Source organism: Equus asinus, chromosome 21 (assembly GCF_041296235.1).
Source record: "Equus asinus isolate D_3611 breed Donkey chromosome 21, EquAss-T2T_v2, whole genome shotgun sequence".
Lineage (NCBI taxonomy): Eukaryota > Metazoa > Chordata > Mammalia > Perissodactyla > Equidae > Equus > Equus asinus.
In genome coordinates this window covers 14,021,797-14,162,648 of record NC_091810.1, presented here as the reverse complement: position 1 = coordinate 14,162,648, position 140,852 = coordinate 14,021,797, and the positions used below count along the sequence as shown (strand labels likewise).

Below are 140,852 nucleotides of genomic sequence, written 5' to 3'. Positions count from 1 at the left end.
CGCTTCCTCAACAATTCGCTCCAAACGTAAGTTTCTGATCACTTGCTTCCAGTCCACTCTATGTGCCAGCATCATCCCACAGGTCTCCCCTGACTTCACTGTCAACCCAGGTCTCCTTCTCCCGCCTCCCGGCCTCCCTGCCTCTTCCTCTCCACGTGATCATGACAGTGTGGAGCCTGTGCAGCGGGTGGAAATGTCCAGCCTTCCTCTAATCTCACAGCAGCCCGAGATTTTTCTCCATCGCGTTTCCCACTGTTTCAGATCCAGCAGCGGCTGGTTTTTCTGACGCTAAAAACCCCCCTCGCTCTGATCTCTTGTTTCTGCTTCAAACCAGCCATGCCTCTCCTGGCCGCTCTCCTTCTTGGGACGCCTCGCCTAGAGCAGCGAATGGGGCCACGACACACTCGGCCACGACCTCCCCTCCACCAGAGCCCCAGGCTCGGCGCCCGTGTGCCCTGCCTCCCTCATCCTCACAGGCAGCGATTCTCCCCGTGGTTTGCCGTTTTATTGCGTGGACCCATATTCCAAAGACTCGGACATCAGTTTCCACACAGTGGGTCACCCAGCGGCTGAGCCAATGCCACATACTTTATTCTTTTGGTGACACTGCCTTCAACTGACCAACTTCTGTCTCAGTAAGGGAAGGCAAGCCACTGTAGCACGCAGCCCCAGGGCTCAGCGGCTGGGCCGGCAGAGGTCTATTTCTCTCTTGTCGCTGTCTAGGGGCGTTGGACAAGGAGTTCGGCTCCACGCATCCCCCAGGGGCCCACGTCACTTCCCTCTCGTGCGCCAGCATCTGTGTGGCCTGAGGCTGCCTGGCGCTGTCCCGCCCATGAGTAGAGACAACCGTGTTGGGGAGGCCGCCTTCTCTGGGCCAGACCCAGACGTGCACACGTCACTTCCGCCCACAGCCCAGGGGCCGGAACTCAGTCACTAACTGCCAGCCGGCCTGAGAGATGTGCCCATCATTGTGCCCAAGAGGAAGGGGGACTGCTGGATTTCGGGGCCTAGCAGGAACCCACAGGCACCTCCGTCCAGGCTCCCTCAGCCCAATGCCTGTGTTGTCCCTGGCACACGCCCACGTGTGCTCCGGGTTCTGATCCGTGCCACTCTGTGACACTTCCCTCCCGGGGCAGAAATGGCAAGCCCTGCTCTGAGCCTGCCCTGCAAACCACAGGGCCTCTTCCCGACGTTCCACGCTGAGGATGCCAATTGCTCCCCGAATCGTTTCCCAGAGCGCCCATCATGTCCGTGTGCCATGGCCCAGCACGAGCCTGGCACAGGGGACCCACTGGCCAGCGGCTGTCAGATAAACGGATGTCGGCAGGGACTCCGGCCCCCTGAGCAGGTGGTTCCATTGCTTAGACTTCTTGCCAACTTGGAAGGCATATCAATACCCTCCGCCCCGACCTGGCCTGCTCAGGGCCACGTCTCCACGCCAGCTGTGGCAGGACGACCAGCTCTGCATAGTGTAGCCCAGGGACCCTCACACCGGCCCCAGTGATCCCTCGTGGCTTTCCTGCACCAGCACACCAGACACGGCTGACCCAGAGCCAGGCTGACACACAGGCAGACCCGGGAGTGCAGGGGGTGCCACTTCCCTCCGTGGGGAACTTAACCAGGAGTATGGGAGCCCCTCCTCCACCCTGCAGGCTCCTCATAGGGTCCCCAGAAGGATCAGACTGCAGTTGCTCACAGCAGTGACTGGCTCAATAACGCCCCCTTGGACTGGTTTTACCCCTCCTGGCCTCACTCACCCTGGTCTTCCACTTCTGGTCCCTGGGATCGCACCCCGAAATAAACCACCAGGTCCTAAAAACTTGCCTCAGGCTCTGCTTTTGGGAGGAACCCAGGCTAAGAGACCTCGTGACTTTCCCTGAACTGAAAGGCCCATCAGCCCCCAGAAAACTGGCCTGCACAAAAACGACCCCATACTTGAGCAGTGTGCTGCTGCTGGAAGGGTCGGTCACTCCCCCGGCACCGCCGAGCCAGTCCAATCCAGCCGGCCCCAGCCCGGCTGGCTCCAGGTGTCTTTGCATCCTCAGCTCCCTGCTTTGGGGCTGTGGCATGTGTCTGTCACACAGGAGTGAGGGACCACACCCTCAGCTTGGCATTCAAGGCTCCTGGAACCGGGCTCTCATCTCCCCACCCTCTTACTTTTTCATTCCTTCCTCAGTGTCCCCGCTGACCCTCACATGACAATCTCCACTGGTTTGGGGTGAGTTGTGTTTCCCCAAAACTCATATGTCGACGTCCTGATCCCCACTACACCTCAGAATGTGGCTGTACTTGGAGATAGGGCCTTTCAAGAGGGGCTTCACTAAAATGAGGCCATATGGGTGGGCCTAGTCCCACAGGACCGGGGTCCTTATGAGAAGAGGCGATCAGGACACAGACACTCATAGAGGGAAGACCACGTGAGGACACAGGGAGAAGGTGGCATCTGGACACCAAGGAGAGAGGCCTCAGAGAAATCAACCCTGCCGACACCTTGATCTCAGACTTGCAGCCTCTGGAACTGTGAGGAGTAAATGTCTGCTGTGTGAGCCGCCAGGCTGTGCACTTGTTACGGCTGCCCCAGCTGACTCGCACACCTGCCTGCACAGCTTTGTCCCCCTCCTGGCACGCCCTCTGCCTGCCTCTGAGCTCACCCGACCCTGCCACTCTCCCGGCGTTCCCCCGCCCTGTCTCCAGTTGGGCCTCATCACTGCCTGCTCCTGTAGAGCGGCAGGACCACCGCTCCCTCAGCAAGGACCCGAGACAGCAGACATAGAGGCCCTGATGGCTCTGAGAAAGGAGGAGTGTTTCCCAGAAACAAATGCCCTGCTGGAGAACATTCTGGCAGACTCCAAGCCGACTCTGCCTTGCCTGGGCCCCCTCCCCATGGAGCCCCGCCTGCATCTGGGCCCCCAGACCTGCCCGCCACCCCAGCCCCGGGACACACTCAGCGACAAGGGGGCCCCCCAGTCTGCCCTTCTCCAGATCCTGCCGCCTCGGCCTCTCCGTCAACAGCCAGTGCAATTCTGACACCCTTTATTGTGTCGAGTCAGGCTCTGGAGACAATGTGCTCACTGTGTCAACTGGCCCCTGTTTGGGGAGAACCCAGAAAAATGACTGAGTATGCAAATGGCATGCAAATGACCCGCTTCTAGCAGAAAGTGTTCCCTTGGCATCCTTTCAGGACCCGCTTCAGAGTGATACCAGCCCGTGAGCGCAGCGGCAACGGTTGGCATGGAAACAGGGCTTCTGGAGTGCTCAAGGGGACTCAAACCACCCGAGCCAGCTATGTCAAACATCCCCGCCCGTGGTCTTGTTCACACTCGAAGCTGGCACTTCAGCCCAAGGGCATCGCCTCGGCCCCGGGGATAAACTTCTAACAAGGAGCTCTGAGCAGGGTTTCAAGAGATTCGCCCCCAATAGATTGCTGCTCCCCCAAAAACGAACTCTCGAGTCAGACAACCCTGAGTGTGAACCTCGGCTCCACGGCCCCCCTGTGAGGCTGAGTGGCTGCCGAAGGCCTGCGCCCTCACGCCCTCGGCTGTGACACGGCTGCAGCCAGGCGCCATGGGGAGGACTCGCTGAGCCCCGGCACGTGCGGCCCATCCCGGCCTGCCCAGGGTCTGCTCCCCGGCGGCCCAGAGCCAGGCCAGCGTGTAGGACACGCTCGGCGACACCGTGCTTCCCTCCACCAGCCCTGCGTCTCGCGGGCTATTTTTACTCCCGTTCCGGGTGAAATAAAACAAGTTAAAGCAGAGGATGAAACCTGAGGAGGATTCTACCTTAAGGGGAAAAAAATCCACCTCTGCAATAACAAATAGTTGGAGCTGGTGCGTTACTTGGGTGAAATTGTTACCCCTCGCGAGACAAGTCTAAACTCTTCAGCATTATGAAAACTCTGAGCATTGCTTTGCTACCGAAAATTTATGGCCCCCAAATCATTCCTAAAAGACAGCGCACATTCCCAGCCCAGGGTTTTCCTCCGGGACAGCCGGCCCCTCTCCCCACACGCGCTTCCAGGCTCGGCCGTGCATTTCTGCCTCTGGGTCTGCTCCGTGGGCCCGGGTGAGGCCCAGCACGGAGGGAACACGCAGCAAGCCGCCTGTCCCCGTGTCCCTGCCAACTGGCAGCTGCAAAAGACAGCTTGGGAGGGTCCCCTCCGCCCCGCTCCTGCCTCACAGAGAGCATCACAGTTCCAGCCCGCGCTCGCCTGGCAGGGGCGGCCACTGCCCAAACCTCCTCCACGAAAACGCTCCCCTCCTCGAAGAGGAGAAGCGGGAACAGGCCTGAACCTGGAGGGAACTTCCGAACTTCTAGGAGCTTCCTCCTCGAGGTTTAGGGGTGAGGAAACTGAGGCTCAAAGGTGTGGGAGGAATTCGGTTGGGGCCACGTAGGCAGTGTTGCTGATCTGTCCCTGGTCACCGTGACCCCAGAGGCCTGGCTCCTTTCACCCCGGCACAGCCTCGGGGGGAGCTCTCCGGCCATCCACCGGGGTCGGCAGGCAGGGAGCTGAGTTAAGAGACCCAGACCCGCCCTGCAATGGCGCTGCTCTCCCCACGGACCCAGGACAGTGTCTTGAGAAGGATGCGCCACCAACCCCAAAAGGAGCAGCCGAGGGCAAGCGCGTCCTCTTGCATCACAGCGGCCTTCAGCAAGACAGGCCCTGGCTCAAGAACCTCCAGGACTCCCACTGCCGGCTTCGGTCTGGGCCTTGGGCCACTTCCTCGCCCTCTGCTGACCTGGCGCCTCTGCACTCCCACGCTCCCCTCCCCCATCTGGGGACCCTCCTGTTCGGACCCTCCTCAATCTCCTGGTCTGCCAGGAGGCTCTCCGGGTGCCCGGCCCTCCCTCAGTGGTACCTCTGTGAGCCCTAAGTTTGCTGGTACTCACAGAGCACATGCCACGTGCCAGGCACTTCCCCACCTTAACCCTCTTCCATCCCCACGACCACCCTGCTGTGAGGCTTCAAGGGAAGTGTAGCCCACAGAAATGGGGGCCTGAGAGGTTAAGTAACTTTCCCAAGGTCACACAGCTGGGAAGTGCCAGAACCAGGGCTCCCAGGTCCCTCTGGCTTTGCAGCCCGAGCTGTTTCCCATGGCCCACCGCCTCCCTCTGACGTTGTTCCCCACGTCCCAGCTCCTTTCCTGTGTGCACTTTGAGGCCCAGGCCCTGAGCTCTACTGTCCCCACCCAGCTCAGCTGCCATCAGCTTTGACATCTCCTAAGCACAGATGAAATGGTGCCACATGCTTTAGTCCACTCTGAGGCTCAGAGAGGCCAAGTGATTTCCTTAAGATCACACAGCAGGTAAGAAACGGGGCAGGGATTCCAAAGCACGTCAGTTCAGGCAAGTCGGGGTCTCAAACTCAGGTGCTTCTAGGGGCTGGGCAGAGCCATCAATGGGGCACTGGTTGGAAGGGGTCGTGGGGCTGGAGAATGTGTTCTCCGTCCGCCCAACGGAGAAGCGCTCCACTCCAGCCAGTGGTCAGCAGCTGGGAACACTGCTACGACCAAAGTTTCTGATTCTGTAAGAGAAGGTGGAAACCAAGGTTTTTTCGGGAAACCTCCTATTTTTGACTGTTGACCGACACCCGCCCTGGATGTCATATGCACCCCAGGGCACAAGACAGGCAGGCCCCACCCCAGCGCTCAGGACACAGCCACAGAGCTCGGGATTCCCTTCCAACAAGAGTGTCAGAGCGCTAGTGCACGAGCCTCCTTTACAGACAAGGACACAGGCCCAGAGGCGGAAATGGCGGCCCGCGGGCACCCAGGCCAGCCAGCCCTTCAGCTAAAGGGAGGAGAAACTCAACCGACTCAGGCAGTGCCTGCTGACCCTGGTGCACAGCCACGGCGCTCAGGGGAGAGCAGAGATCAGGCTAGAGGCCTCTCTGTGTAGGGGGGAGCTCTCACGTCTCTGAGCCTCAGTTTACCCACCTGCAAAATGAGGAAAGAAAAAGAATAAGAATGCCTCCCATCGCCTCTGTCTCTGTGAAGATGGGAGAAGGAGTGACAGGTTAAAAAGACCAGAGGTGACAGGGCCCCTCCCTCTCCTGGAGCGAGCTTACAGGACTGAGAAGCGGGACCACAGCCCTGGGGTCCCAGCCCTGCATGCAGGGCTCCGTCCTGCATCCCCCTCTCCGGGGCCTGCGGCTGGAGCCGTGTTTACAGATGGAAGCTGATGCCCGGCAAGGCTTGGTGAGTGGCCGGCAGACCCAGGACCAGGAGCCTCTGGGGCGGACCGGGGACAGGCCCCAGGCTCAGTGGGCTGTCACCACTGCCCCGGCTTCACTCTCTGCTCCCTTTGAAGTTCAAAGAATGGGCCTCGCCCCTCCAAAGCGAGCAGTAAATCAGGCAGGAGAAAGGAAACTGTCCACCCCGGCTGAGTTATGGCGACCACGGCGAGACAGCCCTCACCCTCTGGGACCGCGGGCCCCACCCTTACCTGCCTCTCCGGCCCCCTTCCTGCCCCTCCCCTGCTTCAGCTGGCCCCTTCATCACCCTGGAGCTGTCCCCCAGCCCACCTCCTCCATCCCTCCCCACTGGTTCCCAGAGTCTCTAGGCTAAGGCCCTTCTACACCTTCTCCAACAAGGAATGCTTTAGCCCATGCTTGCATACCTCCTGTGATGGGGAGCTCACTTCCATGCCCAGCTAGCTTTGACTCAGACAAAGCTCTCCCTTCCGTGGATTTGGGGCTGGCATCCCAGTAGCTCTCCCATTCCTGCTCCTGCAGGCTGGCCCCATGCTCTGGGTCACAGGCCTCCTCCCTGACCCTAAGACAGCCCTGTAGAGATGGGGACAATATAGCCTCTGCAGGTGGCTCTTCCTGTCTCAGAGCTCCCTGGGGCGGTCACAGGAGGTTGCAGGGGTGAACTTGGGGACAAGGGTGCACGTGGGTGATTGGCACTCAGGGCTGTGGACTTGTGGGTCTCTGAGGGGGTCAGGGATGGGGGAGTGTGGGTGTTAGGGGCATCAGTGAGCATGTGGCGTGTGTGATCCCAGAGTGGTCATCATTGCCTGAGGACATGGACATGAGACAGCGTCTGTGTGGCCGTGCGTAGGCACGGGTGTGAACGCGGGTCAGTGGGCATGTGCATGAGCGTGTAACTGGGCAGTGTGTACATCGGGGCCAGTGGGGCAAGGTGGTGGGGATGGGTGTGTCAAGGGAGAAAGCCCAGGGGTGGGAGGTTGTGGGCTTCCAATGTATGTGAGAATGTTAAGTGTGAGCGTGGGTGTGACTGTGTGTGGGAGTGACTGTGTGAGTGTGTGTGACGGACAGAGGTTGGGGGCGTCCAAGGTGGCGGGTAGGCTGTGTCCCAACCCTGGGGGACGACAGCACTGGCTGGTGACATCAGCGGGCAGGAATAGCATTGAGCTCATCTCCTGGATGTGGACCTGAGAAGAAGGTCACCGAGGAGAGGCCGCCTGGGCAGGGGGAGGGCGCGGCCTCCTCAGCACTCACCTCCCGCAGGGACGCCAGGCCTGGAGGGCAGGGGAAGGCACCTGGCTCCTGACTCCCCAGGGGCCCGGGCTCCAGCTTCGGGGGAGGCACACAGAGGCAGCAGTGTGGCTCCCAGTCAGCCCGCCCAAATGACGCCCTGCAGGGCGCCCGCGCCATCCCCCGGCTGCACTGGGAACTGCTGCCTTGCTGCTGCGGGCAGGGGCACAGAGCCCTCTTCCTGGGGGCTCTGGACACCGCCAGCCAGCCGAAGGGACAGATGGGGTGACACCCTGCTCTCTCTAGGAGCCTCACCCGCTCTGCTGCCAGTCAGCTGGGCACCCAGCTGGACACCTGGATGCCGTCCCAACCTGCCGCCTTCTCCGGCCGCACAGCCAACCTCGTCCAGGCCCTCCTGGTCCTCTCTCCTCCATCTCTCTGCCATCTGTCCCCAGCTCTCAGTCCCACACCAACCACCAGGGTCCAAGCCGCAATCATCTCAGCCTGGACTACACAGCAGCTTCCTTCCTGGTCTGCTCATCCTGTCGCACTGACACGCTCCCGTAGACACACGCGTGTGCGTGCCCACTAGGCCCTCAACTCACACTCACACGCACCCCTTCCCACGCCAGCCTTCCTCTGGCCTCGTTCAGGCCAGGTTCCGTGTCCACCTCAACCAGCCCCAGGCCGGGGGAGGGGGTGGAAGGCTATGCTATTTGGCCTCAGCCTGCACAAGGCCTGGCCCTGGGGTCTGGGAGCCGCGAGCATCCCAGAGGCGCACAGGCCACCAGAAGGGGCACGGCGTGCTGAGGGCACCACACAGCCCGTCCTCCGTCCCGCGGGGCCACGCGGGCTCAGCCCGGCCGTGCTGGGTCGGGAGCGTGGACAGCACATCCCAGTGGGGATGAGACAGCCTCGGGATGCGGGAGTCAGGAGAGCGGCAGGCAGAGCTGGGAGGGTCTCCAGGCTTCGGGAGATTCTAGAAACAGCTCCTGGATGCAGCCACCCAAATCTGTGCGTCCCTCCCACAGCGCCCGCTCTCACCAGAGGGAAAGCCTTTTCTCTTTCGGTAAGAGGCTGAGAGCCACCTGTCACCTTTGGACATAAGATAGCTGGCTGCACGGCCGCACACAGCAGTCACTCAGTCAGGACAGCATCAGGCAAACACAGAGACACAGAATGTCTGGGCTCAGAGGCCAGGGTCTCAGGGAGGGCGGGAGTGCAAAGCTCAGGGGCCCGGTGCCCAGCAGCCACCGGAAAGGAGGGGCCTGGGCTCCGGGGGCTGTGGGAGTTGCGGAGCCTGTGCCCCCGAGGCGGGCCCCACTGCCCCCGCCAGCTGACATGTCCTGCAGGACCGCGGGCCCAAGGGGCTGACCTTCCCTGTTCAAGGGAGGCCAGAGCCCCAGAGCAGCGGTGGACGTTTCCCGGTTTTTAAACGTGCTCCAGTGGGCTCACACCAACAGCCTCTCCTCGGGCCCAAGGCACCCTCTCTACTGAAAGCAAACTGGCTCCAGACACCGTCATGGCCAGGCTGCGCCGGCTCTGGGGCAGAAGGCCAGGGAGCGCTCCTGCATGGCCCAGGGCCCTGGGAGAGGGATGCCCCAAGGTGGGTGAGGGTAGCGCATGCTATTGGCGCCTACTAACAGCTCGCAGCCACACCTCTACTGAAGAAGTGCCCTCAAGCATCTGGAAATAAATGCCAGGAGGGCCTCTGCCCCGCAGGAGGTGACTGACCAATGGTTGACCATTACAAGGGCTAGTTCCCTTGCCCGGAGGGAGGCAGCTGCGGAGTGCCCATCACTCTCCAGAGCTCCCTGTGTGGTCAGGCTGAGGCAAGACTCCTCCTGCCCGGTTTCTTCTCCTGCCTGATCCTGCTTCCCTCTCTCTCTTCCATGCTTCTCTCAATGAACCACAAGCACCTCATCCCTGCCTCAGGCTCTGCTTCCAGGAGGCGGCCTACGCCATGAGAGTCGCAGCAGGAAGGCTGGGTGGAGGCAAGGACAAAAGGAGCCTCTGGCCACAGGCAGCAGAGGTCTGAGCACATCAGAAGGCAGAGGAGGGAGACAGGTCTGCAGGAAAGGAAGCTTCTGGGGAGAGGGCTCTCAGAGGAGCCATGGCCTTCACTCCCCATGGCAGGTGTCAGAAGACACCGAGTCAAACACATGCAGTGTCATCTTGGAGAAAAACGGGGACAGTCATCATCACCAGCTCCCCCAAGAAATTCCATAGCCAGCCAGTCCACACGACCACTCAGGGCCTGCCGCGGCCATGCCCTCTGCGCGCAGGGAGCTCCCCACGCCCAGAGGCACGGCCGCTGCCCTCCCGCCTGCCCTCTTTCCCTTCCTCCTCCTCCCTTCCTTCTCTCCTTGCTCCCTCCCCCTTCCCTTCTTCCCAGATCCTCTCTCAGCCCTGCATCCTTCGGATCCAGTTTACAGTCGATTTGACACAGACAGAACCACTAGAAGTTCCTGGAACCCTCAGAAAGGAATAAAAGACAAAGAGCTCCAGGAAAGCCCAGGAGAGGGAGGCATCGAGTCAGACTGCAAGTCGGGCAAGGCTTCAGGAAGGGGCCTCAAAGCCAGCCGAGGGAGGAGGGGCCCCCCGTGGGGGGAGCCGGGTGTGGTGAGGGCTGGGCTATCACCATGGCTGGCGGCATCCGGGCCCTCTCCTAACGCCCCAGGTACCCTTCAGAGCCTCTCCTCGCCCATTCTGGGGGCCTCTTGGCAAAAGGGGGCCCACTTCCCACAAGGGAACCCTCCTTGACCTCGGGCAGCCCCAGACGGCACAGAGCTCCAGCCGGGGACTCGGGGTCTCGCTCGAGAGAGCACCCACAGCCTGCGAAGCCCAAGGAGCGGGTGGTCGGGAGGCAAGTGGCCAGGCAGGCGACTAGTGGTCTCTGCCAGCTCTCCAGAGAGCCCTCCACATCTCCCCCTTTTCCTAAATACCGCACTTGCGTTTTCTACAAACGTATCAATTGTAAGTGTTCTTTTTGTGCCTTTCTTCTCTGGCTCAACATTGTACTTCTCCATGTTGACGTCGGCAGCTTCATTCACTCATTTTAACAGCTCTGTGATTATTCCAGACGTGACCGCCTAGGCTGAGCCACAGATCTGAGAGCAGTAACACAGCTGAGGCTTCAGCAACTGAGCTCAGGGTTGCTTCGTTACGCAGTGACAGCTAACTGGTACAGGTGTGCGTGTCTTCAGGACTCACCCCCCCAGCCCTGATGTCTCCTGGTGCCATGGATACGGCGATCCCGAGATGCTCCCTCGGAGGTGGTGCCCTGAGGAGTCAAGCTGGGCACCTCAGCTTTCCTGGACAGTCCGGCCCACTTTCCAAACTGGGCCCTCCCAGCACCAATGCCTCTGTGAGCGCCTGCTGTCTCCTCGATAAATTTCCCTTCACCCAAGTCGCCCAGAGCTGCGCCTGGCCCAGAGGAGAACCTAGCCGCTGACCACAGACTCGTGAGCAATGACAACTGGGTGTTGCTTTAAGCCGCTAACTTTGGGGCGGTTTGTTACCGGACAACCCCTGCTACAGATGGCTGCACGGTGTGGGCACCAACCAAGAGGCGTCACTCCAGTTCCTTAGATAGAAGTCCTCCATCCAGAAGAGTCACAGCCGAACAGCTCAGAAAGAGCATCCTCACACAAAACGTGGTTGTCAGAGCTCTTCAGAGAACCTCTCTAGACTGGGGCTCAGAGTAACCGCTCTGTGGGCCCAGTTCTCCCACGGCACTGTGGCGAGAAGTGGAGCAGGTCCCTCTCCATCTCTGAGTCTCAGTATTCCTGTCTGTAAAACAGGGCACCAACCCCTAACTCACAGACATTATGAGGATGAAGTGAAACAATAGGATATGACAGTTACTGCATTTCAGCTCCTCTGCTCCGGATGGATTGGGTGACCTGGGACAAGCCCCTGCCACTCTCAGGACTTCATCATCTGTAGTTTGGGACTAATCACCACTACTTCAGAAGAATTTGTGGAGTAGATGAAGACTGGAGATCAGAGGTTGCAGCAGGAAGGATGGTTTTGGTGGCAAGTAACAGAAAATCCAACTTTAGTCTAAACTATAAGGAGGATTTATTAGATCACATAACAGAAAGTTCTAAAACTGGATGACTTCAGGCATGGTTTGATCAAGGCTCCAGCTTTGTTTCTCTCTGACTCTTTCTTCTCTACAGTCCTTTGATGTTGGCTTTACCCTCAGGGTGACTTGTCCCCATGCACTGGCTGGCTTAGGCACTCATCACTGGTCCATAACTATGATAAAAAGGGATGGGACTGTGCCTACTGGCTTGGGCCAATCAGTGTCTGTGCTGCAGCTAAGGTGGAGACAGTCGCCTCCCACACCTCATGACCACTGCTAGTGAGGAGGGGGAGGGATGGATGCTGAGGAGGCCTCAGCGAGGACCCTGGCAAGTGTCTGCCTCCCCTATCACTAGCATATCCCTTTCCAGGCCTCAGTTTCCCTTGTGGTAATACGAGGGGCTGCCTGGAGGGAGTCTCTAGACCTCCTCCCCACCCCAGCTCCCAGAGCTTGATGGGCCAGTTTGAGTCTTAGGTGGGAGGCTGGAGCCCACCGCCTGCCGCATACGGGTGGAGCGGGACTCCCTGCGCGAACGCTTCTGAACAGAACAGGCTGCTGGAGCTTTGTTCCTCGCTCCTCCCGGGCAAAGGACACCCAGGAGCTCGGGGGGCAGTGGGTGATCCCTCAGCCCGCCGAGCCCTCTCTAAGCCTACAACCGCACTTCCAGTGACAGTCTCAAGTGGAGCCCCCGCAAGGGCCAGGACGCGGGGAACCCCAGCTCACATTCCAGGTCATGCCCCTGTCCGTGCCCGCCGGCCTCCCGCCCACGGCAGCAGAACCGATGGTCCATCCCGCCTCCAGCACAGCTTCCTCCCACACAGCAGTGGCAGCCACGTGTGGCCAGCTGAACTAACAATTCTGTCCTCGGCTGCACCGGCCACGGTTCTGGGGCTCAGTGGCCACATGGCTAGTGCCCACCATATTGGACAATGCAGACATAGAGCATCCCCATCATCCAGAAAGTTCTACTGGCCAGCCTCTCTGCAGCAGAAATTCAATGGGAGACCTCAGGCCAGTCCCTTCTCCCCTCTGACCCTCAGAGTCTTCCTCTGCCCTTTCCTGCTCAGAGACTCAGTTTCCTTCTCTGCCAAATGGGGATGATAAGAGCAGCCTTAAAGAGATAAATACGTGAGAGGAGGGCTGGGGGATGCTGGACCCGCGGCCAGTAGTGACCGGAACCTGGTCTGGAGTCCAGCCTCACCGCTCCAGGCGGGGGTGGGGAGGGGGAGTTGTCACAGGGGAGGGCCTTCGAGAGATGTCACTTGGCAGATTTGGTTGGGTGTCCACACAATTTGGTCATTCCCTCTTTCTGCTTCTTAACAGAACCCTCATTTTTCACCGGGGCTAAAATGCAGAGTTGCAGAAAATGAGGGATGACTGGTCCATAATAATCGTGACACTTGAATCATTTGCCTGCAACTGCTCCAGGGGTGACCTCGTGACATCAGGGGAAGTCTGCTGGAGGCTTCTGGGAGAATGTCCCCGCCCTGACACGAGATAAGCACGTGGGGCCAGATCCCTGTGTCCCGCTCTCATTTCCTGTTTCAACTCTACAGTGCCTGGTGCCTTGGCAGCCACTTTGGGACCATGAAACACAGCCCTGAAGGGAAAGTGAACACCCAGAAGAGGCCGTGGGAGAGGACAGGGGACCTGGGTCCCCGATGTCTTTGCGGAGCCCCTGAACCCACACTGCCCCCCTCACCTCCAGACTTCGTGTAAGGTGAAAATAAATGGTCTCGATGGATGGATTTCTTGCAACGAAAGCATCCTGAGCAATTCCCACCCAAGGGAGTCAGAGTTGGCCAGGTTGGCAAGACCTGCAAGCATATCCCCAGCAGAGGGAACAGTACGGCCAGGACGCAGAGGTGTGGGGAGGGTGCCGCACCCGGGGCGTGGGGACAGTGCGTGGGCGAGGGCCCAGCAGAGGCTGCAGGTGGCGCGGGCCAGGGGGTTAGCCTGGCCTTCCGCCCGGGAGGCGGGGCACATGGGAGCGTTTGGTGGCATGGCTTGGGGTCACAGGGTGAAAGGTGGGGGGGATGGGTTGGTGGGGAGACTGAGGCAGGGAGGCCAGAGAAGAGGCGGGGGCGCTGAGAGTGTGGGAGCCGAAGACGGCGGGCGGCAAGGAGGCGGCGGTTTGGGGGAGAGCAACAGGCCCGCTGCTCCTCCGGGTGCGGGGCTGAGGACGCGGGAAGAGGGGACTTGAGGCCGCCCCCCGGGGTCCCACACCCAACACCTGAGAGACGAAGGCCGCTGAGGGGGAACGGAGCCGGGGCAGGAGACAGTGCAGGAGGACCTGCGCAAGGAGGGGTGGCCCTGCGTGCAAGGCTGCGGAGACACCAGCCTCTGCCCCTCCCCGCAGCAGCCAGACGAGCCCCAGGACCCCTGGCTCCACAGCCCCCGCTGCTCCCCGTCCTCCCCGGCTCCCGGCTCCCCCACAGCAGGGAGGTCCTCACAGCCACAGCCCTGGGACGCGCTAATAGCCGAGTCCCCGCCCGCCCCTCCACCCGCGCCTCCCGCGGCCCGCCCCTCCCGCGCGCCGCCCCGGCCTCCCCGCGCGCACCGCACCGGCCAGCACTTGGCGCTCCCCTCCGCCCGCTGTGCCCCGATGGGACGCGCTGCGCTCGCCGCCCGCCCGGCGCGGTCAGCCCGAGGCCCCTGCGATCCCGCGCTCCCGCCGCGTGTCCCGCCTGGGCCAGGCGCTCTGCACGCGCGGCCGCTGGAACCGGGCTGGGCCGCGGTCCTGGGACCCGGCCCAGTGCTTACAGGGGGGCCCGGCCTGCAGGGAGGGCCCGTGGAAGTCTGTAGGATGCGTGAATGAGGAGGAACAAGGACGGGAGAGACTGCCACAGGCCTCTCCGGGTGTGGCATCTAATCCAGAACCCGGAAGGTGAGGAAGTGGAGGCAGCGGGTGTAGAGGACTTGTTCCAGAAGTCGGGCTGTAAAGGGAGGGAAGAAGCGTGGGGGGTGGGGCGGTTAGTTCTCAGATGCAGGTAGTTGAAACAGGTTTCCACGCTGATGGAAGGAGGGGCATCAAGACCAGGATGGGGTAACTGCCAGGGGCCGGTCAGAGGAGGCGGAGGGATGGATGGCCAGCGCAGAGCCTCCCAGGGGAATTGGGTGGGCCTGGGAGGAGGCCCACCTTGTTAGCATCCCTCTGGAAGGGGTCCGTGTGTGCCCTAAAGCACGACAGGACGCACAGGGACGACATTCACTTCGAGTTGACTTGGTTCCTCCGAGGCGAGTTTGAGATCCCAGATCGGCTGCTTACATCCCACAGAAGCAGGAGGGTGCACAACAGCGCCTGACAGACCTTGCTCAGGCACCTAGCCCTGGGCCAGGCACTGGGGACACCGCTGTGATGCAGCCACACCTGAACGCCAGGGAAGCAAAGCTCTCTTCCCAACGCTCCCTCCTGAGGGGCGATGAGGGTCATGGCAGCACTGCTGTTTCCTCCTTTACTTGGCCGCTAGGAAGCTCAAAGCCAGATTTGAAGGTCAGCTTTTAAAACTGTGTAGAATTCTGTGGTCCATGTAGCTGCGTTCTTACTTTCTTCCCAGACTTGATCTCTAGTGAGATTCTATTTCGCCTTTCCTGGAAGGTTCTGTTTGTCTTTGTATTTGTTCATGGGACCACACCTCATGGGAAATCTAAATAACTGTGGCTTAAAACGTGACACTGATTTGTTTTTCTCTCTTCTCACTAGAAGCCAGAAGGTATACAAACTAAGCATAGGCAGCTACTCCACACTATCCTCAGGGACCTGGGCTCCACTTTGTCCTACTCTACTTTCCTTCAGGTGTGCCCTTTGTCCTTATCCTCACAAGGTAGCTGCTGAATTCCATCCATCACATCCAAATCCCAGGCAGAAGAGAAAAGAATTACAGCAAAATGAGTTTCCCAAAGTCCCCTCCCAGCAACTTCTGCTTAGAACTCTGACTAGAACTGTTTCCCATGACTACTCCTAGCCGCAAGGGGAGCTGAGCAGTGTAGTTATTGACCTGGGCACAGTGCAGCTCTGAAGAAAACCGAAGTCCTATACTGAGCAAAGGGGAGATGAGTATGGGTGAGGTAAACGGCAGTACCCACGGTGGTTGTCTATATTTTCTCCTCCATTCTGTATGGAATGAGGAAACATACAGACACTGGAAAGGAGCATGAAGCCCTGCCGTGTCCAGGGTGGCTGTGAGCTCTGTCTGTCTCACCTGCGGCTTTGTCTCCAGTTCCTTGAAAAGGAACCAAGTGCCTCTTGCATGGAGGAGCAGTATCCCCTTTTCACAGGAGAGAAGACAGCACTTCTCCAGAACTCGGAGAACATCGAATCACAGAGTTATTGGGCTTAGGTGACTGCTCCACAGAGGAGGAGACGTGGCCCAGAGACATCAGTGACCTGCCCAAGAGCACACAGCAAATTCACGGCAAAGACTAGAGCGTGGATCTCTGGGGACGCATTTGAGATGGAGCAGCACTCAGCCCTGGGGTCTGCCTGAGGCGGGACCTGCGTTCCCCGAGACCCTGAGGTCCCCTGTGCGCGCAGCCTGAGACGTGGGCTGCGGAGGGGAGGCTCGTGTCAGCGCTGAGTCAGGCGGCTGCTGTCAGGCCAGGCGAATGGGGAAAATAATTACGAACTTTCAACCAAATTCAGGGGGAAACTGGCAAACAATGAGCTTGAGAGGCGGCGAGAATTACTTTCCACTGAATGCCCATTTCCTCAGGTCAGAAGCCTTTTGGGCGGATGGTTTCCCAGTGGACCGTGAAGAACGTGGCCCATAGACGCAATCCCTTAGCAGGTCCGAGGGACCCACGCGGGCGCCCTGGCAAGTGCCACCAGAGTCACAGTGGTGTCCGCCCCCAGAGAGGACTCAAAGTCCTGCGTGGAAATTATTTACGGCTCACAGAACAGCGTCCAGACCCTGACAGCTCAGGAATGAGCTCAGAAATTAACGCTTCGACATTATCAGGGTCATCCATCTCTCTGGATTCTTTACCCCGTGTTCTTTTCCTCTTTTTTTTCCTGAAAGGCACGTACCGCAGAGGAATTTCATTCAAGGCACAAAGGAATGACGAAGCTGGCTGGGGAACCGCATGAGTCCCGTCGTGACCAACACTCTGAGTCATCCGTCCTTTCTGTAAAGATAGAAACGACTTCTCGGGAAGTCACTGAAGGTGGCCCTGAGGACAGGGATCCCACAAGGGGGCCAGGGATGCAGGGCGTGAAGCTGAAGAGCGCCTAGTGTCCACCTCATCGCCCAGAGGCTCAGAGAGGGCATGAGACCCAGCCATCACCACACAGCAAGCCTGTGCACCCAAGGCTGTGGGGAGTGGCGGGAAACCAGAGTCGCAGGGCCACCCTCCTGAGCGTCCTCCACAAAGCTCTCACTCTGCCTGGAGCCTCGGTCCTCCTATCTGAACCAGCTCTGCAGGAGAGCCCAGTGTATCTCAGACTTTTCTTAGTGGTTGAAATCCTATTTTTCAAACAATACCCTTCAAGGAATCCCCAAAACGCACTCACAAAAAGATGAAAATGGCAGTCGTTTTCCTCCAGGCCCATCCACCATAGACCCCAGGGGGCCCCGGGAATTCTGGGTCCACAAACGCTGGCCTGGCGTGGCTGAGCCCCGAGGCGCTTCCAGCATGGAATGGGGCCCTGTAGCCGTGGGAGGCTGCTCTTTCGCCCCCAGACTGACCATGCTGGCCGTGGGGAATAGCAGGCCCCCGCCCCCCTCCAGCCCCACCCACTGCCCCTGGGCCCCCCTCCCCTGCGGAGAGGTGGAGAATTGGCCCCCCTGCCTGGCCTGAGGCTGCGCTCCCCACCCCCTACCAGCTGACGCTCCCCGAGGCCCTTCTCCCCAGGGTACAGCGTGGAAAGCTGTGGGAGGGACCATGCTGGCTGGAGGGCAGGAGGCCTTGGCTCAGGTCCTGTGTCTGTTACCAGCTTGCTGGGTGACTTTGGGCAAGTCACTTTCCCTCTCTGGCTCTCGGCTTTCTCTCCAGGTACAATGCCAGAGGATAGATTGGTCAGGGTTATTCTAGGTGCAAAGGACGGCCAACTCAAACTGGCTTCAGAAGATGGAGAAGGGGGAGCCCCTGTGTGCTGCCTGTGGGATGCAAACTGCTGCAGCCACTGTGGAAACAGTGTGGAGGTTCCTCAAAAAATTAAAGCAACTACCATACGGTGCAGCTCTCCCACTCCCGGGGAGAGATCCAAAGGGAACAAACGCCGGTCTCAAAGAGGCATCTGCAACCCACGTTCATACCAGCATCCTTCACGACAGCGAGACACGGAGACGACCTGGTGCCCGTGGACAGGGGAGCACTTAAAGCAGCTCTGGTCTATAGATACAGTGGGATATTATCCAGCCGCGAGAAAGAGGGAAATCCCGCCACCCGAGACAGCGCGGACGCCCCTTGAGGGCATTATGCTGAGTGAGATATGCCAGGCAGAGAAGACAAATACTGCAGGCACCACTTATACGCGGAACCTAAAACAAAGCCAAACCCATAGAAATAGAGAGTAGAAAGGTGGCTGCCAGGGGCTAGGGTGGGGGAAATAGGGAGAGGTGGTGAAAGATGAATAAGGACCTACCATACGACTCGGTGCCTATGGTTGATACACTGTATCGTATAAATGAAATCTGCTCAGAGCAGAACTGAAATGTTCTCATAAAGAAAGATAAATATGAGAGGAGATGGATGTTGATGAACCACACGGGGGAATCCTTTCACAATGTATACATGTATCAAATCACCGCAATGTATACTTTACGTATCTTAAAACTTAATTTGTCGATTATACCTCAATAAAGCTGGGAAAAAATAAACTGAAAATGGAGAAGTGCAGAACTGTTGCACATAAATGAGAAGCTCGGGGTGGACTGGGATTCCGTGAGGCGGGACGTCCTCCAAAAAACGTCATCAGGGCTGCCCACTCCGCCCTTCGTCACTGTTCTGACCTGTGTGGCTTCATCCTCAGGCAGGGTCTCCCTGTGGTGGCAAGATGCCCCCCGGCAGCTCCCAACTTGCAGCCGTGTGGCTCCAAGCCCCAGAAAACAGGGAGGCGCCCCTGACGGCACCCGCAGACTCCCAGGGCAGCTGCTAATTGGCCTCTCTCGTGTCACGTGACCACCCCACCCCACCCCAGTCACCTGGGGCTTGCTTTTCTCTGATTGGCCAGGCCTGGGTCATATGCTCATGTCTAAAGCCTGGAGTGACAGTCCACTCTCCCCCCAACCCATATTATCCCCCAAAGATAACGTCTACCCTGAGAAGGGAAAGCAGGTGTGGGAAGGCCAAATCCACAGAGCACCAGTAGCAAGAACAACGGTCCCCAGCTCATTTAAGCACGGGACCACATCCTCAAACTACAGCTCACACAGGCACCCACCACCTGATGCAGAAGAAAGTTCCAGTTGCTTTGGTTGAGGGAACTGGGTGGTCCAGGACCCCATTCACATACCGCCCTTCCATTCTCTGTGAATCCCAGCTGGGATGTTTGAGGACCCATCCAGCTCCCAGAAGAGACGCGCTGGAGGCTCTGAGGCTAGGAATCAGGTTCATACCATCAGCACAGCCTGTGATCAGGGCCAGTGCACCAACCTGCCCCTCCTGCTCACAGATGCCCCTGTCATCTTGCCCAACCTCCCTCCCCAACAATCAGGCTCTCCACCCTCCTTCATGCCCCTGTGGTCAGGGCACTCACTCTCCTGACACCCCTCTAGCTGGTACTGTCTGTTTAGTCTTTATGCCAGCCTGACTATGAGCTTTGCAGGGGCAAAAATGGTGCCTGTTTTCATTGCTGCATCTCCAGCCTAGTGCAAGAAGGCTGGGTAAATAATGGACAGATGAGTAGGGTGGATGGATGGATGCATGGATGAGTGGGTGGATGGGTGGGTAGATGGAGGGATGCATGGACGGATGGTTGGATGGGTGGATGGATGGATGCATAGATGGGATGGGTTGGTATGTGTGTGGGTGGTTGTATGGATGGATGGAAGGATGAGTGAGTGGATAGATGGATGGATGCATGAGTGAGTGGAAAGACAGATGGATGCATGCATGGATGGATGGGTGGGTGGATGGAGGGATCATGGATGGATGGATGATGGACGGATGGATGGGTGGATGGATGGATGGATGGGTGGGTGGGTGCATGGATGAATGGTTGGATGGGTGGGTGGGTGGATGAAGGGATGCATGGATGGATGGTTGTATGGGTGGATGGGTGGATAGGTGGATGGATGGATGCATGGATGGGATGGGTTGGTATGTGTGTGGGTGGGTGTATGGATGGATGGATGGATAAGTGGGTGGATGCAGGGATGCATGCATGGATGGGTGGGTGGATGGGTGAGTGGGTGGATGGAGTGATGCATGGATGGGATGGGTTGGTATGTGTGTGGATGGGTGTATGGATGGATGGATGGAGGGAGGGAGGGAGGCATGGATGCATGGATGCCTGGATGGATAGATGGGTGGGTGGATGGATGGATTGATGAGTGAGTGGCTAGACAGATGGATGGATGTGTGGATGGATTGATGGATAGATGGATGGGTGGGTCGATGGATGGATGGGTGGATGGAGGGATGGATGAGTGGATGGATAGATGGGTGGGTGGATAGATGGTGGGATGGCTGGGTGGGTGTATGGGTGGGTTATGGATAGATAGGTAGGTGGATAGATGGGTGGGTGGGTTGATGGATGGATGGACAGATGGATGGATGGAATACATATCTCCCAAGATAGCTCATCTCTTTCCCAGAAACTGGGACTGGGAAAAACCATTACTCAGACAAAGCTACTAGCCTCCTTCCGTGTCACACACATATATATGGAGGGTTCTGGCCCTGCCCTCTGACCCACAGACTTGCCTGCACAAGCCCCCATTTCAGGACGACCCCACAGGCACTGGGGGAGGTAGTGACCAGGACCCCTGGGGCTGCCTCTCTAAGGCGAGTGGCCCAGCTCCTCCAACTGCTCCCCATGAAGTGAGGTCTCTCCTGTCTGGCTGTCCCCTCAAGTCACACCCCAGCCTATGCTTGTCCTTTTCTCAAGGGTCTCAGCCACAGCATTTAGAAGACTCTGAAAAGTACAAGAGTGGAGGCAGCAATCACCTTCCTCCTTCTAGGCTCTAAGCCTTAAGTAATATGGCCTGGGTACATTGCTTGTCTCTACCCCACAGGGACTGAGCTCCTGACCACCAGGGACGGTGGTCAGCCTTGTCTTCTGATCCTGGCCACACGCAGCTTGCTCTGGGGACCCAAGTGCTAGGATTGACACTTATGTCTAATCAAATTCACTTTGCATGATTCCTGCCCGTGTGACAAACCCTTCTGGCTCCTGAGTCACCTGTGGCCTGTCCACGGCTCTGGGCCATCTCCACCCCGGCTCAGCACCGGTTCTTTGAGCAGCCATGGGCAGGAGACGGTGGCATTTCCACAGAGAGGCCATGGCGGAGGAGGGGCGGGCTCTGGTCTCGCCTCGGGTAGAAGGGGGGCACAGCGCCGTGGCCTCGCGGTGAGTGCCTGAGCCAGCCTCGGCCCCTCACCTCCTCAGAGGGTTTTCTTTTCCGTCCTCTGCTTTCCCCCTTCTCCTGCACTGGGGGCTGCAGTCCCCCTCCCGCCAGAAGCTTCCCAAACACTCAACCACACTCTCCCCCAAGAATCACGGACACATGCGTGGGACACACACATTTTGTGCCTTACATCTGGGGAAACTGGGGCCCTTGGAGAAGACACACCTTGTGCAAGGTGTCCAGGAGCATCAGGAGCCAGACTGGACCCCACCTCTGCCAGCTCCTCCCCCTGCCGGACGGGCAGGGCCGCGCAGGGGCTAGACGGGAGCCAGGGCTCCGAGGTGGAACCCAGCTCCACCCTCCGCGAGCCCAGCAACCTGGGGCAGTGACCTCTCTGGGCCCAGTCTGCCCGGTTGTAAACGGGGATAGCACAGGACTTAGGCCCATCCCAGAAGTGTTATGAGGATTAAATGACGGACTCCATGTCGAGCGCAAACACAGATGCAGAAACGGGCAAGAGCTCTGCCTGGTCCCATCGTGTGGCAGCCGTGGCACTGGGCACCGACACGCGGCCTCGCCCCTCCCCTCTGGCTCATGCTGGTAGAAAGCATTAGTCCCATCCTACCACTGGGGAGACCGAGTCGGGAAGAATGAAGCCGGGCCTGCTGGTCTCCTCCCCAGCCCCCAGGGTGTCCTGCTAAACAAGAGGATGAGGGCGTCCACTCCCGGGTCACTGCTCTCCTGCTCCCAAGGTCTCGGTTATTCTGATCCTCATTTCTAGGCACCTGGCTAGAAGAAGCGTGCAGGTACGGCCCAGAGGATGCCTCTGCTCTATCTGCCCAGAGAGACCAGGGCCGACCCTCAGCCAGGACCCACTGCCACCTTCACAGCTGCCACCCTGCGCCCCGGAAAGGGCTGGACCTCATGCAAGCAAACACACACATAAAATGCACAGTTCCCACCATGCAAGTGCTGTGATGAATACAGGACAACGAAGAGACGGGGCAGCAGGTATGCGTGACCCAGGACAGCCAGGGACGACCTCTCAGGAAGCATGACATGAGTGCTGGAGAAAAAGACAGATGGTGGCTATCTGAAGGAAGAGATTCTGTAAAGAGGAAACAGCAGGTGCGAAGGCCCTGAGGCAGGGATGTGTTTGGCACGTTCGAGGAACAGTGAGGTGGCCAGCATGGCCAGAATGAGCTAGAAAAGGCAGAGAGTGGGAGGAGATGAGGCTGACATTAGGATCCTCAGGAAAGAAGTCAGCTCTTCTAAATCACGGGGAACCATTTGAAGGAGGAAACAAACACAGCACAGATCACTGTCGATCCCAGAACATTTTGCATAAACTCTAAGATACAGCTCCTAGAAATACAAACTGGTGTCAAGAATCAGACATTAAAAATGCGCATCCTCTGACGCAGCGGTCGGAGCTGCAGGGCACGCTGACCACAGCGGGGAATCCGGGGACAACCTGCATGTCCGCAGAGGGCTGGCTGTCTGTGTCACTGCACCAGGTCAGGGCCCCAGGAGACGCTGCGGCCGCGTGCAATGATGCCGTGGAGACATGTTTACCAACACGGAAGGACGTGCACTGGTCCTGTCACATGAAACCGGCCTGGTCCACGCCTGCGCAGACACATGTGTACAGGCTCAGCAGACAAGGCCAGGCGTGCCAGGACACCTCGGGCGGGGAGGCGACCGCGGCAAGCGTCCTTGCCCTCCTTTCGTGTCTCTGGTATCCCACCCCCCACAAAGTCACCCTGGCCCCCCCCAAGCCAAGCTCAAGTGGAGACTGAAGAGCCACACGGCTTTATGGTTCTGACTGAGAGCGAGTCCAGCGCCAGGGGCCAGGCTGCGGCCCTGGGAGATTTGTGACAGATACAGCGGCCACTGCCGCGGGTCCATCCGCCATCCACAGCCCTCTCGTGACACGCTGACCTGCAGCTGAGCTCTCTAACGGGACACTCTCTGGGCCTGGGAGAGCCTAGGCCACCCCGGGCCAACCCGGGGGGAGGGGCTGTGCGGACAGGCCTGGGCCTGCTGGGCAGCCAGGACGTCGGCGGTCAGCGTCCAGGGGAGAGTGGCCCTGGGTGCTAGGCCCTGTGTTGGCGTTCGCCCTGCACAGACTCTCTTCGTGTCCCCAGCCACCCAATCTGGGAGATATTGTTGTCCTCACTTTACAGATGGGGAAACTGAGGCTCAGAGAAGGGTACCAACCCACCCAAGGTCTCAGAGCCAAGCAGCACCAAAGCCAAGACCCAAACGCGGGCCAGGAGGACTCCAGAGGACACGCAATTGGACAAGAGGGCCACGTATGGCCAGGCGCCCACCTGCCCACTCACCATCTCCCAGGGCCCTGAGCAGGGCGGCTCAGCACCTGCCCTCATCACAGCCTCAAGATGAGAAACTAGGCACAGAGAGGTCATGCAACTTACTCAAGGCCACACAGCCTGTAAGTGGCAGAGCCTGGGGCTCCAACTTCCCACCACACACTCCATCTTCCACAACGGGAAAGTCAGAGGGAGCTGGGAGAGAGCCACTTCCTGTCTCTAAGGACTTGGTGGGGAAACTGAGGCAGCTGTGAGTGGTTGCTGGGAACTGCTGATGACCCTCTTCCCAGGCACCCCAGCCTCTCTACCTGACCTTCCTGGGAGACTGAGGCTCTTGGGTGGGGACTGATCAAAGTCTGGAGGTGCTCTCAGAGCCATGGAGTCCCACAAGGAAGCCCAGAGAGGGGCAGTGAATTGGCCACGGTCACACAGCACAACAGCAAGGCAGGGCCCACGGGCCTCCCCTCCCTGGGACTAAAGGCTGGAGTAGGGGGTTGTCAAGGAGAAGAAAGGGAAGAGCCTGCCTCTTCCAGGCAGAGAGAGATTCCTCACGTCTGGCCATCACGACATCGGCGGGGACGCCACGGCCCCCGGAGTCACCGTCCCCGTCCTTCATGACCTCATCTCTTGGCTGGGCCCCAGCGAAGCGCCTGGTGCCTGGAATCAATACCTCTTGGCAGGCCCGAGGCCCCTCTCCTCCTGCCCGCCCCTCCCGGCAGCCTTGCCCGGCAGCGCATCGACCGCCTGCCTCCCACCCTGGCGGGAGCTGAGCACAACCACCGCTGCCTCCAGCCGGTGCCCCCCGCGGCGCCCTTCCAGGGCAGACCCCTCCCTGCGCTCCCGCCCCCGCAGGCCCCAGCCTCGGTCCTGCCTGCATCTGCAGGGCCTGGGGAGCCAGCTCACAGAGAGGGTGTGGGGACCCTGGCAAACAGTCGGCACTTAATAAATGCAGGTGTCCCCTCCTGAGTCTGGATGCCTGGTAATGCACGGTCAGTGCCGCCATCAGCCCTCAGGGCGTCCGTGTGCAGGAGGCTCGGGCTCCCCGACGGGAAGTCGGGTCCAGGAGGCTAACACGGAAGCGGGTGTAGACCCCAAAACTTGCGCTCACAGGGCGGCTCCAGGGGGCGCCGCAGCGGTGGTGGGAAAGCCTCGCAGAAGGCGCCAGGCCTGCTCCCGGCTAGGGGAAAAGCAAGTCACTGAGGCCACGGGGGGGCGGGGGCGCGGGCTGAGTCCCAGGCAGTGTGGCCTGGGCGTGGGTGTCCACACTCCAGGCCCCTGCGGACGGCGGTCTTCGAGGCCTGAGGCTGGGGGACGCTGCGACAGGCCATGCCCCAGGAGCTCTAGCTAGCGCCCCACCCTTGTCCGGCCCTCCGCCATCGGTGGCCCGTGTGCTTCACCAGGGCACACGGCTTCTCTGGGGCGGGCCCCTGCTGCCCAGGCCCCCAGCTTCAGGGATGGGGAGAGGGTGTCCTGGGACGGCTGGACAGCTGAGGACCCCACTAGGCTGGGCTGTAGGGATGGGGTAGGCAGCAGGAGACACCGGGAGAGCTGCTCTGGTGGGCAGACAGTAGGGAGTGGTGGGGACTCAGGCCAGCCGAGAGCACGTGCTGTCAGGAGTCAGGGTCACTTGGCTCCAGCTGGCTGTCGCCCAATGAAAACGTGGTCATAGGGGCTTCTGGGGTGTTTCTGATATATCATTTTCAAGAAAAGAAGTCAGTCCGGATCTTTATATAAAATCTCCTGATGGAATCACTGAAAACCCTGAGCCCCAGAGGCGGCCCCTGCGGAGAGGGTGGGAGGTGGGGCAGGACGCGCATGACCACGGGGCAGCCGCGCGCAAGTCCAGGCTTGGGGGCTACCAGGGCGACACGGGAGCCTCAGTCCCACCCTCGCGGGACCCCACTGGCTCTCTCCAGCTTCTGGGCGGGGTCCCCGCGTGGCCCACCCCTGCGCTCTGCAGGATGGCATTCAGGCACGCGACAGCGCTGGGTCCTCACCCTGGTGCCCCGAGATCGAGGAGACCCCCAAGCAGCCCCCGGTCTGTGGCAGTGGCTGCGTGTTTGGGGCAACCCCTGGCGTCTTTGCTGACGCGGTCCCTCCCTCCCACCCCGAAAGAAAGCGGGAGGCGGAGGTGGGGGCGGAGACAGGGACGACCTGGACCCCGCCTGCCTGCCACAGAGGGGGTGGGCGCCTCCCTCCCCACCGCCCAGACCCCCAGAGGGCCACACTGGCAGCTAATTAATGCCACCCCACAAGATGTCCCCGGTCTGCTCCCCAGAACCTTGAATGTGTGACCTCGCATGGCAAAAGGGACTCTGCTGATGGGGCCCCGTGAAGGCGGCTGAGCTGGGCAGATGTCTGCACTATCCAGGTGGGCCCACGTGGTCAGAAGGTCCTCGCGGGAGGAAGAGGGAGCCCGGAGACACCAAAGCGGCTGCCCCCCGGCTTTGAGGATGGAGGGGGGCCTGAGCCACGGAACGCACGCGGCCCTGGGAGCTGGAAGAGGTGAGGAAGCGACCCTTCCCTGTGGCCTCCAGAAGGGACACCGCCCTGCGGACACCTGGCTTTCAGCCCCCGAGGACCAGTCTCGGACTTCTGACCTCTAGAACCGTGAGGAGAGTCCGCGCGTGCTGTTTGCAGCCCCTGTGCTGCGGTGACCCGGCAGGGCAACAACAGCAAAGAACAGGGACGGCCTGTCGGCTGGAAGAGGGCGCGGTGAGAGGAGCGGGGCTGGAGACTTGCAGCCGAGCTCGGGAGCCCCGGCCCCAGGAAGGCCACTGGGTGCAGCGGCGGACAGCGGGGTGGCCTCGCCTCACCCAAGCCCCGCTTGCCTCAACAATTGGTCCTGATAACCCCGGGTAAGGCCAACCAGAGCACAGCACCCTCCTGACCCAGGAGCTGGCACAGAAATGGCCCAATCTGTGCAAAGGCCAGAACCTCTGCTGACGCTACTGGAAATGCTGCAAGTGAGGCCTGGATCCGCTGCAGCCACTTTGCCATCTTGAGGGGGCTAAAAACCAGAGGAGGCAAGAGCATGAGAATCACCAGTGAGAAAAGATGAGGCCTGAGCTGGAACAAGGGCGGTGGGAAGGGGAGTGGGCCAGAACGAGGACGCCGCGGGAGAGGGTACAGAAACATGGAGCCCGTGCTGCTGGGCGAGGGAGGAGAGCCTGTGGGCAAACTGAGCCAGCAGCATCTCTTCCACACTCTCCCCACGGCAGCCAGGGGCCCAGTGGAAACCTAGGTCAGATGGCAGCCCTCCACCCTCAGACCTCCCGCGGCTGCTGCCTACCCGCAGCGAGCACCACAGTCCTTACGCTGCCTGCAAGGCCCAGCATCTGGCCCCGTGACCCTCTGACCTCGCTCCCACCTGCTTCTCTTTCCCTGGCCTCTTCCACCCCAGACCTGTTCTAGGATCAAACACACCAGGCACGTGCTGCCTCAGGGCCTTTGCCCGGGCTGTGCCCCTGCCTGGTGCACCCTCTCTCAGATGCTGGCCTGGCTCACTCCTTCCCCTGTCGCAAACTTTTGCCCAGACGTCACCTCCCAGCCTGTCCTTCCTTGACCACCGGCCCCTGGAAAGGCAGCCCTGCCCTCACTCCAGGCCCACCTCCTGCCTGCTGTGGCTCCCCCGGGCTTGTTCAGACCTTCTCCTCGCCCCATGTGTTGTTAACTGACCCTGACTCCCGAGCAGCCGGTAGCTCCGCCCGCCCAGCGCTGGTTCCCGGGCGCCCCCTCCAGCCCCGCAGGTGGCCCTACCTTCAAAGGAGCATGCAGCCCTGCGCCCTCCTCCGTGGTCCTGGCACCCGTGGGCGCTGTGCAGACTGAGCCCCACAGCCCCTCCCAGGGACCCTCAAACCGGCCACCTGCACAGCCTGGCTGGGTGGCACACAGGTGCCCACGCAGACACGCACACGGTTTGGAAATTCTAGAACCTCAGAATCTCAGACTTTTGAAAACTTGTTTATTCAGTTTAGGCGACGTTCTGTTCTTGAAAGTCTGGGACATGGCGAATTGTCCATTTCCAGACCCTCGAGAGTCAGTGCAGAATTCTATGGCAGAGTCGGCTGGCAGCCCCCACGCCATTTTCAGCTGGGCTTCCAAATGAAGGCCTCCTTCCCAGCCTCTCCTGTTCCTAGGAGGGGTCAAGTGACTAAGCTCTGACCAGTGGGACGTAAGAAATAGCATCCAGCATCAACTTCCAGGAGCCTTCCTCGAAAGACATCTGATACCCACATTTTACCCTTTTTTCTTCTTCCCTCCTTCCTCCATCCCACTACTTAGAACTCAGATGTGACGGCTGGAACTCTGGCAGCCATTTTGAGCCACAAGGACCAGATCTCCTCCTTGGTCTGGTGGAGCTGAGAGCTAGAAGGAGGTTGGTCCCCAAGCCTGACCTACAGCACCTACCTCTAGCCTTAAATATGAAAGAGACAGAAGTTTCTCTCTTGTTTAAGCCATTGCTCTCTGGGGTTTTCATTTACAGTCCAGCCCTCTGCATGCACAGATGGGGTAAGTGAGGCTGGAGTCAGACATGGACTTGTGCAAGGCTGGACTGTGACAGCACCTGCCTTCTCTTCTTGGGAACCCCTGGGCTGGTTCCTCCAATTTTTGCTCTAATGGGTCACAGGACCCTCCTCCCCCAAGGTGTCACAGGCCAGCCCCCTGTCTCACTGCCACCCATGGAGGTCGCAAGGCCCCCAGAGGCAGCCCTGGGTGGGGACAGGTGAGCCTGAGCAAGGCCTTCCCCTCTCTGGGCTGCTTGCGTGCGGCATCAGCCCCCGACGTGTGCCTCCACGTCTCCCCTCTCCAGCCTTCCCCAGGACCCAGGATGCCTGGGTTCTGATCCGCCCTTCAGCCTTAAGACCAGAGGTCCTCAGGGATCTCCCAGCCCAAGCCCTGCGTCCCTGGCAGATGGTCTCCCAGGTGCTGCTTGGACCCGGGTGACAGGGACACGTCCTCCCTGATGGCGCAGCCCTGCCCTGCCCAGCTCCAACTGGAACACCCGGGCCACGCCGAGCTAGCATGGGCCCCAGCCCTGAGTCCAGCCCCGCCCTCGGGGCTCCCCCGAACAGGGACCAGGACCCCCTGAGGTGTCTCTGCTGCACGCTCATGGGCATTTCTGCCCCCGCTTTCTGAGGTCGCCTCTTGGGAGGACGCTGGGGCAGGAGAGTGGCGGGAGGGGAAGCAACCCACAGGGGTCTCCCTGAGCGCAGGGCCTCTGCATGGACAGTGAAGCTGCAAAGCTGGTCCATGTGTCGCCGGCACAGAGGGACCCGGCCCACGCTGCGCCCTGCTGTACGCCACGCAGAGCGCTGAGTGCTTTCCGACAGAGAGCGTCCTTTTCACCACAGCCCTCTCGGTCGCCGATTATTAACCCACTGCACAGATGAGGACGCTGGAGTGCAGAGGAAGTCGTCCACGGCGGCCACCCAGATTCAACCCACGTTCAACTCCAGTGTGTCCCGCTCCGAGGCCTGTGCTCTCTCTGGGCCCCAGCCCCGCCCTGGCACTGGGGCGGCTGCGGCGTGGGGTCCCGGCCCTTGTCGCCCCCACCCCCCGCCCCTCCCCCAGTCCCTCGGCCCACGTCAGGACACGACTCCAGCCTGCAGAGAAATTATGAATAAGGTGAAAGAAAGTTGTCCTGGCCCCGTGCATGCCTTAAGTATTTAAATTCTTTTTCATAATTATCTCAAATAGTAATTATTGCAGGAGCAGATGCGCTTCTCGCGGACAAGAACCCGCCTGCCTTCCCATTTTTGTCAAAAGTGGAAACACTGACACTATTTTCACGATTCACTTCAATAGCTGTTTTCACTGTAAATACCACCTTAACCACAAGAAAAATGCCCTGGGAGACACTGGAGGTATTCGAGGTTTTGGAGGAATTATTCCAAGAGGGCTGCGGGTGTTTCACAAGGACACGGGAGGACGGGGCAGGAAAGGCGCTTCCTCCCAGGCCGAGGGGGCAGCGCGCCTGCCAGACGGGGGCCACTCAGTGCTTCCCAGCCCCCTCCCTCTTCTCTGCCCCCAAGCCCACCCCCACCGTCACCTTCAGCTGCCTCCCCTGGGTGCCCACCCTGGAAACACCTCCTTCACCCCAAAGAACATCAAAATCCAGGGACTCCCCCAGGCACCGTCAGAATCCAGGGGCCCAGCTCCCATGAGAAGCTCTGACAATTCAAAGGCAGGAAGGGACCAGGTTTCCAAGAATGTGGTGTCCTCGATGTGAGGTCTCTGGTCGCACAGCCTGGCGCAGGGGAGGTGGGGAAAGAAAGGAGCGCCAGGGCCTTCCGCCTGAAGACCCCTCTCGCGAGCTCCCTCCCCAGAGTTACGGAGGCAGAGCGCTCGCACCCTCTCTGTAGAGCGGGCTGATCAGGGAGGGAGGTGACCTCCTGGGGGTGCAAGCAGGGCCTGGAGGGTCCCTATGGGAAGGGGTGTCAGCGCTGGCTGGGTGAGCGGCTGGGACAGGAGCCCGGTGGGGAGGCCCTAGGATGCAGCTGGATGCGCGGTGGCCACAAAGGGAGCATCTGGATTCTAGTCCTGCGTCTGCCACGGGTGGCCTTGGCCAGGCGACCCCCTCCAGGGTCCCCATCTGTCAAACAGACAGGTATCTGGAGGGACCTGTGGCTTGTTCCTGATGAATCCAGGTTGCGCAGTTCTCTCCCCTTCAGAGCGTCAGTGTCATCCTAACGCAGGTGTCCCCAGCTCTCTGCCCCGAGTCACAGATGCTGCCGTCATGGTCGCTTATGGCCGTGGAGCATTTATGAAGTGCCCGGCACTGTGCTGAGAACCTGGCACGCATTATGCATCGTGAGTTTTCTTGCACAAGATTCCCACTCCCTAGTCCTACCATCATCCCCACGTTACAGATGGGGAGACTGAGGCTCAGAGAGGGTAAGCGAGTTGCTCAAGGCCACACAGCTAATCGACCGGGGCACACACGACTGCAAACAGATAAGACTGAGACTGAGACATGTCCCCTAGAGACGGAATTCTGACTGCCCGTTCTGCACGTGGGGGCACGGAGGCTCAAAGGAGACTGCCTCACCAGGAGCGGAGGAGCCAGGATCTCAGCAGGTGCCCCTGCCGGTGAGGAGGGAGGAGCTTCGGAGGGGAGGGGCCGTTCCCCCGCCCTGGACCCTGGGCGCCCCCCCCACCGGGCCGCAGCGCAGCGCCCGCCCGACTGAGCACGGGCCGCCCGGCTTGCTCTCTGCCGCCCCCGCGCGGCCGGTCGGGCTCGCGCAGCCTGTCGGCCAGGCCGGGGCGCCGGCTCCCTCCGCGCGGACCCTCCTGCGGCCGCCCCTGCAGGCCCCTCTGCTGGCTTCTCAGCACACGCCCGCGGTCCCGGGACACGTCCTCTCTCTGCCCGAGGGCCGCGCTCGTGCTCTGCCCCCGACTCGGCTCGACTGTCCATCTTCATACCTGTCACCTCCTGCCGTCACATTCTAACTTTGTTTCCTTGTTGACTGTCCATTTCTCGGGCAAGATGACGTCAGCTCCACTGTCTGGCGCGCAGTCGGTGCTCATTAATGACTCCTGAACAAATGGCTGGAGGAACAGTCCTGCAAATGGCCCCCCCGACTCGTCACCCCCATCATGGAGCAGCTATGACTAAAATGGGGGCATTTTGTCACAGGTTTGGGTCTTGTCCTCCCAAGGGCCCCAGCCCTATGCATAGACCTACCCGGCCCCTCCTGCTCCCCCCACCACCTCACCCCGGGACAACCCTGTAGAGAATTAGAGAATCGGGACCTCCGAGGCTGCACCTCTCCTGGCTGAGCCACTCCATCTCTTCACAGGACCGACTCTCCGACGGCTGCTGTCCACCTCAGAGTCTGCTGAAGAGTCTGGAGCTGAGCACAGGAACCAGAGAGCTCAGAGAAGAGCAAAAACAGAACTGAACGTCCCCTCCATCATTAGATGCATAAACCTTTGGTAATGTGTCCTGACAGACACAATCATTCACTCAGAAAACCTACCTTTGTGCTGTTCTGTGGTGGTACAGAGAGGTCTGCAGAAATGACTCTGGCCTGGATACGGCTCAGGGGAGAGACAGGAGGGCTCAGCCCCTTCACCCCACCTACTCTGTCCAGCCATGTGATCCTAGGCAAGGCCCTTAGCCCCCTTGGCTTCACGGCCTCTTAGGTACATTGTGGGCTAGTGAGAACGGTCATAAATGCCCTGGGACCCTGGAGCCCCATCTCCTTGCCGTCGAGCCTGTCAGCTCCGACCCTGTGCCTTGCACAAGCACCCATCCGGGTGCGCCTTCTTGCTGCTCAGGGGATGGCAGCCTCGGCAGGGAGGAGGGATGTATGGCTGCGAGCCTGGCTGTGCCCAGGCCCAGGGGGACAGCCAGTGCCCCGAGGGCTGCCCTCCACCGGCCCAGCCCTTCTGAGATGGCCTCACAGCGGCTGCCATTGCCGTGTTCTGGGTGGAGGGGGATGGCCTGGCCCGGGCATCGCCATGTGAACGTCCTTGTTGCTGTGTGACAAAGTTAGGAGAGGGAGCCACCCACATTTATTGAGCACCCACTGTGTGCCACGCCCTGTCCTGGATGTGCCCCCTCGGCCCTCTGAGAGAGGCGTCTGCGCCCCATTTCACAGGTGGGGAAACAGGCGCTCACAGTGCTCTGCGCCAGCCCACGCCGCCCAGCTGGTCCGTGTCTCAAGGCCACGGTCTTGGCCGGGCTCAGACTTCGCCCTCTGTGCCTCAGCCTGCTGGGGCCTCGCATTTCCCTTTTCCTCCAGAAAGAGAAGAGTTTTGGGGCCGCACGTCTCCTGGATGCCCCCAGCCATCAGGGTCCACGCAGCTCCACAGCTCCACCTCCTGCCTCACACCCGCTCGGGCTCCCGTGTCTGAGCCCCAGGTTAAGCCCCCCTGTGGTGAGCGACAGTCACTGCCCTTCAGAGAGGTGCCGTGTATCCTGACTCGTCCCTGCTCACTGCAACCCTGGGGCCTGTCCCGTCATGAATGCCTCTCACAGGTGAGGAAATCGAGGCAAAGGGGAGTTAAGGGACCTGCCCAGGGTCCCAGATCTGCTAAGTGGCCGGGCCTGGATTGGGACCCAGGAAGTCTGGCCCGGTGTGCCCCTCACCATCCTCTGAGGCGCTGATGTGGCAGAGCCCGGACGCCAGGACCTGCAGCACCATGAACGCCTGAGAGGATGCGACCTCCCGCGGCCCCTGCCTCGGTGGCCTCACCTCCAGCCCTGGGGCCACCGTGCCCCCCAGAAGCAGCCAAACTCCCACAGTCAGTCTGGGCAGCGGCTACCCCAGCTAGGCCCCGCAGCCGCCCACCCCCCCAACCCGGGACAGCGGGGTGAGGCCAGCCTGGGGCCAGGGACCCTGGCCTTGGGTGCAGCCGCCCTTCCTGCAGTGGCGGCACGAGGCTGCCCCGGGCGGGGCACAGGGGCGCGGCCCTGGAAGGGAAGAGGCCCAAGGCCAGCATCGGCTCAGGGCCCTGGGAGGAAGGCAGCGGAGGCCGGCGGGAGGCAGCGCGTCGGGCCGAGCTGTCCACCTGCAGGGGGCTGGCCCTCCCAGAGAGGCCCAGGCGGCAGCCAGGCGACCGGAAGAGACGACCGCACCCAGAGCCGGGGTCACGGACCTTCCACCACTGCTCTGTCCTGGGGAGGCACAGGCGGGGCTCCAGCAGGCGGGCCCTCCCTTCCTGCCTGCGGGGACAACCGGAGCACAGGGGGTCTTCAGTCGTGGCCACGCCTAAGGCTGTCATTGTCACCAGTGATGCCCAGTGGGCGTGGGAGCAGCGAGGTAGGCTCAGGGTTGATCCTCTAAAGCAGGCCTGTGTTCAGACGGAAATGCCAGGCTGGGGGTGGAGGGAAGGCCCGGAACCTGCTGAAGGCCACCGTGGGTCCGGCCCATGCCCTTGTTCCGGACGCCCTGGGCCCGGATGCCCCGTGATCCAACGCTCCACCTACCCGGTGAACTCTGCCCTTCCATCATATGCCTCACGAACTGGAGACGAATGGTAGGCTGGAGAGTAAGAAGGAAGGCCAGACTGGGGCCCCCAAGTCTTGGCCACTGGCCCCTCAACAAGCACAGACCTCAGGCAGCGTTCTTTCCCGAAACCAGGCAGCAGGCCTCCGAAAGGAGCCCTCCCTGGATCTAACAAAGGGAGGCGGCTGCTCCTTCTGCTGGAGCCTGCGCCTCTGTTTCCATGGCAACCCCTCCTCCAGGACAAAGCGGGGACTCAGAATTATGCACATTGCCTTAGCAGCATGCTCCAGAGGGCGTGCCCAGCCCTTAGAGCACAGATGGAGAAACTGAGGCCTGGACAGACGCAGTCAACCAGAGCCCCGTGCAGGTGGGTACATTAACTGACGTCCAGTGGACACACACTGTCGGAGGGGTGGCTGCTAGGATTATGCCCGTTCACGGCTCAGGAAACTGAGGCCCAGCAAGGCAGGACGTCCCAGCTAGGGTCTCTCAGCCAGGCCAGGTTGGGCTCACCTCAGGCCCCGGGAGTCAGGTGCTTCTCCTCACCACCGGTGGCAGGCGGGCTTCCCCAGGGAGTCCCCGCCCCACAGCAGTGACAGGGGCATGTGTGTTCCCTTTGGGGCCAGCTGCAGGGGGGCTGGTGTCTCAGAAGGCCTCTGTTCTTCCCACCCCTCCTGGCGCTCAGCCCCAGGACGTCGGCCTGGCATCAGTTCCCGGAGCGGGAGCACCGAGGCATGACCCTGACACTGACAGCACCCCAGGGCAGGCGCAGAGGCCCTCGTCCCTTCCTGTCCCCATCCTTCCCGGCATGTTTCACAGGGTCAGAGTGGCTGGGGTGGGGAGGATGAGCACAGGAACCTCAGCCCCAGCCAGGCCAGACCAGCCTTGAGCTTCCCTCCCGATCAACGGACGGACGAAAGGACAAGCCTGGCCCAGCACTGGCCTTTCAGGGGCTGAGCCCCGCTGGGGACCTCAGGGACTTGTGTGGAAGCAACAGCAAAGCCCCCCAGAGCGTGCAGAGGAACCCGGAGCAGCTGCCCCAGGCGTCAGGGCAGTGCAGCTCGCAGACAGGCCCCCGCCTGGACAGCTGGACAAACTCTGAGCGCCACCTGAATAGCTGGAAGGTCCCAGCCTTTCTCTCAAGCAGCTGATGGGGGCAGGGGGTGTGACCAAACACGTTTGCTTATTTATTCAGCAAACACGTATTAGTGCCTACTTTATGCTGTGCCTGGTGCTAAGTGCTGGGGAAACAGAGATGATCTTTATCTGCGTAAACCCTAAGAAAGGCTACCCTCCGGGGATGTGTTGGGGCAGAGGGTCACAGGGCAGGGATGGGTGACGGGGTGGGGAGCGTCAGAGCAGAGCACTGTAGCATGAGCATGAGTCTCTGCATGCAGCCCACCTGTCCCCTCAGAGCAGGAAGGCAGACCCCCCAAACACTCGCCACCCCCGGGAACGCCTGGGCAGGATCTCCTCTGAGGGCCAGAGTGGCCAGGCTAGACCCGGGGCTGTGGGTCAGGCAGCTGCCAGAACCCGGGCCCCAGAGATCGGAACCCCCTCCACGCACACACGCACACATGCAACCAGAACAGCGGCAGCTCCCACCTCAGATGCACTCCTCCGGGTTCCTCCACACTCTGGTTCGCTCACCCACAGAAACGCCAGCACCAACACAACCACTGATGCCCTGTGGGCCCAGACGGAGGGTGGTCCTGGTCCCAGGGTGCTCAGGAGGGTCCCTTCACACCGCTGTCCCAGCCTGACTGTTCGGAGTGCCCCCTTTCTCACTCAAGTGTGCCTCTGCACGATGAACTGTATGGTCAGCCGCCTCACCCTGGGCGCTCGCAAGTGCTGCCTTTCCTCTTGAGAGGAGCCCTCAACCATTGTGTGTGTATGTCTGTGTGTGCATGCGCATGTTTGTGTGTAGGCATGTGCATGTTTGTGCACATATGTGTGCATGTGTGTACCCGCGCGTTTGTGTAGGCGTGTGTGTGCCAGAGACGCCTGTGGCAGTCCGGAGGAGCCTGTAGGCGTTTCCGCGCCGATTCGATTGCGCTGACCGTGATCAGCCCCGTCGAGCTCCGGCGCGGCACGCGCGAGCAGGCGGCAGGTGTCGCCCCGCGCCAGGCTCAGCGCGCGGCTGGGCAGAGGCGTGCTCCGAGCTGTGCGACACGTGCGAACACAGCCGATGCTCCTGCGCCTGGCTGCCTGCGCGGATTTGAAAGGAGACGCCGCCTTTCCATCAGAGGTCAGTGACACAAGCTTCACGGGCCCCCGATTTCCGCTCTGGGAGCAGACCCCCGCCCTACCCGGCCCAGGCCGGCAGACTCTCCCCCGCCTGCGCCTGCGCCTGCGCGGCCGCCCGCGGTTCCGAGAGCTACCGCCAGGGGTCGCCGCGTGCGCCACGACCCGGAGCGGCCTCCGCAAGCACAGTCCTCCTCCGACCGAGCCGGCCCGCGAGGCTCGGGGGCGCAGGGGCCTCGGCCCGCCTCCTGCGGCTTAGCGCCCCGCTCTGCCCCTCGGAACTGCCGCTGCCCCCGACGCCTCACACTCGGGGCCTTCGTGCGTGCTGGTGCCTCTGTCTGGAATGCCTGCCCTGCTTCTCCATCTCGGTACCTCTTGCTGGACCATCAAAGCCACTGGAGGCAACACCTCCTCCAGGAAGCCTTCCCTGATGCCAGTGTAACAGCCCCTCCAAGTGTCCACTGCCCCCTGCCGCTTCCTCGTCATTGCGGTGACTGTCCGAATGGTCACGCCGATTCTATGTCAACTCCCCACCAGACTGAGCTGCTGGAGGCTCGGTTCGGCACTGCAAGGAGGTTTTCTGGGTTTTTTGGTTTGTTTTGGGGGCTTTTAAAAAAAAAAGACTATTTTTCAGAACCGTTTTATGTTCACAGGAATATGGTGTGAAGAGTGCAGAGTTCCCATACAGCCCCTATGCCCACACATGCACTCTCCCCTTCCATCAGCATTCCCCATCACAGTTTGTCACCATCCGTAAACCTGCACTGACACATCTTCATCGCCCAAAGTCCCTAGTTTACAGGGGGTTCACTCTTGGGGTTGTACAGGCCATAGCTTTTGAAAAATGTACAGTGACACGTGTCCACCATTACAGTCTCATACAGAATAGTCTCACTGCCCCAGAGTCCTCTGGGCTGCACCTACTCGTCCTCCCTCCGCTCTAACCGTTGGTCTCGTCACCATCTCGAGACTTTTGCCTTTTCCGTCCGTAATGTCACATAGTTGCCATCACACAGTACGTGGCCTTTCAGATCGGCTTCTTTCACTTAGTGACGTGCATTTAAGGTGCCTCCACGTCTTCTCATGGCTTGAGAGCTCACCGAACAAGATCCCGCTGTCTGGAGGTAGCACAGTTCGTTTATCTGTTCCCCCATGAAGGACGTCTTGGTTGCATCCAGGTTTTGGCAATTATGAATAAAGCTGCTATAAACAGCCACACGCGCAGGATTTCACGCGGACATAAGTTTCAGCTCCTTTGGGTGGATACCAAGACGTGTGACTGCCGGATCCTATGGTAAGAGCCGGTTTAGTGTTGTGAGAAACTGCAAACTGTCCTCTGCGTTGGCTGCACCGATTTGCATCCCCACCAGCAAGGAGAGAGAGTTCCTGCAGCTCCGCATCCTCGTCAAGCATTTGCTCTTATCACTGAGATTTGGGCCATTTTGACAGGTGTGCAGTGGTGGCTCATTGTTACAATTTACAATTCCCTAATGACGCATGATGTTGAGCATCTCTTCATATGCTTGTTCACCTTCTGTATATCTTCTTTTGTGAAGTGTCTGTTCAGATCTTTTGCCCACTTTTAAATCATTTTACTCATTTTCTTGTTGTTGAGTTTTAAGAGTTCTTTGTGGTTTTGGATAATACTCCTTTATCACATAATACTCCTTTGTCTTTCACGACGATTTGCTCCCAGTATGTCACTTGTCTTCTCATTCTCTTGAGCAGGGAGCTTTTGCAGTCAGACACGCCTGGGTTCAAATCTCTGTGTGACCTTAGGCAAGTCGCGTGCTGTCTCTGAGCCTCAGTCCCCACCTCTGTAGAAGAGAACAGAAACTTCCTTCCCAGGTTGTAGTGGGATGAAGTGAAGTCTTCGTGACGCGGAGCCCCAAGCACAGAGGCTGAAGCATGGCCGGTGCTGCCGGGCAGACGCTGGTGGCACCGAGTCAAGTCAGTGCTCTGGGTGGTGCACTTTGCCCACGGTGCCACCATTAGAACACCTGGCCGTCAGTGGTGGTCCCATTCATGCCAGACCAGGCCAGTCAACTCATTTGCCAGGAAGATTCTTGTGGGTGGGATTCTTGGTCCCAAGGACAAAGCAGAGGAGCGGACCCCACGGAAGCCACAGCCTTTGGGCCAGGAAGACACCTGCTATTCAGGGGAGAGCTGGCCACTCTGCCAAGTCGGGCCACATCCCCTCAAGGACCACTCCTCACTCAGCATCCAGTGCCCTCCCATCTGGCCTTCTCAGGCCTCCAGCCTCTGCTCCAGGTGTCCCCTTCTCTCCAGCCACACCGGGCCATGGGCAGGGCCTCAGTGTGCCCCGTGAGCTACCATGGCCCTCCTTGTCACCAGAAAGGCCTTCCCCCGTGCCCACCTGTCCCAATCCACCGTCTCCATTGGTCACAGGCAGAGCTGCTAGGCTGGGGCTGCAGCCACGAGGGGGCACCACTGCCCCACAGATGTGTTGGACCCACCCAGCATGTTGGCAGGAGATGCCTCCATCCCAGTGGCTTGCAGAGCAGCGGGAGGGGAGAATGTCCACCTCGCAAACTCATGGAATCCAGATGAAATGGAGCTTCAAGGGCCCCACGCCACGTCCAAACCTTCCAGGCCAGCTCGCACACTTCCTGTGATGGGGCGCTCACCACTTCCAGCCAGGCTGCCTGGCCCACTGCAGGACTGCTTGCCGTGAGGAAAGAGCTTTGCAATGGTCTGAGTTCATTTTACAGAAGCCACAAAGTTGTAAGGGGCCACGGGGGCTATCAAATCAAAAAAATTTAAGAGAACAGCTTTGTCTTGGGAAACCATGAAAAGGAGGACGCCTGGGGTTTCCAGAAATGCTCAAAACCTAAAAGTCTATGTGAAATTTCTTTCTTTCCTTTCTTTTTTTTTTTTTTTTTTGAGGAAGACTGGTCCTGAGCTAACATCCGTGCCCATCTTCCTCTACTTTATATGTGGGATGCCTGCCACTGCATGGCCTGATAAGCAGGGCATAGGTCCACACCAGGGATCCAAACTGGCGAACCCTGGGCCGCGGAATCGGATTGGGTGAACCTAGCCATTGGGCCACCCGGCTGGTCCCTGAAATTTCTTCATGTTTACATGTTGGCTCGAAACTTTTCTAAATATCGTGCCAGCCAAGCAATGGAGCACGTGGCACTCGGCGCACCCGATGGGGCCCCATCTATGGTGCAGCTCAGTGACTCCGATGAAGCAAACCCCAGGCGCCTGTGTGCAGCACTCAGGCCCCCTACCTGCCCCGGGCCATCGGCATCGCACGCCCCTCAGCTTGGCACACATCGGGAAGTGAGATCGTCGATGGGGGCGTAGCTACAGGAGGCTGAGCCATGCCACCTTTCTGGAGGCAGCCTGAGAAAATGTGGCCAAAATAGGGGTGCAGACACCTGGCAACCAGCAGTTCACTCCTGGTTGTGCATCCAGAGAAGTCCTGAAATAGGCCCCAAGGGCACGAGGACGTTCACTGTGGCCGAGGCTGCAGGCTCAGTCCCCAGGGGCCGCCTGGGCGTCGTCACCCCGGAGGAATCCTGGGGGCGCCGGGAGGAGGGCTCCGCAGCCACAGACAGACGCGCACAGCAACAACTGCAACAGTGTAAAACGGTGCTGCGTGCAAAGCAATTCAGACGCCGAATGCCATCCATGAATAAGACCGTTAAGGAATTAAAAATATGTGCCCACGAGTGCAGGATGGGAGAACGGAGGACAGAGTGACGTCACACCGGAGCACCCTGGCAGACACAGCCCGGGGATCAAGTCCACATTGACAGTGATGTGTCACGGGCTGGCATGTTGATGCCTCTGTGGTCTTCCTCCCCAGAAACCCACTGTCCTGGTCTAATCCTGAGAAGGACACCAGGCAAACTCCAGTAGAGGGCAGCACACGCTCTTCCCGACCACTGATCCTTAACACGGCCACTGCCATCAAAATCAGGGAGAGTCCCAGAAACCCCACCGCCGGAGGAGCCGGGACCGGTGGGATGCTGGATGGGATCCTGGGACAGGAAAGGACAGTGGGTTAGAACTCAGGAGCTCTGAGTAAACTGTGGGCTTCCTTAATAATAATGTATCCATATTGGTTCGTTCACTGGGGCAAATGTATATAATCCCATAAGATGCTGGCAATAAAGGGAACTGCGGGTGGGGGACGAGGGAACTCCCTGTCCTATCTTTGCACCTTTTCTATAAATCTGAAAGTATTCTAAAATTAAGTTTATCAAAAATAAAACACTCACACTAAACCACAGTAGCCATTTTCTAAAGCTCTTCCCAGCAGAGATGCACACCTAAGACGTGAGGCAGGCGGCCTGGGGGGCAGTGTGGGGATCTTGACCCAGACCCCGGGGATAGGGGTGTACGTGAGTCCCAGCCCTTTGCCCCGGGTCTGAACGCCAACCCAGCAGACAGGCCAGCGGCCCCAGGCGCTCCTCACATGGCACTCTGTGCGCAGACACAGAGGCCGTCCCTTGTGGGTCCCAGGAGGGGGGCCCAGGTGCCATGATGGTGAGCATCGGCACAGACCCTCCACTGCGGGGGGCCGTCTCTAGATGGTTCCAGGCTGGCTCTGCCCAGAGAGGGCAGGAGGGCTGTCTGAGGCCGGACCCCACAGGTACCAGGAAGGTCTCAGGAGGGGAGGCCAGTGGGACTAGCCCTGTGTTTGTGTTCGGGGGGGGGGGGCGCTGTGCTCCACCTGACACAGGGCCACAAACGCTGCCCCCACCCAGGCCTGGAGAGCAGAATGCATGCAGAGGGGCAGAAAGCGTGGACATTAGCATGACTGTCGCAGTTCTGGTTAAGAGGGGTCAGTGAACGTGTTCCGTCTGATGAGTGAGTCCTTGGCTTGCCCCCCGAGATGAGGAAGAGAGGGGCCTGGACATCAGACGGGGCTGGAGTGAAAGACTTCTGTCCAAGGGCCCCGCTCCCAAGGTGCTGATGTCCCCAAAGGAATCGACTCCTGCAGGGGCCTGTCCTCACCCCAGAGTCCATCTTGCAGGGCCAGCCCTCAGCCTGTAGTCCACTCTCCAGACTGCAGCCAGGGGGCGTTTGTAAAATGCCAAACTGGCCCGTCACCACTCCTCAGTGCTTCAGCAGCTCCCCGGTGCCCGCAGATGAGATCAGGAGATCAGAGTCCGATCTGAGGCCGCCGCCCCGGCCTGACCCCGTCCCGCCTCCCTCCCCACCCTCCAATGGCACCCTTCATGGCAGACTTCTCCCAGCCCAGAAGCTTTGCACACACTGTTCCCTCTGCCTGGCAGGCCCTTCCCCACTGGTTACTGCATTCTGTTGGACTTTTCCTGTTGCATTTGTCAGAAAACTCAACCAAACTAGCTTAGCCAGAAAAGAAAGTAACGGCAGGAAATTCAAAGGTTGCGTGGCCTCAGGCCCAGCACGGTTCCGGCTGGTGCTGCTGTCAGCACCGTCGACCGCCAGCTCTCCATTCTGCCTTCAGCCTCACCGTCCACCTGCAGCAACATGCGGGCGGCAGCTCCAAGCCTGAGAGCCCCTCAGGTTCAAGGTCAGGGGCCAAGAGTGCCACCTCCACCCCCGTATTCCCAGCAAAGGTCCCACAGCACCTCATCACCTCGGATTGATCAGAGCCACTCGTGGACCAACCCCGGAAGGCGGGAGACACAGTGCGGAGCAGCTCAGGCCCGTGCATGTGGACTCCAGCGTGCAGGGGGGAAATGCCCAAACAGAAAGGGGGTGCCTGTGCTCAGAGAGGGGCACTAGATGCGGTGCTGGAGAGGCGCAGGCGTCCTCCACGGCCCGGCCTCTGGCCTCCCAGCCCCTTATGCCTTCCTCCCCTTTGTGGACTCTTAAACTCTCACACAGCCACCGGAGGCACTGCCAGCACGGTCAGGGCAGTCCAGGTCGAGGAGCTCTGAGGACGTGAGATGAGGCTCCGCATGGGTGGAGCACCCCACACCCATGTCCACTGCAGGGAGAGAGGAGACACGAGCCCCAGAGCCCCTCGTGCCTTCATCCCTGGATGCTTCTCCATGAGGCCGGTTTCAAGCTAAGCTTGCTTCCTTTCTTGTGGGGTCGTAAGAATGGCAGGAAGTGGGCCGGACACAATCCAACCTCCTCATTGTTTGCTCCAAGCCCCGGATGGCGTGGCAGGCGCACCAGCCAGCTCCTTCCTCACCGGGTCACAGGGGCTCCCAACTTCTCGGCCCCCACTTCCCTCCACGACTCAGCCCTGCGCACTCGGGGTCTGCCAGTGCTAATACCCCCTCCCGGAGCCGATCTCCCCACAGGCTGCTTAGTGTGAGAGCGAAAATCAACCTCAACGGGCTCACACGGAAGGTGGGCCACAGGCCTGCGTAGCCCGAACCCCGGAGGAGAGCTGGTCTCTCTCCCGGCCGCTGGAATCTTCCTGCTCAGGTCAGTTTGCAGCTGAGACAAGGTCCCAGAGCCAACACTGTCTCTGCGGCAGGATTCACGTGTGTGTGTGAACTCAGCTCTTTCTAAATGCAGCTGCCAAGCCGGGACCAACGAGGCAGGACTTCATTAGGGGGATGCCGTGAGGGAAAAGGGGGGCAGTCTGGGCGAGGCTGGGGGCATTCTGACCCGAGGAAGGAGCCGTCCATCCGCCTAAGGACAGTTCAGCAGCCCGTCAGGAGCCCTCAACCCACAGCCGCCGTCGGGGGAGCCCCGTGTCTGCCAGGAAGGGGCTGCCTCGGTCTCCCTTGGTGCGCAGCGTCCAGCCGGGCATCCCGTGGGTCCTCGGTCAGCCTGCCCCGTGGCCAGAGGTCTGCCAGGGCGTCCTCACCGTGCCCACGTCTCCACGCAGGGGCTGGGGGCCACCTCTCTGAGAGGAAAACCCAGCACAGCGGGTGAGTGAATGACCCGCAGCTCCTGCAGCTGCACTTGGCCAAGGGGCACCCACGGGCACTCGTCCTCGCCCCTCCACCGTCAGCCGTCCCCTCACCCTTGGCCGCCGCCTTTTTGGGTGTTGAGGGCTCACCTGCAGGTTGACCTAAACCTTGGTGCTGAGGGATCTTTGGTGGTTTGATATTTGACACCTTGACAGTTGTGGCCGTCTGTCTGGGGTTGCGACATGTGTCTGTTTACAGGTACGGTAGGGCCAGAGCCCCCGAGAGCCCCCGAGGTCCCCTCATCTTCCTCCCTGCCCACAGTGGGCCAAAGCAGCCCTGCCCCCTGCTGACCAGGGGCAGTCACCCCGTGGGCACGGGGACATCTCCTCACCTACTAGTCCAGGCACAACGAGACCCAGAGCCGGGGCAGCGGCTGACACGTGTAGGTCAGCGGGACCCTTGCTGTTTCCCTGGGAAGAGTGTGCCCCCTTTGCGGACCAGGACCTCCAACCCTGAGGAGTCCGGACTTGTAGCGACAGAAAAACAAAACCACCCAGCGGCCCCTGGAGTGACGGCAAGTGGGGCCACTCCCGCCTCCAGCTCGTGGACGCGGACAGCTTGTCCGTCCCTTGGGAGAGAGCTGCGTGTGGGATTCAGCACGCGGCACCCCAAAGGGCGGCACCCCATCGTTCCAGAGCGTTTCCCTCAAGCTGGCACTCGGGCCGCGCCTTTAGAAGGCCGTCCCCGCGCTCTGTGAGGCCGGCCGCCCCGGGTCGTGTGGTGTGTGCACAGCCAGGGATCCCCAGGGCACGGGCCGGTGAGCTCTTTAACTGTGGAGCGGGCCCCCGGTCAGACGCTGTGCTGTGCTGCATGTCCCCAGATAGGGCTTCTTGCTCAGTAGGCGTCTATCCCAAGATGGAGGGGCCAACCTTTGCTACCAAGCGGCCAGTTGGTCTCCTCAAGGAGGAGCGACGTACTGGGGCTCAGAGTTCATTCCTGTCACATTCAGAGGCACCACGACCTCCATTGGTGTGCTCATCTGGGGTGGCTGGTGATGAAGACTAACATCACCTGGCTGAACCATTTTGTCCACTTGGTTGGTCCAATGCTCTTCCCTGGGAGATGCTCACTCGTGGGCATTAATATGCAAAACAGGCTTCTTTGCCCTTGCACCCACTCCCGCCTCTCCACCCATGGCCTCTACCCAGACTCCTGTCTCCAGTCATCCCACCCTTTTCTTTCTAGGCCTGTGAGCAGATGGCACGTCACTGGCCACTACCCAGAAATCTGCATATATTCCCGCCTTGAGCCACCTCTCCTTCCACACGAGGTGGATGACCGGAGCGCTGCTCACAGTGCCACCCTCTGGACAGAGGTTCCCTCCCGGCGGTCTTTCAAGGTCACTTCCGGATGTGGCTGTCATCCAGGTGCCGTCCGTTTCCAACTTGCACCTGTGCCAAGCTGACCCATTCATGAACCAAACTTGGGCGTCTTTTCCTCTTTCCACTGGTGGTAGAGAATCCTCCACATGGCACAGGGGACAGGCCTGCTGCGCCTGCTGTGAGTGACACAAGGGTCTGTGCCACCTGCTCACAGAGGCTCCTCACACCTCTGGTCCTGTTCAGGCTCCATCCTGGATGCACTGTTTTCATCTTATGATGGACTGCAATGGGCACACGCAACTTTCTGCCTTGGTGAGTCTGGCGGACCCAGCTTCTAGCAGACAGTTCCAGGTGCATGGCCACTTGGTGCCTATGGTCATGGGTTCAATCTCCTTGAGGGCCCAGTAACATGGCGTATGTACACTGTCTCTCAAAGGGTGGACGGCACAGCCCTGCTCGGGGGTCCCAGGGCCTGCCCTGTGTGTCCCTGTGGGGTTCGCCACAAGCTCCCACCGCACCCTTTGCCACCACTGCCGCTTCCACACCGTTAGGTCTGTGTTTGGCCTGAGGGCAGGGCTGTTCGTGTCTCCTCTGGCCCAGAGGCAGGGCCCTTCCCTGCTCCAGCCCCACTCAGAGCCAGTCGCCTTCTGGGACTGCCCAAGTTGGCCGCCTTTCTTGTCAGGCCGCTAACAGCCACCCTGGCAGGGAGTTTGCCACATCCCCCGGGTTCCTTGCCAGGGTGTTAAATCCTGTGCCCCGAGAAAGAGCCCCCAAGTCAATGCAGTCGTGTTGACCCAGACTTTCATCCTGGCTCTGCACATCAGGCACCCTCAAGATCCAGTCACAGGAGACTTCCCTGGCTCTTGTCAGTGTCTGTCAGCTAATTCTTGCAATTCCTGGGTGTAGAGTCTCCTTCCTTCCTTATCAAGCCCAGCGCAGCTCCTGTCAGGTTATGCTGGGAGTAACCCTAGTTATCAGTCTGGCCGCCAGGAGAGGAGCTGAGGGCAGCTCTCGAGAGGGCATCTGCTCCCTTGCTGGGGAGCGGCTCCTACGGCAGCATCTTCCAGCACAGCAGGGCTAGCTCCTACCGCAAGAGCGCAGGTCTCCTCTGCGCCCCAGAGGGTCTCCTTCCTTTTCAGGACCCAGTTTTTCCATTCCAAGGCCCTTAACTTCCCATGACAGACGTAGGCTGAGCAACCAAATGTCCCTGGAGCTCCGTGACTCTCGCCATCAGGCCTTCAGCCTGCCGTCCAGCTCTGTCTGCCCTTCCGCTGCAGGAGACAGGTGTTTCTTTGTGAGCTGCCGCTGAGGCCCCTGCCTCCCACCCTCAGCAGTCACCTGCCTGTTAACAGCTCCAAGTCTCTCCTCATCTCTGCAGCCAATACAGCTTGGCAGTAACCAGCCAATTCTGCCGTCTTTGTCAGCATTGTTCCCTCACAGTTTTCAAATGCCTGCGTCGTTGCACCTGCCACGGCATCCCCACCAGGACATGCTCTCATGTCACCACTGGGGAAATCCTTAGCAACTGTGCTGCTCCTTTGTTCCAGGAACTTTGAGTGCTCCAGCTACCAACCAGGTCCCACACAAACTGGACACAAAGGCTCAGGTGAGCTTCCCTGGTGGGTGGTCCTCCACATGAATAATCACACCTGGAGGCTGGAGGCTGGAGGAGGGAAGCCCGCCCAGGGCGCCCGGGGTGGGGGGGCGGGGGGGCAGAACCAGGAACTCCACCTGTGGAAGCCTCCTGACTCTGCCCTGCGTGCCTCTGTCCTTGGCTGGTTTGGATTTGCATCCTTTCACTATAATAAAACTATAAACACGAGTGCAGCACTTTCTTGAGTTCTGTGAGTTGTTCTGGTGAATTACTGAATCTGAGGGTGGTCATGGGACCTCTGAATCTGCAGCCAGCCTAGTCCGAAGTGAGGGGGATCCTGGGAACCCCCAAACTCGTGTCAGAATAATGTGTGATGGTTAATTTTGTGTGTCACCTCGACTGGATCGTAGGGTCCTCAGATATTTGGCCAAACATTATTTCTGAGTGTATCTGTGAGGGTATTTCCATAAGAAGTTAACATTTGAATTGGGGGATTCAGTAAAGTGGTTTGCCTCCTTAAAGTGATGGCATCGTCCAGTCTGTTGAAGGCCTAAATGGAACAAAATGGCAGAGGAAGGAAGCGTTCAGCCCCTCCTGCCTGACTGTCTGAGCTGGCCCTCACTCATCTGCCCTTGGTGCTCCTTGATCTCAAATCTCCAGACTCAGACTAGAATCTACATCATCGGTTGCCCTGGTCCTCAGGCCTTCAGACTCACTCTGAACTACACCACCAGCTCTCCTGGGTCTCCGGCTTGCAGACAGCAGACTGTGGGACTTCTCAGCCCCCATAATCATATAAGCCAATTCCTTATAATAAATATCTTCATATATATATATAAAATCTCCTACTGGCTTTGTTTCCCTAGAAACTCTGACTGATACATAAGGGCAGTCTTGTGGGGATTACTCCTTAAACTGTGAAATTTGCCAAACTTGGTGTCAGAAGTGGGATTCACTTACCGACCCTGACTCACAAAGCATACGGTTTGGGAAGAGAAATGATGAGAGAGTAGGGGGGTAAGGAATCTTTGCTTCCCTGGCAGCCACAGGGGCAAACACAGTATAAAAAGGCAGCAATGCTGCAAGCAGTTACTGGAGGCAAAAGTTCCCAACGGTGTTTAGAAATAATGACTCCAACTTCCGAGGAGTGAGCTCACTGGATGTATAAGGAAATGCAAAGTAACAAGAAAAAAGCAAAATACACCATCACTCAGTTATTTTTATCTATAATAGCTAAAATGAAAGTAAGGGAGAGTGTTTGAGCGGATCCTCATGCTGGACCAAGATTCTGGTCAGTGTGAACTACAGTCCCCAGCCCGGGGGCCCCTGCCACAGGAGCATGTCGGGGCAGATCCTGACGCGGGGCCACAGGAGATTCTGGTTGGCCTGAGGTACAGCTACGGCCTCAGAGCCTCCTCCTTAGGGAAAACGTACCCCGAGACAACAGCAAAGGTTAGAATGATACATGAGAAAATGGGCAATACACAGGCGGAAGGCAGGAGAGAGCCATGGGGCTCATCCCAGCGGGGCAGAAATCTTTAACCAGTAATTAGGAAATGGGACGAATAAATTAGACATCTACGAAGTCAAACCACGGGTCTTAATGCAGCACGCTCAGAAGCTGGGTGGACTGATGGAGCCCCTACCAGTCCCCCAACATTGAAGGCCCTTTAAAAATCTGCCTTATTCACTCCAGTTTGGAGGAACTGAAAAAGCTGGAGGCCTAAGATGGCAACGAGAAATCTGACCTCGAACTGCCTGAGGTGATGGTTGAGAGGAGTAATCGAGGCTGACCCGCAGTTAGAGACTCAAAGCCATGTGCACACAAACGGAGAAAACGGCGGGGCCGGAGAAGGGACTTTCCTGGGGCTCCTTTTATGGGAGCCCAGTGTACTGTGATCCCTGAGCTGGTAAAGTCCTAGTGGGGCTACGGTTAGATGGCTGATGGGATTAAGGCGAATGTTCAGATGAAAACGGGAATGTCTGAACGGACCCTCTGTGAGGGGGCCGCATCGCCTTTACCTGAACTGATTATGAGGATGGATATTGCGTCTGGTGGGGAGCACTTCCCCTACCCAGCTGTAAAACAGAAGGCTTGAAGCTCCGTCCTGCTGGCAAGATTGACTGGACACATTCGATAAACAACTGGTGGATAAAACGTGAGAGGACCAGCACCCGGTCAGCTGATTTGGATTTGGGAGGATATACATTCCACACCTGGCAACACTGCTAGCTCCTATCGACAAAACTGCTCAGGAGACGCCCTCGCGTCCTTACGTAGCCTGTGCACCACCCAGAAGTGACCGCTGGGATCTGGGACCCTACATTTTCTATTTGAGAGACAACTGCTGGCTGGATATTGGACGTCGATTGAAACTGCCCTTCTGACTGAAGGCCATAAAGTCATCTTGAAACCTGAAAGGCCCATAGTGTCTCAGGTGATGTGGGGGAAACACACTAAGGGGAGGGCAGTGTCCAGAAGAGTTCCATAACAAAATGGATGTGGCTTGTGCGGGAACATGCCATCAGGGGAGGGGACTGTTAAGAGGTACTCAGCGCAATCACAAGCAGGGAGCTTTGACCCCTATGGCCAATTTTGGAATCACCTGAGCTTGCACCTGAAGGGCTGCCAGATCCTTGAGTCACTGGGTGATGCCCTAGAAAAGCTCTTGACTGACCAACACAGAGCCGCATGGTTGATGGGCGGCAGTTTCCAGGTTTACGGAAGCACCCTGTTGGAGAGGCTGCTCCTCTGCAGGGAGAAGGTAAAGCAGACCAGCTCAGCGGGCGGGGCTGCACGCTGTTTGCTCCCACGTGCAGTTTCTCACTGGCTCATGGGTGGTGGCCAATGGCCTGGCTCTGTGGTCAGCCAGAGGGGCCGTGAAAACCTGGCCTATTAAAGGGATGCCTATATGGGCACATCCTATGGGGACCTGAGGGACAGGTGTCGATGCCCATCAGAAGAACCCCCTGCTCGGATCAGAAAGTGGCTGGAATTGGCCAGTAGGGATCCTGGTGTGCTCCTCTGCGGTGGCCACCTGGGTCCATGAAATGGTGGATACTGGGGGGCTGCAGCAGTGCAGGGACGGGTTAAATGTGGACATATTCCTCTCACACCCTCCAAGGCAGGATATGTCAACAAGAACTGTTCTGTCAACCAGAGACAAAAACTGTAGATGGCTATGGGGCAGAACAAATTCCCCCAGGGGAAGGCCCCGCCCACAGCTGGCAGGTGGGACCGATGTGGAAGCCCCAGGAAGCCACAAGGGGTCCTGACAGGAAGAGACATTTACTCTGGAACGGGCTTTGGGTTCCCAGCCTGGGGTGGATGCGAATGCTCAAGCCACGACAGGGGTAGGGGCACCAGAGAGAGTGTGCCAATTTGGGCCACCAAATCCTATTTGTTCAGATCCAGGAAAACACATCGCAGCCCATAGTGTCCGGCAGTGGGCAGAGGGACATCCTCCTTGGGGCAATGGTTGGGGAGAGAATTAGATGGGCAATTGAAACACTGCTTGTCTAAAATGGGGTGGGGAGACAAACACGAGGCTGGCTTTCACACCTTCATGAGAGTCACCGGCCAGATTCCTGTGCTTTTCTAGGTGACCTGGGGAAGGGCGGGTGCTGTTATGACTACACAATTCCTCCCACAGGGGGAGGATGCTGGTGTGACTGCACTTTTTCCTTTTTTTCCCTCATCATCTCAACTTTCTTTTTTCCTACCCAATGTCGTGGTCCCAGGAGCAAGGCTGTCACTGTGGGGGTGGGAAGCAGGGATGATTCCTAAGGAAGAAACTGTAACTAGTCTTTTAAACCTTGACGTCAGAGTTCCTAAGGGCTCGATGGGGTGGATGCTGCCTTCACTCCATCTGGAAAAATAGAGACTGACAGTGAATAAAGGTGTACCGCCTACATTGAGATGGCCCACTCGTCTGTCTCTGTCACCCCGTAGGAACGGGCGTGGACTGACGCAGAGGCACTTGCCAGACTGATATTGCTGCCTGCAAGCCAGACCAGCACAGCGACCCAACCTTACCTCCCTGCCCAAGATGCACAAATTGGAGTCAAAGGGAGAAAAAGCACCGTGGCTGAGGGTAAAGGAATGAACGGGTTACGCAATGCGGGGGATCCACCATTACATTAGTGTCTCAAGAGAGGCTTGGAGAGAGACCACACTGTCTCTGAGCTGGACTGGACCAGATGTCCGAAGGGTGAAGCCAAGCCCACTCCTGCTTTCGGAACCTGACAAGGTTGATGAAAGCTGCGAACCTGAGTGGCCTTGCCCCGGGAGACACTCCGTCACATGACAGACGGACTACTGATGACCAAGTGGGGCTCCAGGCTTGTTTTCTGGGTTCAGCCACCTACTGCCGTGTGGAATAGCACTGGCCTTGTCGGTAAGGTTCTAATACTGACACCGATGACCAAATGTGCTGGACAGAGTGACAGCCTCCTCAGAAGGTATACGGAGGGACAACAGCCAGCCTGAGAAAGAACCGGATTGAGCTAACCATTAGCTGACTTCTAAGCTAACTTGTTCTGCACACGTTTATCCTAAGGTACAAAGAGCAGTGGATCAGGAGGCGAACAACAATACTAAATGCAGATGCCCAAATAGGATCACTCTGCTCTAAGAAAGCCTCGGCCAGAGGCCAGGGGTCAGAGTGCACCTTACCTGGAGACAGGCCTGGGAGGGGAGCTCTCGGCCCCTGGAACGTCCTGACCGAGGAGTGTCTGGGCCTAGGGTGCTGGACGCTGGGCAGTCTAATACTGCAATTTATGACAGAGGGTCCGGGCCGTGCCGTAGCAATTTTGACCTCCAGGAGGGACCAGACACTCAAGGTCAACCATGCTGGCAGTACGGTCAAGCTCCGGGAAAAATGCTGGACACCCAAAGCTCCGTGGTTGGCAAGACTCTGTGTGAACTGTCACTTGTCACACCAGGAGAGTGACGCATCCTGAGACAGAGAAGCCGGCGTTCTGACCCCTCCTGGTCTCTGCCCTGCGCATCACTCCCCTTAGATGAGATTAATTTGTCTTCTTTCATTGTAATAAAACTGTCATCGCAAGGGTAGCACTTTCCTGAGTCGTTCAGGTGAATTAACAAACCTGAGGGTGATCGTGGGGATCCCCAAATTTGCAGCCAACTGGCAGGAAGTGACGGGAGTCCTGGGGAGCCCCAGCTCGTGTCTGGAGTCTGAAGTGAGGGCGGTCTTGCAGGGACTGTTCCCTCAAACCGTAGCTTGCCAGACTCTTTGCCAGCACGGCATTCTAGAATCACTGAAACTTGGAAACTCTAAGGTCAGAAGGAAGATTGTTGTTTCCTAAGAGCAGCTGGGTGAGCCGGTGTCGGGCCAGACGCTCCGCAGGCGCGGCTCACCCTTCGGCATGGCGGCCTTCGAGGAAGGGCTGCAGGTACCCCATCCACTGCCAGGCCGATGAAACCCGGGGAGTGACGACACCTGCCCGAGGTCCCACGGGGAGGAAGCCGTGAGCGGGGGTAGCAGCCAGGACTGCGAAGGAGCAGGCCAGCTGCTGCCAGCCAGGTGCTGCCCCCCTCCCTCACTGGTGTCCCCAACCCGCCTCTTGGGGGGAAGTCGGTTCCCTGCCCAGTAAGTGATTATGCCCAACAGAGCTGCTAGCTCCGGTTTTCCTAAAAACCAGAGAAACCTAAGGAACAGAGACAGCTGGGCCAGTGAGAAGGAAGTCCTCGCGTCTGCCACACCCCTGGGGACGGAGCCAGGGAGCAGGGAGGGGAGAAAAGGCCCCAACAGGCTGTTCGGTGGGCCCCCCACAGCAGGCTTCTGGCCACAGGTTTCGAGGGTGGCTCATACCTGCTGTTAAAAGGTTTTAAATCCTCACATCTTAAAACTGGGAGATTTTGCATCAAAACGTAGTTTGGGAACATGCCTCGAAGAATGACAACATCTGGCCATCAGGCCCGGGCCCTCGAAGACACACGCTGCCACTCTGCCTCAGTCCCCAAGAGGCCCTCTTCTCTCCATTTTTGATCACCATGCAGGGAACCGGTGACAGCCAGACCCCACCGTCAGACTCAAACACTTCACAAAAGGGGGCTTTTCTTTTTTCACTTTTTTACTTATAACCCTTTTGTACTATTTGAGTATTTTTGCAATGTATGTGTACTACTTTCATAATTAAACAAAAAAAACCTATAAAATGATTTTTTCAAAAAGTAAAGAACTAATCACAGTGGAACATGAAAATGACTATCAACTTTGGGGTCAGGTCATCCAGTTGAGTCCAAAAGCCCCAACGTGGTCGCTGTCTTTCCAGTCTTCGGTCACGGTCCATCCAGCCTTTGGTCCTCCGACGCCACCACAGGGCACCCGCGGTGACCTTGAATTGCCCTCAAAGCTTCCCCACACCTCCCACTGCCAACCTCCCTCCCGCGGGGCGGGGCGTAGGAGAGGCCCGGGAACCGAGTCAGCAAAATTAAGTTAATTTACAGAGTTTTAGTAAAATCCGCCACAATTACCCGCGCCCCCCGCCCCCCCAGCCCGCCCCGCCCCACCCCGCCCCACCCCACGCTGCAGTGAGCGGCCAGGGAAAGAAGTGTGGGTGGGCGGGGCCAGGACCGGCGGGAGGACCCCGGAGCCGCAGCCCCCCGCAAGGCTCTCGCACAGGCAGGTCCTCACACGGCGAAGGTGGTGAAGAAGACGTGCATCTTGGCCAGGAAGGTGGTGACGGAGCCCTGCCGCCAGAGCTTCATCTCGACGTCCAGGGCGAAGTCCCGGGGCTCGCGCACCGCCCGCTGCAGGTAGACGACGCCCGTGTAGGCGTTGAGCCGCCGCGTGCCGAAGTAGCCCTCCTCGTTGCCCTTGGTGATGGTCAGGGCGATGGTGTCCCCCGCGAAGGCGGGCACGGGGCTGATGCGGAAGATGTTGGCGGGCACCAGGAAGCCGGTCTGGAAGTTGAGCTGGTAATAGGTGATGCGCGCCGGCGAGCTCTGGCACTCCACGAAGTCGTGGCACGTGGTGCGCTCGCACTTCCTGCGGGACGCACGGGGCGTGGTCAGCAGGGGGTCTGGCCTCCACCCCGGCTGTCCCACCGCTGACGTGCGCTCACCGCCCCGCCCCGCCCGTCCCCCCACCCGACGTGGTGCTGGCCTTGGCCAGCAGGCTCGAGGGCGGGCTGGCCCCGGCTTAACTGCCAGCTCTACCCTCAGGAGCCCCGGCAGCCTCTGCTAAGTCACCTTACGTCTCTGGGCCTCAGTTTCCTGTCTGTGAGCTGGGTTAACAGCCTTATGGTTGCACCGAGAGGGTGGGGCGAGTGTATAAAACAATGAGGCTTACAGGGCGTGGCAGGTTGTGGCAGGGCATTCACCCATGTGCTCCCCCCCCACCCTTACCTTCCTCTTTATTTTTTGTTGTACTTGCACACTGCTCGTTTACATGGAGTCCCTGGCCACGGTGTTTTGATTGTTTTACTTTTCAGGTTCCCTTTCTTCCATTACTCAAACCTGCTTCCGAGCCCTTTCCTCTTCTGACTCAGGATGGCCTGCCCTGTCCCAGGTAGGAGCCACTCCATGGAGCGGGCCCTCGGCACCTGGAGCTCTGAGTCACGCCTGCTCCCCAGGAAGCCTGGAGACTCGGCCACACTAGATGACGACGACGAGAGAACCCCCACCAAACCCCACAGCGGGCCCAGGCCTCAATTTCTAAGCACAGCAACAATCTGGTCTCTTCTTGGCCCTCTGAGCCACTGTCATCGCCATCATTAAATCACTGTCTGAAAGCTCACTGCTTCCAAAATGAGCCGCTGCTCAGGCACCAGGCTCTGCAGCTCCGGACGGAGGGCGGGCGGGCAGGCAGATGGCCCAGACGGCGCGCGGGCAGCACGCAGCCACGTGGGGGCCAGGGCGGCACCCGCAACACGGAGCCCTGGCACAGCACGCATGCCATGCCAGGCACTGTGCCAAACACACGTCATGTTTTTGCTCATCTAATGCTCACACCCACCCTCGGAGGTGACGCCACTATCATCCCGTGTTGCCGACAGGGCAGGTGAGACCCAGAGAAGGGAGGTCACCTGCCCAGAGTCACCCAGACATACTCACCTAACACACGTGTTAGGTGTCCCAACACACGTGCATGTGGACAGGCCTCGGGCAGCGTGTGTAATAGTGAAAAATGGCAAACAGCCAGCAGGGCAGCCAGTGAATAAATGACGGGCACATCCATGCTGGGAAATACGGTGCAGCCATTAAAACGAGGCAGGCTGTGCGCACGGACGTGAGAGAGCTACGTGGCACAGGAGCACATTTTGAATAACCTCGTGCTGTCCCGTGGACGGCAGGGAGGAGGGACCCAGCCCAGCGTCAGCAGCCCTGTGATTTGTCTTAGGGAGGGGCAAGAACTTTGCTTTGCACACTTTTACTATTTGAATGGTTTTTTCTTTGTTTAAACTTTTTGTTTCTCGTTTCAGATTTTTTTCTTCTTCTCCCCAAAGCCCCTCAGTATAGTTGTATATATGGAGAGAGAGTTGTATATATATATATATAGTTGTAAATTCTAGTTGTAAGTTCATGTGGCTCTGCTATGTGGGACGCTGGTGAGCAGTGCCATGTCCGCACCCAGGATCCAAACTGGGGAAACCCTGGGCTGCTAAAGCGGAGCGCGCGAACTTAACCACCTGGCCATGGGCCAGCCCCAAGTTTGAATGTTTTTATAAGCATGTATCAGTTTTGCAATTTTAAAAATTTAAATCTGGAAAATATTTTACAAAGTAAAATAAAGTGGGAAACTGTATTATAGAAAAAACAACAGTACTTTGAGAAAATGTACGTTTAGTAAAGAAAGGACAGGAAATAGGGAAAATGCCAAGAGGCATCAATACGGAGTGTGGTCACCTGCCAGCCCCATGTCCTACCTCCTGGTGGTCACCCCTGCCTTGGGGAACCTCCCCAGGAGTGTGGGACTGTAGCCAGGGGCAGAAGTGATGGTATGTCACTTCCAAGATTAGGTTAGGAAGGACTGTCACTGGCTCTCTCAATGGCCCGAGCCGGGAGAAGCCACGTCACAAGCAGCCCCAGGGAGAGGCCCACGCGGCGAGGAGCTGAGGCCTCCCACCCAGAGCCACGTGGGGGCCCAGGATCCTGCAGCCCCAGCAAAGCCTTCAGACGATGCGGGCCGTGAGACCCTGGGCCAGGATCACCGGCTGAGCTGCTCCTGGGGTCCTGTCCCCCTGAGACTGTGCGAGATGGTAACTGTGTGCCAAGGTAAGGAGCTAGGTGTTGGGATGGTGTGTTGCACAGCAATAAATAACTAATGCGTTGTGTGTGCATGTGTGTGTATGTATGTGTGAGAGAGAGAGAGAGAGTTTCTGGGAGGCTTCTTCCCTCCCTCCTCTCTCCTCCAAACGCTCTGCAAGGCGCTCGGGTGCACCATTTGTGGTCAGTTTGACCACACACCTGGCAGTGGACCTGTGAAGAGCAGGAGGCAGGGAAGGCAGGGGCCGCCGGTCCCTGGGCCTCTCCTCTGGGCAGCCCGGGATGGGGGCAGGGTCCCGGCCTGAGGCCAGGCGGGGCACTCACGTTTCAGAGACTCGGACGTAGTTGGGGGGACACTCGAAGCGCAGGCAGCGGAAGCCGCCCGGGATGTTGTGGCAGGTCTCAGCCTCGGAGCAGTTGTGGGTGCCCAGTGCACACTCGTCCAGGTCTGTGGGGAGGGGAAGAGATGAAGGGGGGCTCCCCCCAGCTGGCGACCCTGCTCTGAACCACCCCAGCCGCCCTGGAGGCCTGGGTCTTGGTGCAGCTGGTCCCGACGGTGAGAAGAGTTCACGTGCCACCGGGCACCATGCACCCCATCTCACCCGCTCCGCCCAGCAGCCGGGCGTTGCTCTCAAATGCACATCATCTTATGTCATGTCCTCTGAGGGCTTCCCACCCCGCCTCCCAGAATGAAAACCCAAGTCCTTCCATGGCCACCACACCCCACAGCACAGGGCATCCTTGCCCGTCTCTGAGTCCCTCTCCTTCCACTTGGGCTGCAGTCTTGCTGGACCCCCTTGGGCTGCCCCTGACCCTTATCCCACATCAGGGCCTTTGCACATGCTGCTCCCACTGCTGGAACACCTTCCCACATCTTTTCACGGCTGGTTCCTTCTTATCTCTCAGGTCTCAGCTCAGGGTGACCCCCTGCAAGACACCCTCCCTGACCACCTCACAGTGGTCCCCTCCCTGCTCACCCACCACCCCATCCCACTGTATTTCCCTCGTCCTGCTTGTCCTGCTGGGAAACACACCTAAGTGACTTTGTCTGCTCTGTTCCCACCCTCTCCCTCCTCAACGTGAGCTCTGGGAGGGCGGGGGCATGTGTCTTTCCCATCCCGAGGTGTCCCCTGCACACAGCAGAGTGCCTGGCCCAGAGCGGGCACTCCACACGTACTGCTGGATGGAAGTGTGAGACCCATCACCGCCACAGACAGACTCCAAGATGCACAGCTGTGAATGCCCCCTGTAAACTGCATGGACGTGCTCACGCTTCCTGTGCACACTCAGAAACAGGCACCTGGGCCAGCACACGCATATGCTCAAGCACACAAGCACAGACATGCACACACAGGAGGTCTGGATAAACAGCTCTCACGAAAGCTCAGAGCAGCATGGGGTGGCGAGTGTGTGACCCACAGGCAACCTGTCAGATGAGAGAGCAAATCTGTGGCTTCCACAGACCCCTCCTGCGAGGACGGGCCTCTCGGCTCAGAGGGCAGCCCCTGGGCGGGGGCGGCAGGGTGTCTATCCCGAGCTGGAACACCTCAGGTTCTGTTCTCCACTCCTCCACTCTGAGCCAGTCAGCGACTTCTCGCTCCATCCTCAAGCCAGCCCTGTCGAGGAAGGGTCACCAGAGAGGGGCACAGCCTTCCTCAAGGTCACAGAGTCAGCAGGGCAGCTGGGGCTGGAGGCTAAGTGTGCCTGATGGCAAAATCTAGGGTCCACTCACGATGCGAAGCTGACTGCTAACAAAAGCAACCACAAGACGAGAGTAATGTAACAGCCACCTGCATCCCGGGGTCCCCACCTGACGTCCATTCGATGCTCAGGCACTCTGTACTCATTACCTCGTTTATCCTCACATCCCCGCGAGGCAGGAATGGGTGTCACCTCCAACCCACGGACGTGCCCAGGGTCGCACCACGGCAGCAGGACAGAGCAGGGCTCAAGCCCCGGCCTGCTCTAGACTCCGGGCTGCTGGCCACCACACTGCTCAGCAGCACAGCAGCTCACATTCCTCCACCTCTCCCAGCCTCACTCTCCTCCTATGCAAGATGGGTCATGATCCCAATCTCCCAGGGTGGAGCAAAGGCGAGTGGGAGAAGACAAGGCAGGAGGCCAGAGCCCATGGGGCCAGGATGGGCGCGGTCCTCATCCTGCTGATGGGTCATTAATTGAATCCACACAGAGGGAGGGAGGGCCTCCTGCTCCTTGCCCTGTGCCCCGGGGCCGCCCACTCTGGTGAGCAGGAAGTCCTGGCCCTGGAGCCTGGGCGGGGCTGGGGAGGACCACGGTGGGGGCTGCAGCTTGCCGTGTGCCCCCGGCAGCCCTGAGGGAGATGCCCAGAAGCGGTGGGAAGGAGGGCCAAGGGTCAGCAGCTGCAGCCTGGCCCCACCAAGCTCACAGGAAGCTCTTGCAAGACTTCCCTTCAACCCTGGGGTCCCTGCCCCTCAGTGCTGCCAGGCCCCTGATGTCCACGGGGCCCTCGACCCTGCAGCCTCTCCTGGAGAGCTCAGGCGAAGGGAGAGCCAAACAAGGCCATCCACCCAGGGGGTGTCATCGCAACCTAGCCTGAGACAGCAAGGCGCCAGGCACAACTCAAACATGCAGAAACAGAGGACAGCGCAGACACTGCAGAAGCAGAGAGACGCTGCAGAACACAGGCCCCGGAAAGAGGCCCCAAGGGCTTCTGAAAGAACTGAGAAGATGCTCATAAGTCAGTAAGGAGGACTGATTGCTAAAAGCTAGCTCTTCCTGAGTGGGTGCTGCGAGGGCTTTACACACATTAAAAAAAAAGAGAACTCAGAATTATTTCCCGCATAAACTTAGCCAGTATCATACAGTGTATGTATGTGTGTACCTGTGTGTGAGTACACACGTATGTGTCCATGTATGTGTGTGCAAGTACCGGCACAAGGACAGACCAGAAGGAAACAGGTCCAGAGGCAGCAGCTGCCTCTCAGTTCAGCCGTGTGTGCGAACGTCCACCCAGCACCCATCCTGTGCCGGGCACACGCCACATGCTGGGGAACGGTCACAGCCCTCCGTGAAGCCTATGTCCCAGGAAACGTGGCCCAGTGTGAATTCCTTCATATTCTTCTGTCCCTTTTTCTGCTATTAAAGAGGGCAGGATGCTAACGTGAGACACTAATGGGCGCATTTTGTTCTTTTGTGGCCATCGCCCATTGGAGCCGGGAGGCCCAAGTCAGAACAGGACAGGGAGCGCCAAGGGGGCAACCTCCTAGCTCTGAAGGGCAGTGGCCGCAGACGCAGGTACCACAGGTGGCTCAGGAAGTGGACATGAGCAGCAGAACCAGCATCGCACTCGGCCCTTGTCCACCCCGTGAGAGCAGAGGCTCCTCCAGCAGGAGGACCCGGAGAGAAAGCAAGGCCTCTCCTGTGCCGTGGGGCCTCTCCTCGCCCGACCCCTGGGGCGGGGGGGTGCTGGTGATGGAGCAGGGACCCGAGAGAGGGGCTGGGCCTCACCAGTTCTTGTGCACCTTGGGGAGGTGGGCTGCAGGGTGGGCTCTGAGGGGGCACAAGGGCAGCCACCCCGGAAGAGGATGCAGAGAGCAGGAGGTGGGGGTGGGCGGGTGTTGAGTGGTCCTGGGGCTGGAGAACCCTGGATGTCAGATGTGCCGGCAGCCAGTGCAGAGCAGGCGTGTGCCTGCACCCAGGGAGCCCTCTCTGGTGGCACACAGGCACACGAGGACATTTGAGCACTCTGCAGGCCCCGGTGCCAGCGTGGGCCGGAGGGAGGGGTCAGGGACAGACGTCCTGAACGTAAACAGGTTTTCAACCTAGAGCCCCTTCAAGAGCAAAAAGCCCCTGCAGCGTGTGGCTGAGCCTCCTCAGCTCTCCGAGCCGCACCCGGGAGGAACAGGGCCTCAGCCAGAGCAGGATGCAGTCTAGGAACGTGAAGCCGTGTTTCCCGCACAGCTCAGTTTATGGTGGGTAAAACCCTTACCGTTTACAGAGTCCATCCTGATTGTGTTTAAACTAAACATTAGCAGAGGGCTTTGCAGCCGTGGAGACCCGGGGCGGCCTCTGTGGCCCGGCAGGCCGCCAAGTCAATGATTTACCAGGTCCCACTCAGGGCCTTCTAATTTATTATTTTTTCACATCAAGCTACAGGAAGGAATCCCCTTGCACTGGGGCTAAGTACACACACTCACGGGAACAGTCCTCACGGGCACAGCACACTCTGGTTGACTCCAGGTCCATGCCACCCTACCCGGCCAACCCTATTTTCTGGTCTACACTAGTGAAAAAGAAAACAAAAACAGCTGGCAGAGATCTCACATGATCCCAGGGTCCATTTACCAGCAGTGACCCCCAGGCCGTAGACACTGGTCTAACTCCATACCTTTCTGGGCACAGCTCTGACCCCTGGACCCCCAGGAACACGAGGACCGGCCTTGATGGACCAAAGCTGCACCCCGGGAACCGCCGGCTCCCAGCCCCACCACCTGGGGAAGACGCTGTCATGCCAGCCAAGAGGAGGGCAGGCAGGCTGGGCTCCAAGCCGCTGAGGGGTCAGTTCTCAGGGGGCCACTGGTGCACCTCCTGTGTCCTGCCCAGGGGATTCCAGCCCCTCCACCTCACCCTGGGGGCTCTCCAGGCCCAGAACTTAGTGGCCTCAGTAACTCCTGATGGAACTGAACTTAGGATCACGACTCTCCAGCTTAGAGGGAAGATGAGATGTCACAGAACCTGGTTGCCACCCAGGGAAGTAGTCCCCTCAATTGCAAATTTAACAGGGGATGGCAGGTCCCCAGTGATGGGGCGCCCCTGCCTCCTGTGCAGCCCTTCCCAGCCCCACACGGCTCTGACTGGGATCACGTCTTTCTGCATGCAGGGCTGGGATGAGCCTCTCTGTGACTCCTGTCCCTACTCCTGGGGGTCCCGCCTCACTCTCGACGTCCACCGACCTGCCTGGCCCCCTGTCCCTGGATAGCATCGCTGACACCCGGGGACAGAGACTGGGACCCCTGAGGCTGCTCCTCTCCAGGGTCCTTACTGGACAGTCTCCTGCCTTTCAGAACCACCCCACAGGATCCCTCTCCTGCTCCCAGGGCAGGGACCTGAGCTGGGTGCAAACCTGGAAAATTCTAAGCTGGGCTGAGCAGCGGAAAGACTGTCACCTTCCTCATCCCAGGCATAGACTTTAGTTAATGTGGCCACCAGTGGAACTAGCCGTTCTGTGCTTATGCACTTGGTATCTCTAAGCACACAGCAAGCTCTGTGAGGCATTCTGTGCCTGATCGGAGCCTGCCTGAGGCCCTGGTGGGGCCGGGGCCCCTTGCTCACCCTTGCAGGACCTCCCGTTGGCCATCATGGTGTAGCCCCGCTCTGGGCATGCACACTGGTAGCTCCCTGGCACGTTGACACAGCGGAAGGTGCAGAGGATGCCGGCGCCCTGAATGCACTCGTCGATGTCTGCCGGAGAGAGGTTCAGCCCCTTGTGAACCCCTGGTACCCAGAGGGCCCAGCCACCGACTATCAGCCTGTCCTGGCCACAGCCATGGAGCCGGGGGGCCCATTTTACAGATGAGGACAACAGGGCTCAGAGAGGGGAAAGAGTTGCCCAAAGCCACAAGCAAAACAGGACTCCCATTCCAGTGCTCGCTCCCTGGGGCTGCTCCATAATTGCTACTATCAGCTATGGGCCTGTCAGGTACCAGCCATGGGCCTGGACAAGGTATTCCGTTTCATCCTTCACCCCCCACATTGTCACAGAGGAGGAGCCTAAGGCCAGACTTGGGAAGCATTTGTCCAAAGGCACGAAGTGAGGAAGTCACAGGGCCGCAGGTCGACTCCGACCTGACGCTAAAGCCTGTGGGTCCTGTGTGTCCCCAGCCCGGGAGGGGCTCTCTGGAAGCCTGGCGCACGGGGAAGGGGTGCCGCTCGGGAGGGCCCTGGGCAGGGGAGACGCACCTGTGCAGGTGTGCCCATCCTCGGCCAGCTGGTAGCCTTGGCGGCAGTAGCACTGGTAGGAGCCGTAGATGTTTGCGCACTCCTGGCTGCAGCGCTGGGCCTCACACTCATTCACGTCTGCGGGAAGACGGGCAGGGTCAGGGCTGAGGCCTCCCGGCCAGGGATGAGGACCAAGGTCCCAGCCCTCGAGAGCCTGATTTGCAGAGATCCAGCCTCCCCTTGGGGCCGCTGAGGAGTCGGAGGCCCAGAAAAGAGTGAGGAGCCCACCCGGGCAGGCAGCCGAGGGAGGGCCAGGTCTGGCTTGTTGGTGGGGGCCCGGCCTGCTGCTTGGAGGAGGCAGCCACAGGGTGGGCTCAGATGCCCTAGGGGGAGCCAGACGCTGCCCCCCGGGGCGTCCACAGCACCGGGCACAGACGGCTCTGCAAGGGGACCCCTAAGCACAAACAAGAACCTCCTCAGCGCTGAGCCTCACCTGCCTGCCCTGGTCCCCAGGGCTGGCACTGCATGGGGGGCCTGGGGGGCAGGAGCTGGCACGTGTGGAGTGTGGGCTGAACGATGGGTGAGTGAGTGAATGAATGAAGGGCCCACTCATGGCTTAGATGGAACATCCTCTAGACTCTGCCCCCTTGCCAGCTGGGTCTTGTCTTTCATTCATCCAACTGAGAACTGCTGAGCTCTCACAAGGTGCCAGGCCCACCCTGAACAGGGGACGGAGCCGTGAACAAGATGGACACAAACCTCCACTTCTGGAGGTGATGTTCACATGTGTGCTGGGGAAGAAGGTGGGAACTAGTTAAACGAGCAAGACAACTAGTATGTGAGAAAGCTGGACGTGCTGCAGAGAAAGAGCAGAGAACGGGGCAGGGAGCGAGGCAGAGAGCTGCTAGTTCTGCAGCCATGCAGGGTCTGGGGGAGCGCTGCAGGCAGAAGGCAGGGCAAGAGCGAGGGCCTGCCCGGGGGCGTGCCTCGTGCACTCAGGGAGCAACGAGCCCGCTGGTGCGCTCAGAGCAGAGGGAAAAGTGCCGGGGGAGTCAGGTCACACAGGGCCTTGTGGGCCACTGTCTGATCCGTGTCCAGATCCTCAGGACCTCACAGCACACAGGGTATTCTACAAAACGGCGCAGCGCATGGATCAACGAATGCACGTGTGAACAAATGAGTGCATGCGCAAATGAATGAATGCATGAATGAACGCATGCATGAGTGCACGAATAGCTTATCTCCTCTCCTGGGCTCTGAGCTCCTGGGGGCCAGGGACCACGCTGGTTTCATCTCTGTCTCTAACGTCCAGCCACAGGTGGAGAAGTAGCGAAGTGGCGTCCGGGAGGAAGTTAGGGGTGAAGGCACAAGGGCCAAGAAGGGAATGAATGGGTGACGACCACACGGTGACACCCGGAGGCAGAGGCTCCACCCCCACAGCTCCCTGCACGTGATCTGGCATGAAGGACGGGCTCGTAGGTGACACAACACAGAGGAAGGCGTGAATGAGAGTCAGAAGGTTTGCTTGGGAGCCTATCCAAGTGCCGTCTGAGGAAGCCAGGCCTGCTCACGCCGCCCTGCCCCTGGACTGGCCCTGTCCCAGGGGAAGGCTGGCTCCTGGGCCAAGGCAGGCGACTGGGGAGGGGCACAGAGGCTCCCCAGGGGTCTCGGCATTGCCCTTCCCAGGAGGAGGTGAGGAAAGCGCTCCAGGCTGGGAAGGGCAAGGGGCCAGGAGAGATGGTGCCCAGTGACAGCCTGGATGCCCCACATGCCAGTCCCTCGGCCCCTCGCCCTTCACTGGGCAGCTTCACGACCTCCCTTCACACCAGTGCTCCCAGACCTGGTCCAGCCACGCCATGGACACACATGGGAACACTGCGCCAGCCCCTTCCTGCGGCTCCCCCTCAGCCAGGGTGATCCCACACACCGAGCACTTGGCCACAGATGCCAGCCATGGGCCAGATCTAGCCGGCCACACACCTGGTTTAACTCACCATGTGTTTTTTAAACATCAGCAACATGTAAAAATCTGCAGATTCTACATAAATGTCTAGATTTCTGGCACCTAGAAGACCGAGAAGATCAGCTCACCCTGACCGGTCCTACTGGGTGGCACCATCCGAGGGTGCTGTGTGGCTGCTGCCCCCTTTCAGCAGCCACCGGGCTCTCCAGTGGCTCCAGGCCCTGTCTCACATTCACTCACTGCTGCTCCCTGCCTGGACCCCAGGGACCGAAATTGTGAGCAGGATCAGAACCTACTGGGGGCAGAGGTAGGTTCCTGGCCACAAGGAGCCCCCGTCTGGGGCTGGAGACCACACAGACACCAGCCCCTCTGGTCTGAGATGCCAGGGCCCTGGGCCCTTGGGAGGGCTCCCGGCAGGAAATGAGAGGACCAGCCGAGGTCAGAGGTTTGCACAGATGGAGAGTGGACACGTGGTGTGAGGCAGGGATGCTGTAGGGGAAGGGGAGAGGGCGGGGCCAGGCGAGGCTCTGGGCCTACGGAGTGGCTGTACGGGTGGGGTCAGCGGCTAGGGTCAGGTCGGGGCGGCGGTACCTTCACAGCGCTTGCCGTCGGCAGCCAGCCGGAAGCCAGAGGCGCAGGAGCAGCGGTAGGAGCCGCGAGTGTTCTCGCACGTGTGCTGGCACAGGCGGCCCGGCGAGGTCCAGCACTCGTTCACGTCTGCGGGGCGGCAAGGAGGGCGGAGGGGACTGGAGGCCAACTTCTTCCACCCCCAGGTAGCAGAGGGGCTGGGTGGGGAGAGGGACCCAGACCCCAAAAGGAGAGACCAGGAGGGACCCGGACGGGGACAGGCAGCGACAGTGCAAGAGGGAAGCTGGAGGCAGAGACGGAGGGACAGACAGACACAGCGAGGCAGGGAGAGAGGGACAGAGGCTGAGAGAGCAGAGGAGGCAGGCACAGCGAGTCCCAGAAGGACAGCAGAGCAGGAAGGCGGGCAAGCCCAGAGAGGGCAGGTACGCTGTCAGCAAGGCAGGAGTGGCAGGGAGGAGGGGGCCGCAGGCGGTCCTGGGCAGGGGCACCCCTCAGGGAGCCGCAGGGGGTCCCGGCCAGCAGCCCCCACCTACCGATGCAGGCCCGGCCAAAGGCGTCCCGCTGGAAGCCAGCTTTGCAGTCGCAGCGGTAGGAGCCGGGGAGGTTGTGGCACACCTGGGCCTCGCCACACTGGTGGATGCCAGTCTCACACTCGTTCACGTCTGCGGGCAGAGGCGAGTGGGTACCCTGAGGCCGGGCTTGCCCTCTGCATGGGCCTCCCTTTGGCCGGGGAACCAGGAGGGCAGGGCTGGCCGGCAGGCGGGTAGGGGGCGGCGGGCCTTACCCACACACTTGGTGCCGTCTGGGCTGGCGTGGTAGCCACGGGCGCAGAGCAGCGGGTTCCTCTGGCAGGTGTAGGAGCCCACCGTGTTGACGCAGCTGAAGCCGGGCTGACACGGCTCGGACAGCGACGTGCACTCGTTGATATCTGCAGAGACAGGTGTGGGTGATGGGGAGCCTGGCACTGCCCCTCCCCAGGCCCTGGCATTTGGGGCCAGGGCCACACCGAGAGGTGGCTGATCCTGGGCTCCGGACAAGCCCTGGACAGGCCTGTGGGGTCAGACTGTCCCGCTCCTGTTTCCCATGACCCCAGGGCCTTCACCCAGAACCCAGCACCTGCCAGGGTGCTTCCCACAGGCTTCTCACAGCTGCCTCTGAGGGAGCAGCCGGAGGCAGAGGCTCCCCGAGAACCCGAGGCTGACCTCAAGGACAACGACACGAGTCCCACCCTGCTCTGGCCTCTCTAACAGCTGCTCTCCTGCCTGGCATCCAGGGTCTCTGCCAAGCTCGTGTCTCCCTCACACACCCCGCCCGCCCCCAGACTCCTCCCCACTCCACGGCGCCCAGGCACAGCCCCACTGCGGGGCCATTGTACACGCTGCCCCTGCTGTTTTCAGGGTTGGCCCCTCACTTCCCTGCCCCACTGTCACCTCCTCAAGGAGCCTCCTAACCACTCCAGGTGGAGGAGCCTCCTTCAAGTCTTTATCCCCTACTCGGTATATTACTTATCAAAGCCCCCTTAAACATCTGCCACTTTTACAAACGTGGTGGCCTACAGAACCACGCATGCAGCACTGCAGCCGCCCTGCAACGAGCAGCAGGCTCTCGGGAAACACTGCCCAGGACCTGTCTGCAGGCGAGGAGACTCCTGCCCCTCACCCTGCCCTGGCTGCATCTCAGGGCAGACCACAGGCCTCTTGTGCCCATGGCCCTGCGCTGTCCCAGGGGACTGCTGGGGTCACACAGTGAGAGCTGTGAACGGGTGGCCTCAGGGGCAGCTCCAGCTCCCAGACTGGCCAGAGGGACCCCCAAGGAGTGTTGAGAAACCCTTGGGATAAAGTGGAAGCCCCTCTCTGCCCCTCAGTGTCCTCCCTGTGAGATGGGAACGCCCGGCCCACAAACCATCCTTGTGAGGAAAGGGTGTGACAGAGCCGCGTCTGGCATGTCCCTTGTTTCTGCCCACACCCAGCAGCTGGCGTCTGCCTTACCACTCCCCAAGGGTGAGCGGCCTGGACCATGCCTGCTCAGCTGCCGGCAGTCCTGTGGGGCCTCTGGGCTGGACACGGCCAGCAGCCTCAGGGAATGAGGCCTCCAGGCCGCAGGCCAGCGGCTTCTTGGAAGGGGTTGAAGAGCCATGGGGAGAGCGTGAGATCTCAGACCCACGTGAGGACAACGGGGCCAGATGTGTCAAACCGCAGGCCTCACCCACGAGCACAGCACAAAACCCAGCAGGTCTGATGAGCGTTCTTTGCAAACAGAAATTTCACGGAACACCACATGCAGTAGAGACTCATGTCCCAGCTGTGCGTATGCACGCACACATGTGCACCAAATCAAGATAGAAAATACATTCCTTAATGTTGGCTGGGTTATAAGAATATGCTACGCATTCATCCAGCCTAGTCCCGCAGATGGGTAAACTGAGGCCTCGGGGGAAGTAACTCCGCCCAGGTCCACAGCTCAGGATAAGTAAGAGCTTCCTTTTAGCATGTGCCTCCTGGGGCCAGGCACTGACACGTCCATTCACAGTGGGGACACCGAGGCTGGGAGAGGGGACGGGCAGCAAGCCAGGCCTCCCTGATCTCTACAGCCCCCGAGCCCCCACGACCCCTCCCACAGCCCCAGGGCCAGGCGGACCCCACTCACCCACACAGTTGCCCTCGGGGTCCTGCAGGAAGCCGTCCATGCAGCGGGGCCGCGCCTGACAGTAGAAGGAACCCTGCGTGTTCTGGCACGTGAAGCCCGCCTGGCAGTTGTGCGTGCCCTGCTCACACTCGTCCACGTCTGCCACAAAGAGGCCGGGGGTCAGGGCCGGTGGGCTAGTGGGCGCCCCCCACACGTCCGCACGTGACCTCGACCCGTACCCCCGAGAGCTGGGGGAGCACCGTCGCAGCCGTGGCCCATGCCCAGTAGTGACAATGATATCATCACACTGACCGAGCTCTGTGGTACCAGGCACTGTCTCAAGAGCTCTGAGGGGGACTCACTCACTTCGTGCTCAGCCTGGAAGTGGGGGCTGTGACGAGCCCCACCTTATACAGGGGAACCGAGGCACAGAGAGCACCACAGTGAGGGCATGCTGGGCTGGACCAAAACCCAGAGGGCCTGTTCCCAGGTCTGTACTCTGAACCGCTGTGCCCGCTGCCAGGGCAGGAGAAACAGGGACGCACGCTCACATCCCCACGGTCATGTGTCCAGGCTTCTCGGGAGGCAGTGCTGGCAGCAGCAAGCTCAGAGTTTCCAAGGACGGAGCCACCAGACCCACAAGGACCCGCCGCCCTCACTCACTGTGTGGCCCTGAGCAGCTTGGTGAGGGCCCCTCACCTCTGCACAGCACTCTACAGTTTACAAGGCACCAGCCCTGCACTTTCGTTTGTGCTTCGTCACAGCAAGCACAGCAGGCCTTTGTTACAGATGAGGAAACCGATGCACGGAGCAGAAAGGCAAGCCAGAGAGTAAGCGGCACAGCCGAGACCCACACGCTTCACTGACTGCCAGACCAACGCCCATACGTCTGCCGGTCAGTCGTCCAGCCATCCATCCTGCTGGTTTCCAAGGCTTCCTCCACCTTCCCACAGCAGCCCAGGCTCTGCGAGGCTTTGTACTGGGTCCAGGCACCCAGACGTGAACCAGGCACAGCCTGCCTCCCAGGACCCCTGGGTGCCTCGAAGGGGGCCCCCACAGCCGCTCTGGTCTGGTCTAAGAAGGAAGCGGCTGCAACCAGAGACAAGAGGGGCAGGCGGTGCTGGGCATGTGCAGAGGGGTGGCACCCTCCCCAGGGGCCGGGGTTCTTGGAGGGGGCTGGCCCTGCATCTGTGTGTCCTGTGCACATGTGTGTGTACACACACATGTGCTGAGGGGCCTGGCTCATCTCTCCTCCCAGCCCATCTAGCCCTGCCTCCGCGCCCAGCTCCGGGCCGACATGGAGTGTGTGAATCCACCTGTCTGAACTCCCGCCCAGCCTCAGGACCACTTCTCGTCGGCATTTTCCAGGGCTTGCAACAGTTGAGCACTTCTGTAGGTCTCACCTCTTTCATGACATTCTTCTGCACGTTTTTAGTTAAAAATAAAATGCTTCCTATCACATATGAAATAGACTCCAAACCCTTTTCCTCACCAGGCCTGTCAATCCTGTCCCCTCCTTCTACACTCCGGGCACGCCTGCACTCGAGACTTACTTTCCATTCTCTCAACATGCCAAGACCCCCTCCCCTCCCAAGGGCCTCGCACTTGATTTTCCCTCTGCCTGGAATACCCTTCCCAGAAGCCTCATCCCCTCCAGCATCACCTCTGTGAGGGACCTCTCTGGACCCCCACATAAAGTAACACCCAGTCGACGGCCACTCCTGCATCCCCATATGCCTTTGTGGCCCTGTCTCCTCATCAGGAGGTCAGAGACAAGGACATCACACCCCACCCGGTATCCCTGTCACCCAGAACCCTGCCTGGCACATAAAAGCAGCTCAAGAAGCATCTGTTGAAACCCTTCAGTGAAAATCCTCCCTCTTCTTAGGAGCCTAGAAGTTTCCAGTGAAAAGGGACAAAAGTGATGGTTCTGTGGAGCACCATCCCAAGTACAAACGAGAACCCGGGCATGGTGAGACGAGCAACTGACACCCAGACACCAGCAACGGGAGCGAAGCCAGGAACGCTCTCCCGCCACCAGCCTCAGTCACCCATCTCTACCCAAACCCCATCATGTGTGGGGTCTTCCCACAGGCAAGACACCCAGGTGCTTAGAACTGACAGAAGGGAGAAGGCTCTGGGCAGGCCAGGGGCGGGGCAGGAGGCGGGGCGCGATGGGGTGGGAGAGGAGGTGGGGCGGAGGGACGGGTCAGGAGGCGGGGCAGGAGAGGAGGCGGGGCGGGTTGAGAGAGGAGTCCGGGCGGGGTGGGAGAGGAGACAGGGACGGGTCAGGAGGTGGGGCAGGAGAGGAGGCGGGGCAGGGGCAGGGTTAGGGAGAGGGCGGGGCAGGGTGGGAGAGGAGGCGGGTCAGGGTGGGGGCGGGCTGAGAGAGGGCGGGGCCAGGACCCTCACCTGCGCACTCGCCGTCCTTGAGGGCGTAGCCGGGCTCGCAGGTGAGAGCCTTGTAGCAGTGGAAGGAGCCCACAGTGTTCACGCAGTGCTCGCCGCGGCTGCACGTGTGCAGGTCCGTCACACACTCGTTGATGTCTGCGGGGACAGGGAGACCATCAAAGGCTGAGGGCTCCCGGGACGGCAGCTGCGCACAGCCCACCCTGCCCTCACAGTGCTCATCACCCAGAGAGCAGCGCGAGTTGATGGCCACCTGTCTATGCATCTAGTCATTCAACAAAGATTTACTGAGCACCTGCCATGTGCCAACAAGCATTGTTCTTGGCACCAGGGGTAGGCAGTGAATCAGAGAGAAACCCTTGCCATGGTGGGGACCCTCAGTGGGGGAGGCCAACAGATAAACAAACATAACAGGGTGGGTGGTCACTGGTGCTGCGGGAAACAGCGGGGTGAAGGAAGGAGGGGTGCAGAGGTGCCGCAGGTGTGCGCCAGGTGCAACAGGTTACGGAAGGGGCCTCAGAGAAGAGCACAGCTGACAAGCACTTGGAGAGGAAACACAACAAGCCCAGCAGACAGTTCACGCAGAGGGGACAGCAGGTACCAGGGCCCTGAGGAGGGAGCCTGCCAGGCAAGTTCAGGGCCCGCCAGGAGTGGGTGTGGCTGCAGGGAGAAAAGAGAAGAGTGTTAGGAGACACAGAGAGAGGTGGGAGCCATAGAGGGTTCCAGTGGAGGAGAGAAGCGGTCTGACTTCTGTAACAGGGTTCCCTGGCTGAGTGTGAACACTCCAGGGTGAGGGTGGAGATGATGGGGCCGCCATCCACAGAGGCGAGGAGAAGCAGTCAGGTTCTGGAAATATTGCAAAGGTGGAACCGACAGGATCCACGGATGGATGAGATGAAGGGGAATCAGAAAGAGGAGCCAAGAGGGCTGCAAAGCTTTCTGTCTGAGCAGCTGGCCTGGTGGGGGTGCTGGCAGCTGGGATGGGGACAGCCCAGAGGAGCAGGCTCGCAGGGGAAGGTGGGGAACCCGGTAGCCATAACGGGTCTGAGAGTCAAGCAGCAGCCAGAGAACACCTCTGAGTTCATGGAAGGGGCCTGAGTGGAGACACTAATTTAGGAGTGGTCAGCTGCTGAGGTGACCGGGGGGACAGGGACAGAGAGAAGAGGCCAAGGACTCACTCTGGGCCAAGGAGAGTGAGCAGGAGCCTTAGGGAGGGTGGAGGCGGAGGGAGACCGCCAACTCCAGAAGTGCCCCGGGCAGGTGAGCGGACACAGGACCCAGCCGGCCTCGCCAGGCAGGGGAGGCGCCAGCATCCGCTGATTGCTTCATCCACGGGCCGCATTACCCAGTGCAATTCTGCCCCAGCGGGCCAAGCGGGCTTGTCGGCCTCAGCCCCTGCCCTCAAGGAACGCGGGCCGCGGGGCTGGCAGAGCCGCGGGGGAGAAGAGCAGCAGTCTCTGGGCCCAGGCCACAGCACCACCCACACTGGGCCCTGGACTGTCAGAGTCGCTTCTCTGGGGCCATGACATCTGAGCTAAGTCTACAAGGATGACGGGGACCAGGTGGACAGGTGGGGTGCAGGGCTGTGGGGAAAGGGGGAAAGAGACCCTCCCAAGCTCACAGGTGAGCCGAATGGTGTTCGGGCCCACCCTCATCTGGGCAGGGATGGGGAGGAGGGAAGGGGAGAGGTTCGGGCCGGTAGCTTCCCAGGAAGGCTTGGCTGGGCAAGATGAAGACTTCTGACTGACAGGCTGGAGTGACAGAGGGAGACAAGCTCCCAGGACGCCAGAATCGCCCTGGCCCCGGAGCCCACTGTCTGGGAGGAACCACGGCAATAAATAACAGCCAACACTGAGTCTTGCTAGGGATTGGGTGCTTACAGAAACTGCCATTCCTTCATCCTGCAACGCTGTTTCACAGATGAGGAAACGGGTCTCCCAGAGGGGACAAGCTAGACCAAAGTCACGCAGCCACAGGGCAGCAGCAGAAGGAAACTCACAGCATGCAGCCCAGAGCTGTGCCCTTTCCCCACTGCTGCAGGGTGGCCTCCAGAGCCGGGGCTGCTCCCCGCCCATCTTCTCACAGCCCATCTCACCTGCAACACTTTTCCCAGGGGCCAAGATGGTCCTCAAAGGGCAGGGCACAAAAAGTAAACAACAAAGCACAGGGGAGTCCCCACAGAGGTCACACATCTGTTCGATGTCCTCTGGACTTGGCCCCACCCAATACTGTCCCACTTCAGCTTACACACCCCCAATGATGGGGCACTCACTACCTCTGCAGGCTGCCTCAGTATACACATTTGCTGAATCATAACAACAACATCAAGCATCAAGCACCAGCAAGGTCTTTATGTGGACTAACTCATTTAATCTCCACGGTGACCCTTTGAGGTGAGAGCTATTACTGTCTCATTTCACAGATGAAGAAACTGAGGCTCAGGGAGGTTAATGGACTTGTCTAAGGTCTTATAACTAGAAAGTGGCAGAGCCAGGATTTGAACCCAGGCAGTCTGGCTGCAGAGACCACGCTCTTCATCCGGGCACGGGTCTCCCATCTTGCAAGCTGGGGTTAAGCAACGAGCCTGGAGGCAACAAAGGAAGCGCAGAAGATACGAGTGGACATGTGTGAGCGTGCCGCCAAGTGAGGCAACGAATTCAGAAGAGGGGCGGAAAGACGGAGAGGAGGCCCTGGGAAGCCTGTGTGGGATGAATGAGTCAGGGAGGCAAGGAAAGGATGAGAAATGGAGCTCATAAACTTCGCTGAGTGGAACGTCCCCTTGCTCTCTTAATCCCACAACGTGTTTTCCTCTTGCCTGGCAATGCCTTTTAGCACGAGGTCTTCTCTCTAGGCCACCAGAGGAGGCCACACACTCGGGCATGGCAGGGCATCCAGGGAGGGGTGCGCGCAGGCCCTCATGGGCCCCGCCTTCCCAGACACATACACAGACATGACCCAGACAGGAGGAGCTGCCTAGCCGCTAATAAGCAGTTCAGGAGGGCCATGTTGTGCCGAGGGCTAGAGGCCGGGGGCAAACATGTCTGCAGCGGCCACTCAGCTCAGCCCAGAACCTGGGCCCGTCTGCCCAGCAGTGGAGGGGGAGGAAGAGGACATGTCCAGGCCAGACATGGTCCCCAAGCACAAAGAAGACACATGGGGCTCTGGTCACATGCCGTGCCTGCACTCTGCACTGTTCCCACCTCCACACCTTTGTTCGAGCTGTTCCTTCCACCTGTATGCCCTTCCCAAGTTCCAAGTCCCAGCCATTCTTGGAGACAAGGCAAATGCCACCTTCTCCAGAAGGGCGTGCAGATGCCACCAGTTGGAATGAGCTCTCCTTTTGCCCGTGTCTCTGCTACAGCATTTCGGAGTCTGTCCCATGTCTCTGCCGCCTTAGGTCTATCTTGGTTCAGAAACAGGATGTTTCCTCTGTGATAACACCAGACCCCAGCCATGCGGAGAGCATCATGCCTGCCCTCCTTGCTGCCCACAAAGCACGCCTGCCCTGGAGCCCCAGCCCTGGTCTGCACGGGCACCAAGAGGCAGGAGGGATGAGCCGTCAGTGAGCACTGGCTCCATCCACGTGCAGGCCAGGAGCTGGGTACCAGCCCCTGCCCAGTCCTCTGGGCCCTGACGTTAGAGATGGAGAGAGGCTCAGAGAGGAGCGCTCCACTGCTCAGGGTCACACAGCAGATGAATGCCGAGCTGGTGCAAAAGCCAGGTCTGCTGGACGCCAGCTCCATTCATTCGCCTCTGGAGGGGACGCCGTGCATCTAAGGACCATGGAAGCAGCTGACATCACACGCCCACTGCGCCCCAGGGTCTGCGCCGCGCCACACACGCCTCACATGACCTCCAAAGGAGGGTCGATGCCTCCTCTCTACAGACGAGAAGACTGAGACCTGGAGAAGGGACGTCACTGGTCCTAGGCCACAGAGCTCCGAGGGGTCCTGCTTCAAACCCAGGCCTCCCTGCCTGCAGACCCCATGCTCCCTGGCCTGCCGCCTGTATGTCCGACCTCCTCACTTCAGTGACCCAGCCAGGTCACCCATCACTTAAGGTTTCCTGACCCTCAGGCACATCCCTGGGAAAGTGGCCTCCCGACGGCATGGGTGGACAAGGGGGACAGGACACCAGGACACGGAGGGAACGACACGGAGACGAGGGGGCCGGCGGTGCTGAGCGCTCAGATGCAAAGGGCAGGCCCTTTAGCATGTGGCCTCAGTGTGGCGGCTTGGCGTGGAGCAGAGCAGAGAGCCGTGACGGTGGCGGCAGGCAGGGGCTCTGCTTACCCACGCACTTCCTGTGCATGTTGAGGATAAAGCCCTCGGCACAGAGCACTGTGTGGTTGACACAGTAGAAGGATCCCAGGGTGTTCACACAGAACTGTCGCCGGCTACAATCATGAGCACCCAGCAGGCACTCGTCTTGGTCTAGTGACAGCCGCGGGAGGAAAAACAGAAGGGCTGTTAGAGGGGCGTGGCCTGCCACAGAGCATCCAGTGACAGATGGGGAAACTGAGGCCCAGAGAGGCGAGGGGCCTGCCCAGGACCTCCAGCGCATCAGTGGTACCTCTGGGTTTTGGGCCCAAGTCTGAGTTTGTACATCAACAGATGTCTGACAGCTGAAGGTGAGGCTGGGAGGGTGGGCGGCCTGCCCGAGGTCACATGGCGGGCGGGACCAGGGGTTGCCTCCATGCGCCGTCTGGGACACGCGCCTCCACAGGCAGCCCGGGAACCACAAAGGCAGGGGTTGCAAACTCTAGTGTTTAAGGGGCCAGGCTGGCAACACGAACGGGAGGATGGGCCAAGGGGCTCCACAGGCTTTAGACTTGTAGACTCGTACAGGCTTGGACAGACCTTGGCACTGTCCAAGGGGTCTGGAGGTGTGGGCCCCTTGTGGGCAGATTTTACAAAGTTTCAAGAGAAACTTGAAATCTGGAAGCTAAAAACACTGTGGGAGCTTTTCAGGGTTGGTAACTCGTTTGATTATTTTAAATAAAGTGGAGCCTAGCAGGACCCCATGCAGGGCAGGCTGCACCCTCAGCAAGTTAGTCTGCAACCTCTGGCCTGGACTGCAGGGCCTTTACCACTGGGGGCCCTGCAGAGGAGGAAGGGAGGCCTGGAGAGACATGGACACCGGCCTGCGGCCTGGCTGCGCCCAAAGGAGCCCCCACCCAGGAGAGAGGCATCCCCAGCGGCATGGCCCTGGGACGTGGGGAGCGAAGCCTGGGGCACCTGAGATCTGCCCCCACCATCTGCGAGAAAGGCCATGCTGTGTGCCCTGGGCAAGTCTCCTGCCCTCTCTGGGCACATGGGTGGTTTCGTCCACATCAGAACAGAGTCTCAGCCAAAGGCCTGGATGTGGGGTTTCAGCTTCTGGGAGAGATGTGGGTATTTTCTCAACAGACTTAACCCTGTTACCCCCAGACACCCACCAGGGTCACGTCTCCCGGACCTGAACCTGAACTGAAGTGTTCCCCAGACTGTCCACATGCTCCACGTCTGTCCCGCCTCAAGACACGAGCAGTTGCCATCTCAAGGCTGTTCTTGAGGTGCCATTCACTGTGGGAACCAGTCCAGCAGGTGTCGGATCCAAGGCACCCATTTTACAAGGGCAGTCTCGGCCCACTGAGGCCCCACTGAGACAAGACCTAGACCTGGCAGGGTGGCGGGTATGAAAGGGACATGCTTTGGACCCTCTTTAGACCCTTCATGAATGACAGAGTCAGCTAACTGTCACCAGAACCCACTGTCCCCTCCTTGGTTCCAGTAACAGAACTGAGCATGTGCAGTGCAGCTGGGGGCCCCCGCTCCCCAGCCTCGCTCTGCTCCCCACCGGAGGCAAGTGGGAGGGATGACCACCTCTCCAGGTCCTGCCTTACAACCATCGGCACACACTTCCCTCTTTCCTTTTTCCACCCATGGCCAGAACAGGGACAAGGGGTCACAAACCAACTTGGGTCCCCCAGACAGGGGCAACCTTCAAGGACAGGGCTAGTTGGAGTGTGGTCCAGGGACCCTATCAGACATACAAATTCTCAGGCCCCACCCAAAACTACTGGGTCAGGGTCTCAGGATTCTGTGGATTCTCAGGATCCGTGCTGTCACTAGCCTCCAGATGACTCTAGTGCATGCTGAGGTTTGAGAAGCACTGCTCTAGGGAGCCGCAGAGCAACAAGATGGAAGGGACCTGGGCCCCTCCACCTGTATGCCCAGCCTGGACTGCATGCAACTGTGCACCGTGATGTGAGAGGAACAGCTGCCTAAGCTGCTCTATCTGAGGCTCCTCGTCAGAGCAGCCAAGCCTGCTCCCTCACGAACGCAGCCAGTTTCACATCCCCACCCCCTCTGCCTCCCCGCCCCAACTCCGGGGTGCCCACCACAGGCCAACTCAGGTTTGCACAGCTATGAGGACGGCCCCTGTACTCACCTTCACAGGACACGCCATCTGCCATGATGGCATAGCCGGGAAAGCAGGAGCACATGGCTGTGTCCCCGATGACGCTGCACACCTGCTTGCAGGGCCCGTGGTCTGGGAGGAAACCGCACGAAGTCAGAGACCACCAGCTCATCACTGGCTCCAACACACAGGCGGAGGGGCCAGGAGCAAGGAACCCGATGCCCAGTCCTCTTTCAAGTTCACCTGTTAAACTGGCTCCCCCACTGCTGGTGTGAGCACCATCACCACCACTCACACTGCAAACCCTCCCTCTTAACAGTGGGGGACAGAGGAGGAGGAAGAGAAGGGACACAGAGAGGAGGAACAGGAAAGAGGTAAGAACAACAAAGAGAACTTTCTACGTGGGGCTGACTGCAGTCTCCATGACAGTTTGGCAAGCAAGGCTTTTCTTATTTCACAGGAACTGAGACAAAAAGCAGCTAATCAGCTTGCTTGGGGTCACATACACTCACCCGAGGCTGCCCCCATTCTCACCTCCCCTCTCGCCCCAGGCTGATCCCTGCCCCGTGAATCTCCCCTCTCAGCTCCTCACCCGACCTCAGATAGGCGAGACCACTGCCCCACAGCAGACGCACCACTGGCGCAGGGGGCCACCGTGCAAGCGCCCAGTGCTGGCGAGCTCGCCGTCGGCTGGCCGTCCAGGCCCACCGACGGCCCCAGTTACCTTTGCAGGTGTTGGGTTGTGGCAGTGGCAGTGGGATGGTGTTGGGGGCCACTTGGGAGGATTCTGGCCTCAGTGCAGACTCCTCTGCGGCGTCTGGCTGTGCAGGGTCACCATCTGTCCCAGGCAGAGCACACAGGAGAGGGGTCACAGGCCCTCACAGCACAGAGCGCTCCTCGTGCCCTGGGCACCAGGCCAGGCACTTGATGGAGACTGCCTCATTCACTGCTCTCATTTCACAGGAGAGGAAACTGAGGCTCAGGGAGCAACATATCTCGGGCAAGATCAATCTCACAGAGATTTGGGGCAGAGGGGTTGGAGAGGAAGGAGGCTAGGAAGAAGCACGGGAAAAAGGGAGAAAGCATTTCTAGACTGAAAATGAATCTATCGTTGGAACCTGGCAGGGGGAAAGCCCCCGTGACCAGGCTCTGAGGCAGCCTCCCGGGCGGCCTGTCGGGGCCTGACCCTGCAGGCCCAGCGCAGGGAACACAGCTTGGGTTGTGGGAGCCTCCGTGGCCCAGGTCATGGTACTGGGAGCCCCTTGCAAATGGAGCTCCAGGAAGGAGCCCAACCGCCTGGCCTCACAAGCCCATCGCTAGGAAGCTCTGACTCCCATGTGTTCCAACGTGTGGGGTGGAGAGAGGGGAAGTACCCCATGGTCTGCAGCCCAGGAACGCCACACTCCCCCAGCAAGATCAGCCCCGGCCCCAGGCCCTTACCTGGACGGCAGGTGCGGCCATCATCCTGCAGCGAGAAGCCAGGAAAGCAGGCACAGCGGTAGGAGCCCACGGTGTTGATGCAGAGGTGCTGACACAGCTCTCCTGGGAGGAGCAGGCACTCATCCTGGTCATCGCCAGGCAGGCTGTTGGGCAGCTCGGTCTCTGTGTCCAGCGACAGGGCCTCCCGGTTCGCTAACTCTGCCTCTGAAACTGGGGTAGGGTCAGAGCTCATGATGGGAGCCAGGTTGGCCCCCACAGGTGGCCGAGACCACAGGCCCCCAGGAAATCAGTGCAAGTTCTCATGAGAACCCTTTGTGTCCCCAGCTGAGACAGCAGATAGATGAAGGATAGATGGATGGATGGATGGACAGATGATGGATGGATGGATGGATATACGGATGGGCGGGTGGTAGATAGACAGGTGGATGATGGCTAGATGGGTGGGTGGGTGAGTGGTTGGGTGGATGAAGGAAGGATGGATAGGTGGGTGGGTGAATGGGTGGTTGGGTGGGTGGATGAGTGGATGGATGAAGGATGGATGAATGGATGAAGGATGGATGAATTGACAGATGGATAAGTAGGTGGATAGATGGATGGATGGATGGTTGGATGGATGAATGAAGGATGAATGAACGGATGGATGAATGGACAGAGAGATGAATGCATGGATGGATGGGTAGGATAGATGGATGGGTGGGGTAGATGGATGAAGGATGGATGGATGGGAAGATGGGTAGATGAATGGGTAGGTGGGTGGTTGAGTGGATGGATGGGTGGATGGACAGACCCCTAGCAATAAGAGTGAACCCATCAGAGCCAGGTCCAAGTCTTTATGACCCGAATCCCTTGCAATAGGACAGGGCCAGGCCCACAGCAACCCTCATGAAGCTTTGGCTAAAGTGCTGAATTGGATTCAAACTCCTGACTGTGATATCAGGGAGGACCTCCCCAGCAACAGAGAGGGCCCCAAACCTGGGGTGCATCAGATAAGGACCCAAACTCTCACACACGCCTTCTCTAGACGTGTGACCTCGGGCAGCACCAGGTCTCCCTGTGCCTCCTGGGGCTGTGGTGAGCAGCAGGTGAGAGTGGGAGAGGGCTCCTGGGACTGAGCTGCCTTGGAAGGCTCTTCATCTAACAGTCACGGGACAGGAGGAGCCCCATAGCCCCTCCAATGCTCCGCATCAGCCTGGGCCTCAGCCCTGCCCACAGCCCCAGTCAGCCGAGCGCCCAGGGGAGCAGCTGCATGAAGTCACATCTGAGGACCATGTTTCCTATTGAGGGCATTTACACTGAGTGCTAGCCCGATCAGCACCAGCCTGGTGCCTGCAGGCGGGCCTGTGACGGCTGGTGGTCTGGCCCTAGGAGATCTGGCACTGCAGGTGGGCAGCAGATGGCCCTGGGCCTGGGGCTCCGCCAGGCATGCTGCAGACTGGGCAGCATCCCTAGGATTCATGCCCGGCCCACCCTCATCAGCACGTTCCTCACAATGATCCTCCTGGCAGAGGGAAACTGAGGCTCGGAGGAGCAAAGTGATTTGCCCAAAATCACCTGAGCAGGACTAGAACCCAAGTCAGTCTGACTCCGGCACCTGTGTCCCCTGAGGCCCAGGTTACCTATGAGTTCCTCACCAGAGGACAGGAGCATGAACCTCTCTGGCTCTGGACCCTACCTGGCCCTAGGGTCCCCCTCTCACCCCTGAAGCTGGACTTCCTCCCTAACTTTACCTTCTGGGTACTACCCTGGCCGCCACACCAGTGCTCAACCAGCCCCCAGAGCCAACCCCAGCAAGAGGACTGGACAGTCTCTGAGCCCACGTTGGCCTGGTGAGACTGGCCACTCCCTCTGTCTTGTCAGCTTCCCCTGGCCTAGCCTGCTCCATCCTCCATACGCTCCCCTGCCCCACCCTGGGGGGAGATGCAGGTATCTGCTGGGCCCACCGTGGTGTCCAGGAAACTTTGTACCCATAGGATGGGTGTTCTTCTAGGAGCCCTCACCCCACAGCCTGTGGACAGTGGGCATCTTAAGTCCCAGGCACAGATCCCCACAGTCTTGCATTATTGCTACAGAGATCTGGGTGGATTCAGGCCAGGGCTGGCTGGGTCTGGTCAAATCCAGGGCACCAGGAAGCCAGGGGCAGAAATGGGAGTCATCAGAGCCAAAAGTCCAGAGCTGCCTGTGCCAAAGACCTGCTGTGTGCCTGAGGTGAGGCCCTGCCCCTCTCTGGGCCTCAGCTTCCTCCTCAGGCCTGCTAAAATGCGGCTGTTGGCAGTAACGGGGTGGCAACTCTGAGTGCTTTGTCAGGCTTCATCGAAGCTCTTGATGAGCATCCGTCATTCATCCTTGTGCTGAGCGAAGTAAAGAGCGGGATCCTGCCTGACAGATGCAACGAGCAAGGCTCCGAGAAGGGCCATGACTTGCCAAGAAGAGCCGTGGAGCTGGGATTCCAGCCAGGTCTGCTGGACTCGAGAGGCTAGGAGCTAACCTTGATGCTACGACCCCCTGTGGCTTAAATTCCCCATCCATGAAGTGCCGAGGACAGGCCCACAGGAAACCCAGATGGTCCACTTGGCTGGAGAAAAGCCTGGGCTGATGGTTCCAGAACCCTCCTGGGCATCTGGTCCCTGGCTGGTCAAGGCTGAACATGTAGAAACCTGCAGAGGTGGCCTGCCAGGGCTTTCACAGCCCTGGACCCAGGGCTGCCTGGCCCAGCTGTACGAAGGACACCGCTGACTCGCTGGGACACCCTCACTGGGCTTCTGCTGGCCCACAGGTACAAGGAAGGCTGATGGCCAGCCCTGGCAAGGGTGATAGAGGCCGGACATGGCAACCAGAACAGACTATAGCACACAGAGGGCACTGGAGGGAGGACACCCCAGGGACCTGAGGGCTGGAAGCTCCAGGACGGGGAAATTCAGGCTCCGGGCTCCCCTGGCTCCAGGAGCTCCCACACACATGCCCACGGCTGCTCGGCGACAGGCTCCAGGCAGGGGCGCAGAGGCGAAGGACGCAGGCCTGATTAGCCCTCAAAGGCTTCATGGTCTGGCGGTGAAGTGGGGGCCGACCAACGAACCCCACATTCACTCAGTCACTGCTAGTGACTCCTCTGGGTCAAGCGCAGTGCCAGGCACTGAGAATCCAGAGAGAAACTACAGTGCTGGCCCAAAGGGACTCATCGGGCAGGTGGGCAACGTGTATGAATGCAATCTCTGTACTAGGTATATATCCTGCACCCTGAGGACACAGGAATGGCGCAGGTGAGAGGGATGGAGGACGGATGGAGAGACAGCAGGGTAACTGAACGAATGGATGAGAGAAAGGTTTGCTGGCTGGGCTGGTGGGTGAACACATGAGCAGATGGACAGACAGAGGATGGATGCATGGGGATGGGTGGTTAGATAGATGAATGGAGGGATGGGTAAGTGGATGGGTGGGGGGGTGGGCCAATCAACAGATGGAAGGGTGGATGTGTGAATGAATAGATGAGGGGGTGAGGGATGAACAGTGGAAGGGATGGATGGATGGATGAAGAAATGGACCAGGGGATGGGAGGATGGGTGGCGGATGGTGAAACGGATGGATGTGTAAAAGGGTGGATGGGGAGGAAGATGTCTGGAGTGTAGGTGAACAAAGAGATGGGAGGGGGTGAGCAGAGAGCGGAAGGGTGATGGGTAGCAGCTAGCTGGTGGTTCAGGGTGGAATGGGTGGTACACAGATAACCGAATGAGATCACCATCTTGGAAATAACGCGGCAGAGCCTACTGCCGGAGGCCACAGAAGAACTCTGTTTAGAGCAGAACCTGTGCCTCAAGCCACAGATGACAGTGGACTCAGGATCCCCACAGAAGGCCAGAGGGCACCCAGCCTTGGCTGGGAGCCCCAACAGCTCTCCCCACTCACTCACCCGACCCATATGCCCTGGCCCAGGGGGCCCAGCACCCACCTCTCCGTGGTACGGCCTCGGGCTCCGGAGGCCGGCGGACGTCGGGCACAATGAGAGGGTCTTCGCCCTCACAGCAGGAGAGCATGACTTGGTTGCAGGGGTAGCCCAGGTTGGGGTTAGACTCACACGACTGGCCCTCGGCCCGCACGCGGAGTCCCAGGCCACAGCAGTCACAGCATTGCTGGAGAGAGACACGCCGTCACTGCCCACACCCCTGCCTTCCCCACGGCCTGGGAGCCTGTGCGACTCACTCAGGGCGCCCAGGAAGCAGCCTGGGGCCAGGCTCAGGGGAGGGGCTGATAAATGGGGTCAATTCATCCTTGTCTTGTTTTCTCTGCCTGGCATGTGGTCTCAAAGGGCAGAGGCACCCTCCGCCTTCATTCCCATGTCTGGCTGGGAGGAGGGCTAAAGCAAGTGTTTTGCAATAGTTAATAAACGGCCTCTTGTGAAAAGAACCACAAATTAGCCCCAGCCACATCCATTAACCCCTCCATATTTACTAGCAGACTCCAATTCTATACAGGCCACCTAAAAGACAGCATTTCCCGGAGTCCCTTGACATTAGAGATAGGAGTCATTAGGTGAAGCTTTCAGCAGAGCCTTTAACTGGAGTGACTCAACTTGGAGGTACATCTTTTTTGCTCCCCACCTTCCTCCTTTTTGGAACAGATGTGATGGTTGGAGCTCTAGCAGCTATCTTGGATCATGAGGTGACCTTGAAGATGGAAGCTACAAGCTAAAGATGACTGAGCAGAAAAACAGAAGCCTGGGTGCCTGAAGATGTCGTGCAGACCCACCCCTGTCCCAGACTGCCTACCTCCAAAAACAAAATCTTTAATTTGTTTAAACTACTGTGGTAGACTGATTGCAATAACAGCCCCAACTGTTCACTCTTCATTGTTCTCACTCTCTTTGCAGCGTGATAGCAGTTCCTCCTGTCAAGAGAGACGGTCTATTTCCCACCCTCTTGATGGTGCCTCATGACCTGCTTTGGCCACCAGGCTGAGACAGACAGTGCGCCAGTCTGGAGCCTAGGCCTCAAAAGGCCTTGGATGCTGCTACTCTCTGTGTTGGAACCCTGCCCACCCACTGACTGAACAGGCCCAGGCTGGCCTGCTGGAGGGTGAGGGACCACACGGAGCAGAGCAAAGGCGTCCCAGCTGCATCCATCCTAGACGGTCCAGGACCAGCAGAGCCGTCGGCTGGGCGCAGACAGTTAGTGAGCCCGGTGAAGACCAGTCGAGCATGCCAGGTCAGCAAAACTCATGACTCACGAGCTAAGCCAGTCATCAGCCACCAAGTTCCGGGGTGGTTTGTTACACAGCAGTAGCTTGCTGACACTCCAGATCCACATCTCCCAAGGGCCAACACTTCCCTCAGTGAAGACCCACCAGGTACTCAGTAAATACTTAGTCCACATTACCTCCGATCCTCACAACCACCTCGAAAGACACGGATATCACCCCATTTATAGACAGAGAAGCTGAGGCTCACGACAGAGGACCAGTCCAGGGTCAAACATCGAGACATAGATGGGATTCTACACTCGCCTGTCACTGAACTCCTTTCCCTAACATCAGTTGCTTTTAGAAAAGCATTAGTCAATTTTAGGAAAAATTGACCCCAACATGACAAAAATCAAAGTCAAAATCTTCTGCTAAATGGCACCTCCTCCAGAGGTCCCTGTCACAGTCATGCAGGCTTGTGGCCCTGTGGCTTCTTCAACTCCTCCCCTCCCGCTCCCAAGCGTGTCCTCTGTGGCATTTCCTGCGACTGTCCCACTGCTCCAGTTTGCCTCTGCCCTCTGAGGCACAGAGAGCCAGCTGTCCACCCCCAAGGTCTGCTTCCCTTCCTCCCGATTGGCAGTGGGCACCTGACCTCTCCAGAGTAAAGACGCCATTGCCCAGCCCCCGCACAGACAGGTGCGGCCACACGCTCAGTTCCAGACAATGCAATGTAAGTGGAGTACATCTGTCCTCAGGAGAGGGGCCCCCACAGCTGTGTCCACAGCAGCAATGTTCACAATCACCAAGAGGCAGAAGCAACTCAAGTGTCACTGATGGAGGAACGGACACACAAAATGTGGTCCAGCCACACAATGGAACACGATTCAGCCTTGAAAAGGAAGGAGGTTCTGACACCTGCGACAACATGGATGAACCGGCAGAACTTCACACTACATGAAATAAGCCAGTCACAAAAGGACAAAAAAGAAAAAGAAAGCCCGAGAAGGCAGGATCTTCCTGTGCTATTCACTTCTGCATCCCTAACCCTGAGACACGGCCCAGGGTCAGTAAACGCTTCCTGAATCAACAGTCAGTATGGTCACTGACGATGTGCTCTATGTGAATGAAGGGCCACCTGACCCCAGGCATGAGTGACTCTCCCCACAGAGGAGACCCGGGGAGCCCAACCCCTGGCCTCAAGGACCTCCAGGCCCGGGCCACGAATGCCGCAGGTCAGGCTTGCCTTGTAGAGGGAGGTGCCACAGGTGTCGCTGTCCTCGGCCCCACAGGCCCCGCCTTCCTTGGCCCCCATGACGCCGGCCATGCAACTCTTCTCCTTCAAGTAGGACACGCAGCAGTGCTTCTGGGCCGTCCTGCAACAGAGGCACGCCTCAGCCCACCCGCGCGCCCGCCCCCAGTGACCCTCTCCAGAAAGGGTTACGGGCCCCATTTCACAGAAGAGGAAACTGAGGCTCTGAGAGGGGAAGCCCCTGCCCAAGGTCCACCACAAGCAGGGCCCGTGTTGGTGGCAGGGGCGTCGCCAAGGCCAGCACACCCCCCACCAAGTGACAGGGGTTTCATTTCTCAGCTTAACCAAGAAGATTCAGGCCTGGGCCTCATGGACTCCGTGTCATGTGTCCCTGGCCAGTGAGGGAGGGGGTCAGCACTCCGAGACCCCCAGAAGGCCGAGAAGGACAGGGAAACCCAACCCCAGGAAGGGCTGGGTGGGCGGGCTTGGAGGAGAATGGCCTCCAGGGTCCCTGGTTGTGCCCCCCAGTATTGGCAGGGCTGCCCTGGGGCAGCTGACGAGCCAGCTCACGTCGTGGGGGTAACAGGGAGCGGAGTCCAGCCCGAGCTGAGGAAGAGCGTGTGCCAACGAGGGCTCTCCAGTAATGGAGCTGCTGTCTGTGAAGTTGTGAGTTTCCCATCACAAGCGGGATACAAGCACGCACGAGGGCCACTTAGCCCAAAACTCCTGAGTGATGCACGCTCAACTCCTAAGCAGCCCCAAATTGGTGATGACAGAAGGGAAAGGAAAGGGACAAGGTGAGAATTTAAATGTTTCTAAAGGAGGCATGATGGCCTGGACATAGGAAACATGGGGTCGAATCCTGGCCACACTCCCAGTGAGCTGTGTGACTTTGGGTGAATCACATCACCTCTCTGAGCCTTGTCTTTCTTGTCTGGAAAAATGAGTAGGTTGGAAAAGATGGTGCCCCTGGAAAAAAAGGGTGAACGGCTGACCAAGACATCCTGTGGGCCTGGCACAGGGAGGGCCTGGGTATAAACGATTCCTTTGCTGGGAACACTGGAGTCAGAAGAAAACACAGGCACAGGCAGCAGAGGATGACGAGCCGCCAGCCTTTCGAGACCCCAGGGTAGCAAAGTGGGGAAAGAAAGAGGGCTGCAGACCCCGGCCCAAAGCTGAGGAGGGAAACCACGTGGCTGAGCACGGCCTGGCAGCAGCTGCAGCATGCACTCAGAGGAGCAGTTACTTGTTCCCAGATGACAGTGGTCCTTTAACACTTGCTCCACACGGCCCCTCCTCTGATTTGCTCATCGGACCAGCTAGGGATGGATGTGGTTACTTTATTCTGGGACCAGGCCCGGGCTCTCCGCACCTGGAGACAGCCTGGCCAGGGGCCCACGGCAGCCACGTCCCATCGCCCTATGCAGCTGGCAGTGGGTGAAGCCCGCGTTCACCTTGTGCCACCGGGCCCAGGCCGAGGCGAGCAGGGACCTGGAGGGGGACGCGCAGCGCTGCCTGCTCCAGGAGCCGCCCTCCCTGCACGCGTCGCCCTACCTGTGCACGCCGCCCTACCTGCACACGTCACCCTCGGCGCCACTCTCAGGGATCTCCAGGCACTCGTCGTTGTCGATGGCCCACTGCTGCCCAGCTGCGCAGCACGTCTCGATCAGGTCCTTCGTGGAGACTGTGGGCGGCAACACATGCAGAGTCACCACCCCACGGGGCCGTGCACTTCTGAGGTGTCTTACGTCAACAAGCACAGCAGAGGCTGCTGGCGCCCATCCAGACCCCAGGACCGGGTAGGTACCCCCCACGACTGCTGTGCCTGTCGGCCCCCAGCAGCTCACAGCTGCAGCCTTCCTGGGAGGCGCAGTTCACCCCGGGGACAGGGACGGGGCTGGGAGGCGCAGGGCCAATCGCTGACCGGGGGTAGGGGACAGCTCCGTGGGGCACTCACACTCCAGAGCACCCTGGGGGATCAGCATTGTCCAGCTCCTTCCTGCCTTGTCCTGCTTCCCCCTCCCCAGGCAGTTTCTCGAAAGGAACCCCCACGTGCACAAGAACCCCAGACTCAGGCTCTGCTTCTAAGGAACCCGACCCAAGACACCGAGACAGACGAGACACAAGAAGACAGCAACAGCGGCACGGGAGGCTTAAGCCCACGTGGGACAGTGAGGGCAGACTTACTGTGACTGGGGAGGGGACAATGTCTGAAAACTCAAAGGCACAGACTACGCTGAGAAACTGATGACTCTGTCTACCTTAAAATTAAAATTCTCTGTGTAACAAAGAAATCCATGGGCATAATAAACTGCTGACAGGTTAAGAGGCATTTTTGGAATGTCTAAAGCTGACAGAATTGCTATCGAGAAAATTTAATAACCTCCTGAAAATTAACAAGAAAAAACAACCCCAAAGTAAAATACCTATTAAACTGGAAAAATCAGAAAGAGCGAGTAACGTCGGACACAGGTGGGAACGCCCGTGCCCTGGGCGTGGGAGCGGGGATGGTGCGGCCGGTCTGCAGGGAGACCCGGCACCACTTACAGAGTTAGCTGCACACATCATCTAGGACCCAGTGGTTCTGCTCCTGGGTGTATGTTCCAGGCAAGTCCTTGCCCAGGCCCAGAATGCAATCAGCCCAAGGATGCGCACTTCAGCCCTATTCGTGGGAGGGAGCTGGAGGCAGCCTGGGTGTTCACCGCTGCAGGAGTGCGTGAACAGAACTCAAGGACGTCCTCCACGGAGGACTCCACAGCTGTCGGAAACAAGAGACTAGATGCACACACAACACGAAGCAGGACACGTGTACACACAACAACATGGAGCTGGACACCTGTACACAGAACAACGTGGAGCAGCACAGAACAGAGCGCTGAGGGGGAAAAGGAGAAAACAAGTGAGACCCGTTACACAAATTAGAATACTGCACACAAAATCACAATACACATTTTTCAAGAACACATAAAAAAAAAAAAACCCACACATTAAGCAGAAGAGAACTGCTGCCTATGGGTGGAGGGATGGCAATGAGGAAAGGGGATAAAAGGGAATAAATACACACATAAAACAGGAGGGAGCCTTGCACAGACCATAAACTTGAGATGCCAGGAAAGTAGGAGTATAATTAAGCCAACCATTCGCCTCTGAGGTCTGGAAATAAACGCATTCACAGCTAGAGCTCATCTAGAACACTGAGATGCGTGCTGAAGGGCAGCACGTCGCAAAGGAGTAACTGGAGGCTCAGTCCACATCTTAGTGCTGCCAGGTACAGCCATTTCTCCTCCCCAGAGATGCAAGGTCCTTCTCTGCTCAAGGACCTAGAGCTGCACAGCTGCTGAAGCTCACAATGACCTCTAAACGTCCTTGAGCAGTTCAGCTGGCAGGGCCTAGGAACAAACGCACCAAGGCATGTCAGCAGCCCACAAGGTCCCAGGAACAGAGTGAGTTCTCACTAAGAGCCATCAGCTTCATCTGCTTGGAGGGCGTTTCAATTCACTGAGCTTTCCTAAGTTTCAATCCCCCTTCTATAAAACGGGGAAAATAAGCTTCAGTAACAACCTGAGGGCTGTTCTGAGGGACCGGGAGGAATGAAAAGAATTCTTGACAACCGGTGTCTACCAGAAACACATAGCAAACATCACACTCAATGGTGGAACATGAGACACACGTCCCACTCCAGCCAGAAATACGACAAAATGCCTCCTGACAAAAGGCCTCCTGACACCATGCCGTTCAGCATTGTCCTCGAGATCCCAGCAGATGCAATAAAGCAAGAAAAAAAGAGGCAGCTGAAACATTAGAAAGGAAGAGACGGCGGTCATTGTCTGCAGATGTTATCATTTCATCTTTCTAGAAAATCCAAAGGAATCCAAACTAACACAGTATTAAAATGAATACTAATTATGGGGCCGGCCCTGTGGCCGAGTGGTTAACTTCTCGAGCTCCGCTACAGCGGCCCAGGGTTTTGCTGGTTCTGATCCTGTGCACGGACATGGCACTGCTCATCAGGCCACGCTGAGGCGGCGTCCCACATTCCACAACTAGAAGGACCCACAACTAACATAGACAACTATATACTGGGGGGACTTGGGGAGAAAAAGCAGAAAAAAAAAGGAAGATGGGTAACAGTTGTTAGCTCAGGTGCCAATCTTAAAAAAAAAAGAATACTAATTAATAATAATTAATATTACATGGTGGCCAAAACCCAAATCAACATACTCAAATTAGTGGCTTTCCAATATGCCAGCAACCATTCAATAGAAAAGGTAACAGAAAAAAAAGTCCCATTCAAAACAGAAACAAATCTGGAAAAAAATCTACAGTGAACATGCTAAATCTACACAAATAAGAAGAAGGTAATTGTCTAACAGATGTAACAAGGTACTGCACTAGAAACACACCACGCGTCCGTACGGGAAGACTCCAGACCTCAAAGATGTCAATTCTCCTCTATTTAATCTATAACTTAAATGCAATCCAAAAATCCCAGCGTAATTTGTCACGAAATTTGTCAGGCTGATTCTAAAATTCACCCCAAACTGGAAATGTTTAAGAATACCCAAGAAAATTTCTCAAAAGAACAGAACAACAACATACATTAACGTTCTAATAATTAAGAAGACCAGGAGATCAATGCAATAGAGTAGAACCCAGAAGCAGAACCGTGTGCATATGGGAATTCAGTGTATGATAAAGGCGGCGTTCAAACCAGTGCGGAAAGGATGGAATATATGATGTTGGGACCTACCTCACGACACACACAAAAATAAATTGCAAATCTGTAAAGGCAGTATTACAAGGAAACCTAAGAAAATAATTTTAGGATAAAGAGAGGCTTCTGCAGAAATAAAGTCCACAGCAGAATGAAACTGGATCCTTATCTCACACCATATATAAAAATCAGCCCAAAGTAGATACAAGATCCGAGACCATACGACTCCCAGAAGAAAACACAGGCAAAAGATCTTTCACATGGGTCTTGGCAATGATTTTTTGGATGTGACACCAAAAGCACAACGCAACAAAAGCAAAAATCAACAGGCAAGATTACATCAAACGAAAAAGCTTCTGCACAGCAAAGGAAACCATCAACAAAACGAAAAGGCGACCTACTGAATGGGAGAAAGCAGTTGCAAACCATTTATCTGATAAGGAGTTGATATCCAAAATACAGGTACATGAACAGATGCTCAACAGCACTAACCATCAGGGAAACGCAAATCAAAACCACAATGAGCTGTCACCTTACACCTCGTAGAATGGCTGTTACCAAAAAGACAGGAGATATTAAGTGTTGGGGAGGACGTGGAGAAAGGGAAACCCTTGTGCACTGTGGTGGAAAACAGCATGGAGGGGCTGGCCCCGTGGCTGAGTGGTTAAGTTGGCACGCTCCGCTGCAGGCGGCCCAGTGTTTCGTTGGTTCGAATCCTGGGTGCGGACGTGGCACTGCTCATCAAACCACGCTGAGGTGGCGTCCCACATGCCACAACTAGAGGAACCCACAACGGAGAATACACAACTATGTACCGGGGGGCTTTGGGGAGAAAAAGGAAAAAATAAAATCTTTAAAAAAAAAAAAACAGCATGGATTTTGATTTTTAAATCAAAAAATTTTAAAAACTTGGGGCCGGCCCAGTGGCGCAGTGGTTAAGTGCACACGTTCCACTTTGGTGGCCCGGGATTCGCCGGTTCAGATCCCAGGTGCAGACATGGCACTGCTTGGCAAGCCATGCCGGGTAGGCGTCCCACATATAAAGTAGAACAAGATGGGCACGGATGTTAGCTCAGGGCCAGTCTTCCTCAGCAAAAAGAGGAGGATTGGCAGATGTTAGCTCAGGGCTAATCTTTCTCAAAAAAAAAAAAATTTTTTTTAATTTAAAATAGAGCTACCATATTATCCAGTAATTTTACTTTTGGTACTTTGGGGAATTTAGCTGAAGGAAAAGATAGCACTATCTTGAAGAGACATCTGCATCCTCATGTTCATTGCAGCGTTATTCACAAACCACGACATGGAAACAACCTAAGTGTCCATCAACAGATGAATGGATAAAGAAAATGTGAGATATGTATATATACACACACAAACATATACAATGGAATATTATATTATTCAGCCACAGAAGATAGAGAGGGGCCGGCCCCGTGGCCAAGTGGTTGAGTTCGCACGCTCTGCTTCAGCGGCCCGGCATCTCGCTCGTTCGGATCCTGGGTCCGGACATGGCACCACTCATCAGGCCATGCTGAGAATGGCATCCTACATGCCACAACTAGAAGGACCCACAACTAAAAATGTACAACTATGTACTGGGGGCATTTGGGGAGAAAAAGCAGAAAAAAAAAAAAGACAACAGTTGTTAGCTCACGTGTCAATCTTTAAGGAAAAAAATAAAAGAGAAATCCTGCCATTTGCAACAACATGGATGGACCTTGAGAGCACTATGCTGCGTGAATAGAGGAAGTGACAGAGGAAGGCAGATGCTGCGCCATCTCACTTACGTGTGGAATCTAACAAGCCAAATGCAGAGAAACAGAGAGGAGAGTGGTGGCTGCCAGGGCTGGGGGCGGGGTGCGGGGAGACGTCAGTCAAAGGGTACAGACTTCCAGCTATTAGATGAGGGAGCTCTGGGATCCATGTCACAGCATGGTGGCAACCACCAACAACACTGCTGAGTGCACCTGAAAGCGGCCACGAGAGCAGATCCTAAGTCTTCTCAACACCCACCAACGAAAGCCGGCCACTCCGCAAGGTGATGCTTGTGGACTAACCTTGACAAAGTGACCACTTCAGAGTGAACGTGGGCATCAAATCACCAGGCCGAACACCTTAGACTGACACAATATTACACGTCAATTATGTCTCAGTAAAGCTGGAAAGAAAGAAATGAAATCCTCAAGCAAAAACGAAAACCTTCATACAGCTGACGACACAAGCGTGAGAGCCCTGAGCGGCAGAGCCAGCGCACCCAGCCAGTGCCAGCTGCCCTCCCACCATGTCGCTCGCTGCAAACCTCCTTACGGCAACCATCACCCTGCAAACTCCTCTTGTTGCTTTAGGAGCTTACTTTCTCCATTGTGTGTTTCTTCCTCTACAATGTCACAGACAGGACTTGAGTCTCTGTGGCCAGTGAGAGTGATGCCACCATTCCATGCTTAATCCTCTCTCGTTACACTCTGGGCTCAAGGGACTCTCACCTTGTTTGAATACTTCTGATGATGGGGAGTTCAGTCCACCCAGCACCTTGTCCCCGTTCTGCACAGCTCAGGCTCACAACGTCCTTTCTTTTACTGGACTGAACTCTTTCTCCCTAAGCCTTCTCCAGGATTGCCTTACAGAGATCAGAGGACTGCTTAGATCCCTGGGCCTTAGGCTGACAACGTGGGATGGGTACCCTATCAGGATCACAGTGACAGTTAAACTGAACTGAGTGCCAGCAATGAGCCAGACACAGGCCCAGGCACTCTAACCCTCAGTCATTATGAGTAAGTACTGGTATTATGCCTATGTTACACATCACGTGGGGAGTTACAAGTCCCAAGCCTCAATTTCCCCTCTGCCCTTCCCCTCTCCACGCCTCAGATTCCCCACATCTATCACATGAGCAGCTGGATGCAGCCGATCCTAAAGGTCCCCTCTGCGATACTAATCATCGCCAGCCTGAGAGGTGGGTCTGCTTCCCTGCGGACTGAATGTTGTTCTCTCCATGCCTCCTCCTTGATCAGACGCCAGGGTTCAGCCTGCACTTGGCCGACTTCCCACCATTCTCCTTTGGCCTTTCCCATCCTGGCTTCCCTCCTTTTCAGACAAAGGAGCTCAGGGGCTGTGACCCCTTCTGCTGGGATGGCCACCCACTTGGAGCAGGAGGGGGAATTAGCAGAGGGGCCAAGCGCGGCCCTGTCCAGTACTGTCCAAGAATGGAGGGCAGCGCCAGGCAAAGCCCAGCAAGATGCGTTCCCCGTCTCCTCGTCCAGAGGACGCCCCTCCTTTCTTCCCAGTGCTTCAAGGCTCAGCTCAGAGGACCTCTCCTCCAGGTCTCCCTCCCTCAGCACTCTGAGGTCCCCGGCTCTGTCTTTCTCTGGTTCTTTTGAAGTCCCTGGGCACTGACCTCCTGGAGTTTCATGCCTGGGGCCTCCTCTCTTCCCCACGACACCCTGGCCCTGTCTGCTGTCACCCACTCGCCAAGCCGTCTCTGCCTCGTCCCCTCCCGCACACGCATCTCCAGCCTGTCTCACGCACGCGCACACAGCTGGCTGAGGAACCACCACTGGGCTCTCCCTGGGGTTCCCACGGCCAGAATGTGTCAGCAACTGATCTTCCCCAAACCACTTCTCCCTGGGTCTTCCCTGTGTCAGTAGGGGGCCCTCACCAATCACAGGGCCCGGCCGGGCCAGGTCCTCATCCCGCACCCCCTCCTCCAGTCCATCACCCACGGGGCCACCCCCAAAGTGCACCGAGTCCGCCCCCCTCCCCCAGCTCCGCCACCATCCCCTGGCCCAGCAGGCTCCCTGCTCCACTTCTGGCTTCCTCTAGTCCATTTCCCAGAAGGTACCAGAATGACTGGTCTCAAGTATAAACCAGATTGTGTCTATCCTCCGCCCGCAGGCCCCCAGGAGACCCCACTTTCTTTACAAAGACCTACACAGTGTAGTCCTGCCAACCTGCCCCCTCGTCTCCTTTCTCTGACCCCCTTTCACACTCACTCTCCCCACTCCTTGAACCCCTCAGGCTCAGTCAAGCCCCAGGGCCTTTGCACTCACTATACTTTCTCCCTGGCACCCTCTGCCCTTTCCCTGTGCCCTGCCCCACTGCCACTCGCCACAGGACTGTGCCTTCTCCTCCGGGCTCTGAGCTCCTCAGGGAGGATCTCCCTGACTTCTGTCTCTTAGCCAACCTCCACCCCACCGCTCACCTCATCACCCTACTCAGTTTCCCTCATAATGCCCCGGCCCTCACCAGCCCCAAGTCATCTCGAGGGGCCTGTGGTCCACAGAGTCCATCAAAAGGCCACCGCCCTACAGGAGAAAGCACCCTTCCCTGGTGTGACCATCAGGGCCCCACAACTCAGCCCAGACTCACGTCCCCATGCTCATCACTCCCCTAGCCACGCAGGCTTTTCCTTGCAGCTATGTCTTTGCACATGCTGTTCCATGTCGGGAACGACCTTCCTCTACTTCCTCTACTCATGCAACTACCAAATGTCCAAACACCCGTCCTTAAGAAGCCAACCCACACGGGACCCCTGCTTTCCCATCTGCTGCGCTCCCACCAGCACCGCCTCCCGCCCAGGCGGAACAAAGAGCTCCCTCCTCCGGCTTCACTCACATTGCCACCTGGTACAAACCTGCCCTGTGATGTCACCGTCAGCTGACACGCTTGTCTCAACCACCAGCCTGGGAGGTTTCTCACAGGCCAAGAACAGGTCTGGTCATTTCAGGGTCCCCAGCGCCCAGCACACTGGGTACTCAACAAAACCTAGGGCTGGATGGAGCGTCCGGGTCCTGGGTGTGCATCACCTCATTCAAAGCCCACATCGACAAGAAGTCACGGGATTATCTCAGTTTCCCAGATGTGCCGACAGTGATCGAAGAGTCGAAGTGATACAGCCCACGGGCACGGGCTCCAGAGAACTTGGAGGAAGAATTCACACCGGGCCGTCCACCTCACTCACACCACCTTCATGAGCAGGTTCTCTGGGGTCAGAGAGACGAGGCCCGGCGTGTCAGCACCACCGCTGTGGGCACAGCGTCCAGCCGGACCCCCTCACTGGCTGGGACGGGGGCAAGTCACTCATCCTCTGAGCCTCCATTTCCTCGCCTGTAAAATGGGCAAATGACCTCTCCCTGCCCGCACTGCACCAAGCAGGGAGGCGAGAAGACTGAGTGTCTGGCAAACAACAGGTGCTCGGTCAACAGTAGCTGCCTGCCCCGCAACACCAGGGAGGGGTTTGGGGACCACTCTCCAATTAATCAACTAACAAACACAGGACCAGCCCAATCCCCGGACGGAGAGGACAAGACCCTTCAGCGGGGGGCTGGGGCAGCTCCCAGCGGGCCCTCCTCCGCCCCTCCTGCTTCCCTCTGGGTTCTCACAGACTCTCCCACCTCTGTCTACTTTGCCTGAGCTCAGGCCGAGAGGGCGTGTGGCCTTCCTCACCTCTGACCGTCCATAAGCACTGGGGACGGAGGTGAAGGCCATCTCGGGCTGTGACGGCTGCAGCCCCGGTGCAGCAGGCTCTCTCTGGCCTCCTGGGACTGACAGGCACACGGGCCAGCATCATCCTGGCTCCCCAGCACTCTGCCACCGTCTCCTCACAGAATCCGGGCTCCAAAGCGCTGCCAGCACGAACAGCACGACCTTGACTCTGGCAGGAACCCCGCTTCTGACACCCCCAAGTAGCAGAGGGAGAATAAACCCACTTGGGAGAACTGCCCATGATCTAGCAAAGCGGAAGACACGCAAACCCCACAGCACAGCGACGTCATTCTCCAGTCCACGCCTAGGAGAAACAGGGGCCGTGGGCTCCACCCGGGGACCCACAAATAGTAGCCCCCGAAGTGGAAACAACCCAAGAGTCCACCAACAGGAGAAAGGGCGAGCGACCCCACGATGTGAAGGAATGCGCTACAACCACACATGACAACGTGGAGGAACCAAACAGACGTGACCCTGGAGGGAAGAAGCGGTCAAGAAGAACACTGCATACCGTCCCAGCGGGAAGTCCAGAAACAGGCAAAAAGCAAAGCGACTGTTTAGGTGGTAAACGCTAACGAAAAGGAAGGACCTCATGCTCACAGAAGGCAGCATGGTGGTAGATGTGGAGTGGGCGGGGGTCGGGGGGGCTGGCATGGCTTCTGTCCCCGCCGGCTGGCGCCTTCACGGTTGCCAGCTTTAAAGATTTTTTATTTCCCTTTTTCTCCCCAAAGCCCCCTGGTACATAGCTGCATATTGTAGTTGTGGGTCCTCCTAGTTGTGGCATGTGGGATGCTGCCTCAGCGTGGCCTGATGAGCGGTGCCACGTCTGCGCCCAGGATCCGAACCAGCGAAACCCTGGGAAACCGAAGTGGAGCGCACGAACTTAACCACTCGGCCGCGGGGCCGGCCCCATTCACAGCTGCCAGCTTTAAACGCTTCTCTAATTGATCATGTAAGGCCCGTACGCTCTTCTCTTCACAAACACTTCACAACAAAAACGTGACTGAAAAAGGGAGAACAAGTAGAAAATTCTGAGACTAAGAATAAAGACTAAGAGTCTTTTAAAAACGTGACCCAAGAAGTGACATAAGCCAGACACAAAAGGACAACTTACTGGGGTCCCTAGAGTAGGCAAACCCACAGAGACAGCAGGTGGAAGGGGGTTGCCGGGAGGATGGGGGTGGGGACTTATGTTTGATGGGCACAGGGTCTCAGTTTGGGAAGATGACAGAGCTCCGGAGGTGGATGGTGGGGCTGGCTGCACAACACTGTGAGCGCACTGAGGCCACTGATTGGCACACACAGTTAAAATGACCAATTCTACTTTGTGTGTTCTACCACAATAAAAAGAAAATGATGCACCGCAATGTGCCCCAGCACCTCCCCTCCTAGAAATCAAACCGGCCGACAGACGCCCCCGTGGGCACAAACGTGCATGTCACGGACGCCTGCCACAGCCGAAGTTGTGACGGCAAGGGTCCAGAAACAATCAAAATCCCGTCAAGGGGGCAGCGATTAAATAACTGACGTTACAGCCATCCCATCTCATGCAAGTCAAAAAGAATCAGATCTTCACGCACTTATGTGGAACAACTTCAGAACGTACCATGAAGAATGAGGAAGAAAAGGCTCAGTGCTAAATAGCATGCATCATAAGCCACCACCGATCTCTTTAAAGGGATGTGTGGACATACGCGAAGTATTTCTGGAAGGAGACCCAAGAAACTGGCCACAGTGGTTGCCTGGAGGAGGGAGCTGGCCCGGGAGGCAGGAAAGAGATGGACCTTTCACTGTTTACCCCTATTGTATTTTTTCTGTTTCTTATCAAACGCAGGTGCTGCCCATTCAAGAAGCTTTCTGTCATAAAGAGATTCCCAGATCCCAGGGATTCAACCTCCTTTGATCACAGGACAATGGGTGCCCCCCCCCAATCCAGCCCCAAGGTCCTCTGCGGACATTAAAGCCCCAAAGACCCGTGGCTTTGCAGAAGGCTGCAGGAAAAGGTGTTTGGACAGGATGTTTGTGGGGCCTGAGCAAACAGCTCAGAACAGGCTGCAGCTCCGCCCTTCCCTCCCTTGCCAGGCATCCTGCCGGGAGGGCTGCCTGCAGGCTCTGGGGGCGCCTGGAGTCCTTGGACAAAGACTTATAAAGCGGACAAAGAAGGGTGCCTGGGCTCTGTCCGCATGCCCCAGGATCAGAGGAGCAGGAATGAAACCACTGGGCTGAGCCCAGATGCGGGGCCCCCCCAATTCAGCCCTCAGCAATGCCTTCCTGACCCCCAGGGTAGGGCAGCCCTGGCCTCCACCGCCCTTCCCAGCACCTCCCCACACCTTGCTCCCTGGGTGTAGGTGTTTACCGTCTGCCAACCCCCTGCCAAGTCAGCACCTCGCTCATCAGCTCAGCCTGGCCAAGGATCGCTTGGCCACTCTCGCTGACCAGCTGGATTTCAGCCCTGGCTGAGCACCTGGGGGGCCCCAGCCTGCACCCACTGCATCTTCCCTCCAGCTCACAGAGGAGGGTCCTATCCCCACCCCCATTTCACAGATAAGCAGGCAGCAGCCCAGGGAAGAGGCCCTTGCCCTGGACCACATACCCCAGCCGGGGGCAGCCACAGGGTCCCACAGCAGGCCTGCGGTGCAGAGTACCCAGTCCGAGCAGAGCGTCCTGGGAGGCAAACAGGAGGAGTGTGAGGAAGGAGGGAGTGAGGGATGTGCAAGGTCCTCCCCATGTCAGTCATTCTGAGGGAAGCAGGGTCTCCTCCCCAACCCCGCTGTCACAGCAGGCTCCACACTGTCCCTCCGCTCTGCACAGGGCCTGCGCTCTGGGGTCACTCTGCCCAGTGCCTCCTGGAACCCAGCCTGACCCTTCAGCTCTGCAGCCCAAGGCGCTGACCCCAGGCGAGAGCTGCTTCCTCAGGGCCCGTCGGGCGGGCCTCCCCCATCCACCAGAGCCTGCAGAGCTCCATCCTGCAGCTCCAACGGGACCCTCAAGGATGGCACCTCACCTACTCCTTGCAGCCGCCCCACCAGTTAGGATCATTATCTTCCTCTTAAAAGTGAGGGAAGGGACCGAACAAAGATGGAAACTCTGCTCTGCCTGTCCCCAGATCCCAGGCTGTTATCTGTCTGAGACTGACTTGAAAATACTTCCCTGCGCTCTAGATCATGTGAGTGTACAGGTAACTTCAGCCCAAACCTGCTACTGACATGTGAAGGGCCCCAACCAGCATCCCACACTCCAGAGGCAGGTGCTACATGCGAGGTGAGTTTTGCCATCCTGTCTGGGTGGACTGCAACAACAGCCGCAAGTCTCTGCGGAGAGGCGGCCTCTGTCCCCGACTCCCCACATCCGAGCTGCCTTACGACTGACTGTGTTGCTTTGGGTAACAGGATGCAGCAGAAGTGAAACCTGAAGAGGCCTGGCAGCTCCTGCTCCCTCTCCTGGGACCCTGCCAAGCCTTCACATGGACAAACCAGGACTACTCTGCTGGAGGCTGGGACCATGTGGGGCCGAGATGAGCCATCTTGGCTGCGGCCGCCCCCAGCTGAGCTGCCCGCTGACTACAGACACGCAAGCACGCCCAGCCCAACTGCCAACCCAGCACAGCCGCAAGATGACACAACATCAGCTGCAAACAATTAGCTGGGAAGAGCTCTAATTAAGGATGTGTAAGACTTCTACACTCAAAGATACAAAACACTGCTGAAGGAAATTAAGAAGACCTGAATAAATGAACAGATATACCATGTTCATGGATTGGAAACTTAATATTGTTAAAATGTCAATTCTCCCAAAATTGATCTACAGACTCAACATAATACCAATCAAAAAATCCTACCAGGCTTTTCAAAACTAGAAATTGACAAGCTGATTTTAAATTTACATGGAAATTCAAAGGATCTAGAATATCCAATATAATCTTAAAAAAGAACAAAGCTGATAAACTCCCACTACTAAGTACCAAAAATTACCATAAAGCTACAGTAAATTGAGACAGTGTGCAAAGATAGCCAGCTGGACGATGAAACAGAAGAGGCAGGCCATAAACAGACCCGCTCCGATGCAGTCACTTGACTCCTGACAAAGGTAACAATGTGGGGGTGGGGCTGCCTTTTCAACACATGGTGTTGGGTCAAGTGGGCATCTGCTTGAAAACAGAACAAACTTTGACTCCTGCTCACACCACCCAAAGAAACAGACCTAAATGTGATCTAATGCAAAAGACGAAACAAGTTAAAATGTCTGGACTATAACAGGAAAATATCTTTGTGACCCTGAGCTAGACAAAGATTTCTTTAAAAGGACACAAAATGCACTAACACAAAAAGTAAACCAATAAATTGTACTTCATTAAAAATAGGAATTTGTGTTTCTCAAAAGACAGCATTTGCAATGCACTCATCAGAAAACATTATTAAGAGAATGGAAAGACAAGTCACAGAATGAAATAAGACACTTGTAACCCAGCAAAAGATGCATAATCAGAATATATTAAAAAACCCTAAGAATCAACAAGACAAAGAAACCCAATTTAGAAATGAGCAAGTAACAACAAAATGGCCAACAGTAGAAAATGTGCTCAAGATCCCAATTTACGAGGGAATGCAAATTGAAACCATGAGATACCACCACATATCGAACAGCTGGGCCAAAATGAAGAAGAATGACATCTAGTCCTGGCAAAGATGTGGAGCAATTGGAACTTCCTTCCTTGCTGGTGAGGATGCAAACTGGCAGCAGGCTTTGGAAAACTGGCAGAACCAGCTAATGCCAACCAAACCCTTCAGGCAGCAGCTCCCCTCCTGGGCACTTATCCAACAGAAAGGAAGGCCTACGTCTTCCAAAAAGCCTCACACAGGAACCTTCATGGCAACTGCATTCATCACAGCCAACACCGCACACAGCCCAGACGTGCACGCATGCTAGATAGAGAAACTATGATAAACCAGACAAATAAACTAGAGATAAACTATGATTATTCCAACAATGGAATAATAAAGACCAATTTTCAAAAGCGAACTACTGCTTCATGCAACATGGATGAGTCTCAAACACGTTATCTTGAGCTAAAGAAGCTAAATGCAAGCAAAATCAGACTGTGCAGTTCCCTTTATACAAAACAAGCTCAAGAATAGGCAAGAGTAACGACGGTGATAAGAGCCAGGGGGAGGGTGCGTAGAGCTGGCTGAGAAGGGGCTCAGGAAAATTCTGGAGTGCCTGAAATGTTTTCTTTCTTGGTCTGGGTGGAGTAGCCTGGGTGTATACACATGAGAAAATTCACTGAGCTGGTCTGTTAGGACTCGCGAGCTTTGCTGCCTGTATTTCACACTTTAACAAGGTTTCAAACGGAGCACTGTTGGATTGGTCTAGACTGAAGGAGCGCCCACAGCGTCTCCGGCACACTGCAACACAAACTGCAGAGAAGGAAGCTCAGGAGACTAACAACCAAATGTAAGCCAAATAATGCCTACCACCCATGATTAGACAGACGTCACTGCATGAAAAGAGCTATCCGAGGCACTTAGGGGACAAGTGGAGAGAAACAAATAGGGTCTGAGTATCAGACGGCATTAGGGAACTGTAACTGTGTTATAGGCAGGGTCACGGTATTTGGTAACACAGGAGAGTGTCATTATGTCTTAGTGTCAGGATGGAAATGTTTCCGTCACACGCACACACAGCTGCACACACACTGTCCGCAGGGAGAGAGAGAAGAGCAAGCACTGGGCGACCACGGGGCTCAGACCTCTTCCCTGAGCCCCCTCCCCTGAGAGCAGCCCCAGTGGGGGTCTGTCCCGGCCGCCTGGTGTGGGCTGGGGCTCCAGGTGGAAACCTGGGATGTTGGTGTGCTGTGGCTGGTGGAGCCATGATGAGGGGGCTCCACTGGGGGCTTCGATCACATGTTGGGGCTGTGGGGCCCACAGCGCTTGGATTCGGGCTGGTCCTTGGGAAGCTCTGGGCGGTGGTGGCTGAGTGGCCAGACGACCCGCGGCCAGGCCCTACCCTCTACGGCCTCCCAGGGGCCGGGAAACATGTGCACCTCTCATGAGCATCTTAATGGACTGATTCTGTTCAGACTTCTACAGTCGATGAGAAGCCAGGTCCATTCAAAGAGAAAAACAGCTTGCACACAAACGGGCTGCCCTGACCCGGGGCAGTGCAAAAACCTTGACAAGCTTAGCTCTGTTCAAAAGGAGTGTGTGGAACTGGCATCCTTTCAGAGGATGCAGCCCTAGAAAATCACCAGATACCTGGCACCTGGAGGCAGATTCTGATAAGCAAACAGCCCGGCCCTGAAGAGGAAATAAGTCTCCCAGAACAGGAACCAACAAAGCGATTCCAAACACTCGGACACAGGAGTGGACGGCTCACATCCTGAGAAAGAACTAGGTCCTGGAAGGTGGCTCCAGAATCAGAACACAGCAAACACCTTTCCAAAGGAGACCATGTGGCCAACAGGATCCCCATCATGGGCCCTCACTGGAGGCCTTCGTCCGCCAGGAGACCCGTCCTGCCCTCTGCTCAGGCTGCCCCCAGCCCACTAGCCATGTTTCCCACCTGCTGTGCCTCCCAGTGGCCCCAGATCCAAGGGCAAACGCCCCCTCCCTCCCACACTCCTGGAGGCTGCCACGGACCCCGTCCAGCCCCATCGGCATAACTCAAACTTCAAACAAACCAAGCACACGGACTTCCATAACTTCACCAAAACACTCAGGACACGATCTGTTCCTCCTCAAAAAGAACTGTGAATTCTCTCTCTTTGCTTATTAAAGAAACTCCTGCTACCTAAGAGGCCACACTTTCGCTCAAACCGGAGTCTGATGGAATGCCGGTCCTTGGGATAGCGTTTTCTTCTATAAGTGCATCTTATAAATGACATAATTCTACCTTATTGTTCTTTCCAGATAGTTTAATTGAATTACCAGTCCTTCATACACATACAGTTTAACAAGAGAAGATGTTTAAGGCAAATTTAGTTTTCCTGGGCCAGTATTTACTGTAAGAGAAATACAAATATAACTTTATTTTTATCTTAATAAACAGTGATTGGTTAAAAAAGTACAGAAATTACAATATCATATTAAAAAACAGACATTTTTTTTCTTCCTCTAACCGGCAAACAGGAAGCAGGCACCAGCGCGGTTTCCTGCACAGCCCCAGGTGGCTGTGCTGGCCCTGGCCGTGCTGGCACAGAGATCCTGCCTGGAGAAGGCAGTGAGCACCCCGGCATCAGTCACCAGAGGAGGCAAAGGGGCCACAATGAGAGGGACCTGGAGGCCACGAGTCTGTGACCTCAGGCCCCCACTATTTCCAAGGGAGATGCCACCGGGCCAGGCTGGGCCCTTCCAGAACCAAATTCCCAGTGACTCTGCCCAATAACTTTCCATTTCTCTTAACCCACACACACTTGCGATGGAGGCCCCACCAGGCTCTGGGCCCACCCAGACCTGGACCAGATCTCTTTCCCACCCCCTAATTATCTCCATCCTTTGTCCTATTGCCCCTGCAGCTGCAGTGACTGGTGACCCTGAATATTCAAAGTGAAGCAAGGAGCACCATGAGAGGGGCCGAGGAGAGTGAGCGGGAGCAGGGACAACACTCCATGCTGAGGGCCATAAGCTGGGTGAAGGTGGGAGCACAGAGCCAGGAGCCAGAGAACCCCGCCTGCAATCCCGCTCTCCTCCCACTGGTTGAGCAACCCCAGGCAAGGCCCTTGACCTCTCTGTTCCTGCATCCAGGCTTCAGGGACCAGGCAGTGATGGATAAGGAATCGTGAGAGCTTCCTTAGGCACTTACCCACCACCCACTTGCTGCCCACCTGCCTAGTGGGGCCAACTTGGTGTGGAAGAAACAGAAGCCCAGCCATTCTCTGATCGCTTTCCACATCCAGCCCAGACCTCTGCTCTCAGTCCCACACTCGCGTTCACATGGAGGACAAGGTGTCTCCGCCTGGGAGTCAGCAGTTGGCTCCAACAGCTCCGGGCCGAGGCTGAGTAGACCTCGCCCACTGCCCTGGGGTCGCCCATCTCAGGAAGAGCATGCCACACCCAAGCCTGGGAGGTGGGTCTCAGAGAGATCCTAATCCCCTGGCAGCCACGCCTCCACCAAGCCTGCTGCATGTCCCCATCTGTGCCAGATTGGCCTTCCACCCTGCTCTTTGCTGACAGAGGCAGACCTGGAGGGGCTGCACCAGGAGCCCCTAAGGCCACAGCTCCCTGCAGAGCCTCAGTTCTCACCAGGGTCCCCTTTAGGCCTGGGGGTGACAGCTCCCACTGCTGCCGGCCCTGGTGCTGCACGGTGCCCTGCTGGTCCCTGACCCCACTCTCACCTCTGCAGGCAGCCCCTTGACGACACTCTCTTCAGGTGCCTCCTGCACATGCTGCCTGGATCCCGGGCTTTGACTACAGCACTGGGAGGGTCTGGGAGGAGAGCGCACTGGGCTGGGATGCAGGACTTTGGGGACGCCATCCTCTCAGCCTGCTGTGAGTCTCTGGCCAGCCCCTTACCCACCTCTGGGCCTCATGTAGTCCTCGCTGTGTTAGGGGTGGGGGGGAAGGGGAAGTTGGCACTCTGAGCTTAAATTGTGGCAGCAAACTGGTGCCCACTGCATGCTTTATTGGTGTCTTAATATATTTTAACTAGTTGCCAACATTTAGAAATTGGGAGCTTTCATGTAGAATGCCAGATCTCAGGCTTCTTTCAGAAAATGCAAAGCTATGGGCAATACTGGACCTCCCTGCCCCAGGACGACACCTGGACCTGGGGAGGAGCTGCCCAGTGTTCACGGTGCTGTCCCTGGTCCCCACGGCCCCTGTCCACCATCTGTTTCACCTCCAGGCACCTGGCTCTGCTTCCCCAGGGTGTGGTGTGCATTCCAAAGGCCTTTTGGTCCCGGCAGGCATGTCCATCACGGGAGGGGGCTCTTTGCCCTTCTGGTTCCCACTGGATCCCTAGCACCAACACAGCCTGGTCCAGAGCCCGTGGCCCGTAATCGTGTTATGAATGAGTGAGTGGGGCAGGGGAGAGGGTAGGGGCTGGAGCGAGCCAAGTGGGCTTCTCTCACCCCCTACCCCCGTCTCAGGTGCTAGGAGCTCTCTGCCCAGGGAGGCAGGCTCCCTGAAGACAGATTTTGCTCTTTCAGCCTCCCCCACCCCCGACCCTATGAATCCCAGAGAACCCCAGAACCCCAAACTCCATGCCAGGGTGGGAGTGGGGGTGGGGGCAAGCGCAGAGCTTGGGGCCTGCCGGCCCTATCCTGGGCCCTGCTTTGCCCCTCAAGCCAGTGATATGGGGACGTCCTGGACCCTTGGTCTGCGGGCAACCGAGACATAACTACCCGGGCTGGGCAGCCGGGCAGGCAGCCGGGGCACAGGGCCGAGAGTCAGCAGTCGGCAAACATCTGCCTCACCGGCCTCAGTGACTTTGGAAAATTCACTCAACCTCCCTGTGCCTCGGTCACCTCATCTCTATAATGGGTACGACAGTCCCCCCCTCACAGGGGTGTCAGTAGGCTTAATGCCAGGTCATACATGCTCCCCACGTGGGTCAACCCCGTGAGCGTGAAGGAGGAGCCGACTCTGCAGCATGTGGAGGCCCGTGGAGTGCCCCGCCCTGTTTGTGGGGTGTCAGCCGCACAGCCAGGCCGTGTCGCTGGAGCAGGACCTCAGGACTGGGGCCTCTGCTGACTCACTGGGCAGGCGCTGAGACAAAAGCATAGGGCGGGGAGGGAACAGCCAGGGAGGAACACCCCATGCACATCTGGAGGCTGCTGGAGTGACAGAGGTGGGGTGGGGAGCAGGAAGTGAGCAGCTGAACACCCTACCCAACCCCCAGGCCTGGCCCTTTGCTTTTAGCCAGAGGGGACAACTCCTGGCCACCAGCAAACGCACACATCTGTTCACTTAAAGGAAAACACACCCAAACCCTCGCCCCAGGAAGCAGTGGCTCCCTGGCAGGGGAAAAAGGGAACTCAGAGCCCAGAGCAGCTGCTCTGTGCCAACTGACATGCTCTCTCCTGCTCCTCTCAGGGATCCTGGAGCAGGAGAAATCACCCCCCATCTTACAGAGGCAGAAACTAAGGCTCAGAGAGGGTGAGTCAATTGTCTGAGGTCACACGGCCAGCGGCGGCAGGGGCAGGATTGGCCCTTTGAGGACCAAGCTGCTCATCTCCAGCATGACTCAGCCCCAAGCCCGCTGTCCAGCGTGGAGACCCTGGAGTAAACAAGGAGGGACCAGCAGAGCCCCGGCCCACACAATGCTGACCTCAGCCAGGCGGAAGCCTCCGCCTCACAGCCCCAGATGCAGCAGGACAAGGGCCCTGAGGCCGCACCACCCGGCCACCTCGGAGGAGGTGCTGGCAGCAGGCAGGCGACGTTGGCACTCTCCCAGAGAGCCTGCAGCACTGAGCTCCAAGCTCCAGTCCACCGAGATGCCTGGGGTTCTGGACGGCTCCTGGTGCAGGAGGCCTGACTCAGCCACAGGAGAGCTGCGCCTGCTGCCATGGCTCCACGTGTGCACAGGAAGCAGCTCAGAGGCCGTTGCCCTCCTGGCAGAGCCCCCAGGACTGGAATCACAACACCCAGCTGAAGCGGAGCCCTGCCAGGCGACACACCCCAGCACCTGGTGCCCGACATCAGCTCTCTTCCAACCCAGAGCAAGGCTCTGGGGCGGGGAGCCCTCAGTGAGCCCATTCTACAGATGAGAACGCTGGGCCTAGGGCAGGGACGTGGTCTGCCTAAGGCCACAGAGCTAGTGAGGGGCAGGAGCAGGCTCAAATCTGGGGAGCCTCGTGCCAGGCCTCCCTGAGGAGGTCCGCAGGAGATCCAGAGATGCCGTAAGCATCGACACCCCGGGTTCAGAGCTGCACTGACTGCCAGGTCCGCCACCCTTCTTTTACACACACCCTCGGCAGCGACGCCCACCAAGAGGAGCCCTCACGTCCAGGTGGCCTCCGGACCAGCTGGCAGCAGAATGTGGCGAAAGCAACCATTCTGCTCATCCGCCCCTCAGTCCAAGGATTCTTGTGCTTGTGCACTTCTCAGCTTTCACTTGGAACCCTGCTTCTGGGATGAGAACAAGTGGGGCTAACCTGCTGGAGGACAGCGGGGCATGCGGAGCAGAGACGAGACCCCACCCCAGAGCAGCTGACCACCAGCTGACCACAGAGACTCCCAAGCCAGGTCCTGGCCCAGGCGGCAGACCCGCCAGCCCGTGGGCCGCGGACCCTGTGTGTGCTGCAGAGGTTTTCTGGTCATCTGCCACTCATGTTACTGTGGCAACTGATCATCCAGACGGCACCCAAGGCAGGTCCCCAGCAGGAAGGAGGACCCGCATGGGTTTAGTGGGTGACAGAAAAACCCCCGACCTGCAGGCAGTGCAGGTGGGAGTGAGGCCGGACTTGTGGGGGAGCCCTTGGCCAGATGGGGGAGACCTGGCGCACATGCAAGCAAGCCGCCCGAGGCGCTGTCTTCCCTCCCAGCCGGCTGAGGCACTGTCTTCCCTCCCAGCCGGCTGGGCGGGACCCCACACAGCGCCCCTCAGCACTCTTCGCATCCAATAATGTGCGCGTCATCTGACTCACCGTCCGCCCCCGACTGGAAGCTCCACGCGGGACGGGCGTTTGTGTGAGGACGACTGCTGCATCCCCACGCCTAGAGCAGTACAGGAGGCGCTCAACAAACGCTTGCTGAATAAATCAGCTGGGGGAACAGGCACTCTCCTACGCTGCCGGCTGAGCCACATCTGGGACGCCCTCAAGGGAGGAGACGCTGACAGCCACCAGGGCTCTAAATACCCATCCCGTGTCTTCTGAAGCTGAGCACACAGGAGCCCGCACCTCCCAAAAGAAACGCACACAGATAACCATCCAAAGGCTGGCAGCAGCGGGGCAGGGCGACACGCTCCCTGACAGCCCCAGACTGGGAAGGACCCAGCACGCCCGACAGGACAAGGAAACACTACACTGGGGTGCCTCCAGATAAAGGAGTCCCTCTCAGCAACAAAAGGACCAACCGCAGAACACCGTGCTGAGCAAATGAAGCCCAACACAAAAGGGAACAGCCGTAGGGCTCCGTGTGTGAGCCTGACAGCAGAAACTCATGTCCCCGGCCAGGACTCCGGGTAGCGGCCGGCCGGCACTGAGGGGACCGGCCGGCTCGTGACATCTCAGGAGGGCTGCTCACTCACGGGGTTCATTTGTGAACACGCACTACTGAGTTGATTGCTTCTGATGGGTTCTATTGGTTACACTTCAATACAAAATAAAGAAATGTACATGCATGTTGACCCAGGATCCCACCCGGGCGTGGCATCACGGTGTTCGCTGTAGCACTGCTTTTTAACAGGAAAAGACTGGAAATAGCCTGAGCACCCATCAGCAGGGCGGCAAATAAAAGGGGACATGCACAAAGCAGAGCACTGGCCAGGAGGGGACCGCCCCCCCCCCCCACCTACTGACAAGGAAAAGCTCCGAGAGACGTGGTTAACTGAAGGAGTCACAGGACAGAGCGGTGACATAACGCAGGATTTGTGAAAGTATGCGCACACACCACATGCTTGTAGCTGCAGGAACCAGAGGGTCTCAAGTGGGGCCCAGGCCTTGGAGGGCCCCCAAGACCCTCTCAGGGCTCCGTGAGGTCGTTATTTTCATAAGGGCACCACCATGTTAGTGCCTTTTTCACGCTCCTTCTCCCACGAGCATACGTTGGGGTTTTCAGAGACTTACGTGACACAGTAATGATGTCACCACTTTGATGGCTAATGGAATGTGTGCTTGTGTCTTCTATGCTTTCTAGAATTTTCTAAAGTAAGCTCACAAAAAGAAGATCAACATCATTAGTCATCAAGGAAATGCAAATCAAAGCCACAGTGAGATGCCACTTCACACCTATCAGGACGACTATATTCAAAAGGACAGACAAGAATGAGTGTTGATGAGGATGTGGAGAAACCGGAACCCTCATGCATCCTTGGTGGGAATGTAAGACGGGGCGGCCGCTGCGGAAAACAGTTTGGCAGTTCACCTGATGGTTAAACGTAGTTACCACAGGATCCAGCAATTCCACTCCCAAGTCTACTCCAAGGGAAATGAAAGCACATGCCCACACAAAAACATGCACCTGCGTATGAACGGCAGCATTCACGACAGCTACAAGCTGGAAACACAGTGTCCATCAACGGACGGACGGATTAAAAACTGGGCTCTCCCCACAGTGGAACACTGCTCAGCTCGAAAAGGAACAAAGCACTGACCCAGGCTCCAGCGTGGATGACCCCAAGAGCGCTCTGCGGAGCGACAAGAGACAATCCCAAAAGAGCATAGGTTGCATGATTCCACGTCTAGGAATGTCCAGAATATGCAAATCCAAAGAGACAAAGCAGACTGGTGGCCGCTGGGGGCCAGGAGGAGGAGGGAGTGGCAAGTGGCTGATACTGGGTATGGGGTTTCTTTGGGGAATGATGAAAATGTTCTAAAATTAGATTCTGATGATGTTTGCACAACTCTGACAAAAACTACTGAACTGGACACTTTAAACGGGAGAACTTTACGGTACGTAAAGATTATCTCAATAAAGCTGTTACGAAAAAAAGAAAGAAAACACGGTTTTGAAAAGAAAAGAAAAGAAACCCACCACAGGTCTTGCCTTGGCCCAGACCCTCACTCTGGGGAGCAGCTGTGAAGCGCACCGGTTTCTTCCAGCGCCACACACTCTGGGGCAGGCAGACGCACGGAGGGCCCAGCCACAGGCCGCTCAGACCTCTCCTGCCTCCTGGGCCCCCATGGGAGCCATATGCCCACCCCCTCCCCTGGAAGACTGGGGCCCCCGCCCAGCTCCACTGTGACCTCCAGAAAAGTCCCCCCTCCCCTCTCAGGAGGCCAGTTTCTCTTCCATAAAACGAAATGACCATACAGACTCTCTCGACCTCGAGAGAAACTCTCTGCTCTGGCAGGTGCTCCCAGCAGAGGACCCAACCCAGCTGCCAACCAGGGCCGGGCTGGTGACGACACCGAGGAGAGCTGGCCAACAAAGTGCAGAGGGCCCGCCCAGTCTGAAGGGCAAGAGGCCACGGCCGCTCCCGTGAAAGCCGGCCCATGGCACTCAGGTCCAGCACATCTGCAACTGCCAACTTTCAACAAAAGCCAGAAAGCTGAAATTTACGTGAAGTCTTCCAATTTCTAAATGTCTGCAATAAAATTCTAGTGCTTATGAAGATGCTCTGCAGAAAGAAGCTAACAGGTGGACATACGAGAGGTGTGCGCACCACTTTAGCAGGACAGCAGGCAGAGGTGGGCCAGCACCGGCTGCGCCCTCACTCCGCACCTGCTCCTGGGCACACGTCCCCACTATGCCCCAGGTGCTCACACCCATGCCATTTTGTCAACAAGGAAACCGGGCTCAGAGGGGTGACGTCCCTGCCCCAGGTCACACAACAAGAATGGGTGGGCTTCAGAGTGGAGATCCGCCCTGCAGACCTGGCAGTCAGCCGTCCCGGGTGGACGCCCCGTGGGCTCAGGTGACACGGGAAGGCGCACCTGTGAGCTCTCCTGGCAGGGTTGTGCCGCTGAGCAGGCCGCAGCCCCCGCAGGGCCGCCCCGCCCAGCCCACTCCAGGAGCCTGGCGTTCTTGCAGGAGGTGATTCTGGTACACAGGACACGGGCGCCCGCAGGTCCCCAGGCCGTGCTCAAGGACTCCTCACAGGCCAAGACTGGGGAGGAGGGGAGCGTCTGTAGGGATCCTCTGAGGAACAGGGAGAGTCCAGGCGGGTCCCTCTCTCCTGCCCCTGGAGCCACTGCCTGGTGATTCTGGGGGGCCTTGGGGACCCTCAGACATTGGGAAGGCCCAGTGCTGGCCCCTGAGGCTGCAGGGTGAGGCAGGCAGAGCCCTGCCCCTGTGTTCTCCCCACTGCACCCCGAGGAAGAGCCGCACAACGCAAACAAGCACCCACCGCCTCCCGCCCTCACCTGCAGCGGCTCTCCACCGCCCTCGGGACAAGGCCCAAATCTTCACCCTGAGGATAAACACCACTGCCCCAGGCCTGGCCTCTGCCCTTCCCCAGCCTCTTCTACAAAAGCCACACAGCCTCCTTTCCATCTAATTCATTCCCTCCAGCTGCAGGGCCTTTGCATATGCTGTGTCCTCTGCCTGGAGGACTCTCTTCTCACTGCTCCCCACCGACACCCAGTCAACGACTTGTGCTCAAAGATCACTTCCCCTAGGAAGCCTTCCCTGATCCCCAGGAGGAGTCAGATCCCCCCAGACAGGAACAGAGAGCACACGGCCTCATTCCTCAGCCACCCGTGTGATTAATGGGTTCTTCATCTCCCCCACTGGACTACAGGCCCCCTGCGGGCAGGGACTGAGCGGGGTTTTGCTCAGCACTACATGCTCAGCACCCGCCGGAGGCCATGCTCACGCTGGGCGATTGGAAGTGACTGCTGGGGATGCAGACATGGAGGAACGCCAGGGGAGCCTGCACCCACCGCCTCCTGCACATGTAACCGTGTGCAACGGGGCCCAGCGCCTCCACCGCAGACTAAGGGGGCGGCGCTGGGGACCACGGGGGTGAATAATCACAGGGTGCTCACCGCAGTGCCTGCTGTGAGTCAAACCACCACATGGTGTCTGCAATTAATATAAAGCTATTTGAATTTTAAAGTTGCTCTGTTAACCAGAATGTCAAAGCTTTCAGAGCCCCCTGCCCTGCAGAATCTGGTTACGGGAGGCCTCGAGGAAGGGGCCCCGTTCCTGCCACGTTCCTGGGGCCCGCGGAGGTTCTGCTGGAGCCTTTTCCAGGAGGGGGGCTGCCTCCATCTGCTCTGGGAACCTCTGGCTTCCTGAGGGCCACCCGGTCCCAGAGATCCCCCTTTGCGACCCAGGAGGGCAGCAGGGGGTAGTCCCAGGCTCCCCCATGCTGCCAGCCCAGCAACAGAAGGTGCCCTTACAAAGCCCCCTGAGTGACAACAGACGTCACACCCCTCTCCCCAGCACAGGGAGCCGGGCATGTGGCTTCCATTAGGCCACATCTGGACATGCTCAGAGGCAGCCTGGATCCCTGGCACGGCTCCGGCTCAAAGACAGGACCCTCGCCCCAGCCAAGCCTGGGGCAACAGCTGGAAACCTCCCTCTCCAGGCCCCAGGGCTGCCATGGCAACAAGGCTGGGGGTCATTTCCGCCCCATGGCTCACCTCCCAGCAGGCCCCCAGGGCGAGCAAGGCAAAGCTACCGCCCCAGCTTCTCCCTGCCCCCATGAGTGCCCCTCATTCACTTGGGACCCCTCATCCCCCACCCACAATAGTAACCAGGGGTCTAAGGCCCCACTTCCCCAAGGATGCCCAATCGGGCACCTGACTGCCACCCATCAGTCCGCCCATCCGATCCACGCTGCATGCGCTCAGTTGTGACCACGAATAAATCTGTGTGCTTATCCACTAATGCCCGCCCTCCTCCCCAATTAGACCCCAAAAGGGAGAGGCTGTGCCTGCCTTTCCACTGGCACAACCTCCAGCAGAGAGAGGGGCCTTCACAGACAACTGTTAAGTAAGTGGGTGGATTGAAGAATGGATATGGATTAATAGTGGCTAACAGCTTTACTCAGCAAGTGCTAAGCTCTACGCCAAGCACTGGGCGTGAATTAGCTCAGCTCATCCTCAAAAGAGCCCCATGAAGCAGGGACGGACTTCTCTGCCCACTTAGATGGAGAAAATGAGGCACAAGACGGTAAGCCACTTGCCTAAGTTTCATGGGGAGTGGGGCCAGAGCAAGTGAACTGGGCGTGCAGCCAGAGTGGGTGCTGGGCGGGCATGGGGTGAGGAGAGGAGGAAAGATGCACGGGTGGTGGACGGACGGCCAGCCCTCATCCGTCTGGTCAGGGCCAAGCTCCTGGGTCCCAGTGAACTCTACCTAGCCCCACCCCAGGCCCTAGGCCTTCCTTTCCCCACACACGGAGTAACGCAGCCACCTGTCCCTGCCCCGCTAATCCTCATCTCTGGGGTTGCATGTGCCGCGCCCTCTGCCAGGACAGCCCTCAGACGGGGTAAGGGACGCTCCATCAGGGGCCCCTGCCCCCGAGCAGCCCTCCTCAAAGGCCACACCCCAAATCCATTTGAGAAAACCCAAAGCAGACAAAATACAACTAGGGCTCCTGAGAACAAAGCAATTATCCCGGATTCCAAAGGCCCGGAACCACAGAGAGGCCTCAGCAGCCAGAAGCAGGGCTGGGAGGCGGGGGCTGCGCCTGCTTCGGAAACCCGAGAGACTGCGGCCCAAACGCTGCACGCGCCGTGCTCCAGGCCAGACCCGCAAGCCTCCTGGGCACACGGCGCTCCATTACAGCCTGGCCGGCACATGCTCCCCACTGCCCGCAGGCTCAGGGCTGGGTGGGGAGAAGCCCCGAAGCCCACTGCCCTCGTCCCAGCCCACTGTGTGGCCCAGAGCCACTAGCCACACCTCTCTGACTTCGCTCTACCCAGCTTAAAATGAGAAGGAGCCCACCGCCCCCCGCCCCCCCCCCCCCCCCCCCCCCCCCCCCCCCCGCCCATGGGGAGGATCCTGTCACAGAACCGGCCGGCACCTCGGGGCACTCGGCGAGGGTGAGTTCCGCGCCCTGCCTGCCATCAGCGGGTCGAAGCCCAGCTGTCTGGGCCGGGGCCACAGGTCAGAGGAGCCCGCGGTCCCAGCCCTCCCTGCATGGACGCAGGCTTTGCCCACAGTGGACGCACAGCAAGAGCTTTAACTCCTGGCAGATGGGAAAGGGGCCCAGGCCAGCTAAGAGACTTGCCCAAGGCCACACAGCTGGGGGGATGCCACAGAAATCCCAGGGCCTCCTCATGCCCCTCCTCCAGAAAAACTTCCCAGATACCACCCGGACATGCCTCCCTCACAGCACCCCGCCTGCAGACCAGAGCTGCCCTTGTCCACTCCTGCCTCCCCAGAGCCCGTTCACAGTTGACACGTAATGAAAGTTTACAGAGTGGATGAGACGGGGTTGAACAAGACATACTCCCAGCTGTGGGGGGAGATCTCCAGACAGCAAGACAACACCCTAGGGTTGGGGGAGGGAGTCAGACAAGACAAAGATTCAGGGAAGGCTTCCTGGAGGAGGTGCTGCCTGAGGTGGCGGGAACAGTGTGAGCAAGAGTGGAACAGAGGGGAGATAGTGTAGGGTGCTCATGAGATGGCAGGAGAACAGGTGAGGAGGCAAGCCTGAGAGAGGGGGTGGCCAGAGAGCCCCCACTGAGTCTCTCATTCATTCACCCCATGCTCACAGAGCAGCAGCTGTGTGCTGGGCCCTGCTAGAGGCCCTCGGGCATAGCGGAGAAGATGACAGACGTGGTCCCTCTGCTTGTGGCACTAACATTCTACTAGAGGAGACAATGTCAAACAAGTGACTGCGTACTATAATGCCAGGGGTCGCTGGAAAAAGCAAAGCAGAGGAAGAGGGAGGTGCCTGCCCTTTTTTAGCTGGGCGATCAGGGGAGGCTTTCTCGGGAGGTGACCTTGAACAGAGAGTGGATGGAGGGAGGGAGCCACACAGACACCTGGAAGAGCATTTCAAGAAGACGGAGTGGCAAGTGCAGAGGCCCTGGGCTGGGAGGAGCCTGGGAGGAGCTGGGAGGCCGAGCAGAGTCCAGAGTCAGGGAGGGGCAGGCTGCTTGGGACTGTATCCACGTCCCCCAGTCATATGTTAAAACCCTGATCCCCAGTGGGATGGCATCTGGAGACGGGGCCTTGGGGAGGTAACCAGGTCATAAGAGCGGAGCCCTCAGGAGGGGACCAGTGCGCCTTAGAGGAGAGATGTGAGAGCTCTCCTCCTGCCCCGCCACAGGACACGAGGAGCAGACACCGCGTGCAAACCAGGAAGCGGGCTCTCCCCAGACACCGGATCTGCTGGCACCTTCATCTCGGACTTCCAGCCTCCAGGACTACGAGAAATAAATGTCTGCTGTTTCAGCACCCAGTCTATGGTACTTTGTTACCAGAACGGACATAGACAAGGGAAACCAAGAGGAGGTGGAGGAGGTCATGGGGCAGGCTGTGCAGGGCCCAAGGCCCGTGGCCCTGGAAGGATTCTGGCTCCTACTCCGAGTAGATGGGAGCCACAGGATGGTGCTGAGCAGAGGAGGGACGAGAAGCCCTGGCTGGAAGGGGTGGCAGACTTGCTACTGGGTTCTCACAAGGAGCCCCACAAGAGACTGCGTCCTTCCTGCTGCCACGTGGGAGACCAAGCGCGCAGCCATGCCCAGGGCCTACTATCAGGAAGGGTGGGAGCAGGCAGCTGCCCCAAATCCACAGTTCCCCACTTCCTGCCAGCGCACCCACAGACCCCACCAGCCCAACCTGCACCTGAGCTGGAACCCCCCTCTTTGGGGTTCCCCCAGCCCTGAAGAGGCACACCCAAGAGGCCCTCAACCACAGCACTACCAGGTAGCCCACACCACCTTGACGGGGACCTCAGCCCTGCCCACCCACTCCACCCCCGGGGGCCAAGCCAGGCAGAAAGCTCCAGCTCACAGCCTCCCGCCCTGCAGGGTACCCCCATGGCAGGCAGCTGTGCAGAGACCTGGGGCAGGGACAGGGCCCCACGGCTCCCTTTCCCTGGGCTGGGTGCCCCTGGAGGGACCAGGACAGGGTCTTACCTTCAGAGTCACCTCTGGGGACAGAATGGACCGAGTTGGGGTCTGTGTCCTCCTCAGGCCGAGGACGGGGTAGAACCGGCAGCTGCTTGGGCACGTCCTGGGCGGGTGGAACCAGGGTTGCCTCTTGGGGAGATGTGGTCAGGATGGCATGGGCACTGGGCTTCGTCGGGCCCCCAGGAGAGCTCAGCGTGGCCTGTGATGGGAGGACGCTGGCCGTACTTGACTCTGGAACGGGCCCGGCTCCCTCCTGCCCAGTGCTGTGGGGAGCGGCCTGGGCGTCCGGGATGAGATTCTCTTCGGGCCCTGCCCTGGCCTCAGCGCCCTCCTCCTGGACAGGGAGACCAGGCCCAGCTGGGCCCGCAGCGGGCGGCCCATCCAGCCCCTCGGGGCCACCTGCTGCCAGCCACTCCCTGACCATCAACTCCTCCCTCTCCTCGTCCCCTTCCTCCTGGCTGTCCTCCGTCACTCTCCTGGCTTTGGCCTGCACAGGGGCTGGGGGACCCAGGGCAGCAGCCACCGTTGGCCTGGGGAGGGCAGCCGGCCAGGGGGTGGCCTGGATGGCTGATGGTGGCTGACTCCCGCCTCCTAGAGAGGCTGGGCGCCGTGCTCCTGCCGGGAGCTCGCCCGCCAGGGCCGCTGCAGCTTCTGCCTCGGCCACCTCCTGGTCGTAGCTGTAGGGGTCTTCGTAGTGTCGCTCGGGGTCACCCTCCTCAGCGTCTGAGAAGTTCCCAGTGGAGGCGGCCGGCATGGCCTCGGTATCTGCGTGGCAACCCGGGAGCTGGTAGCAGATGAGCTCGCCCCCCGTGTCAGGACAGTGGCAGGCCCGGCAGGGCGGCAGGTGGATGGTGTGGCCAGCGGCGTACTTGCGGCCAGTGTGGACACAGCCCACCTGGCCACACTGCGGGCAGCTGTCGGCCGCCACCACAGTCTCGATGCAGTTAGGCGGCAGCTCCGGGCACAGCATGAACTGGCAGCTGATCTTGCCACCGCCAGGCGGGCAGGAGCACTCGGTGCTGCCGAAGTCCACGAAGTAGGACTGGCCGGCAGGCACGCGGCCGCGCACGAAGCCGCCCTGCAGGCAGTCGTAGTACTGGTAGCCCTCACAGGCACAGCCGTGCTGCACGCACGTGGCACAGCAGGCGCCCGGCTCCAGCGCCTCCTCGATGCAGTGCTCCAGCGGCGGGCACTCCACACCCGTGCAGTCCTGCCTCGGGGCAGCTACACCCACACTGGGGCCCAGGGCCAGCGCCAAGGCCAGGGCCAGCACTAGCCAGGCTTCCACGGGCTCCCAGAGCAGCGTCATGGTCCCACGGCCGGCCAGGTGCCACCTCGAGATGAACAGTCCCCTCTCCTGGGAGGCCCTGGGGAAAACGAAAGGGCACCTGTCAGCACCACACAGGCTGGCACACGGGGCCACATGCGCATCCCCACAGGCACACACGCCAGCACATGCGCACAGTGGGACACAGCCTCAGCCCCCTTCACTCATACGTGCACCCCATAACACAGCACACACGTGCACTCGTTCCCATGTCACGTCTGCTCAGGTGCAGACAGGGGCATCCACTGTCGCTCAGATGTCACAGGTGCTGACGGACAGAGTCGCCAACATGGTCCCACTCAGGACCACTGACCCCCAGCCTCGTCTGCCTTCTGACACCTGCCTCCGAGTGGGACTCTCCGGCCCACATCTCATACACACGCTCACACACACACCCACTCACGCCTGCATTCTCGCTCAGGCACACTCACTCACCAGGGCACAGGCCCACGTGCCTGCCACACTCTGGGTCTCTCGCCCCCTTGGTGACAGCCATCACAGTTGCTCACGTACCCTGCACAGTCCTCCAGTTACACACACCGTCTCACCCCAGCCACAGCCACATGCCGGGACAGCACGGCGGTCTTGCACACGCACATATGCACACACACAACCACAATTTCTCTCCCCCAAAAAGTCCAGCTCCACCCCCAGCCATCGCCCAGAGGCTGCGGCCAGGTGGATGCCGGGCCTGGGTGGGAGCAGGCCGCCTCCAGGCCTCAGCACGGCCCTCAGACCCCAGAGCTCAGGACCCCCAGGAGAGTCCCTGCACTGCAAGCTTAGGCAGGGGAGGCTCCTGCCAAGCTCCCTGGCTGCCTCGGCAGAGGTGACCACACGCCAGAACCGTCCTGCACACCCGCTCTTCCTGACACCCCCACACCCCACGTCCCGGCGCTCTCCCCCCACAGCTCTCCAGTCTCTCTGCCCCAGCCCCAGGCTCACCTCCCACCTGCCCTGGAACATGCCGCACCCTGCCCTCCCCAGCTCCAGCTCCACCCCTGCCTTTCTCTGCAAACCAGCCAACCCCAACACACACGGCCCCAAACCCCACCAGCTTCCCCCCAGCTGGAAAGGTCTGGACGCCCTGTGGGAGCCGCCCCAACACTCCTGCAGGGCTCTCGCAGCCCCTCCTTATCATCCTCTCTGAGCTACTCAAACATCACCTTCTCACCCACCCTCACTCCTCCCCCACCTCCATCCTCGCAAGGCACAGGTCCCAGCCCACCGAGAGGTCCCCAGAGGCCTGTGCTCCTGGGTCACACACAGGGCCCCTTCTGCAACCACCCCGGCTCCCAGCCCCTATGCCGTGCTGTGGTTTGCAGGCACTTGGCTAAAATTGTCTGATATTTTTAAAAAGAGAAAAAAACACAATGAAGTGACATCTCTAGTATTTCAAGCGTTTGTCATTTCAAACCTAAAACACATAATAACTTCTTAAAAGTTCCTGAAGAAGAAGAGGGGAGAGGAAGCAGAGTGGAGCCCCCACTGTTTCTCGAAGGAGCAGCTGGACTGTCCGCTCCCAGCTGAGCCCAGGGCAGGGGCGGGACAGCACGGCAGGGTGCAAGGCCCACATCTGGGGCAGCGACAGAGTGACCAGTGCCCCACAGAGCAGGAAAAGGTCTGCCTCTGCTGGCCAGTCAACCAGCACCACCGTGGGCCAGACATCCCCTAGAACGGGGGCGTGTGGCCAGTGAGACAAGCCTCCTACCATGCTGACTCCCTGGCGGGGGAGGCAGGTATAAACCCACGGCAACTCAGCAGATTATCAGATGCCAAGTACAAAGAAGAAACAAACAAATGAGAGCAAGAAAATGGCACAAAGTGACTGGGGCTGCACGAGAGCCTATCTTAGCAAAGGTGGTCAGGCAAGGGCTCTCTAAAACAGTGGCATTTGAGGTCAGACCTGATCAAATCAATGGAGACAGCCATGTGAGTACCTGGATGTCAGGGTCAGGAAAAGCAGGTGCAAAGGGCCTGAGGCAGGACCACAGGAGGGGGGTGAGGAAGAGCAGTGGGCCACCATAACAGAGCCATGTGAGAAGCAGTATGAGCCAGGGCGAGTGTGAAAACAGCTGGATCAAGCAGGGCTTCTGGCTGGAGGGACGGCCGTGGAAGCCCTGGAGCCTGGAAGACCTGATGGAACTGTGCACTTCAAGGGGTTCGTCTGGCTGCTGCACGCAGAACAGGGAAGCTAGGCCGGAGGAGGGAGACCAGGGAGGAGACAGGAGATGGCCAGGGCAGCAAGTGCCAGGAGGCAGGAGACAACGGCAGAAAGGGGAATTCTTCGGCAGGCAGAATTGCCAGGGTTTGTGGATGGACTGGACGGGGCGCGACAGGAGAGGCGGCTGGCACGAGCCGTGGGTCCCCCGAGCACCTGCAGGGCCGGAGTTGTGGCTCCCGGGGCAGGGAGGTCGCAGGAGGACCGCAGACCTGCAGCGGAGATGTGCAGCCCAGCCCGGGCCAGGCCAAGTTTGAGAAGCCCAGGGGACACCCGGGTGAAGATGGTCAGGGCGCCACAGGGGACAGGAGCCTGTGCGGGCACCAGGCTCGGAGCCGGGCCTGTCGATGGACTCCGAGGGCTGACCCGCACGTCCCTCCAAGCTGAGAAGCCACCTCAGGGGGGCGGAGGGCTCCACAGAGCGACTGCCGGTAGGAGTGGGCCATCCCGTGACTAACGACCCCTGCGTGGAGATGGGCGGGGGCGCAGAGGCCCCGGATCCCCTCTCGACAGCATCTTTCAAGAAGGGAGGCCTTTGCACAGAGCCCTCACCCTTCTCCGCCGCCTCCTCCCTCCCATCGTCCCACGCTCACAGGAAGAACACATCCCGCCAGCAAACACTCCTGCCACAGGTGGGCAGGCTCTGCCAAAGGACCCCTGTCCCGCCCAGCCCTGCCACACCCACCCACCCCACCTCGCATCCTCCAACAAACTGCTCCCTAGTTCTGCTCACCCTCATAGGCCCCAGGGTGGCCTGGTCCTTAGACCCCCAGTGTCACGTGCTGCCCACACTCAGGCGATTCCAGATCTGATGTTCGCCCCTCACCCCGACCCCAGGCCCAGAGGATTGATAAAAAACATCAGACCCTGACTTCGTGTCCTCCTCATTTGCTGTGCAACCCCGAGCAAGGCCCTGGCCCTCTCTGAGCCTTGGCTCTGCATCTGTATACAGTGGAGAGGTCTACCACACCTTAGGTCACGGCTGGGAGCCCACAGGCGCTACCCATGGGTGTGTTTTGTTTGCTGAGCACAGTGGGTTTTTAGTCTTAATTACCAGCATTTACAAATTGGAAATGTTCACATGAAAATTCAGGTTTCTGACCCCTCCTGAAAACCACGGTGCCCTGGCCACTCTGAGAGGTCACCGGGTATGGGCTTCTGGCCCCACAAAGCCTGTGTGGCCTCTCTGTGCATTCATGTGCGGCTGGGCGTGCTGGAACCCAGGTCCCCAGGCTTGCCTCTGGGCTGGGAACCCCATGGACATTGCCTGTGGTCCCCAGCTGGGAGAACGGACGTCTGGGCCCCAGCGTGCTGTGCAGAGCACAGCGCTGTTTGGAGGGTGTGCCTGCTGTGGGGGGGTGGGACCGGCTAGGAGGCGTCAGAGGCAGTGGCCCAGCAGGACAGGGGCCGGGCCCCTCAGGGTGGCTCACCTGGAGAAGAGCAGGCGCAGAGGCCCTGGCCCATGCCCACAGCTGCCCTGGATGGGCCCCGGGCCCACGCACATCTATGTCGGGATAGGGCGGGAGATCTCAGCTCCGTGTGGGGAGCTTCCACGGGGTCGGAGATAGCTGGGTGCTGGGGAGGGGCATGCTCCCTGTCCCTGGAGATGAGCACGCAGGGCAGGACACTCAGACAGGCGGGGAGCAGGAGGCCACACTCTGCACCACTGCCCCTCAGGCTCCAACACGTCCCTCCAGGGCTCCCACTGCTATGTCCCTGCGGCACCCCCAGCAAGTGGCCCCTGAATGTCTGGCTCCTGCAGAAGGGCTCCCCCTACAAGCTGCAAAGAAGAGCCACGGGGTGGGGGTCGGGACGAGAACAGGTGCCCGACCTCCCGCAGGGGATGCCCCAGCAGCCAGACCGCGGTCAGCAGACACAGGCTCTGCAGCCAGGCTGCCCGGTACCTGCGGGCTGGGTCACGGGGCGCACACCATTGAGACAGGAGCTCATCAGGGACCAGGAGACGCAAAGCAAACATCCCAGGCTCTGCCCTACACCCGTCAGCCTGGTGAAGCTGGACAATGCATGCACACTAATAGTAACAAGACGAGGACGATCGCGCCCACTGGCCGAAGTGACCACATGCAGTGTATGAGCGCTGAGCTCTCATGCCAGGGAGCCCCCCACAGACACGTGCCCCAGGGCCACACCGCACGGTGTTCACTGGGAACTCCTCTGGTGCTAGGAGGGGACAGCAGGCACAGGCCAGCATGCCAGTTACCTGTCCCACCTCTGCTCCCCGCCCCCTCCACCCTGCTCCACACGCAGTGGGCTGACCCCAGCTGCATCCCCGGACTCCTGCAGCCTCCAGTGGCAGCCACTGCAGGAGGTCAGAGGGCGCGAGGCAGAGGCTGGGGGGTTACTCCCTCCCTCCCCGCCCCCCTCCCCCCTCCCCCCCTCCCCCCTCCCTCTCTCCCTCCCTCAAGACAGGGGTTTGGGGATGGTGGCCCCCCAACACAGCCACAGCTCCCGTCAGTGACCCTGCTGGGTTCTGAGGGCTGCCCCTCGCCCACCTCTGCAGGCCCAGGGAGCTAAGTGCTCCCCGCCCACTGCTGCTACTCGGAGAGCTGCGCCATGCCCTGCAGTTCCCTCACCCGTCTACATCTCTGCTCGAGGGCCCTCTCTAACCACCCCCCAGTAAACCCTGGGACTTGTTTCCTGCGGGGACTTGACGGACACACCCCCACGAGGACCCCACAGAATTCCAAGTCAAGGATTCGGGGTACACAGAGCAATAAGGATGGACCTAAAAAGAGACACTAAGTGGAACAGGAAAGAAACAGAACAAGACAGAGGCCCAACACCGACATGTGAAGATGCACACGTCCAATAAAATATGCCGCCCACAAAACATGGGCAAACAGGTACACACCCACCGGGCTGGGCGACCGCCCACATCAGGGAGACGGAATGGCGCAGGGAGCACAGACAAGGGGAACAAACTGGGCAATGAAACAACAGCGGGGCCCTGCAGAGACCCAAGCTAACAGTGCAGTATTAGCTGAGGAGTATAATTAACTCAGCTCTCAGCTCCCGAGATGTAGCTGAAAAAACAAGAGGAAGCCCGCGGGCTAAGTGGGCCCCTGCCAGCAGGAGCCCTGCCAGCTGCAGGAGGGTCAGCGGCCCAGCTTGGGGCGAGGCATGACCACACTGGCCCATTCATGAAGCTCCTCCTCTCCACCGCGACTGGCTGAGCAAGGGGCCTGCGGTCACGCCTCACCGAGGAGCCCCAGAGCCGCGGTTCCCACAGGGGCCTGGCGGGGATGCTGAGCCCCTCCTGAGGCCAGGCAGCTTCCCTGGGTCTCCAAGAGCAGGGGGCCACGGGAGGGCCTGTGACTCCCGGCCAGAGACACCGCACGGGCCCAGACGTCCCCCTGTCCCAATCACGGCACTGGGCTGTGGGCCAGTCCACTCTGGACGCCTCCCTCAGCCCGCAAGCCAGGTGAATGCCACCGATGTCCCCAACCAATGCCACATGCAGCTGAGAAAGGGCCGGGCCAAGCCCCCCTAAACTCCTGAGCAGATCACACGCCATACTGCTCTCAGCACCAGGTGCTGGGGAAAACGGCGGGGCAGCAACAGGAACCAGAAGCACAGGGCCCTCAGTTGGCAACGAGGCACACAGTCCAGAGGCAGGTCATTCCCAGGGCAAGTGCCCCCTTCAGCACAGAGGGGGGCACAGAGGGCATGGGCCGCTCTAGACTAAACCTCACCACCCATGCGCGGGGTCCTGAGGGCACCCGGGTTGTGGACCAGCCAGCTGAGAAGGAAACCGGCACGAACGGAGGGACCCGGGGATGGGCAGAGGACCAGGTGACAGCAAGGAACAGCCGCTCATGCTGTGCACTGCAACGGCTGCCAAATGCTGGCATTTTTAAATACTAACACTGTCGACATCGTCATATCTGTAATACGCTCTAAAGCACTGTAGCAAGAAAAACAGTCAAAGGCAATGTGGCAGATGCCAACACTGTGAAATGGAGGCCACAGGTCACCTTGAGTTTGGCTTGCCACTCTGTGTAAGGAAGAGCCAGAGACAATCCAGTTAGGTGGGAATGAAGGACGGGACCATCGACACGCAGCCTCCGCGGCTGCCGCGGCCCAGGGACGACTGGAGCAGGCTCCTTGCGGGCAGGAACGGGCAGTGGAGGTCACGCTGGGATGCCACAGCGTCCTCTCTGTTGGTCAGACCCTGCTGTGGGTGGGGCAGCAGGGACTCTAACGCAGCCTGGGGTCAGGTTCTCAGGCTGCAGCTTGAATGTGGGCAGGACAGGGCAGCTGGTGGGGAGCGCAGCACACTGGGTAAGGGTCTCCCCCAGGGAGCGGCCGCAGGGAACAGGGCTGGGCACACGAGTGGACACACGCGCACTCTCCACAGCCCCCACCATGTGTGGGGTGGCAGGGGAGGTGAGGGAGGCCTGCCATATCCGTCAAACGTGCCTCAGGTTGCTGCTCCACCCTCAGCTGCCCCCACTGCTGCTCCCTGCCAGACACAAGCCCACGGCCCTACAGGAAGGTGACATGGCCTCTGACCAACTGACCGCCGCACCCACCCCCAGCAAGCCCCGGAGGAAGACCCTTTGGACTGGCAAGGCCACATCATCCCCCCCGGGGGACACGGATTCATCACCAGCACCACCATCATCAAAAGTGGGGCCTGGCGTTACATAATGTCAAGTCACGAGGTAAGGCAATTCTTCCCTTCGCCAGCTCTCTGATCCTTCTGACTCTGACAAGAGGAGGCACAGCAGAGCCAGCAAATCCAACACAAGACACGCCGTTCCACGGAAACCTCAGAGAAGCCACGCATGACGGTGCAGCACAAGCCTGTCCCGCACAACGTCTCGTACACACTTAGTCACCGTTTATCTCAAACTACAGTATAAGTGGGCATCCGACATTTTTACCGGGAACCCAGATAAGAAGAAAGTCTCAGGTCGGTGCTGCTTTGGCTTCAGCACTTCTGAAACACTGGCCGGGGATCTCCCTTTTAAACAAGAGGCAGCCACACCTCAACCCTGGGACTTTCCAACAGCTGGGATGACAGAGAGAGACAAACATGGACACAAGTGCAGACACACCCGTTACGAAGCGCGGGTAACCAGGATCACCTGGCCGCTGCAGCCCCTCTGACGGCAGCGGGGTCCCCAGCTCCTCCCGGAAGCCCACCCAGATGGCCGTCCCCCGCCCCCAGGTCCAAGCAGAGGTGCAGAAACCTGCCACTGGGCCGTCCGCCCAGACAGTATGTTCAGGGGGTCCGTGTGGTGCCTTTGAAATTAGTTGCCAATCTTCTAACATTCAATGTTATTAATTTATAAGCAATTTAATGTTATAACATTTAAAATCAGAACATTTTACACCAAAGCTGGGTTCCCAACTTCGCGAGGGAAACCGGCAGGCAGGGCCCGACGGCGGACGCACGCTCACTGCCCGCCAGCCTCATGGGCTCCCGCTCCTCCAACCTCGGGCTTCTCTGGTCCACACTCAAAGGAGAGAGGCCCAGAGGGGAGACCCGGCTCCCTCCTGCCCAGAGTCACCTCCGGAATGTCCTGGTCTCATGGGTTAGGACCTGTCTCTCCTCTAAGTGGGGGACACTGAGAATTTTGCCCCTTCCAAGGAGCCCACTCCTTCCCACGTGGCCCAGCAGGCCTTGGCACGTCCATCGTGTCAGACTCCACCCCCACAGCCACGAGAGAGACACCCCCACAGGAGGGAATACGGGAGTTACACGCTGTCTTAGACCGGGACCCCAGAAGCAGAGCTGAGATGGGTTTGTGTGCACGTGGTTTACTGGGGGACGACTCTCAGGAAAAGGGAAAGAGGGAAGCAGGACAGAATAGACGACGAAGCCGGACAAAGATGTGGTCTCGGCTGCAGCCCAGCACCAGCCTGATCCCACAGGGGCTCTGCAGCGTGACTGGCACCCCAGGGCTCGTCCCACTCACAGGGACGTCAGTCAGTCACTGGTCAAGGACTGAGACGGGGCAGAGTGGGTAGGATTACCTCCCAGGCATGTTGGGGGAGGCAGCTCCGTTGGCCATGGGCTGGCAGCTGGAGGAGGGCACAGGTGTGAGCCATTAACAGCCAACACCTGGGGGATGAGTGCACCTCCAGGTGAGGGGGAACCAGATGGGGCACCAGCCGTGGCCACAGTGTCTGCCACACACACATACATCCACCCCGGCAAAAGCGATAAGACAGTGTGGTCCTAGAAAGTGTCCAAACAGCTACCTTTAATTGATAATTTAGCCCAGGCTCAGAAAGGTAAGAAAGTAATGTTCTAAAAACAGCGCCTACACACCCATGCCCACAGCAGCGTTCCTCACAGCAGCCAAGAGGTGGCAACAAACCAAGCGCCCGCTGACGGAGGGACGACGAACACAGTGGGTCTCTGCACTCATGCAACGCTGCTCACCTTAACAAGGAAGCGATCGCCGACCCCTGCTACAGCACAGACGGACCTGGAGGGCAGTATGCCGAGTGAAACAGGCCAGCACAAAAGCACAGACTCTGTACCAGCCCGCTTAGATGAAACATCCAGAGCAGTCAGATTCACAGAGACAGACCGCAGAATGGGGGCTGCCAGGGCTGGGGAGGGGGCTGGGGAGGGGTAGTTTAATGGGGACAGAGCTTCAGTTTTGCAAGATGGAAAAGCCCTGGAGATGGATGTGCAAGGTGAATGTACTTAATGTCACTGCCCTGTACACTTAAAAAGGGCTAAGATGATCAATTTTATGTTATGTGTAGTTTTACTGTAATAAAAAGTAATAAAACGTGCACTGTGGAGCCAGAAGTGACTAATCAAAGAGCAGAGAGAGGAAAGGAAAGAAAAAGCCGCCCTGAAGACCCAACAGGAAACAGGGCTGCTCCTGAGGCCTCCCCTCAGCAGCAAGCCTCCTGGAAGCCAAGGCCAAAAGGGAAATTAGAGGATGACCCGGTGCTCCTTGTCTGATAAGAGGAAGTCATCTAGTTCTCCGGGAAAAGGAAACTTGTTCTTGGCACAAAATGTCAGGAGGAATTTCAGCTGTTGATCAGGTTCATATTTAACTATCACTTCCTCAGTGCCGACACAACGCCAAACACTGGACTGAGAGTTTCCAGGGATGTTTATTTTATTTAACCATCCTCTACAGATAAGGAAACTCAGGCCCAGACAGGGCAAATGATCTGCCCCAGGTCACATCACCAGTAAAAGGTGGCACAGGGATCCGACCCCAAGCCTGTGTGGCTAACGGAGGACAGGTAGAGGCCTTCAGTGTGTAGATGCCCCTCACACACCTACTACCCGCCAGCCCCTATCAGAGCTACTGGGATGTGGCAGTGACCTCGACCAACCAAGGCCCCGCCCTCATGTGGCCAATATTCTGGTGGAGGGAAGAGAAAAGGAACAAATAAATAAGTAGATAATAAGGGCACTGTCAAGGAGAGGCACTGGCGCACTCTTTTGGCAAGACTGGTCAGAGTGGGCCTCAACTAGGAGGTGACATTTCAGCTGAGACTCACCTGGCAAAAATGTGGCGGCCATGCAAAGCTCTGGGGAATGGCATTGCAGGCAGATGTTACGGCATGTGCAAAGGCCCCGAGGCAGGAACCAGCTTGACACATTGTGGCTGGCTCTCAGGGAATACAGAGAGTGGGAGGAGGTGAGGCCAGTGGCAAGAAGAGAAAAGGTGGGGAAAAGGCCATGAAAATCAAGGAAAGAGAGAAGCTGCAAAGAGGAGAAAGGTCAGTCACCCACATCCAGTGCCCCCAGGGAACTCGGCAAAGCATCCAGGACACCGAGTGGGCAGGTTCCAGCAGAGTGGTGGGGCCACCACAAGGTCACAGCACACTGGGGATTCAAGAGGGACTGGAGACACCCCTTTCAAGGAGCCTGAGGAAGATTCCAGCCACAGGAGGTCCAAAACCAGACAAAACCTAAACAACATCATTTAGGGAAAGCTCACGCAGGAGGCAGGGCCGGGGAGCCATCCCGGAGCGGCCCCCGTGAACGTCTGGCGGGGGCCTGGTGGGGGAGAACGGGGACCACAAGGGAGTCCTGGCGGTTACACAAAGTCCGTTCAACGGTACACTGACTTTTATGTACTCTTTCACGTGAGTGCTTTTTCACAATAAAAGGAGCTTTGTAAAGAAATGAAGAAAAGCCAATTCTAGCGGTCCAGAAAAAGGAAACACAGCCCGAGGGGCTGTCGGCAGAAGCAGCGGCAAGGAGAGGAAGCGAGTGAAGAACAGCCACAAATTGCCAAGAGGACAGTGATCAAGGTTGGCCTCCGTCTGTAAAGCCATATTTTCTTTCATTTCCTCGTGGGCAAAAGTTTTAATAATCGATGGCAAAAAGTAAGCAATAATCATTTGCAAAAAGACAAGTCTGGCCGTGAAGCAAAGGGTACAGGGCCGAGGGTGGGAGGTGGCTGGGAGCACCCGGGGGCGGGGGGTGGGGGGTGCAAGCCAGCAGAGGGCGCAGGCAGGGCGGCCTGAGACCCTCCAGGAGAAGGGAGGGGCCGGTCCAGAGCGCAGGGGCCCGGGGCCCTGAGCTAACCCTGGTGCAGGGTGCTGATGAGCAGCCAGCCAGGGTGCCGGTAGCCCCGTGTCCTCACATGCTCACCAGCCCCTGGGGAGCTTCAGAGGGTGAGCTCACGAAGACACTGGGAAAAGCATCCTTCAAGTGAGCAGCCAGGCTTCCTCCCCTCCCTTCCCTCTCCTCCCTAAAAAGAAAAAAAATGAAATGCATCGAAAGCTCCTTAGACCCTGGGTGAGCGCTGGCCCTGCACACACGATCAATAATCTCATTACCAACACACACAGGTGAAGAATCACAAAGACGGATGTCCACGACTCAGAAGCAACCCCTGAGGAAAGAAAATGTTGCTTCTGGCACCAGGCGGCAGCTGAGATCTCCCTCCCCAGAGCCCTGACTCTGGAAGGAGGAAACACTCCCAGGGAGGAGCGATGAGCAAGGGCTTGCGGCGGCCAAGGCTGAGCTCACCACGAGCGCCCACCTGGGTCCCCTGCCCTCCACCCAGCCTGAAGGACGGCGTCCCACCCTGTCCGTCCTCTCCGTGAGATCGAGATCCCCGGGCAGCCTCTGTCCAGCCTGCCTGCAGTCCTGCCTATGCCTACAGGGGGCTTTTCGTCTGACCTCCTCCCACCCCCCCTCATAACCCTGCACGGCTCCCCATCACCTCTGGCCCCTCGGAGGCTCTGAGAAGAGCTGTGGACCATCCATCCCTCCACTGAAACAGGAAAATATGAACAAAGCTCAGCGGTGGGCAGGAGTAGTTTCTGACCACCCAACATATATTCACCCTCCTGCCAAGAAGGGCCCCTGGATTTCATTCTGGGGTCTACCCCACTCCACTGCCGCTCCGATCAGCATTTCCTAGTCCTCCTCTGACAATGCCTAACTCAGGGATGGACACCAGGCCAGTGTGAGCCCAGGATACCCAATTCAGGTGAGATTTCGGGCAAGCGCCCTCTCTCTTTCCCACTGTATTAGACATGAGATGATTTAACATCGAAAATCCCTGAAGCCATCTTGTCATCAGATGGAGACTGTCTGAGGCTGGAACCAACTCAAAAAAAGGAAAGCCAAGAGACAGAAAAAAGAGAAATAGAGTCATAGTGATAGCTGCTGAGAACCTGGATCCAGCCATGCCTGAAGCTAATTGAAAAGCTGAACTTTGCAATGACATAAACCCATTTTGCTTAAGCTAACTTGGACCAGGTCTTCTGTCACTTGCAACCAAGAGTCTTAATAGATATACGGGCATATATATCAAAGACTGCTGTGTATCATTTTAGGGGTCTCATAGACTCCCTGGAGTGCACTCATGGACCCCTGGTTGAAGACTTCTGGCCCAAGGATGAAGTGAAAACGTCTAAGGGCGTCATTCAAAGCCCATACCATCTAGTCCCCACCTAACTTTCCAAACCCATTTCCCTCTGTTGCCCTCCATGCACCCAATTCTTTTTTTAAACAGATTGGCACCTGAGCTAACAACTGTTGCCAATCTTTTTTTTTTTTTTTTGCTTTTTCTCCCCAAATCTCCCCAGTACATACTTGTATATTTTAGTTGTGGGTCCTTCTAGTTGTGGCATCCAATGCTTGATAAACTGAAAACTCTGGTTCCTAACCCCTCATCTTTGCTTGTACCACTATCCCAAACCAGGGTGCCCACCTTTCTGAAATCTCTGCACACCCAAATCCCACCCCTACTTTAAGGCTAAGGCCCCAGAGCAGATGGGTGTGTGGGTGGATAGATGGATAGATGGGTGAGTGGGTGCATAGACGGGTGGGTGGACAGATGGGTGAGTGGGTACATGGATAAATGGGTGGGTGGATGGATGGATGGATGGGTGAGTGGGTGCATGGACGGGTAGGTGGACAGATGGATGAGTGGGCGCATGGCTGGGTGAGTGGCTGATGAGTGGATAGCAGATGGAAGATACATGGACAAGAAGGTAGATTAGTGAATGGGGACGTGAACTGGTATGTAGATGGATAGCTGATGAAGAAATGGATGGGTGAGCAGATGGACGGTAGACAGACCATGGATAAGTGGGTGGGTACATGGGTGGCAGCTGGAGGACAGATGGATGGGAAGGTGGGTCAGTGGATGGACGATAACCAGCACGTGGATAAATGTGTGATGGATGGGCAGGCGGATGGGCGGGTGGGGAGGCGGGGGAGAAGATGTAGGATGGATTGATGGCAAGGTGGGTTAACGGCGGGTACAACAGCATGGGGACGAACGGCTGAGGGGGGCCAAATGACTGGGCAGGTAACGGATCCGTGGGTAAGTGGATGCATGAATGGTGGGGGGTGCCTAGATAGGTGGCCAGCGGATGGGTTAGCAGACTAGGAAAGTTCTCTTGACGCTCAATCAGTGCTCTTGCCAACCCCACCAGAAAAACCCAGAACAAGGCCACTGGCTCTCATACAGGCCAGCATCTCAGACGATTCTTGGCCGGGGTGAAGAGCACGAAAAGCACAGCGGCTGGAGTCACACTGGCCCGCGTTCACAGCCCACCTGAGCCGCCTCCCGCCGTCTGACCACAGACCAGGCCTCTGGCTCTCTGAGCCTCATTTTCCCGTGTGTCAAATGAGAGGCATCGTGCTCTCCTCACAGGCTGCTGTGAGATTAAATTAAGAACTCTCTACAGGACGAGGCCAAGACGGTACAGCAGAGCCGTAATTTCCACCCTGCTGAAAAACTGCCCCAGAGCCTAGTGCCTTCTCAGGTTTTGTAAGACTAGGAAAATCCTGATACCAAAAGCAGACACGGATGCGACAGGAAGAGAGGAGTCCAGGCCAGCTTCACGTAGGAATCTAGCTGCCGGGTCCTAAATAAAACATCAGAAAATCGAATCCAGGAGCACATTACAGGGACAGTAACACATCGGGCCAGGCAGAGCTCCCTCAGGAATGCAAGGGTAGCTCAATAGTGAAAAATCAACGCAACGACCTAAAAGAAAAATTCTACGTGATCGTCTCACCAGATACCGAAAAAGTCCTCACTGAAATTCGACATTTTGAGATTAAAACCTCTGTGAAAAGCAAGCTTCTCCTGGTAAAGAGGACCATCTCCAGGGCTCTTGGGAGCCCTCCCTAGCAGGCCCACCCTTCTCCCCTCCCAGAGAATATGCTGGCCTCAGGGGTTTAACGCCTGCCCCAAAGAACACAAAAGTGGGCTGCCTGTGGGCCAGCGGGAGATTCGCATCGGGTCCACCCCTCCTCCAGAGCCTCCGAAGCTCGGCCCAGACCCTTCTCACCCTTCTCCAGCCCCCGGAGTTGAGTCCAGGGGTCCCAGGTGAGGTCCACCTATGCTGAGAAACCCAGCAGAGACCAAACTGCTCCCGGGAGTGCGGGGGTCCCGCCAGGGGCCTGGACCGGCACTCCCCCCACCTCTCTTGCTTTCTTCCTTCTCTTTTTGAGATAACAGGTATTTGCAAGGGAAGCCTAAAGACCCAGAGTCGTTTCCAAGAGACACGTCTACACAGGAGTGTGGGCGTGTGAATGCATCGGTGTGCATGTGAAACAAGTGTGTGCATGTGAGTGAGTGTGTGCAAGGTGTGCTTGAGAGTGTATGAGGTGTGGTGTGCACGGAACTGCATGTGAGACTTGCGAGCCTGTGTGTGCATGTGAAGTGTAGGTGTGTGTCAGTGGGTGTGTGCGTGCAAGGTGTGTTAGGCATGTTTGAGTCTGTATGGGGTGAGCGTGAGACTGCGTGCGTCCATGTGCATGCACACACATGCGGTGGCCGCCCTCCCCTGGGGGCCCGCCCCTCCCGCAGCCCCAGGCAGCGGGTCACTGCCCCCCGCGGCTCCTGACAACTTCCCTTCCCTCGGACGGTGCTACCCCTCGGTCCCTCCATGAAGGGCTGCCCGCCCCTGGGCCACATCCCTGCCCTCTTGTCCACAGCTCCGTGGGGGCCGGCCGCTCCTGCGACACAACTTCTGGGTCCACCTCGGTGCAGACACCCGGCCAACATCACCGCACGCAGGCTCCCAGTGCCGGGATGGGCACAGCGGCGCCAGCCGCACGTCAGAGCTCCCGCCTCCCCTCCAGCCAGGTGGGACACGCCTCAGCCAGACCGGCAGCCTCCCGCCCCCACTTAGGAACTGACACCTTATACCGACGTGTCTGCCCACTGTCTTCCCGACTGGACGGTGACTCTGAGGCTGGCACCCTGCTCTCCCGCTCAGCCCCGACCCAGGGTCGGGCCCACGTGGACACCCAAGATGCTCTGGGTGGGTAGGCGGGTGGAGACGGGTGGATTAACCAACTGATTTGTATGGCCCAGCACAGGGCTGACACAGAACGTGGCATGAGTTATAAACGAGTGACACCAACACAGCCCAGAAGGGACCTTCAGGGATGGAGAAAAACCCGCCCGGGGCACCTGGTGAGTCAGCGGCTAAGCTGGGAACCGTGACAACCACAGGTGCGCGTCCGCCCCTCATCCAGAAGCCCTCATCTCACACGTCCCCTCTTAGCTCACAATTCCAGGTGCGGGGAGGGCAGGGACAGGCAGAAAGAGACAGACAGAAACGGAGAGAAGCAGAGACTGAAAGCCAGCAGACAGGCTGACAGACAGACAGACAGGAGATGGAGATGACAGAGACAGACAGGCCAGGCCAGCCCCCAGCAGCCCAGGCTCGCTGAGGCCTCTGGCAGGAGGCGCCAGCCAGGGAAACTGTGACCCCCCCCCCCAGGCCCCCACCATGCAGTGCCCTAATTTATTTGCACAGCCCTGAAACTCAGGAATTTCTCGGGGCTGCCAGTGGGGCAGCCGGTGTGCAGTAAACGGCGGGGCCTGGCCGCAGCTGTGGCGTAAGTGTGGGGCCGCCCAAGGCTGACACCGCCACCACTGGAGCAGAGAGGACCAAGCAGAGCAGAGAGGGTCAAGCTCTGGACTCCCAGAGACCAGGGTTCATATTCGAACCCCCAGGCTGCTGGGCGACTGGGAGCGTGTGACACCTGAGCAGCCGTGCTTCCATCTGCACATGGACCCACCCTCAGCAGCCTCTCGTCAACACCAAAGCATCAGAGAGGTGACGTGAAGACCCCAGCACCACATCTGGTCAACAACAGGCCCTCAATCCAAGTTCAATACAGAAAAATCTCTGGCCCCAGCTACCCGCAGTCTTTCATAGCTCCTCACGTCTGCCTGTTTCTCTGTTCCCTCTGCAAAGCACACCCTTCCGCCCCTCAGCAAACTCCTGTTCATCCCTAAAGATCCAGCTCAATATCCCCTCCTCTGGGAAACCTTTCCTCAGAGTTCACGGTTGCCTCTTTTGACCTCCCTGCACTCTGGACACAGAGGTCCTGAATCTTCGGGGTTCACAGACAAGAAGGATGAAAAAACGGGAGGTTTAGAGCAAACTCTGAGAGCCACAGCCTCCACTGCATCCTCGCCACTGGGGGCGTGGTTGTGTCGAAGGTCAGACCCCCACTGCCCCCACCCCAACTCTCTACCTTAACATGAGCTTCCCCAGGTGGTGGAGAGCTGCTCATTCTAGAACATCCTCATCTTCCCTTTGGGACGGGTCTGCCCTGTGGACCCAGAACAGGGAAGAAATGAGCAGGCCGTCTATACAGAGCAGGCCGGTGATGCTGTGGGGACCTCTGCTCCTTCTCCTGGGAAGAGGGAAATAGAATAGCAATTTCCCTCTGGGGAGCCAGCCTCTCCCATCCTTGGCTACATGGACCACAGGATGGCTAATGAGAGGCCTCCTTCCCCCATCCACAGTGACTGGTCAGAGACAGTCACCTGACCCAGCCACACGGGCCCGCACTGACGCTCCTGAGTTCAGAGGAGCAGCCCGGAGCTGCTGGGCCCTTGATGGCCCAAGGGCAGGGCCCACCGGAGAATAAAGCAACACATAAAACGGAGACACAGTTCTCACAACATCTGTAGAGCCCCTGATACAGCTGAGCCTGAAGCCAGACCCCTGTACTAGTTAGTTCCATGACTTTCTTTGCATAAGTTGTAACCGAAAATATCCTGCAACCACAAGTATCCCAACAATTGTTACAAGAAAGCAAGAATAGCAATCGTATTGCACGCTGCTGACTTGACCCCAAGAACTTGAACTCCAAGTTTCTGGAGTTACCAAACTCTATCCTCCCGGGGTGGGGGCAGGGCAGTCTGCTTCACTCAACGCCCATTCGCAGGGAACAGTGGGGGACACGCCCCTGGGGCCACCTCAACGTGACTAGCTGACCCCACCCCTGGCCATAGCCCATGGCCCAGGGTGAACATTCTACTCAAGCGGGGCCAATCAGAGCCCGTCCCCAGGATTTTAACCCGAACTAAAAGAAAACAGAGACGATCTCTAGTGGAAGAACCCGTGAACCAGGAGGCCTCCAAGCTGAGGGTGGGCCACTTAAGTCCTTCTGAGAGAAAGCCGGAAACGGAAGGAGGACGGAGTGTGAGGGAGTCCTGGTGGTGTTGGAGTCCCCAGCTGCAGCTTTCCCCGGGGCCAGCGGGTCCCTGGTCCTCCATGGCAGTGCAGCGGAGACCCCTCTCACCTGAGTGGCCTCAGACACAGAGAAGCCCGTGGGAAGGAGACCCCCACCCCCAGCAATGGACAGCCCCCTTCTGAAGCCAGGAGCAGGTGAAATCACCGAGGGACTGATCCAGGTCACAGGTGGGCTTCAGAGCCACATGCTGAGTCCCTAACACCCCCACGGGAGCTCCTGAGTTCTGGAGCCAAGAAAGTGTCCCCCCACCACTCCCATGCACAGGAAGCCACAGCCACTCCGAGGGGACGCACCTGGGTCAGGCACGTCCTGCCTTGGGGTCACTGGGGCATTTCTGGGACAGGCAGCTGATGTCACCACATCCTTTCCATCCCTGGCAGTCCACTAAACTAGTCTCTCTCACTTGTCAGAGTGTAAGGTCAGGCTTCAGTTCAAGAAAACATGTTTGACAAGCGAGGACAAGAATGCCAGGGCAAACTCTGCCCCATGCCAGGTCCTGAGGTCCTGATTGGCCGGCCTTCACTGTGGGTGTTACTGGTATGACCCATGAGAAGGAACGTTCACGACCTCCGCTCACCTGGGCACAGCCCTTTACAGTTTACAAGGCACTTTCCATCTGGGCAGGCCTAGCTCCCCACCTCCTCCACAGATGGGACCCAGCCTCACCACGCCAGCGCCAGTGGCCTCCCTCAGCGCAGGAGCCTGGCCCTAAGCGCCACCTGCTCCCCCGGCACAGCCCTGGCTGCAGGATGCGCCAGCAGGAGCCACCTGCACCCTCCAGGTTCCACACAGGCAGCAGGAAGGGCACAGAGCTGGGGTGTCAGCGACGGCCCCAGCCCCTGCGTGAGAACGGGGACCAGCCACTACATGAGAACCAGGGACTTGGTTTCAGAGAAGACACGCCTCCTGGAGGGGCTGCAGCCTCCGCTCACGGCCCTGGCCAGCAGGAAACGTGCCCACGAGGCCCGGAGAGCGGGAAGGGGTCCCCAGAAGATGCGAGGTGTGCGATGACCACGCAGGGGGCCTTTCCCAGAGGGGCTGGGGATCCCGCACAGCGAGGCCAGACCTCACGGACAGGCACGAGTGCGAGAGGCCCATGTGAGTAATCAGGCCCTCCTTACTCTCTGTCAACCCATCAGGACCACAGAGAACTCCGTGTGGAGCACTGTGCCGCGGACACTCCAGGGACCTCCCTGACACCTGCCATCCTTCCTTTTTTAACAGAGAAGGCAGGACACATGGCTCACAGCTGACTGACACAGGGAATGGAAAGGGGCTGGATTTATTCCTGCTTTGTGGTTAATTCTTTATTTTCATGGGTATTGCTGATTTCGGGAAAGTGATCCTGATTTCTATCTACAGTTGAGATAACAAGTCTCCTTTTAAAAGAAGAATAAGCAAGGGATTTTTCTTTCTTTTCTTTTTTTTTCCTGAGGAAGATTGGCCCTGAGCTAACATCTGTGCCAAGCTTCCTCCACCTTGTATGTGGGATGCGGCCACAGCATGGCTGATGAGCGGCGTACGTCCGCACCTGGGATCCAAACCCGTGAACCCTGGTCGCCAAAGCAGAGTGCACCAAACTTAATCACTACAGCATAGGGCCAGCCCCAGAGGAGGGATTTTTAAAGACATATTTAGTACAACGTAATGGCAAGGGGGCAGGATGATACAGCAGAAAACGTGATGGTATTATGCTAACTGTCACTTTATCACAAGAGGAAGCCAACATCCACTGGATTTTTCCCCAAGAAAGGGCATACAGCCCCCTCTGGGGCCTGCCTCCATCAGCCGGTAACCAGACAACAGCCACCAAGGGCCCTGGGGTGCCCAGGTCAGACAGCGCTCCGCCAGCACTGCACCAGCAGGGGGCCAGCTCATCTCTCAGCCCGAGGTCTGGAAAGTTGACTTAGGAACTGCCGTGGCAGGCGGTCTTTAGCGTGAGGGAGACAGAGTGAGTGTGTGAGTGTGTGTGTGTGTGTGTGCACGCGTGTCAGGGGTCCTGGTATGGTTGTGCCTACACCTGGGCACAAGGGGTTGGCATGTCGAGACGAGCCGCCCCCTGAGCTGGCCCTGATCCTCAGGGGTCCCCATCAGCCCCACACAGGCTGGCCAGCGCCCTGGCGCACCCCTGGGCGGGCCGCAACCTCCCGCTCAACCCTCCGGGCTCCCGGTCACTCAGCCTGCGGCCGGCCGGCGGGCGGGGAGGTGCTCCCAGGGCCTGGTTCTCTCCTGGAACACTGGTCAACACTGTGCTTCCACCTGAAGGAGGGAATTTTATGGGTCACCGGAGACACGGCTGGGGATCGAGGGCCAGGATGGGGGAGCCGGGCTGAGGAAGGGGGAACCCTGGGAGGCCCATCAAGGGCTGGTGCCCCCAGCCACGAGCCCCAGTGCACCCCGACGCCAGTGACGGCAGCTCAGCGACAGAACAGAGAAAAGGGACAGGACTCAGACCCTGGCTCACCCGTGTTCACCAAACGCTGTGTGCTTGCCACAAGCTGTGCCTGGCTCCGCACACCAGCGCTGCAGGCGGGCACACCGCCGGGCACACCGCACAGATGGGAGGCCAGGCCCAGCAGGCACACAGGAGCCCTGCATGCCTCACGGGCACCCAGACCTCACAGTCCTGCTCCCACACCTCAGGCCACTCCTGGGCACCCATGACGGCAGAGCCAGGAGAGCTGTCCCCAATTCAGAGAGGAGGAAAACTGAGATCCTAGGGGGTGAGAGGGCCTGAGGCCAGCAGGTCTGCCTGAAGGCAAAGGCTGCCCATGGCCGCCCCCGCCCTGGGCACACGAGCGCTCACTGCCCCATCGGATGGGCTCACAGTGGTGGGGCGGGGCCACTCCGGCGGCCACAATACAGCACCCCTGGCCCGGCACAAGGCCAGGCTCCCCACCCTCAAGGAAGGAAATAACCTTTCCTCGACCAGCACTTTCTTTGCAACAATCTCCATATATGAGAAGGTAGACGCGTTTTTGCAATGTTTCCAAATTCCAACAACCGTGAGGACAATGGTGCAAAATGACGCATGGCTTGACCCCAAAGAGGCCCCGGGAAGGGACCAGCCCAAAGGAGGTGAATTACTGGTACATTCATGTGTGCCAGTGGGGCCCCTGAATCAAGGGCGGCCCGCCCTGGGCAGGGCCCGGAGGTGGACAACCTGGCTCCCGCCCAGTTTTTCCTTCTCACTTGCTGTGTGACTGCAGGCAAGCAAGCCCTCTCTGAGCCTCAGTTTCCCTTCCATGTCACCCTCTCAGGCCTCCTGCCTGCCATCTTGCCCCCTCCAGTCCCACCTGCACACTGGCTGCCAGAGGGACCCCCCAACTCTCTGGCCAGGTCCCTCCCCTGCTGGGAAACAGCCCAGGGCCACCCATCACCTGTCCCCGGACCAGGATTTGAGGTCCTCCGCTCCGGGGCCCAGTCCACCATGCCTGCCTGCTTCCCACCTCCCCTCTTACCAGGTCTCCAAGAGAAGCAGGGTTTTCTCCTGTCCCTGTGTCCCCCTCACCTTTCCACCTTCACATCACAGTGCCAGTGTCCCCTCCAGGAAGCCCTCCTTCACCACCGCCCGGCTCGGATAGATGCCTCCCCAGCTCCCACGGCCTCTGTGCTCTCCTCCAGGACAGCCCTGACCGAAGCATTTCAGAACTGGCTGCGTGCACCAGGGGGCCTCAGGATGGCTGTGAGCGGGACCAGGGGCAGGACCACGGGCCGGCCCGCACCAGGGGCCACCGTGAGCACTGTGTGTGACGAGAGAACCCAAGGCCCTGGGCACAGGTCCCAGGCACGGAAGTTCAGGGGTCTGCTAATCCAGGAACCCCAACTCCACAAGTCTCGTACTGGCTGCTCCCAACAACGCCCGGCGGGGACTCTTAGCCCCACAAAGGCAGGCCACAACTCCACTCCGCCCCACCGCCCCGAAGGCCCGGCTCTAGGCCCAGCCTGCTGCTTCCTCCCCTCCTGCTCCCCCCACAGCAGCCAGGGGGCCCTGAAAATCTCAATCAGACCTCACCCCTCCCAAAATTGAATCCTCATCACACGCAGAATAAAATCAAAAGCCCTCTGGGGCCCCCATGCTTAGCCCGCCCCCTGAGCGCCCTCCTTGCACGGGGCTCTTGTCCTCCAGCTGGCCCCTGCTGTGCCCTCTGCCTGCGCACCCACTCCGCCCAGGTGTGGCTCCAAGGCCTTCTCTGTCACTCTACGGAAAACAGCCCACCCCAGTCCACACCAGCTTTCTGGACTTCCGCACGCGCGGCCAGCAGGCGACGCCACAGTGAGCTTCCAATCGTCTCCCGTCTGCGTCTACCACCCGAAAGCGAGCTCTCTGGGGGTGGAGGACATCATCCCGGTCACTGCTTTATCCCCAGGACACTGAAAGGCACCTGGCAGGTGCTCCATGAAGACCTGGGGAACGAAGGAACACGGATCCCACGTCCTCCTTCCAACAGCCCCGAGAGACGGGGATCATGACACTATTTCACAGACGAGGAAAGTGAGGCTCAGAGGAGCCCGGAAGGAGCAGTCGTGAGCGGCAGAGCTGGGAGCCGAGCCATGCAGGACACCATGGCGGGGACCTCCCCTGGGGTCTGGACGTGTCACTGAGCTCCGGGCCGGCAGGGCAGCCTGTGCAAACAGGCTCAGGGCAGACCGTGGAGGCTGCAGGCCCACCCCAGCGAGAGACACGTTCATGCCTCCAGAAGGAAAGATCCGCGGGAAAGGTGCTGGGCGGGGGTGGGGGTTTGGGGGTGGCTCCTTTTGTCCAGCGCCACACTTAGCACACAGTGACTTTGCTACCATCGAATGTTAATCACAGCAGAACCCTTCGATTACTACGCCAGGAAGAAGTCGGTCTGCTCCCAACAAGGTGGGTAAAGCAGGGAATTTAAAAACCATCCTTAAACGCTTCCACTTAAAACTCAGACATGAACAGTCGCCCACCAATGCCTGACTGCGTGCAAATTTAATGTTTGGAATAGACGATACAGTCACGTGGTTCAAACAGCAGAATATACAAAAAGGCACAGAGTGGGAAGTGTCACCTCACCCTTGTTCCCCATGCAGTCCCCCTCCAGGTAACCACCGCAACGCGCTCCGGGCGTGCCCTCCTGGGTTCGTTTGTGCACATGCAGGCTCTCCCTGGCTCTTGCAGACCTTTTCAGAGCGCCTCCTCCTGTTTCATCCCTGCATAATATTCCACTGCGAGGATGTGCCAGCACCCACTCAAGCAGCCCATGTCGTCCCGGATCTCAAATGCCTGTCGACAGATCTGCCCCCACCTGCCCGCACCTTCTCAAGGGCGAGGCGTGCCCCCTGCATGGACCCAGCACAGGGCTGCCACTAGTAAGCCGTCAGCAGGCAGCGGGCCACTTCCGCCAACATCCTATCCATGTAGTCAAAAGCCATCTGATCCTCCAGCTCAGGAGTGTCTTAAAGCGGAAATCAGATCTCCTGGCTCCCTGGATCAAAACTTTCCAGTAGCTTTCAAACTCCCTGCCATGCCCCACTCCTCTCCCTCTCCCCCCCCACCCACTCTAGCCTCCTCCCTTGCCATCCCTCACACACCAAGCAGGATCCCACTGCAGGCCCTTTGCAACAGCTGTGCCCTCCGCCCAGCGCTCTCCCTCAACCACTCCCGTCTCAACTCAGAAAGCCCCTCCTCAAACGGCCCCCGCTGCCAGCCTGGATCTGGTCGCCCCGCTAACCTAAGCTCCTTGATAGCATCTGTAGCTGTCTGAAATCAACTGAATTCATTTTTTTTCCTGCCTGATCCACCCCACCTCATCCCTCCAACTAGAATATGAACTGCACGGGAGCAAAGACAGTGTCTGTGTTGCCCACCATGAGCCCCCACCCAGACCGTGCCTGGCCTAGGACGCGACACCCACACTCTGCCCAGGAGAGCCAGGCGTTGGCCGCAGTGCCCACCTCATACAATTAGTCCAGCTGGCCCTAACGGAGGCCATGGCACTGGCAGAGCACAGTGCCCAGAATCCCAAGGCATGCTGGGACTGCATCCCAGGGCAAGGCCTCCAGACCAGGGAGGCCCCTCAGAGCCCAGGAAGTCAGGGCCGGGGTGGGGGCGGGGGAGACACACCCACCGCCTCCTGGACAGCCGACCCCAGGCTTCCATCCCCACCTCCTCACTTCAGAACCATGAGCACTGGAAACCACCAGACAGCATCCACTTTACAGAAGGGAAGACTGAGGCCAGAGAAGGGAGGGACCAGCCCTCGCACCACCCTGTGCAGCCAGGCCCAGCACCTTCCTCCCTAGCAGGAAAGAGAACTTTCAGGAGGTACAAGGAAGAGGCCAGGGGCTGCCTACCATCCCCAGTCCCAGGTGCTACTGAGAGGGCTGGTCCTTATTCATTCAGTCAGTTAACAAACTTCCAGGAGACCACACATCATGGGGGTACTGGGCTTACATGAATTCAGCCACATACACACGGCAGACGAGAGCAGAGAGTCACAGGAACTAGGACTTAAAATAACGCAGTGACTGCCCCACCCCATGCCACCCATCGAGGCCACCCAAGGAAGCAAAGCGGGAGACAGGAGCCGCTGCTCCTCTGCCTGAGACCCTCCTTGTAAGGCGTCTCACCCACCAAGGCAGCCAGGGGCTTAGGGCAAATGCTCACACCCACGGCCCCCAAACGCCAGGCCAACACTGACCCTGATGTCCAAGAGGACACACTGCAATGCCCAACACAGACTTAGAGACTGGGCGAGCTTCCCAGGCGTGGTCCTGGGGTCACGGTGAATGTGACCACTGAGACCAGGGCAGGAAACCGCTGGGCTTCCAGCCCGATTGAAAGGAACCTCAGTGGTCATTTAGGCCACAAAAGATCTTCACGTTAGGCCCTGAATTTAGCTCCACCTTGACCTCCACAGAGCACAACTTCATTTTCCTCACTTGTTCCACAAGCATTTATTAATCACCTACTGTGTGTCATGCATGGACCTAGCTCAGGGAAGTCACCCAGGATCAATGAGACCACGTCCCTCCTCCCGTGGACTCGCTGAGAGGGAGCAAAGAGCTTGGATTTAGGCTCAGAAAAAATTGGGTTGAAATCCCAGCTCCACCCTTTGCTTTTTGAGCCTTAGTTTCCCCATCTGTCAAAGCGGGGCAACAATGTGACCTTGCAGGATTGTTGACAGGATCTAGGAAGAAAAATAACGGATTAAGCCTGGCTCTGAGATCGCTGCCTTCCTCCCTGCCGGCCACCGTCCCCCCACCGCCCTGCCCCAGAGCCCAGCAGAAAGTGCCTGCTGCGATCAAAAAGATGCCCTGTGGTCCAGGCCCCTGGCGTGCCCCTCAGTGCTCCCATGACTGAGGCTTTGAATGGTCCGAGGCTCATTCAAGGCTTCCCCAGCCATGGGAGAGGAGACTAGCCTAGGCCCACTTTGGCGCGGGCAGTGCAGCAAATACAGCCCAGTTTAAACAGGCACAGCCAACACAGAGGCCTACACAGGCCAGGCAGGAGCCAAGAATGTGCAAGCGGGCCGGGTGGGGACTGTAGCCAAATGGTGCTCCTGCCCCCACCGCGAGGGGCAGCAGGCAGGCAGCACCAGCCAATGGGCATCACTCAGGGATGTGGACCCTGAGCTGCCAGACCTTGCGATTTTTCAGGAGAAGACGGAAATCAGGACTTTTATGAGAAACCTGCCAATTTGTAAATGCTGGCAGCTAATTAAATTTTTAAAAATAATAATAACATGGTAAGAGCCAAACAAAACACACAGGCCCAGCCACAGCTGGGGCTGGCAGGATTGTGCCACCGGAATAAGATTCTTTGACTTCATCCAACCCCAGTCCACTCCCCCATCACACAGCCTGGGACACGAGAGGAGAGGACGGGAAGCTGAGGGAACAGCAGATCCCGGTCCCTCCTTTCCTCCTGGTGGGGATCTGCACCCCATGTGCATGAGGGGAAGGTGATGCTCAGAGCCCCAGTCATTCAGCCACAAACTCGTGCCAGGCCCGCTCATCAGGGCTCACTCTGGGAGGGGCCAGGACAGCACTCTGTTCAAGGAGCTCGGGGTGACGACCAGCACCTAAACCTTCTTCCTTTTCTGGCCCATCACAGCGACACCTGCTGGCTCTGACCAGCTTTGGACCAGCCCAACTGACTGTCACAAGCTGAGGTGGGGGCCAGACCTTGTGACAGTAGAGAAGGGAGGCAGGGCACCCGGTGGGGGAGGGGGAGAGGAGGCAGGGGGTGGTGAAGAGGGGGAGGCCGGCAGGCTGAGCCCGGCCCGACCGCCCCACACCACCCAGGCCCCACTGAGGGAGCCTCAGACAGGACTCCCACCCCACTCAGGACAGGACTGTGCCCATGGAGGTGGGAGCGTCCGGGGTGCAGGCAGCACCAGCCTGCCTACCAGGTTGTTGGCGTATGTGACTGTTTGCAAGATTCACGTGTGCGGAGACCGTCTATGACTCCAGGTATGCGGGACACACATGCACGATAGACACACATGCGGCAGACACACATGTGTGTGTTAGGGAGGCACACGTGTTTAACAGACACACTGTCTGAGAGACAGGCATACATGTCCAGGAGACGCCTGTGTGTGAGGCACGTGTGTAAGAAGCATGTGTGCGCAAAAGGGACGAGAGATGAGCGTGAGGCGCCAAGCATGTGTGTGAGATGGGGGAGGGGCTCTGCGCGCGGGGCTGGAGAGGGGGGAGGGCGGGGTGCCCCGCAGAGTGTGCGGGGACTTCTGCTGCCCACCGGCGTGCGTGCGCGTGCTGCAGCGAGTGGGACGGGGTGGGGACGGGATGGGGACGGGGTGGGGGCGACGGCGGGGGCGACGGCGGGGGCGGTGCCCGGTCTTCCCCTCTACTGACCGCGACCGGCCTCGGAACCCGAGGGGCAGCGGGACCGTGGGGGTGGGAGGCGCCTGGCGGGGAGGGGGGGGGGGCCGACCGCGGACCCCGAGCCCCGCGCCGCCCCGAGTGCCCGCAGCCGCCCGTGGGCCGGGCGCGCTGCGCTGGGGCGCCGTCCCGGTGGCCGGGAGCCGGAGGCCGCCGTCGGGGCTCCGAGCGCCCGGCCATGAGCGGCGGCCTGGCGGGGCGCGACGCGGGCGGGAGCCGGGGAGCCGGGCGGAGAGTCGCGGGCACTCACCGCGGGGCGATCAGCCGCCGTCCGTCCGTCAGCCCGTCCGTCCGCCGCCGCCGGGCCGTCGGCGCGCCGAGAACCCCTGCGCCCCCGGCGGCGCGCGGCGCGGGGCAGGGCCGGGGACGGGCCGGGGGCGGGGCGGGGTGGGGCGGGGCCGGGCCGGGCAGCCCGCCCCTCCGCCCCCTTCTCCTCTTCCCCTCCGGCCCCCTCCCCTCCGCCCCTCCGCCCCCCTCTCCCCTCCCCCTCCCCTCCGCCCCCCTCCCTTCCACCCCTCTTCCCCTGCGCCCTCCTCCCCTCCGCCCCTCTTCCTCTCCACCCCCTCCCCTCCGCCCCCTCTCCTCCGCCCCTCCGCCCCTCCTCCCCTCCGGGGCGGGCCGGGGAGGGGGCTGAGCCGGCGCCGCTGGCTCGGTGCCTCGCTGTGCACTCGGCCCGGGGCAGCCGGCCACGCGTTCGCTGCGGAGCCCCGAGCGGCCCCGACCCCTGCCCGCGCCCCCTCCCTGCCGGGCCACACGCTGAGTTCCAGATCCGGCACTGCTGCCTAGCCTGGGGGCTGTGGCTCGGTCAGCTCAGCCAGCCTGGGCCTCAGTGTCCCCACCGGAACATGGGCCCAGAGACTCTGGGCACGTTGGGAGGGCCTGAGGGGCCGGGGACAGCACTGCCAGAAGGCAGGCCGGTGTGATGGGGTCAGAGGACCGGCCCAGCCCAGCCCCGGCCCCAGCCTCCTGCTTTGCTGACGCTCCACACGGCTGCTGCAGGCCCTTGGTTGGGCACACCCGTTCCTGGCCCCCAGCTTGCGAACGGTCTAGGTTTGCTTTTCTCCTCAGTCCACGCGCTGCCTGTGACCACTGTGTGACCCTAACCAAGGCCCTTGACCTCTCTGAGCCCAACCTCCTCATCTCTTGGAGGGTCAACCCCAAGCCGTTGATGGGGAGCCATGGAGAGCCCCATGTCATGCCCTCAGCACCGAGCCCATCAGGCGGGGACACGGCAAGCTGCA

General features: G+C 58.7%; 1 protein-coding gene and 1 long non-coding RNA gene across 5 annotated transcripts; both read right to left on the bottom strand.

The window, feature by feature from the left end:
* Positions 1 to 28,960: 28,960 nt before the first annotated feature.
* LOC139041376 (uncharacterized) lies at positions 28,961 to 34,212 on the bottom strand. Of its 2 annotated transcripts, none has more exons than XR_011496401.1 (3): positions 31,350 to 34,212; positions 31,123 to 31,223; positions 28,961 to 30,932 (listed from the first exon to the last, which is right to left on the bottom strand). It is a non-coding gene; the product is annotated as an uncharacterized lncRNA (long non-coding RNA). The 2 variants fall into 2 exon arrangements; XR_011496402.1 differs by having other exon boundaries at positions 33,305 to 34,212.
* Positions 34,213 to 51,457: 17,245 nt separating this feature from the next.
* Positions 51,458 to 139,993, bottom strand: FBLN2 (fibulin 2). 3 transcript variants are annotated; one of them, XM_070492554.1, is made up of 18 exons: positions 139,862 to 139,993; positions 112,207 to 113,567; positions 83,948 to 84,059; positions 82,370 to 82,499; positions 79,901 to 80,081; positions 75,958 to 76,167; positions 75,242 to 75,355; positions 74,548 to 74,649; positions 72,408 to 72,548; positions 68,119 to 68,253; positions 65,728 to 65,865; positions 63,866 to 64,009; positions 63,615 to 63,743; positions 63,085 to 63,210; positions 60,552 to 60,668; positions 59,925 to 60,053; positions 54,936 to 55,059; positions 51,458 to 52,392 (listed from the first exon to the last, which is right to left on the bottom strand). In XM_070492554.1, the coding sequence occupies exons 2-18, from the start codon at positions 113,507 to 113,509 to the stop codon at positions 52,035 to 52,037; spliced, it is 3,693 nt and encodes a 1,230-aa protein (XP_070348655.1). In that variant the 5' UTR covers positions 113,510 to 113,567; positions 139,862 to 139,993; the 3' UTR covers positions 51,458 to 52,034. The 3 variants fall into 3 exon arrangements, with proteins under 3 accessions (XP_070348655.1, XP_070348656.1, XP_070348657.1); XM_070492555.1 differs by lacking the exon at positions 72,408 to 72,548; XM_070492556.1 differs by lacking the exons at positions 51,458 to 52,392; positions 54,936 to 55,059; positions 59,925 to 60,053; positions 60,552 to 60,668 and adding an exon at positions 61,540 to 61,831.
* Between the last annotated feature and the right edge of the window lie 859 nt (positions 139,994 to 140,852).

What these genes read in the sequence shown, in the direction of transcription:
- FBLN2 (XM_070492554.1), bottom strand. Translation starts at nt 113,509, where the DNA reads ATGACGCTGCTCTGGGAGCCCGTGGAAGCCTGGCTAGTGCTGGCCCTG. An exon ending in GTGGCACCTCCCTCTACAAG is followed by an intron (nt 80,082 to 82,369) that starts GCAAGCCTGACC and finishes GTCTCTCTCCAG; the next exon opens with CAATGCTGTGACTGCTGTGG. An exon ending in CGACGGCAAGCGCTGTGAAG is followed by an intron (nt 60,669 to 63,084) that starts GTACCGCCGCCC and finishes GTCTTCCCGCAG; the next exon opens with ACGTGAATGAGTGTGAGGCC.